General features: G+C 42.3%; 4 protein-coding genes and 1 long non-coding RNA gene across 10 annotated transcripts in view; all 5 read right to left on the bottom strand.

Annotated features, from left to right (window-relative positions):
- The window catches only part of LOC145352322 (uncharacterized), a 71,880-nt gene extending 46,029 nt beyond the window's left edge, over nt 1-25,851 (bottom strand). For 2 of the 3 annotated variants that reach the window (XM_080202080.1, XM_080202082.1), the window contains exons 1-8: nt 25,790-25,851; nt 18,629-18,870; nt 18,129-18,227; nt 16,572-16,680; nt 15,688-15,923; nt 12,343-12,495; nt 9,947-10,024; nt 9,669-9,836 (exon numbers count right to left, since the gene is read on the bottom strand). In XM_080202080.1, coding sequence (XP_080058206.1) covers nt 9,669-9,836; nt 9,947-10,024; nt 12,343-12,495; nt 15,688-15,923; nt 16,572-16,680; nt 18,129-18,179 — 795 coding nt within the window. In that variant the 5' untranslated portion in view covers nt 18,180-18,227; nt 18,629-18,870; nt 25,790-25,851. Of the gene's footprint in view, nt 1-9,668; nt 9,837-9,946; nt 10,025-12,342; nt 12,496-15,687; nt 15,924-16,571; nt 16,681-18,128; nt 18,228-18,628; nt 18,871-25,667 lie in introns of all 3 variants that reach the window. The other variant, XM_080202081.1, reaches the window with a different exon arrangement.
- A 6,733-nt stretch (nt 25,852-32,584) lies between these two features.
- LOC145352321 (gap junction delta-2 protein) lies at nt 32,585-36,081 on the bottom strand. Of its 2 annotated transcripts, none has more exons than XM_080202077.1 (2): nt 35,784-36,081; nt 32,585-35,065 (listed from the first exon to the last, which is right to left on the bottom strand). In XM_080202077.1, the coding sequence occupies exons 1-2, from the start codon at nt 35,852-35,854 to the stop codon at nt 34,231-34,233; spliced, it is 906 nt and encodes a 301-aa protein (XP_080058203.1). In that variant the 5' UTR covers nt 35,855-36,081; the 3' UTR covers nt 32,585-34,230. The 2 variants fall into 2 exon arrangements, with proteins under 2 accessions (XP_080058203.1, XP_080058205.1); XM_080202079.1 differs by lacking the exon at nt 35,784-36,081 and adding an exon at nt 35,603-35,725.
- Nucleotides 36,082-46,807: 10,726 nt separating this feature from the next.
- LOC145352804 (actin, alpha cardiac muscle 1) lies at nt 46,808-54,018 on the bottom strand. The gene is made up of 7 exons (XM_080203167.1): nt 53,894-54,018; nt 51,318-51,459; nt 50,308-50,632; nt 49,756-49,917; nt 49,473-49,664; nt 48,029-48,210; nt 46,808-47,145 (listed from the first exon to the last, which is right to left on the bottom strand). Exons 2-7 carry the CDS (start codon nt 51,444-51,446, stop codon nt 47,002-47,004), a joined length of 1,134 nt encoding a protein of 377 aa, XP_080059293.1. The 5' UTR covers nt 51,447-51,459; nt 53,894-54,018; the 3' UTR covers nt 46,808-47,001.
- Nucleotides 54,019-69,507: 15,489 nt separating this feature from the next.
- LOC145352320 (uncharacterized) lies at nt 69,508-78,837 on the bottom strand. The gene is made up of 3 exons (XR_013888528.1): nt 78,719-78,837; nt 72,241-72,351; nt 69,508-70,277 (listed from the first exon to the last, which is right to left on the bottom strand). It is a non-coding gene; the product is annotated as an uncharacterized LOC145352320 (long non-coding RNA).
- A 2,260-nt stretch (nt 78,838-81,097) lies between these two features.
- Nucleotides 81,098-137,995, bottom strand: aqr (aquarius intron-binding spliceosomal factor). 3 transcript variants are annotated; one of them, XM_080203165.1, is made up of 36 exons: nt 137,914-137,995; nt 134,768-134,876; nt 133,320-133,376; nt 132,924-132,964; nt 131,808-131,843; nt 131,565-131,685; nt 129,470-129,610; nt 125,941-126,009; nt 124,861-124,961; nt 124,523-124,599; nt 120,181-120,245; nt 119,829-119,945; nt 118,027-118,140; nt 116,748-116,851; nt 116,253-116,355; nt 115,690-115,810; nt 115,424-115,565; nt 113,818-113,996; nt 112,931-113,098; nt 112,056-112,225; nt 109,669-109,910; nt 108,182-108,325; nt 106,447-106,516; nt 106,018-106,128; nt 99,972-100,081; nt 98,481-98,616; nt 97,251-97,460; nt 93,232-93,369; nt 89,898-89,969; nt 88,833-89,020; nt 87,543-87,714; nt 87,159-87,329; nt 85,984-86,069; nt 82,875-83,049; nt 82,662-82,775; nt 81,098-81,528 (listed from the first exon to the last, which is right to left on the bottom strand). In XM_080203165.1, the coding sequence occupies exons 2-36, from the start codon at nt 134,840-134,842 to the stop codon at nt 81,325-81,327; spliced, it is 4,344 nt and encodes a 1,447-aa protein (XP_080059291.1). In that variant the 5' UTR covers nt 134,843-134,876; nt 137,914-137,995; the 3' UTR covers nt 81,098-81,324. The 3 variants fall into 3 exon arrangements, with proteins under 3 accessions (XP_080059291.1, XP_080059289.1, XP_080059292.1); XM_080203163.1 differs by having other exon boundaries at nt 137,879-137,936; XM_080203166.1 differs by having other exon boundaries at nt 81,098-81,525; nt 137,879-137,936.
- Nucleotides 137,996-144,179: the final 6,184 nt, after the last annotated feature.

Genomic DNA, 144,179 nt, shown 5'->3' with positions numbered 1-144,179 from the left:
TGCATCCTGCCTCCACCACCCTCCCAGACAGCACATTCCAGACCTTCATCACCCTCTGGGTAAAAAAGCTTTTCCTCAAATCCCCTCTAAACTTCTCACTCCTCACTTTTAACTTGTGTGCCCTCATGGCTAACCCTTCAACTAAGGGGAACAGCTGCTCCCTATCCCACTCTGACCATGCCCTTCATAACCTTGAACACCTCGACCAGGTCATCTTTCAGTCTTCTCTGATCCAGACCAAACAACCCAAGCCTATCCAACCTCTTTTTATAACTTAAATGTTCCATCCCAGGCAACATCCTGGTAAATCTCCTCCGCACCCCCTCCAGTGTGTTCACGTCCTTCTTATAATGTTGTGACAATTATGAAACAGAAAGTGGATTGAATTCTTCTCTATAAATTTAATAGGTCACATTTATATCATTTTTTCCTTTGTAAAAGCTCTGAATTTCTTTTAATTTTTAACATTGTTACAATTAATGACAAGAATAAAAGACTAAATACACATTGATAGTCACAATCAAATAATTATACAAACGGGAATTACTAGAGTTCAGATACTTGAGGATCGTTGATTTAAAGGTTTTTTTTACAATAACCACTATAGTAAATCATATAAACCTCACACATCAGTTTATAACAACAGCCACAGATTCCAATCTCCAGAATTGGAGCTACATCCATAAATGCGTTCTATAAATTTCGGTTACTCCCTTCACTCCAAATAAAGTTACAGTGATATAATACATCAAATTATAGATCAATGGGAGGAAGTACTGAGGCGCTAAATTCAATGAAAAGGTTCAGATGATTTTATTAGCCGCAGGTGTCAAAGCAAAGCTTGAATAGTATCTGCTTTTTGCTTGCAATTTAAAAAAGATATCTTCGATCATCTTGAAGAGAGTTAGCCAAAAACTTCTAATGTGAGACTACATTTACTGGTAAACAAGTGCTTTACAAACATCAGCTGAATGTAGACTATAGTGTGACCATTATCAGGCATGGTTTAGTAGGAGCAGATTTCTATGGCGCTTCTCAGAGTCAGTGAATAATGAAGTCAATTTTAATTTTGGATATGGCCATTGGGGTGGTGGGGCGGGGGTGGTGCGGGTGGTGGTGTGCGTGGAGGGAGTAGGCATGGAGAGGTTGGAGTGGGAGTGGGGGGAGGATGGGAATGGGGAGGGGGGTGGGGGGTTGGAAGTGGGGGAGTGGGGGGATGGCAGTGGGTTTGGGGTGGATAGTAGTGGGGGGGCTGAGAGTGGGGGGATGAGACTGGGGGGGATGGGAGTGGGTGGTGGGAACGGGTGGGGATGGGAGTGGGGTGGGAAGCGAGCAGATGGGAGTGGGGTGGTGGGAATGGTGGGATAGTTGGGGGGAGGGAGTGGGGGGCATGTGGAGAGTCAGTGGTTGGGGAATGGGGAATGGGACTTGGGGGGGATGTGAGCGGCAAGAATGGGTTTTCGGGGGAGTGGGTGTTGGGGGATCATAATGGGATGTGAGGGTGGGGGGGGTTAGTAGGGTGGTGGGAGTGGCAGGTGAGAGTAGGAGAGGTGGGGTACAGAGGGAGTAGGTGGTTGGGAGTGATGGCGTGGGAGTGTGAGGGAGTGGGAGTGGGTTGGGAGTGGAGGGATGGGGATGGAGGGATGGAAAGTGGGGGATGGGAGTGGAGGTGTGGAAGTGTGGGTGTGGGGGGTGGTAGTGGGGGGGTGGGAGTAGTGGTGGTGGATGTGGCGGGAAGGGTGGGAGTGGTGGGGAGTGGGAGTGGGGTAATGGGAATGGGATAATGGGAATGGGATAATGTGAGTGGGGGGATGGGAGTGGAGGTAATGGGATGGGGTGGTGGGAGCGTGGGTTGGGGGGATGAGAGTGGAGGGAGTGAGCGGATGGGAATGGGGGTGGTGGGAGTCGGGGTGGGATGGGATGGGATGGAATCGGGGGATGGGAGTGGGGTTTGGGAGTAGGGGGAGGGGGTTGGGGTGGGAGTGGAGGGGTTGGGGGTGTGGGAGGGCCGGATTTCTGGCACAGGTGGTTGCTAATCCTGAGACTCCCTGATGTTCCACCAATTGGCTGTCCACCTAAAACAGGCGGAAAGCAACATCTGGCCAGTGAGATGTGACCAGATGTTCATCGCTAACCACAAGCGCGTCAATGATTACATTGTCTATATTCAACACTAATTTTGTTGCAGCAACTTCAAAAACTGGGGAATAAATGATCTCAATTCCCCTTAAAGCCATGAATTGCCTTTTAGATGTTAGATGTACAAAGTAATGGACTTTGACTGTAATTTAACATTGCAGAAGTGGCTATCATTTATCACCTCGGCAGAGAGGGAAACTCAGGCAGGGAAGATCACACATTCAGAATGGAGCCAATACAATCTGAATTGACTTAAAACCCTGGTCTGGTGCACAATCAGGTAATTAGTTAAGCTGATAGAATGTTATCATTTATCGCAAGAGGAATTGAATACAAAGGTAGGAAGTTTATGCATCAGTAGAACAGGGCACTGGTAAGAACACACCTGGAGGATTGTGTAGAGTATTGGCCTCCTTATTTAAAAAGGTAAATATGTTAGCAGCAGCTCAGGGAAGGTTTACTAGACTGATACCAGGAACGGGTGGGTTGTCTGCTGAGGAAAGGTTGGAGAAGTTAGATTTTAATCTACAAAATTTATAAGAGGTGATTTGATTAAAACCTTTAAGATTCTGAGGTACATTGACAGGATGGATGTGGAGATGATGTTTCCTCTTGTGGAAGAATCTAGAAGGGGGAGGGGGTCACTGTTTAAAAATAAGGATGGCTCACTTAAAACAAGGATTAGGAGAATTTTTTTTCTCTCGGAGGTTGGTGGCTCTGGAATTCTCTTCCTCAAAAGACAGCAGGAGAGTCTTTGAATATTTCTAAGGCAGAGCGAGGTAGATTCTTAATTGACAAGGTGGTGAAAGGTTATCGGGGGTAGGTGGGAATGTGGGGTTGAGGTTACAATCAGATTAGTCATGATATTGCTGAAAGGTGGAGCAGGCTGGAAGGGCTGAGTGGCCTACTCCAGTACCCGATTCATATACGTGTACGTACGTCACCCTGACACACACAATTCCATTCATTGTCTCTGCTTTGACAAGCCATGAGAGACAGTTTTGTTTCTTCTAATAATTGAAGTGTAGAATGATTTTTGTTTTCAGTTCACTTTTGGCTAGGATCTAAAGAACAACATGGATTAGGCTGACTGGTTTGGAAATGAATACTTTATTAAAGAGCACAGGATTATCAGAAAAATATTCAGCAGAGTTTTACAGGTTATATCTGTGCACCGGAATTCTTCCATCTCGCCTGTCACACAGCAGGCAGGGGCGGACCTCGCAAAGGTCCATTAACCTTGGATGGGATTTTCCAGTCTTGGGGTGCGTGTGGTTGGAAAATCCCCTCCATGGTCTGCTATTGAGACTAATAATAAACCACCAGGTCAGTGGCAGTAAACTAACTGGAACAGTTTAGTAACACATTCTAATCCTAGCCCAGCCAGCACAAGACAGACCAGGCAAGCTCCACCCATGGGGGAGGTTGAGTCCCAGGTCACTGTCCCATTCTCTTAAAGGGACATGCCCCCAATATATATTACATACAGTAGGTTAAAAGAAACATTGGAAAATTCACCAAATGAAAGTGCTAAAAATCCAATGTTCAAGGAAATGAAACGTGCTTCAGCAATGCTGTAGAAAAGAATTCTCCGAACTTCAGGACTTCATTGTTTTTGAGTGGAATGGATTTCTTTCTTGAGCACTATCTGGTGACCCTCGAAGTGTTTGAAACTGAGGTAAGTGTAGGATTAGCATGGTTATGAATCCCTAAGAACAGAATATCTGCCACTGCGCACCAGCCATTCTTTACATGCAATTGATTTTCCATTCTTTAACCCACTTTGTTAGATTAGACCTGGGGGTGCTTCCGTTTGTGAGACATTTAAAACTATGGGGTCCACAAATCTAAGAAAGTCACTGACAAATCCAATAGGGAATTCAGGATCAACCCCTTTCCCAGAGAGGAAAAAGGAATTAGAATAGAGAACTCACTACCACGAGAAGTAATTGAGGCAAACACCATAGAGTCACTTAAGAGAAAACTAGATGAATACGAGAGTGAAAAGAATTGAATGATAGGCTGATGGCGGTTGGAATGGAAGCAGGAACATAAATACTCGGATGGACCTGTCAGACCCAATGGCTTGTCTCAGTATTGTGCATTCTGTGTAATTGTTTAAATTTAATTGTTAAATACAGACTGATATCACAACCCTCATAACTCTCCTTATTAATTACAGTAATTAAATATGATGATTGTTCTGTAAAGCCACAAAAGCCATGATTTATCCATATTAAGCTACCATGTGGTCCACGAGAGAAATTTAACAAGATGATTCTAAAACAAATGAATTAGTAAAATAAATTAAAATGGGCACATTACTAATTCTGTCAGATACTTGGCTATGGGGATTGCTTTGAAAAACTAATACAACAAAAAATTAATGGTTCATAATGAATACAAGGCTAACATCCTTTTAAATGAATATTAACAACTGATGTGGAGTTTCATTAGATACATATGTCAATGATCACAAAAATCACCATTTCCCTCTGATCAATGATCAGTATTAATCTGATAGCGGATAAACACAGCTACTACAGCACAGTTAGTTTAACCTCAGTAATGAGAAAGCTTTCTGAAATGATAACCTGGAACAAAATTCACACTTTAAGTTTGTTTATTTATTATTGTCACAAGTCACCCAATATGCCTCCTTCCTTCCTCAATCGTGGTTTTCCAGCCACTGTGACTGACAGGGCTCTCGACCACATCTGACCCATCCTCCGGGTCACTGCTCTCACCCCCTCCCCACCCTCCCAGAACCAGGATATGGTCCCCCTTGTCCTCATTTTTCATCCTTGCAGCCTCCGCATTCAAAGGATCACCCTCTGCCATTTCCACCAACTCCAGCACGAGGCCGCTACTCAACTCATCTTCCCCTCACATCCCCTGTCAGCATTCTTCAGGGACTGCTCTCTCCGGGGACACCCTGGCCCACTCCTCCATCACACCCAACACCTCACCCCCTGCCCATGGCAGCTTCCCATGCAATCGTAGAAGGTGCAACACCTGCCCCTTTACCTCCCCCCTGCTCATTGTCTCAGAGCCTAAACACCCCTTTCAGGGGAAGCAGCGTTTCCCACGCACCTCCTTCAATCTGGTTATTGCATTCGCTTCTCCCAATGCCTCCCAATCATGATTGAGGGAGGAAGGAGGCATGTTGGCAGCTGACTTGTGAAGGACATGTGGACAGTACAGCAGGGTGGTCTGTTGAAGGGGCAAGCGACAACAAGATCAGGGTCCTGCTTGCAGACAGACCAAAGGTGTTCAGGAAAGCGATCACCCAATCTGCGTTTGGTCTCTCCAATGCAGAGTTACTTTGAGAAATAAATGGGAAGTAAAAGCAAACTGGAATTAAACACAAGTGTAGAAACTGAGTTAAAATGTATCAAGTACCTCTGAACAATTTACAACAATGGAAGGTCGAGCAGCATGATGGCACAGTGGTTAGCATTGCTGCCTCACAGAGCCAGGGACCCAGGTTCAATTCCCAGCTTGGGTCACTGTCTGTGCAGAGTCTGCACATTCTCTTTGTGTCTGTGTGGGTTTCCTCCCACAGTCCAAAGATGTGTTGGCTAAGTACACTGGCCATGCTAAATTGTCCTTCTTGTAGCTGAACAGGGGCTGGAGTGGGGTGACTAGGGGATTTTCACAGTAATTTCATTGTGGTGTTAATGTAAGCCTACTCGTGACTAATAAATAAACTTTTATTTTTTCTTAATAATTACCTTGGCTGCAATTTCATTGCTTGGATCTTTAATGAAAGTTACTGCAGGGCCCATCTTGCTATTCAGTGCTTATTTCAACAGCAATGCACAAGTTAGTGACATGAATGTGTGTGGCACAGTTTAGGTACTCTGGTGTTACGTGAGCCAGTTTGGGCTGTGTTAAAAGCCCTTGAAAAAGTCACAACTTTCTGAATGAATTGCAGTTGTGTTTTCAACGAGGATCTCTAATACGATAAAATATTCTACAGAATACAAAATCATAAAAATGCATTTTCTATAAACTGTATGAGATTTCAATTCCTACAGTACCTTAATCTCATAAGACCATAACTATAGGAGCAGAATTAGACCATTTTACCCATCGAGTTTACTCCATCATTCAATCACGGCTGATACGTTTCTCAACCCCATTCTCCCGTCTTTTCTCCATAATCATGTGTATGTCCCAATTTTTATTTCACTACCTTTCACCGTTTTAAATTGCTTCATAGACAATCAGTGCAATTAACTTCCTGGTTTGCTGACTGTGAGGATACGTCAGTACGATTGCCTGCTTACCCTGAGTGAGAACATCACTGCTGCCTGATTCCTACAGATCCTGTTGACCTGGTACTAGGTTTATACCAGAAAGGGGAAATCTGCACAACAAACATCGCTAGATCTTTATGAGGACTTATCCTCCAGGTTAGTTGCAAAAGGCAAGTTTTTTTCTACACAGAGGGTGGTGGGTGCCTGGAACTAGCTGCTGGGGGAGGTAGTGGATGCAGATACGATTGTGAATTTTAAGGGGCATCTGGACAAATACATGAATAGGATGGAATAGAGGGATATGGTCCCCGGAAGGGGAGGGCAGTTTTAGTTAAGTTGGGCAGCATGGTCGGAGCAGGCTTGGAGGGTCCATAGGCCTGTTCCTGTGCTGTAATTTTCTTTGTTCTTTGTCAATGATGAACATCGTTACCTTGTCACTAACCACGATATCACAGCCATTAAATAGAAAACTTTTGTTACAGATACCTGCTTGCAAAGATGAAAAACTTAACAATGCAGCTCATTTGGCAAAGTAACTTTCTTTCCCAAGCATAAAAGATTAATTCCATTATCGCCATTATAGTCCATTAATTTCATATTTATTCTGGGCTAAAGGAAAATCAAGCTTAGACAATGTAACCCAGATACGTTTAACGGATTGTCCTGATTCTGTTTTTCATTAGATTTAAAATAATCCATGGCAATATTCATTTTCTTGATCTTGGCATCAATCACCATCAGGTGACTTTTTAGTAAGGTCGCAAAATCAATGATCATTAAAAATAGTTTAAAACAAGGTGTAGAATATTAAGCATAACGTATGCATTAACCAGTAAACTTTTGCTTATAGGTCTCTATCTTGAGTCAAATTATTTTTCAGGCTTTTAGCAGGTTCAGAGTAAAACCATAAAGCAATGTTAAGTACGTGTAATCACTTGTATGGAACGTGTATTAATCTGTCTATATGTAATGTACACACACCAAAGAATTTCCATGCCAGCTTTATGTACTGCGTCCTTAGGTCACATTCCTAATGCTCCCAAAATATTTCTTTTCTGCAAAATTTGCACATGAACCAGAAGTGGAAAGCACATTATTTCAAAACATTCTAATCAGAATATCATTGCATCATTTCTGGAGTTTGATTAGATTCCCATTCAAACTATTTTGAATAACCTATTTCAATGCAGAAGGCAGTCAATTGGTCCATCATGCACCTATCAGCTCTTTGGTCGAGCTACTCTCTCCCTAACGTCCAATCGGATATATATTCAATTCTTATTTCAGTGTTACTATATAATCGGCTTATTCCATCCTTCCAGATGGTGCATTCCGAGTCACAACAACCTGCTATGAATAAAAATGTTCCCACGTGGTTCTTTTACCAATCATTTTAAATCAGCGTCCTCTGAATCATAGAATCCTACAGTGCAGAAGGAGGCCCTTCAGCCCATCGAGTCTGCACTGACCATCAACCCACCCAGGCCCTATTCCCCATAACTGTACGCGCTTACTCTAGCTAGTCCCCCTGGTTACTGATTCTTCTGCCATTCGGAACAGATTCTCTCGACTGATTCATCAAAATACCCAAACCAGCCTGAACGTCCATGAAATTCAACTGCAGTTCCACTCAAAACGTAAACTTTTCGACTCTGTCCTGCCCAATTCACATTTCTCGCTGTTAAGTTTTGTCTAAGGTGAACTTATCCATTTCAGCTGTCTATGTCTTCCTGAAGTCCTCCTCATTTCTGAATTCTGTGGCAAATGCATACTCTGAAATTATGCCCCAAACTCCCATGTCCAGATCACTGAGTAAAGAACAATGCCTCTAATGCTGACGGCTAGGAAACATCACAGTAAACTACCCTCTAGTCTACAAAAATACTCATTGCTACTCTCTGTTTTCTGTTCCTTCACCCATTTTGTATCCATGTTACCACTGTTCCTTCACACTCGTGGACTTTAGTCTATTATGTGGCAGTCTATCAAATTCCTTCTAAAAGTCTACATGCAGAACATCAACAAAGATTAATTCAGCACAGAATCATAGAACCATACAATCTACAGTACAGAAAGAGGTCATTTGGCCCATCGAGTCTGCACTGACAACAATCCCACCCAGATCCTTTTCCTGTAACCCCACATATTTACCCTTCTAATCCCCCTGACACTCAGGGGCAATTTACCATGGCCAATCAACCTAACCCACGCATCTCTGGAGTGTAGAAAGTACTAGTGAGTTTACTATCAAATAAATCGATTGGACTTAAACCTGGTGTTGTCAGACTTTTTACTGTGTTTACCCCAGTCCAACGCCGGCATATCCACATTGTGTGGGAAGAAACCAGAGCACCTGGAGGAAATCGATGCACCCACAGGAAGAATGTGCAAACTCCACACAGACGGGGACCCAAGGCTGGAATTGAACCCAGGTCTCTGGCACTGTGAGGCAGCAGTGCTAACCACTGTGCCACCATACTGCCCCAATCACTGTGCCACCATGCTGCCACAGGAACGGGCCCTTCAGCCCACCAAGCTTGCACTGATTCCTAGTCCTTATTTAGACCCTCTAATTATTGCCCATATGTGGTTTCTATTCCTCTGTTCATCTCCCATTCATGTGTCTATCAAGATACACCTTGAACGCTGCGTCTATTGGCAGTGCATTCCAGGCACTCACCACCCGTGTGAAAACTTTCCTGGTATGTCTCCCCTAAACTTTTCCCTATTCACCTTGAACCTGTGTCCTTTTGTAATTTCTCCTTCCTAAGAAGGATTGGAGCTTCCACAATTCCTTTGTAGCAAATACGTTCCTCTAACACCATTCCAATATTAGGTGGTCTATACTATACACCTAGAAACATGATCTGTTGATCCTTAATTCCAACTAAATGGACTCTAGCCAGAACTTTCCTGCCACAGAGCAGGAAATTCCCACTCGAGGTCAAAGGACTTCTGGCTGGCTTGTCAAATTTTACCTCCTGTCCGGGCACAGATAGGTCCAGCAAATCCCGGTCTTTGCCACTCCTTCCTAAACTACCTTCTCCAATGCTGTAATAGTCAATGCTCCAATGCACCCACCTTACCCTCCCCACCACCGATCTGACAGTTTTCATAAATTGCAGAGAATCAGACCAGGAAAGATTAGATTTGCTTTAAAAATACTCATCTTGCAACAAGCAAAAGCCATTACACACTGGAACATTATCATTAATTTGTTTGTCACGGTCACATACTGAACTTGCAAACCTTTGCTGTAACATATACCTTGGCTGGTGCTGCATTTTGAGAAGCAGGTTTCTGAACATATCCAGATTCTTCATCAGATGCCACTTGGTTTGATCTTTGTAGATATTTGTCAGGAATTCCATCACCAAATGGTGACATTTGTATACAGCATGGCTTTGTCTGTAGCGATTGCTGAATTATTTTCTCCTGGGGGAAAAAAAACACCATGTATTAGTCAAACAGAATTTTAAATTTACATTTATTGTAGCAAGATGAATGGTAATTACACCCTTTGGTTAAACGATTTTGACACATACTTCCTTCTCTTCGTGATAATCTGATTCCTCACTCAGCAAGTGTTGCAGCCTGTCCTGTAGTGTCCGGGATGACTTTTCCTGAAAGCATAAAGGGAAGATGAAGAAATATGAAATCAGAGCCTCAGAAATCCACAGGACTCCCCCACCATCAACTTTTTGGGGGTTGCCACTGACCAGGATCTGAACTGGATCAGCCATATAAATACTGTGGTTACCAGAGCAGGTCAGAGACTGGGAACTCTGTAGCAGTAACTCACTTCCTGACTCCCCAGAGCTTGTTTATCAATCACAAGGCAAATCAGGAGTGTGAAGAAATACTCTCACTGTGAGGGTATGATGAGTGCAGCTCTACCTAGGTTGGTCTGGGTAGTAAGATTTGAGTTTAACATGACCATTTTTAGACCATTTCATAATAAATTGATATGGTCAAGGAAGGCATTTTGATACTGGCACAATGCTTAAGAAGCCATTCTGTATTTTGAATTAAATGTATTATTCAAGGTTACTGTATTGAGATAGTCACCAGCCATCAAGAAGCAGGTAGTGGGACTGCATTGAACTATAGTTAATGAATCAATAATTATATTAGAAAGACTATATCTTAATTCAAAACCTTTCATTCTGAGCTTATGAAACTTATTAACTAATTGCAAAGAGCAATATCTATGAACAAGTGTGTAGTGTGGAGAGGATGTCCTAGCAAGGAAAGCCTCAAACAGTGTCCCAAGATCTTCCTAAAGATTGGGTTTTAAATAAAATATTTATTGAAACTTTATGAACAGTGAAATTGTACAAGATCTGCGAGCGTGTATTCTTGCCCAAGGTAAAAACAGCCACATGCTGTATGTAATTGGGATCCAATTAAACCAATCTAGCAATGGTGAAGGCCAAGTACTAAGTTGGAAGAAGACTAACTCTGAAGTAAGGTGACTTGGATTTAAAAGCAGGGGTTCTGCTGGTGAAGACTCCTCATGCAAGGATTCAAGTGAAGTTGCCTTAATGGAATTTGAAGAAGATAATTCTTCAATAGACTGACCACCTGAATGAAGTTGTAAGAAGTTTTATTGTCTTAAAAGTTAAGTATATCTTTTCTCTTTAATTAACTTCTTTAATATTTACTCTTTAAAGAGTCCAGCTTTTTGCCTTTTGTTTACATCCGGTCCAAACCAAAGAAAATGTATTAAATGACAAGTTGAGGTCCAATGAAATCATTAATTGTCAAAGAAAACCTACCAACACTCAAGAAACTCAACACCATCCAAGACAGAGCAGTTCACTCGACTGGTTCAAAGATGTGTAGGTCAAGTGGATTAGCCAAACTAAATTGCCCCATAGTGTCCCAAGATATGCAGGTTAGGGGATTAGCCATGATAGATGCACTAGGTTACAGGGATAGGGCAGGGGAGTAAGATACACTATCAAAAAGTCAGTGCAAACTCAATGGGCTGAATGGTCTCCTTCTGGATTTAGGGATCCTGTGATTCTGCGATCCACAGCTTTAAACAGTCACTTCCTCCACCACTTGCACATAACTGAAGCCATGTGTCTCACACACAAGATTCATTGCAACAACTTGCTGAGACTTCTTTGACAGCGCTATTGAAACCTGCAACTCTCTCATCTAGAAGGACAAGTCTGCAGCTTCATGGGAATACCATCGCTTGGAAGTTCTCCTCCAAGGCACACAGCATCCTGACTTGAAACTCTGTCATCATCCCTTCACTGTCACTGAATCAAAATCGTGAAACTTCAGGTGTACCTATACCACATGCAGCGTGATGGTTCAGTGGTGAGCACTGCTGCCTCACAGTGCCAGGGACCTGGGTTTAATTTCCAGCTTGGGTCACTGTCTGTGTGGGTTTCCTCCAGGTGCTCCAGTTTCCTCCCACAATCTGAAAGATGTGCTGGTTAGGTGTATTGGCCATGCTAAATTCTCCCTCAGTGTACCCGAACAGGCGCCGTAATGTGGCGACTAGGGGATTTTTGCAGTAACTTCATTGCAGTGTTAAGGTAAGCTGACTTGTGACACTAATAAATAAATTTTACACTTTAAAAACTGGACCACAATGGTTCAAGAAGGGGACTTACCACTATCTTTCTCAGGGAAATTAGGAATGGACAAAAATGTTGTCATCGCCAATCATGATCGTTTCCCATGAATACATTTTTAAAAACTGAATCCAGAAAATCTGAGTACTATTTACAGTTGACCATTCTGAAAGGATTAATTTTGTTCTTAAGCATTTGGAACTGATGTGAGGGAACAAAAATGGAACTAATGACATTCTAGAAAAACAAAAATCCTTTTGGGGGTTAGTTTGCTCCACAATGAAATTGGTAATATTCTTTATGCAGTACATCCACAGAGAAAGTGAATGATTTTCTAAATATCTTACCTTGTGAGGCATAACTACTCCTTCCACAGGAATTGCTTGCTTCGGATCACATGATGAGTGCTTAACCTTCTCACAAATGGCCTGGTACAGACCAATCAGTTGTCTTCCTTTTTCAATGGCAGAATGTTTCTGAATGGTACCTTTTTTTCCCAACTAAAAGTAGAAATTCATTGCTAACTTTATTCTGTTTAAAATCTTTATGTAGATAACAGCCAAAAAAACAAATTCACTTAAGTGATATTAGTCAGAATAAGAATAACTGGCAAAATCTATAATCTATGTCTCCCCTTCAAATCAAAATTAAATTTTGAAGCTTTACATGAAGTTCAGTAACTGGCAGATGATAAAACTCTTATTCCATGATCTTGCTGGGGGAGGCAGTTAACTCAGGCATTATTTAACACGAGTATCTGTTTGTTATCCTCCAAGTGAGGCAAAGATGTCATGAGATTCTCTTAAAATGCCCATCTCTAGCTGTCGATGAAACAATCCAACCCAAACTTAATCCCAAACCTGAAAACATTGTCCGGCACCAAAAATAAGTGAACACATCCAACTACCGTTCTCACTCAAATTACAGTTTCAGATTTCATGGGCATTCATTCAAAAGCTGACTTGATTCAACATCAATCGATCGCATCGCAAGTCATGCAGGTAAAATTTAATACCTGCCTGCAAAAATTCTGGGAAAATGCATATTTGCTCATGAACTTATGCAATGCAGCTCTAGCTAAACACCTCTCCACAATTGTGTATTATGGAAGGAAGTTGACAGATAGATTGTCCCACCCAACCTTGCACCGGTACTAACTGCGTCAATAACAAATACATATTCCTTAATCTGTATACCTGCTGCATTAGCTTTGTAAAAAGTCTGACAACACCAGGTTTTAGTCCAACCGATTTATTTGATAGTAAACTCACAAGCTTTCGAGGGGACTCCCTCTTCGTCAGATGAATGGAGAGTTCTGGCCTCGGACAGAGCATATAAAGCACAGACAGTTTAGAGATTACTGATTAGAATGCGAATCTTTAGACCTAACCTGCTGTTCAAGTCCTAAAGTGGCTGACAATGTGTGTGGAAGGAGCACTGATCACAGGTTAAAGAGATGTGTATTGTCTCCAGACAGCACAGTGAATGAGGTTTTGCAAACCCAGGCAAGTCACAGGGGTTACAGATGGATCTTGGGTTCATGTCGCACTATCTGTAACTCCCATGACTTGCCTGGGTTTGCAAAACCTCACTCACTGTGCTGTCTGGAGACAATACACATCTCTTTAACTTGTGATCAGTGCTCCTTCCACACACATTGTCAGCCACTTTAGGACTTGAACAGCAGGTTAGGTGTAAAGATTCGCATTCTAATCAGTAATCTCTAAACTGTCTATGCTTTATATGCTCTGTCCGAGGCCAGAACTCACCATTCACCTGATGAAGAGGGAGTCCCCTCGAAAGCTTGTGAGTTTACTATCAAATAAATCGGTTGGACTAAAACCTGGTGTTGTCAGACTTTTTACTGTGTTTACCCCAGTCCAACGCCAGCACATCCACATCTTAGCTTTGTAACACAAGGGTCAGAATTCTCCGGCTATTCACACCCCACTGCCACCACCAGAGGGGACAGAGAATTTGGCACTCAGCCAAATCTGTGTTCATTGCAGCAGGACAGGGGAATCCTGCTGGCGTGAATTCACCCAAAATCCTTACTGCATCTCTTAACAGTGCAAGGAGTATGCAGCCTATGGTGCCAAACCGTGACAGGATTAGAGAGACCAAATACAGACAACGCAGAATCGCCGAGCAGAAACTGATAGCCAAGTTCCACACACAAGAATGGTCTCAACCGGGATCTTGGGTTCATGTCACACTACAAGTAACCCCACAACTTGCCTGGGCTTGCAAAATCTCACTAATTGTCCTGACTTGAGACAAAATTCACCTCTGTAACCTGTTCTTGGCCCTCTCTCCACTCACATTATCTGTACCTGTAAAGACTTGATTATCTATTAAGATTAGCATTCCAACCATTATCTTGTAAATTGAGTCTATGTCTATATATACCCTCTGAACCCAACTCTTCAGTCACCTGGTGAAGGAACAGCACTCCGAAAGTTTGTGTTACCAAACAGACCTGTTGGACTTTACCCTGGTGTTGTGAGACTTCTTACTGTCCCCACCCCAGTCCATTGCCGGCATCTCCATATCACAAATACAGACTATGTTATTGCTTTGCAGACCACCTCATTCAATCAGCAAGCATGACTATGACTTTTTAGTCGCCTGTCACTTTAATTTTCTAGCTTGCTCCCACTCTGACCTCTCTCTCCATAGCATAGTGCAACATTCCAATGAAACTCAACATTGCGCAAAGAACAGCAACTTATCTTCCAATCCTTCTGGACTCAACACTGAGAAGATGGAGTTCAATAAATTTAGATCATCACCTCTGCCCCATTGTGGTTTGTGTTCCTTTTATTGTTTTTTTTCCCTCTCTTGTTGCTTTCTCAATCTCTTTGCTTTATGCTCAGGAGGCCACTACCCTGCCACTCACACCACATCTGGACACACCATTTGTTTCTTTACCTGTCCCATTACCACTGGCTTTGGCTTTGAACCATGCAACCTTTTGTCAGTTCATCTGTCTTGACCTCAAAGCACTCGGAGAAAACCCACGTAGACATGGGGGGAAAGTGCAAACTCTACACAGACAGTGAATAACCAAGGTTGGAATTGAACCCTGGCGCTGAGAGGCAACAGTGCTAACTACAACGTCACCCCTGGGAAAAGGGAGACAAAGATGTAGTGGCCTTGGAGGCAGTTCAGAGGAGGTAGATTGATTCCAGAGATGAAGGGTTTGAAGTACGAAGAGAGATTGAACAGTTTAGAACTATACTCTCTGGAATTTAGAAGAATGAAGGGAGATCAAATTGAGGTATACAAGATGATAAAAGGTCTGGATAAAGGAGACGTGGATCGAATGCTTCCACTTGTGGGACATTCCAGAACGAGAAGTTGTAGTCTTGGGATAAAGGATAGCAAATTTAAAACAGAATTGAGGAGAAACTATTTCTCCCAAAGGGTTGAGTATCTGTGGAATTCATGACCCCAAAGTGTGGTGGATGCTGGGACAGTGAGTAAATTTAAGGAGGAGTTAGACAGATTTTTAATCGGTAATGGGGTGAAGGGTTACGGGGAGAAGGCAGGAAAATGGGGATGAGGAGGATATCAGCCATGATTGAATGACACAGCGGACTCGATGGGCCAAATGGCCTAATTCTATTTCTATACCTTAAGAACTTATGAACATATTTAAATGTGGCCTCATCATACATAAAAGAAATTACCTTGGCATCTATGATATTTGCATTGTTGGCAGCACTTGAAAATTGGCATGGTCTGTAGCCACAATTTTCAGTGCTGCTTCCAGCTGGATCTGGGTTGCAAAGCTTCAGTGTAGCTGGGGTTTTACCATCTTTTATTGGGTCCTTCGTAACTGGCAACTTCAGATGGGATTCAAAGAATGCCTTCCTCTGGCTCACAATAGAACCAGGGCGAGATATCTTGGTGACCGTCTCTGAACCTACCAGAGGCAAAACATATTGAGGTAAAACATCTGAAATCTTGTGTCCCGCCACTTAACGCAATAACCCCTGTTGCAAAAAAAAATGCTATTTAATTTTTCTGTCGACTGAAGTATTTTAAGAATCCGGGTGAATAACTTGAAAATCATAAAAGAGAGAGAAAAAGGAAAAGCAAATCAATAACTTGCACTTTATATAGCACCTTTCCTGACCTCAGGATGTCCCAAAGTATCCCACTGCCCGCTTAAGAATGTTTGAGGAAAACATGGCAGCCAATTTGTGCACAGCAAGATCCCACATACTGCAGTGAGATGTGCTCAAGATTCATGCAAATCTTGTCCAATCCCTTCACCTCACTGTTTTTTTTCCCACATTCAGAAGAATTCAACTGAAAGTATCCAACTTGTTTTACTTAACAATCTTCATAGTGAGCAGAGAGGAGAAATTCTCATCCCAAGCCCATTCATTAACTGACAATGTGCCTTTTCTTTGAAAAAAATCTACTGAAATTGAGGTTGGCCATGAATAAACACATATTATAATTGGATTTATGTCATCTTATTAAATCATTTCAAGTTTGTGGTACAGGGGGCAGCAATTCTTCATTCTGTGTAGCCTATTCTTTATAAGCAAGGTTTAGAGTATACCTGATATTATTCCTTCCAAGCAGTTTGATTGGCTAGACTTCTTCCATTCATGCTGCAGTTGCGATTGTTTGGCATCATTCAATGACCACCTCTTGTGTATAATGTCATTCTTGAAAAATAAGTCAATATCATCAAAAACTAAACAGCAATAATATTACATTTCAATGCATTTCTAATTCCATCAGCAATTAATGCTACTGAAGGAATAGAGTTCATTCTCCATTAAGTTCATTCACTTTAAGAGTCCTTTTACGGAAATTTCTGCTCAACACAACAAATTAATTAGTTAGTTAATATCTCATGATATTTTTCCCTTCATTGAGGTGCAGCCAAGAGATTATATTAACCACAAATCTACTTTAAATTGAAGTTTTGTTGTAACTGATAATAAGCATAGGAAATAATCACTTTCACATTGAAATTGCTTCCCCGTTTGAAACAGTTTAACACTACATTCTGCAGCCTCTCCTTTCCTTTCCCCCTATGCACTCTATGAACAGTATGCTTTGTCTGTATAGCGTGCAAGAAACAATACTTTTCATTGTATACTAATGCAAGGTTATGAATGTAGCCCAATCCATTAGGGCGGCACGGTAGCACAATGGTTGGCACTGTTGCTTCACAACGCCAGGGACCTGGGTTCGGTTCCCAGCTTGAGTCACTGTGTGGAGTTTGCACATTCTCTTCGTGTCTGCATGGGTCTCCTCCGGGTGCTCCAGTTTCCTCCCACAGTCCAAAGATGAGCTGGTTAGATTGATTGGCCATGCTAAAAATTGCCTGTTAGAGTCCTGAGATGCGTAGATTAGAGGGATTAGTGGGTAAATATATAGGGATATCAGGGTAGGCCTGGGTGGGATTGTGGTCAGTGCAGACTCGGGGCTGAATGGCCTCTTTCTATACTGTATGGATTCTATGATCTCACAAACCAGCCTCCCATCCGTTGATTTTGTCTACATTTCCCACCGCCTCGGAAAAGCAGCCAGCATAATCCAAGACACCGGACATTCTCTCTTCCACCTTCTTCCATTGGGAAAAAGATACAAAAGTGTGAGGTCACGTACCAACCAACTCAAGAACAGCTTCTTCCCTGCTGCAGTCAGACTTTTGAATGGGCCTACCTCGCATTAAGCTGATCTTCCTTTACACCCTCGCTACGACTATTACACTACACTCTGCACTCTTTCATTTCCTTCTGTATGAACAGTATGTTTTGTCTGTATAGTGCGCAAGAAACAATACTTTTCACTGTATGTTAATACATGTGACAATAATAAATCAAATAAAAATGTAACAGCAACGCACATTAGGTAGCAATAGGTTCAATCACTTCGTGAAGAGAGACATTATGATTGAATTCTCAAAATGTTGCATTTCATGAGTCTTGTAAATAATCTAAATATTCTAAAACATTGAGATAATTTGACTGCATGGAGAATCATATATTTGTAATGGGCAGTTAATAAATCACATCATTTGGCACAGAGAAAGATGAGAAACAGTGTTAGAGATGTAGGGAACACAAACGTGATCTTTAATATTGCAAGGCAAAGGACTTACGACAGAGGTCCAATGAAATATTGGTACTCCATCTCCCATCACTTTATCCATTCCTTGGAGACATTTACATTTAATAATGTAGCATATTCTGGGCAGCTCCTGTGAATGGTGTTATTAATTGTCAATAATGCATAATACATAAACATTAAAAATATACATCTGTTTTGCCTTAATGGGTAACTGTGATAAGGAAAACCCAAAGCATTACATTACAACATAAAGATTACTTGAAAGCACGCAGATAATTTGTAATATATTTAGGATTGACACCTTCAGAATAATCTAGTTAACCTAATGCCATCTTACAATTCTGAGTTTGCATCAGCTCAGTCATAAAAAGGAAAAAAAATTGCGTTTTAAATATAGAAGTATTGATTTTTTAAAATTTAATCTCATATTGCAGTGTGACATATTATTCACTGGGAGACTAAATTTCAGTTGAACTCCAGTAAAACCAATTAACAGATTAAGCAAACTCTAATTCTTTAAAAAAGACTTACCAAGCTTAATATTGAGCTTTTCAACACACCCGATCCTCAAGTACACAATGATGCCAGGGGGTGAGGTGGAAGATTGGTGAACTCTGAAAGATCAGTTTTTTACGTCCCGTAGCTTCGCTGTCAATCACATTTGCCAAACCTGGATTTGTGGAGTTGGACTTGAACTTGATTTAGATCAATAAGGGAGCCAGTCAGAACATTCTATTCATAATCTGTAGGGTGAAGGGAGGGAAAAGCAGGGCCTGCAAAGGAGAGAGAGGAAAAAAGCTCAAAGACTTTGTTCAGGTTTTTTTGTAAATAGTATTAGATATAATCATTTCCAATAAAAAGAACGTATTTTGGCAGGTCTAATTCTTTATAAATGAAGATGTTTTTACCCTTTTATGGGATGTGACCAGGTGAGTATTTATTGCTCATCTGTAAGTGTTCAGCCTTTTTCTGAATCGCTGAAGGTCACATGACTAATCTGATTGTAAACAGAATTTCTGCTCATATTGTTATTTCAGAAGTAGACTATTTTTAATAAAGATCAAATAAGATGCATTTGATCAATCTATATGAATGCTGTGCCTTTGACTAACAGTCATCATTCAGTTGAAAAATTCTAATTGCCAATCTGCAAAACTCAGCAAAGATGACAGCACACCAACAAATACAAGTTCAAAACTCATACATCCATCAGAAAACAAACACAGAATAAAAGCCAATGACACAAGCCACTGCTTTAAGGCAACTAAGTTAGTGTCTTATTTTTATTGGCCAAACAGAATTGGTTGGAGAAAACAAAAGCAACAGGTCGCAGTAAATGGCTGAGCCTTCCCTATTCCTGATCCCAGGTAGACAAGCTGCTCATTAGACAATATTCCTGCTCATGAGGAAAGAAGCCCTGGATCTCAGAAATTTTCCTGAGGTTTTCCTTAGTTGAACAACACCAACAATGTTGCAGGGTCATCAGCACTTCCATGTTTCCCAAGTCACACAGCATCCTTACACAGAAATCTATTTGTTGTTTTTTTTTGTTGCTGATGGGATATGGGTATCACCGGCAGCATTTACTACCCACCCCTGGTGGCAATTAAGTATCAACCATCTTGCTGTGGATCTGAAGTCACATGTAGGCCAGGCTAAGTATGGATGACAGACTTCATTCCCTAATAGTGACACTCAATAATGTTTTCATGGTCATCATTAGATTTTTAATGCCAGATTTTTAAAATTAACTTCAAATTTCACAACCTGCCATGGTGGGATACAAACCTGGGTCCCCAGAGCATTACCCTGGGTCTTCGGATACTAGCCCAATGACAATACCATTACGACACTACCACCTCTATGATTCTTCATCATCACTGGCTAATTTTCAAGGAAGTCCAACCAATCACCATTCTGGGAGCAATGTCAGCGTGAGGACTGTATAGTCATAGAGGTTTACAGCATGGAAAAAGGCTCTTCAGCCCAACTTGTCCATGTTGCCCAGTTTTTACTATTGTGCTAGTCCCAATTGGTAGCATTTGGCGCATATCCCTCCATACCCATTGTAATCATGTAACTATCTAAATGCTTTTTAAAAGGTAAAATTGTACCCGCCTCTACTACTACCTCTGGCACATCATTCCAGACACTTACCACTATCTTGAACAAATAGATTGCCCCCTGGACTCTTTTGTATCTCTTCCCTCTCACCTTAAACCTATGCCTTCTAGTTTGAGACTCCCCTACCTTTGGGAAAAGATATTGACTATCTAGCTGATCTGTGCCCCTCATTATTTTACAGACCTCTATAAGATCACCCCTCAGCCTCCTGCACTCCAGAGAAAAAAGTCCCAGTCTATCCAGCCTCTCAAACATTTCCTTCAGACGTTAGTTACAGTTGGAGATTTTTTAAAAGTTTTTTTCTCTATCCAGTAGCTCCCTCTTTTAATCCCATCTTTCCTTTTGCCTGGGTGGCACAGTGGGACAGTGGTTAGTACTGCTGCCTCACATTGCCAGGGACCTGGGTTCAATTCCAGCCTCAGGTGACTGTCTGTGTGGAGTTTGCACATTCTCCCCGTGTCTGCGTGGGTTTCCTCCGGGTGCTCCGGTTTCCTCCCACAGTCCAAAGATGTGCTGATTGTGTGCATTGGCCTTGCTAAACTGTCCCTTAGTGGCAGGAGGACTAGCTAGGTGTAAATGCATGGGGCTATGGGGATAGGGCCAGAGTGGGATTGTGCAGATGCAATGGGCTGAACGGCTTCCTTCGGCACTGTAGGATTCTATGATTCCCACGTGATTAACATACAACATATACTCAAAAATCTCAGCAGGTCTGAAGCATCTGCAGAGAGGGAATACAGCCAACGTTTCCAGTCTGAATGACTCTCTGAAGGGTCATTTTCTGTTTTGATTCCAGGTTCCGCAGTATTTTGCCTTTATGCACTATATACTCCCCGATCTTTGTGGAGCTTCAGTGAAGATTCTTCAGTTGGATGCATTGAAAAGCCTCACTTTTCCTCTCCCTGTTCAGGCATCTGACAGATGCCCTGTAGTGGTCACAGCGCTGGATCAGACATGAGTATTGCATGTCATTGCTGAAGATCCTGCACACACATTGTGGGCAGCTGTCAGCTTAGTGAATGACAAACGTTGTTCCTTCGCCACTGACCATAACATTTGGGACATTAATTTACTGCATGTGTAATAAAGCAGAAGATTTTTTTGTCACTCATTCAGCTTTACAGAGGACAGTAATACAGAGCTCTACGCAATGATGGGGAAATTCAATACCCTTTTCACAACCATGAAAAACACATGACGAATGAAGAACTAAATTGCAGCAAAAGAAAATAATGTAGAATTATGAATAAATAAGCTTTGGGGATTAGCGTATCGAGGGGAGCAGCAGCCAAAGAATTAAGGACAAACTAGTAATGGAAATGTTAGATGAGGGTTTGAGTGTATGTGTGTAATTAGATGCAAATCTGACATTAGATACAGATACAGCAGTGGTGCAGAGGATCAGATTACAAGTACAAAGAGAAGTGTAACAACAGAGGTATGTGCGGTAGATGTGGCCAACTGTTAAACAGCAGGGAAAACTGTACAACTATCAGTGCTAAATATAGAAAAATGGACACCATATAATTGGGTATTATCCAAGAAAAGGTTACTGTTGAATTTTGCAGCTTTTATCGTTACATTCAATGACCAATTTTACCAAATTATAATATTGCTGTGAAGTTTGATTCGGCTAAATAATTAAAGAATTATCTCCTAAAGCTACACAAGCCATTTAGAATGATTAGGAAGATATAAACATTTTGATGTTTGTTCTTTACTTGCAGGATGCATCAGCATTGAAACAAAGTGGGTGATCAAGTACATCCTACTTGATGTTGTTTGCACCCTGATGTTAGTCATGGGGTGGGTGGGAAGGGGCACTTCACTGTCAGATAATGCAGATAAAAGTAAAGTAAAAATAAAGTTAGTTTGTTAGTCACATTAACATTGCATTAACACTGCAATGAAATTAGTGTGAAATTCCCCTAATCGCCACAGTCCAGCACATCTTAAAGACTGTGGGAGGAAATTGGAACGCCTAGAAGAAACCCACGCAGACATGGGAAGAACATACAAACCCCACACAGACAACGACCCAAGCCGGGAATTGAACCCTGGTCCCTAACACTTTGAAGCAGCAGTGCTAACCATCATGTCACCCTGCCACCCCAGATGACATGTGGTGTTCTCCTCAATGAATAGGCTTTATCAATCAAAGTGCTAGCTTTGACAGGCAATTTAATAAGCCAATCTTCACCATACAACATTGAGGGAGGGAGGTTTAATCACGTCAAAGCTTACTTAGTTGCTATTTTCTCACTCTTTCTTTGAAGAAGTGAGTCTGGAACAGGCATGGACACACAGAACTCTCTCATCAGTCAGGGAGATTGGCAAACGCTGGGTTTGCGTATTAATGTATGCAGCACGTGACAGAGGAAATTAGGTTCACGTTGGGGCAGGGACTGCTGGCTGGCTGGCTGAGTTTACTCAACACCAGGGCAGCATCCGACAGTAAAATCTTCCTGCTTGGGGATTGGGTGGTGCTGGTTAATCATAAATGCCAGATAATGGAGAGACTGGAATACCGGACAATATTGTGGATATGAACGAACGTGCAAATTCTCAGCAAGTAAAGAACAGTATTCTTTTTACTTCTCGTAGGACCATAGAATCCCTACACTGCAGAAGGAAGCCATTCAGCCCATCGAGTCTACACCAACTGTCTGAAAGATCACCCTCCCCCAACCCTATCTCCGTAACCTTGTGCATTTACCATGGCCAGTCCAGCTAACGTACACAACTTTGGACTCACTTTTAACATTAAAATACAAATTCAGGTTTAAAATAATACAAACTACAGATACAAGCTCCAGATAGCTTCAAAATTATTTCCAGTTGGGAAAGTGGAATGTCAGAAATTCCAGTAAAGTTTTCTGTTTGAAAATTGACGTATTTCATTGGAAAATTGTAACTTATTTATTCATATATTTCATACAAAATATACCTGTCTCTGGTTTATAATTGACCTCATCTTTCTGGGTTGATTTTTTTTGTCTTCCTTCTGAATAAGATGATTAATTTTGGAGGACTTGGAGGAGTCTATTGTTATGGTCACCAGGTCACTAATGTTCAACAGGACATTGTGGGAATTTCAAGTCTGTCAGCCACTGGTGTCAACTCTCCCCAACTGTAGAAAGCCAACTGGGGACATTCAACATCAATTGTTGCCAGACTGGTCCCAATTTCCAATTGCTAACTGGATTCATCTGATTTTCCCATCTCAACGAGGCTGTGGCTGTTGTCAGCAATGCTCAGATCACTAAGGGGTCTAGGCACATTATGCCAGGAAGGGGTGTGTGTGTGTGTGTGTGTGTGTGTGTGTGTGTGTGTGTGTGTGTGTGTGTGTGTGAGTGAGTGAGTGAGTGAGGTGAGGCAGGGGTGTACCAGAATGGGGGTGAGGGTTGGGGAGGGGACAGGCTGCTGGCTCGCACCAAACTATCCCTCTTCCCAATGCAAGGTCCCTCAGACGTGTCCTTGGTGTCTTTGAATGGGGAATTGTCTGGAAGCCCACAAGTAACCCCCAAAAAGTTTGCTTTCCACATTTCCCACACTGTAAATCTCCACTGGGTCACTTGGCAATGGGGCAGTCCGTGAGCCCTCCTGCCACGGAATTAATCAGGGCAGAGGTGGGAAGATGGTGTATTTTCACCTGCCAGCCCTACCGCCTGATAAGTGTCCCACCCACAAGCCTGCCAGAGGTGAGGTCATTAAATTCCACTCCATTAATGAAGCCATGTCCTTTCAATAGGCTTCTCAACATGTCCTGCTAATTTCAAAGATTTCTCAGCATATCTCTATCCCTATCTCTGCACCCCCTTTAAAACTAAATCCTTTCGTTCATGCTGCCAATCACCATTTCTCTCCTAAAATTTAACACTTCACCCATCCTGTGTCTGTCCAGTTTTTTGATACCCTCCTGTTATTACCTTCCTCACTGTTTAATACATTTCAAATTTTCATGTCATCCACAAACTCTGAAATGATCCGTTCCCACGTCCTGATCATCAATATCTGAAAATGCCAAACACGAAAACCAAAAACACAAATAAACATTCACCAGCAATGCTGCTATAGGGGCGAGGTCAGCACCTGGTGGTCTTATCATTACCACAGCTCGGAGCGTCATTTCAAAACTGAACGGTTCATTTCGATCTGGTCACTATCCATCTCTTGATTGGCTGGTTCCTCCTCCTTCATGCACCATGCCCTAAAAGAGCCTTGGCGATGGACTTCCACTGAATGGGCGAGTTATCCTTGTAAATGATACTTGTCAGAAGGACGCCACGTGTTGAGTGGAACACCAAAGAATCATAAATTCCCTACAGCGGAGAAGGAGGCCATTTGGCCCATCAAGCCTGCACCAACAATGATCCCACCCAGGCCCTATCCCTGGAACCTCACATATTTACTCTGGTAATCTCTCTGACACTAAGGGGTAATTTGGCATAGCCAATCAATGTAACCCACACTTTCTTTTTAATTTATTCATGGGACATGGGCATTGCTGGCTGGGCCAGCATTTATTGCCCACCCATAGTTGCCCTTGGAGGGCAGGTGAGGGTCAACCACATTGCTGTGGCCCTGGAGTCACATGTAGGCCAGGCCAGGTAAAGACAGCAGATTTCCTTCCCTAAAGGACGTTAGTGAACCAGACACGTTTTTCCAACAATCGACAATTGTTTTATGGTCATCAGGAGATTCTTAATTCCAGATATTTTCTACTGAATTCAAATTCCACCATCTGCCGTGGCAGGATTTGAACCCAGACCCCCAGAACATTCACTGAGTTTCTGAATTAATAGTCTAGTGATAATACCACTAGGCCATTGCTTCCCCACTCTGGAGGAAACTGGAGCACCCGAAGGAAACCCACGCAGACATGGGGAGAACGTACAGACTCCACACAGACAGTGACCCAAGGCTGGAATTGAACCCGGATCCCTGGCGCTGTGAGGCAGCTTTGCTAACCACTGTGCCACCCCTTAGTTACACATCAGTAATTTTAGACCATAAGACATGCATGGATGGTGCTGTGACATGGCAGGTTTATATCCAACACAAGTATATCTAATGTATTCATATCAATTTCACTACCACCATCACAGTATTTATATCCAGGTTTATGTCTCATAATCAGAAGGCAATAGAAAAAGTAAAACATTGATAATAGGAATACAGAAATATTTTAGAACAGAAAGCATCGACTTCCTCTAACAATCGCTCCCCCACCCCTCCCCCATATTCATTCAATTCTCCTTTAGGTCAAAGTAACAACAGTAAGGGGTCTAAATTCGTGGCTGTAGGAAACAGTAACATTTTCCGCAATTCTGCCACAACTTAAAGGAATATTTTGCAACAGGGCAATGTACCGGGCGTCCCATAGTAACTTACAATGGAGATGGAGCAGGAGGATCGGGTTATACACTTATTCTCACTCACTAACCTGCTGCAGTGTCCCCAAACAGGAGTTACAGATGGTGCTGGGGTGAATCAGAGACCACCCCCCCGGTCAGACTCCGGGCTGCTCCCACTCACCAGGTCCGCCCTCCTAACAGTAACACTCACCGACAGGCACATTGCAACCTTCCGCCAACACCGGGAGTTCCAGACTGTAACCAGACACCCGGCTGCCTGTCCCGCCCCCAGGAAATCCTTACTGCAAACCGGGGTCAGTGCAATCTCCCCCCCCCGGGGGACACTCCCGTGAAATGAGCGCAACATCACCTTGACATAGACTTCTTGGGGAATGACAGGCTCCTGGAAAAGACCCTACCCCACACTCAACAACCCCCGGACATGAAGTCACAACAGCACAGGGCCAATACAGGGGGGAGGGTGGGGAGAATATCTGGACTATGGGGTGACACGGTAGCATGCTGGTTAGCACTGCTAACCTTACAGCATAATAAGAAGTCTCCCAACACCAGGTTAAAATCCAACAGGGTTATTTGGTAGCACAAGCCACTAGCTTTCGGAGAGCTGCTCCTTCCTCAGATGAGTGGGAGAAGCAGATGTCATACTTGACCCTCCCTTCCAGAACCCAGGGGGCACCCTTTTAGGACAGAGACCAGAAGAAATTTTTTTTCTCTCTGAGGGTTGTGCGACTTTGAAATTATTTGTCTCAGAAGGTCATTGGTGGGGTCATTGAATATTGTTAAGGTGGAGGTAGGTAGATTGTTGTTAGTCAAGGGAATCGAAGGTTACCAGGGTTAGATCAGAATGGGACATTCAGAGCACAAATAAATCAGGCATGATCTTATTGGATGACAGAGTAGGTTTGAGGGGCTGAATGGCCTACTTCTGCTCCTATGTTATATGATTGCTTGTTCCACCCTCCACACCTACATTACCCCATCTGCATCACAATGAGAATCATTGATTTTTATCTCTGCAATATCACCTTTTCCTCCCCTGATGCTGAAACCTTCATTCATCTTTTTATTATATTTAGACTTGACCATTCCAATGCATTTCCTGGTTGACCTCCCACCTCCAAACCTTGAAGTCATCCCAAACTCTGCTGCCCGTATCCAAACTCATGCTAATTCACATGTATCCATCATCCCAGTTCATGCCTCTCGCCTGAGCTTTGTTTTAATATTAAAATTCCCGTGTTGTTTTCAAATCCCCCCCTTTACCTCCCCTCTCCCTACCTCTGTAATGTCCTCCAACCCTCTTAGATGTCTATTCTCCTGCAGTCACTGGAAACAGACCCAAGAGGTGAAATGGTTGTTTCCTGTTTTTAGGCTCCTCTTGAGAATCATAGATTACAAACAATCCTGCTTTCAGCTGCTGAGACAATAAGCCTTGAAGTGTTTTCCCTAAACTTTTCTGACTCTTTACCATTTTTTCCTTACTTTCTAAGAAGAAGAACTTCTTAGAACCTAACCCTTTGACCTAGCTTTGGATCATCAGTCCTAATACCTCTTTATGTGGCTTATTTTGGGCAAAGTATTAGAAAAAATTATTAGGGATAGGATTTATAGTTATTTAGAGACTAATGGATTGATTGGAGATAGTCAGCACGGTTTTGTGAAGGGTAGGTCGTGCCTTACTAACCTTATTGAGTTTTTTGAAAAAGTGACCAAAGAGGTGGATGGGGGTAAGGCAGTTGACGTGGTATATACGGACTTTAGTAAGGCGTTTGATAAGGTTCACCATGGAAGGCTTCTGCAGAAAATGCAGATGTATGGGATTGAGGGTGATTTAGTTAATTGGATCAGGAATTGGCTAGCTGATAGAAGACAGAGGGTGGTGGTTGATGGAAAGTATTCGTCATGGAGTTCGGTTACAAGTGGTGTGCCTCAGGGATCTGTTTTGGGGCCACTGCTGTTTGTAATTTTTATAAATGATCTGGATGAGGGTATAGAAGGATGGATTAGTAAATTTGCTGATGACACCAAAGTCGGAGGAGTGGTAGATAGTGAAGAGGGGTATCATAGTTTACAGAGAGACTTGGACAAGTTGCAGAGCTGGGCCGAGAGGTGGCAGATGGAATTTAATTCACTTTGGCAGGAATAACAGATGTGTAGAGCATAGGGCTAACGGTAGGACTCTGAATAGTGTTGACGAACAGAGGGATCTAGGTGCATATGTGCATAGATCCCTGAAAGTTGGAAATCAAGTCGATAAGGTTGTTAGGAAGGCATACGGTGTCTTGGCGTTTATTGGTAGGGGGATTGAATTAAGGAGCCGCAACGTCATGTTGCAACTGTACAAAACTCTGGTGCGGCCGCACTTGGAGTACTGTGTGCAGTTCTGGTCCCCACATTATAGGAAGGATGTGGAGGCATTGGAGAGGGTGCAGAGGAGGTTTACCAGGATGTTGCCTGGTATGGAGGGAAGGTCCTATGAGGAGAGACTGAGGGATTTGGGGTTGTTTTCGTTGGAAAGAAGGCGGCTAAAAGGAGACCTTATTGAAACATACAAGATGATTAGAGGTTTAGATAGGGTGGACAGTGATAGCCTTTTTCCTCGGATGGAGAAAGCTAGCACGAGGGGACATAGCTTTAAATTAAGGGGTGGTAGTTATAGGACGGATGTCAGGGGTAGGTTCTTTACCCAGAGGGTGGTGAGGGATTGGAATGCCCTGCCTGCTGCAGTTGTAAATGCGCCAAGTTTGGGGGCGTTTAAGAGGTCCGTGGATAGGTTTATGGATGGAAAGGGATTGGTTTAGGTTAGAGGGTCATTGCTTTTTTCTTAATTGGTCGGCGCAACATCGTGGGCCGAAGGGCCTGTTCTGCACTGTAACGTTCTATGTTCTATGTTCTATTTTCAAACTTAGTTTGAAAATGCTCTTAGAATCATAGAACCCTACAGTGCAGGAAGAGGCCCTTCGAGCCTGCACCGACCACAATCCCACCCAGGCCCTACCCCCTACCCCATATCCCTGTGCATTTACCCACTAATCCCTCTAACCTATGCATCCCAGGACACTAAGGGGCAATTTTAGCATGGCCAATCAACCTAACCCACACATCTTTGGACTGTGGGAGGAAACCGGAGCACCCGGAGGAAACCCACACAGACATGAGGAGAATGTGCAAACTCTACACAGACAGTGACCCGAGCTGGGAATCAAACCCAGGTCCCTGGAGCTGTGAAGCAGTAGTGCTAAGCACTGTGCTACCGTGCTGCCCATGGTTCTTGTGAACTGCTTTGGGACATTTCACTGTTTTTGAGGTAGTCAGTAAGTTGTTCTGTTGTTTTTCAGTTGGTTCAGTAAGCTGTCCACTGGAGACTCAGAATGAAGCTTCCAATTCTCACCACATGACATTCTCCTCAGAACCCAAATGATTGGCTCAGTCCTCCAATTGCTTCAGATTCTTGGGTTGCTGGTCAGGTACCCATAAGCTTAAATAATCCAGAAAGACTAGTTGAATGACCTTTCAACATCAATTGACTTATAATCAATTATATTCTTCTCCTAAAGAATATCCAATGTGTGCAACCAACATTGGAAGAAGGAAATAAGGAAGGCCAGATGACAGAAGTGTTAGTGAGGGTTCACTTTGGGACCAGTGACCATAATTCTATTAGTTTTAAGATAGCTATGGAGAATGATAGGTCTGTCCCAAAAGTTAAAATTCTAAATTGGGGCAAGGCCAATTTTGATGGTATCTGGCAGGAACTTTCAAAAGTTAATTGGGGGAGTCTGTGGGAAGGCAAAGGGACGTCTGGTAAGTGGGATCATTTCCCACTTTCCAACATTTGCCAACAGTGACAAATGTTGTGCCTTTGTTTAAAAAGGGCTGCAGGGAAAAGCTTGGGAACTACAGGCCAGTGAGCCTTACATCTGTGGTGAGTAAATTGTTGGGAGGTGTTTTGAGAGACGGGACCTACAGGCATTTAGAGATGCAGGGACTGATTGGGGACATCAGCATGGCTTTGTGAGTGGAAAATCATGTCTCAGAAATTTAATTGAGTTTTTTGAAGGGTTAACTGAAAAGGTAGATGAGGGCAGTGTGGTTGTTGTTGTCTACATAGACTTTAGCGAGGTCTTGGACAAGGTGCCACATGGTAGGTTGTTGCATAAAGTTAAATCTCACGGGATCCAGGGTGGGGTTTTTTAATTGATACAAAATTTGCTTCTTGACAGAGCCAGAGGGTGGTTGTAGAGAGTTGTTTTTCAAACTGGAGGCCTGTGACCAGCGGTGTGCCTCAGGGATCAGTGCTGGGTCCACCCTTATTTGTCATTTATATTAATGATTTGGATGAGAATATAGGAGGCATGGTTAGTAAGTTTGCAGATGACACCAAGTTTGGTGGTATAGTGGTCAGTGAAGGAAGTTACCTCCAAGTGCAATGGGATCTTGATCCATTGGGCTGGTGGGCTGATGAATGACAGTTGGAGTTTAATTTAGACAAAATGCGAGATGATGCATTTTGGTAAATTGAATCAGGGCAAGACTTATTCAGTTAATGGAGGGCATTAGGGAGAGTTACAGAACAAAAAGATCTTAGGGGTACATGTTCCTAGCTCCTTGAAAGTGGAGTGAAGAAGGCATTCGGCATGCTTGGGTTCATCGGTCAGAACTCTGAATACAGGAGTTGGGATGTCTTGTTAAAGTTGTACAAGACATTTGGTAAGGCTACACTTGGAATACTGTGTGCAATTCTGGTCACCCTATTATAGAAAGGATATTATTAAACTAGAAAGAGTGCAAAAAAGATTTACTAGGGTGCTACCGGGACTTGATGGGTTGAGTTATAAGGAGAGGCCGAATAGACTGGGACTTTTTCCTCTGGAGTATAGGGGGCTGAGGGGTGACCTTATAGAGATTTATAAAATAATGAGGGGCACAGACAAGGTAGATAGTCAATATCTTTTCCTAAACATAGTTTAAAACTAGAGGGCATAGGCTTAAAGTGAGAGGGGAGAAATACAGAAGTGTCCAGGGGGCAATTTTTTCACACAGAGAGTAGTGAGTGTCTGGAACAAGCTGCCAGAGTTAGTAGTAGGGGTGGGTACAATTTTGTCTTTTAAAAAGCATTTAGATAGTTACATGGATACGATGGGTATAGTGGGATATGGGCCCAAGGCGGGCAATTTGGATTAGCTTACAGGTTTTAAAAAAAAGGGCGGCATGGACAAGTTGGGCCGAAGAGCCTGTTTCCATGCTGTAAACTTCTATTACTATGACTCTAAGGAAGGCTGTAGTGCGGAGGGTGTGTATAGATGTTAGGTGGGGGTGGGGGTGGGGGTGGGGGGTGGCGGGAGTTGGGGGTGGGGATGGTGTTCATCTATCTTGGTGGGGGAGGTGAAATGTATCTGGCAGTGGCCCTGGCGGTTTAGTGGAGCCTGACGGACCACTCTCAAACTCTCAAACCCACAAATACTCATCAAAACTTGCCCTTTAGTCTCCTCGCCACCTGAACAGATGCTGTGCAAAGTACAAGAAACACATACTCAACACATAGCTGTCCAAAATGGTAAGTGGGCTCCTCGATACATTGTTGGACCTCAATCTGCATTAAAAAAAACCTACCCTTTACCCAGTTGTTCAGAGCTAGAAGAAAATTGTAACAGCCATGGTGACAGCGGGGATGGAGAGCTACATTATTACCTGGCATTTCTGAAGCATCTCATCCCTTTTCCATACTGGTAAGAGCACTCCAACCCTCCACCTCCATGCATTTACATCACTCCTACATGGTGCTTTTGATTGTTCCCCACAGAGTCTACCATCTTCTTCATAATGTCTTAAAAAGAGCTTGGAGCATGCTCCCTGAGATAAACCCCTAGTACTTCTTAAACATCAGAAACAAAGAAAATAAATTTTTTTTTTCAAAACTCATGTAAAGTTGGCAGTCATAAATAGAATTAGAGACAAAATAAGTGTCTGCAGTCTCTCCTGGCATCTTAGGAGAATCCTGCTAATAAATGTTTCATTCAAATCCATGTGTCAATTAGTTGCAAAGGTCTATTCACCTTAACTGATCACCTATTGAGCAAAGTGGACAATTAACTGATAAGAAACCAAAACAGAAAATAATGCATCCCGCAAGTCAGGCAGCATCCATGGTGTGCACAGCAGAATTAATGTTTCAGATCAGTGAAATGTATTTTGGTTTTGGTTTGTAAGTGAACTGAGAAGTTCTTGTCAACCAAAAATGTCTTTACCCTAAAACTACAATTTATTAAAGACAACTTAATTCCTGCAAACTGTCCACATTGCCAATATCAGTTTGTAATCACATACGCTGGAAAGATAATGTTACTCCCAATTTAACCTTGAGAAAACAGCATTTAGCATATCTGACATTCTCTTATTGATAGATATTTAAATGTATACACTTTCTTAATTGAATGATGACTGTTTTCATACCAAGTAGTGGAAATGCAAATACAGCAACTATCACTACACCGTCCTACAGCAAGACATTAATTTAAAAGTTACATGCAGCCCTGGAAGAAAATTTGTAGTGATTATCATATGTTTATTTCAACAGGAATTACACTGTTATTTGTCTCCTATAACTATTGTTACATTGATTTTGGTGCATTATAATATTCAACAAAAACACGTAACATTTACCAAACTAATATATACAGCCTAATACTATAAATTGTAGTAAAAGTTATATTATAAATTTAACAAAGTTTGATGTTAGTTTGTATTTATACTTGCAGCTGGATTGATTTGCCCACATTGAGAATTGTTTTGGCTCTCTCTGCATTTTCCCCCTCTTGCATATTGATTGCTAATGTGTCCTTAACTCTGAACATCAATGGGTTTTTTTTCTATTATTGTTATTGTTAAAAGATTAAAATCCACAGATTATTCTTTCCATCAATGAATCTTCAATATATTTTAGAGTTTAGTTCTCAATGCAGAAGTTGTTTTTTATTTATCTGTGAGTAACTGGACCAGAATAAACAGACCAAACATTTCACTTACAAAACTTTATTTTTGTATAACAATTGGTACAGGTGAACTAACAAGAGTTTGGAGATAAATGTCCCGGTAGCAAGGTGACAGTTGAGAAATAGTCAGTCTTATTCATCTTAGTTTGATGCTAACTTGGAGTTTGTTTTCGTTTAAGGTATGGCACTCAAGAAATAACATTAGTAGGATGATATTGCTGAAATTAAACAAAAATAGATTTACATTTAGATAGAGACTTTCATGATCTCAGCACACTTCAAAGTGCTTTACATTCAATGAAGCACATTTAGAAAGTATAGTTACTGTTAAAATGTGGGAAAGCACAATTGCCAATTTGCACACAGCAAGGTCATATAAATAAGAATGAAATAAAGACTAGTCAGTAATAGTGAAATTGGACCTTAGTGGCGCACATAGAAGTGACTTTACTGTATTGGGGTCTATTATATAATTATTATATCATTTTTATTATCCAGGGCCCAATATTCAATTCAATGGACTTTCTATATCCTCTATTCAGTAATGATGGGAAAATACAATTTAGCCTTTGTTTTTTGACCCTGCCCACATCTAATTTCACCATTTCTGTGATGTTGCTGGAGGGATGAATGTTGGCCAGGGGTACTGAGAGACCCTCTGTTTGAAACAGGGGGTGAATTACTCATTGATGGACAGGTGCTTTGGTCCTATCAGCTATGTACATTTGGAACTAATCAGAACATAGGAAATAATATATACAAAATAAATAAATAAATAAAACTCTGACTGGTGTATTTTCTTGTAGCCGTTGGGGATGCAAAAAAAGTGTCGCAGGTGGTACAAATTCGAATACAAAGATTTCCATCAGTTAAGGTTGTCGGTCAGAGACAGAGAGGCAAGTTCAGGGTTTGGAATCCCTAATCACGGCAAAAGATGTGAGTACAAAATAGATTAGCTAAGGGACTTCATTTCAACCGAATGTGACTACATATAAACAGGATGTACAGTGCTCAAAGGTTATAAGAAAAACAATTGTCCATTCCAGGTATCTGTGCAGGATTCAGTAACCAGTGCTAAAACGCACACACCTCCAGCAGGTACAACTTGCCAACTATCTAGAAATAAGATCGCCAATGTATATTACAAACCATTTACAATGGACAACCACTGGATAACAGCCGGGGGGAGTTCCACTGGGCTCTGGCCAGCGGCCGGCTGGGTTTTATCATTCGTGTGGCGCCAATTACATAAATTTATCAATTTTAACTCGAAGTTTAGCAGTAGTGCAAATAACGCCGAGAGGTCAGGTAGGAATAAGCAATTTCACTCTAATCCTCCGTCATTCACAGTGTGTCAGTTTTGTTTTTAACTCTAAATTAAAATCTACACTTTCCACGGAGCTATTTACAAAATGCACAAGGAAACAGGTCGCTATCTGAGAAAGGCGGACATGTCGTGTGTTCAATTGGATATTCCGGACAAAGTTAATGAGCTTAGATTCCATTTGGCAGCTTCCAAAATGGGGCAAATTAATCAGATTGTAGCCAGAGTCCTCCTGGGTAATACTGTGCCCACTTTCATTATCATTTCCCCAGTGGCATTGAGACTAGGAGCAAATTGGCCAAAGCCGACCCGCACTCACACATACGCCGAGTCGCTGGACTGAGTTCTCCCAAAGTTGGGCACCCCCATTCTGTGCGGGGAGTCCTTATTCCTGATCTCGTAGATGGACTTGCGCCGTTCCTGCGCCCCTCTCACCGCCGTTTTGATCTTTCTCCAGCCCAGGTGGTTCAGCTCGGCCAAGTTGAGCACCACGCAAAGACCACTCACCGCGAACATGAAGACCAGAAAGACCGTTTTCTCGGTGGGTCTGGACACATAGCACTCCACCTGTTTGATACACGGGTAGCGATCACACTCATACATGGAGGGCACATTGAAGCCGTATAGGAAATACTGCCCCATGAGAAAACCGATCTCTAAAGCGTTTCTAAAAACCACCTGGATGATGTAGAAACGGGAAATCCCTTCCTGCCGCCGGATTTTGGACATTTTACTATTCCTGGCAGCTGAGTTCTGTATCTCCTTCACCTCCAGAAAGTCTGACTGTGTCCCTTTGACGGAATGTTCCGAGTTCTGGAGGACCCCGTTCACTATTGTGTTCTTAATCTTATTGTCTTCCCTCTTGTCCTTGTCCATGGTGATGAAGACACTGGAATATTGTCTCTCCCGCTGCTTGGAGGACTGGTGCACCGAGTAGGTGATGAAGCAGAGGCTGGGGGTACACACCATGATGATCTGGAAGACCCAGTAGCGGATGTGGGAGATTGGGAAAGCCTTATCGTAACAAGCCTGGTTACAGCCGGGCTGCAGCGTGTTGCAGACAAACATTGTCTGTTCATCATCATACACCGTCTCTCCGACTATCGCCACCACCAGAATCCGGAAAATCACCACCACTGTCAGCAGGATCCTGCAAAAGGAAGAGACAAACGGTGGGTGGGATGGATCCAGAAAAGCAGGGGAATAATCTCACTCCAGACCCCCAGACACACTCTGAGCCCCATTCTCCCCCTCCCCAAAGCTGAGAACAAGCCCGACTTTGAGAGATAAGAGCAGATTACTGCGGATGCTGGAATCTGAAACAAGGCTGGAAAATCCCAGCGGGTCTGGCAGCATCTGGAAGGGGAGGAAAGAGCTGACGTTTCGAGTCCAGACGACCCTTTGTCCAAGCCAGGAGGTAGAGGAAGTCTCCTGATTTTTAGCTTTGACAGAGGGGCACCTGGACCCGAAACGTCAGCTCTTTCCTCTCCTTCCAGATGCTGCCAGACCCGCTGAGATTTTCCAGCGTTTTCTCTTCCCACTTGGAGAGACTCATTTAACCCAACTCTGCACACATTCGCTATTGGCAGCAGCAGGGCTGGGGTAGGGGGGGAGAGAGAGAGGGAGAGACACAAGGCTGCCAAACACATCTCTACTTTTTACCCCGACCTCTGGACAAAAAAAGTACCTTTGATATTTCCTGGTCTTGAGACGTTCCGCTACCTGGATTGAAAAGCTAACAAAGCTAACAGTCATTATGCAGACATGATAATGGATTAAACCCGGCGGAATGAACACTACCCCCCTGGAACTGACGGCCGCGCTAAGGGCACCTTTGCTGATTTTGCAGATCTGGTCAATCCTCTTACCTTCCTATCATTGTGGAGTGCTGCTGAACCGCAGCCTCCAGCAATCTCTCCAGAATTGTCCATTCTCCCATCTCTGTGCATGGGCCACCGGCACCGAGCTGCGGCCGTACTGCTGCCCCCCACCTTTCCCCTCCTGGCTCAGTGCTCAGTGGGAAGGACACAAGGAGCTGGCCCCGAATCAGCGGCTCTCGCTCGGAGGTGAGCCCGGGCCGCCCAGAAGCGGCTTCCTCTCTTTAGTGTGCGCTGCCAATTAACATTAATCTTGCTGCCTTTAGCCGGGAGGCTGAAGCGGTCCGAATGGGGGGGGGGAGAGAGAGATGATATTTACAGTCATCAGCTTTCTAATCTTCCTTTAAATACTTACCACTTGCGTCACGCACACAGGCAGGCTTTTTTTCACTCTCCCTCTCTCTGCACACAGGCATCAGCTAAATGTAGAGGGATTTTCTCATTTTCATTATTCTGAAATATCCCAGGGGCGGATTAATTTGCAGCCAAATTTTGCACCCTAATCTTCTACACTGAAATACCTGCTGCTGGAGGTTTGGAACACAACTCAAAGGCAAACCCAGGACCTTGGACACACACACAGGCTGCATCTGTCCCCCAACCACAGAAGTGCTTCCTCCTGCATCGGGGCGAGGGGGGAATGGTTTGAATTTTGATAAAAATCAACACTGGGGACCCCCCCCCCCCCCCCCGCAGTATTTCAGTGCGTGGAGTTCAGATACGGGAGGGGGTGTCCTTTGCTGGTTCCGAAGTTCTTAGAAGTCAGGATCCTCCACATTTCAGTGGTGGGAAATATTCAGGAAGAAGCAGTTGTGTTCTCCACACACCCCTTAACCTGCTGAGCGCTGTCTGCCTTTACTGCAGCTTTCAGCCGCTGTAGTATTCTGTCCTTCTGGGACCCCGGGGAATTTAACAGGGAGTTCGAGTAATCTTATTGAAAACAAAAGCACAGCGGCCCCGATCCCTGACAATTTAACGGGGCAGTGCCTCTATATTTATATTGGAAGCCGCTTTACACACCAGATGTAACCACAAATCGCCATCGCATCATAGACCAAATCTTGCCATTTTTTCCCTGGATTTTGCCAGAAATCAACAAAAGCCCTGATAAGGATAACAGCCCGCAATCCCACTCTCCAGTTATTTCTCAGGTCAAGATTTTTACCCGAAATACTGGAAAATTTCAGCAGGTCTGAGCATCCGTGGAGAGAGAATAGATGTTGCCAGACCTGCTGAGATTTTCCAGCATTCTATGTTTTTGGTTCATGATGTTTGGATGGACTGGGATAGGCACAGTAAGTAATCTCACAACACTGGGTTAAAGTCCAACAGGTTTATTTGATAGCACGAGCTTTCTGAGCGCTGTTCCTTCTCATCAGGTGAGTGGAGAGCTGGGTTCGCAAACTAGAAACTCATCTGATGAAGGAGCAGTGCTCCCAAAGCTTGTGTTACCAAATAAACCTGCTGGAGTTTCACCTATTGTTGTCAAACTTATTCCTGTTTTGGGTTCAGATTGCAGCATCCACACTCATTTGCTTCGATCTCTCTTTATCAGGCTTGTTCTCAGCTTTGGGGAGAGGGAGATCGAGTGCAGAGTGTGTCTGGGTGTGTGGAGCAAGACTATTTCCCTAAGTGCCCCCTGCTTTGCAAAGCTCGAGTCAGCAGGATCCATCCCACCCACTGGACTTTTTGACTGGACTGGTTTCACCCGGAGAAAATACTGGAAATACTTAGCAGCTCGGTTCTTTCCAAGTTCCCAACCACAGCCCGGCAAATACTTTCTTTGCAAATGTAAATTTAATTCCCTTTTAGAAGTTATCATTGAATCTGTTTCCGTCACCCTTTCAAATTGTGTATTCCAACATTTGCAAGGAACTACAAAAGGTTGTGAATGTAGCCCAATCCATCACGCAAACCAGCCTCCCATCCATTGACTCTGTCTACACTTCCCGCTGCCTTGGCAAAGCAGCTAGTATAATCAAGGACTCATGCACCCCGGATATTCTCTCTTCCATCTTCTTCCTTCGGGAAAAAGATACAGAAGTCTGAGGTCACGTACCAACCAACCGACTCAAGAACAGCTTCTTCCCTGCTGCTGCCAGACTTTTGAATGGACTTATCTTACATTAAGTTGATCTTTCTCTACACCCTAGCTATGACTGTAACACTACATTCTGCACTCTCTCATTTCCTTCTCTATGAATGGTATGTTTTGTCTGTACAGCGTGCAAGGAACAATACTTTTCACTTTATGTTCATACATGTGACAATAATAAATCAAAGCAAATCAAATCCAACAATTGGCTGCATAAAAATCTCTCTGCGAGACATGAGGCCACCACCAAACTGTCTGTCATTGGCCGGTCTGTGCTGAAATATAGTATTGTTATAGTCTGATACAGTGCCCAGCAGATCTTGTGGAAATATTTTCCGTTTATTAAGGAATGTTTCAAATGTTATTGGGCATTTCTACTTCTCCACAGGCTGCAATGGGAATCTAGATTTAAGACTCTGGTTAGACCCCGTTTGGAGTATTGTGAGCAGTTTTGGACCCCATATCTAAGGAAGGATGTGCTGACCTTGGGAAGGGTCCAGAGGAGGTTCGCAAGAATGATCCCTGGAATGAAGAGCTTGTTGTATGAGGAACGGTTGAGGACTGCACTCACTGGAGTTTAGAAGGATGAGGGGGGGATCTTATTGAAACTTACAGGATACTGCGAGGCCTGGACAGCGTGGATATGGACAGGATGTTTCCACTAATAGGAAAAAAACTAGAACCAGAGGGCACAACCTCAGACTAAAGACTATCCCCTTAAAACAGAGATAAGGAGGAATTTCTTCAGCCAGAGAGTGGTGAATCTGTGGAACTCTTTGCCACAGAAGGCTGTGGAGGCCGGGTCACTGAGTATCTTTAAGACAGAGATGGATAAGTTCTTGATTAATAAATGGATCAGAGGTTATAGGGAAAGGCAGGAGAATGGGGATGAGAAAACTATCAGTAGCCCAAGTAGCCTAATTCTGCTCCTATGTCTTATAGTCTAATAGTCTTAACCTGGAGTTAACTGCAGAGAGGGAGCTATGAGCATCCTTTTGAACTAGGTGGCCTCGGGATGCTTGGGTTTGATTGTCACAATGAATCTAATTACAATACTATGTCAAACTACTTTTGCAGTGTGCATCTGCTACACCTACAAGACACTTTATAAATATACCTAGAGTGATGTTAAGTGCTTAGAATAAGTACTCCAGCCTTTGTGTCCCTCTCCGAACCAACCCCCCCACCCATCATAGTTTTTGAGAAATATGTCCGTGGGATGTGGGCATTGCTGGTTAGGCCAGCATTTATTGTCCATCCCTAACTGTCCTGAATTCAATAGCTTGCTGGGCTATTACAGGTGACACTTAAGGATCCACCACATTGCCAGGATCTGGAGTCACACGTAGATTAGACCAGGTAAGGATGGCAGATTTCCTTCCCCAAAGGACATTAGTAAACCAGATGTATTTTTACAACAATCGGCAATGGTTTTGTGGTCATCATTAGACTTTTAATTCCAGAGCTTTTTATTGAATTCAAATTTTAATATCTACCAGGGCAGCATGGTGGCACAGTGGTTAACACTACTGCCTCACTGTGCCAGGTACCCCAGTTCAATTCCAACATTGGGTACTGTCTGTGTGAAGTTTGCAGATTCTCCCCGTGTCTGAGTGAGTTTCCTCTGGGTGCTCCGTTTTCCTCCCACAATCCAAAGATGTGTAGTTTAGGAGAATTAGATGCCATGCCAAAATTGTCCCAAGATGTGTAGGCTAGAGGATTACTAGGGTAAATACATGGGGCTATGGGGATAGGGCCTGGTTGGAATTGTCTTTTGGAGAGTTGTTGCAAACCCAATGGGCTGAATGGCCTCTTTCTGCACTGTAGGGTTTCTATTCTATTCTATCATGGTGCGATTTGAGCAGGTCCCCATATCATTACCCTGGATCTCTGGGTCACTTGCCCAGTGACAATACCACTACAGCTGAGGGTAGGAACTCTGTTCTTGTGCAATTACACAGAGTCAGAGCTTTCACCTGAGCAGCAAACTCAATGGGCTCCTGAAGCTGGACTCCACAGTATAAATTCAGCAAAACATACAAGTTTGAGATTCGTATCTGTCACTTTCTTTAAACCAATTAAGCCTGATTACCTTTCTATCCCCATAGGAAGAAAAGTGAAACTGGTGCTTGTTTCTTTGTGTGCTGAGAAACACCTAAAATACATAACTTAAATTAAATGATCATTTTTCTTGTTGAGTCAGATTCTAAATGTTCTCCAAATAATAGAGAAAATTACAGTATTGGCCCACTATTTGGCCTTTAGAGCATGAGTAAAAAATCAGCAATATTTAACTGAAGCATTTTGAGATGAGCTGACATTTGAGATGTGCTGATGTTAAATTAATGCAAGCTTTTTCTTTCCACTTAACGGGCTCTCTTTAAAACATATTTTTATCATTTAAATCGATCAATCATTTTGATCTCTTGGCACTGAAACCATAATTAATTCCAATATATTTAGATTTTAATTGGCTGTTATATTGTCTGACAACTGATATTCTTAAGTGATGCTGTTGGAAAAAAGATTACACAACAAGAAATAAAAATCCTTTTATTACTTCATGACTGATTACAAATAATTAATAGGATGAAAAATGGGCCAATTCCCCATCATTAGAGTCATTCTACAGAAATCACTGATGGTGTTAAAATATTAACTGAGCTTTCTGTGTAACGGGATTATATTAAATATTGGAATATAAATAAACTGTCTCATCCATCGGTTTGGATAGCAGCTTTAAGAGTTTGTCAAAACCCCAAGCCTTTCCTGGGGTATTATCATGCACTTCATCTTCTTTTGATATAATCCTGTATCTGCACGATATAACATATCACAGTGTGAAATGTCAGCATGGCCACTTTAACAACTAACTGCATGTTGATATAAAGCTCTGAGTCCATTACCTATGGACCTGCATTTGGTGATTCCTACAATTTATGGGTCTTCCTTATAAGCTGGCAGCATGGTGACACAGTGGTTAGCAGCACTGCCTCACAGTGCCAGGGATCCGGGTTTGATTCCAGTCTTGGGTGACTGTCTGTCTGGAGTTTGCACATTCTCCCTGTGTCTGCATGGGTTTCCTCCATGCAGAACTGGGTGCTCCAGTTTCCTCCCATAGTCCAAAGATGTGCAGGCTCAGTGAATAGACCATTGCCCCTTGTTGTCCACTTGGTGTAGTTTAGAGAGATTAGTGGGGTACATACATGGGGTTACAGGGATACGGCCTGGGTGAGACACTCTGTCAGGCAGTTGATGCAGACTGGATGACCCGAATTGCTCCCTTCTGCATTGTAAGGATTCAATGTATATGATTCCATGATACTCCCTCGAGTGTAGTGCTACAGGTCATTCATTATAATCGTGAATGATTATCCAACTCAACAGCCTTATCCCGCCTTCTCCCCATATCCTTTGATTCCCTATGCCTCAAGTGCTATATCTAACAACCTCTTGAAAACATTCAACTACTTTCTGTGGCAGCAAATTCCACAGACTGACCACTATCTGGGTGAAGAAATTTCTCCTTATCTTTCCCCTAAACAGTATAGCCTATATCCTCACATTCTAACCCCTGGTTCTGGAACCTCCACCTTGGGAAGATCCATTTTGTATCTACCTTGTCTAGCCCCATTAGAATTTTATAGGTTTCTATGATATTCTCCCCTCATTTTCCTGAACTCCAGCAAATACAATATTAACTCAATCTCTCCTCGTACGTTAATCCTGCCAACCCAGGAATTAGTCTGGTCAACCTTGTCTGCACTCTCTCAAGAGCAAGAACATCCTTCTTCAGATAAGGAGGCCAAAATTGCACGCAATATTCCAGGTGTGGCCTCACCAAAGCCCTGTATAATTGCATCAAGACATCCCTGCTCCTTGAATCCTCTCGCTATGAAGGCCAACGTGAGATAAGACTTGCACCTTGGTTGTCAACCCCAAACTGATTGGTTGTCAAGTTGTATTAAAGCTCAATTGTACAGCTCAAGAGCCCTACTGTGGCATGACTGCATTCACTTCGGATACAGACAGTGAGGTAAGGTCATGCAGAATTTTCTGGCTCCTGTTTTCCCTGGGCTCCCTTCTTAGCCAAGTGAGCTTTCTATTCTACTTGCTTCTTCCAATGCCCCTCCAGAGAACCATCCTCCACAGATCGCGGTGTGTGAACAGCTGAAACTAGAAAATGGACCAGTTAGTCCTTTTCTGGACTGTTGGGATTCCTTAGGCATTAAATCAAGAAATTCCTTATCTAATCTTCCAGAAGATGTGAACAACCTAGGGCTAACTTGAGAAAAAAAATTGGAAAACTATGTTCCAATCATTTTAGGCTATTCAAATTAATCCAAGTAACCACATTGAGCTCAATTTACATTATTCGATACCTATTACTTGTAGAGGCAAACTCCTTCATATCCAGGGTTTTCTTGATGGTATGGGCCTGATTGTAATTCTCTGCAAGTGCATTTGTTATGAGTGAGATAAAATCTTACTCAATGAACCTGCATTCATCTTGCACTGACAACTTGCTCCATAGGTTCAAAATTCACCATCAAATAGCGTTGTTAACCCTGGTTAGACATATTCTGGGAGATTTAATTACACAACCTTCTCCCTTCAAATCCCCCACCCTACACTCCCACCACTGGCATGTCCAGTTTCCTGGGGAACCTTCTACCCACATTAATTGGAAAGCAATGAATGATTCCTCACAGTCAGTTACATTGCCCTTTACCAAGCTTATATTTATTTATAAAGCTGGTAAACAAAAGGAATTTCTATTAATACTCAACATTTTAATGCCTTCTAGATTTTCTCTTGGTTGCTTGGGCAAATACATTAGAGATTAATCTTTAATTTATAAAGGATCAAGAACAATACTGGAGGTTAGGCAATCCTATTACCTCGCTGCTCCTTTGTCCTTTTATGCCCCCAGCCAGGCGAAAGTGCCAAGATGGTGATTCCCTTCTCATAGAGATTAATCAATAAAATAACCTGCACTATTCTGTTCCGCATTGAGTAATATTTAATATTTAATTTAGTATTTACTTACCCTATTTGTTATTTGGTGAGCCCATGTTTACTTTGTACAGACAGATTTAGAATATTCATTACATGTTTACTAGTTTAATTTAAATTGCTCCCCCCCCCCCCCCACTCTATGTTGTCTGACAGCCAATTTGGTCTCTATGTTAACTTTTAGAAATAGCAACATTTCATATTCCTCGCAAAAATGAGGCATTCCTTTAGTTTATTCTTGCTTCAACTCAATGGCTTAATATTTGAAGTATTAAAAATTAAACAGGACATCTCTTGATGTCCTCAAGATAAGTAGTTATAGGACCTGAAATTAAACAATTAATTTCCATTTTATCAATTGTGAGTTGTGGAAACTTGATCCATTTGGCTTCAGTCCACACGCTGAATTCATGTAGCCTTAGATTTCCTTTTTAAACCTGTTCTGTTTTTTAAAACAAAATCCTTATAAATAACTCAATCCCAAAATCCTCTCCATGAAGAAGAGAATGATCTGAAACATAACAGATTAGTGGCATGATTTGTCCTCAATTCTAACGGGCTATGTAGGTTGAAAAGTATTTATATTACAAAATGCCTTTACTTTGGATATAATTCCAGTCCACAACATTAAGCTTGAATTTACTTTTACACTGTAATTTCTATCAGTTCCTGCTTTATAATCCTTCACTGCTGTCCGAGTTTCCTCCAAGCTACACAACCTGAATTTGAGACAGTATATTGAGATTTGAGTTTTTTTTTACTCTAATGCAACTGGAGTATTAAAAATGAAGAGGAAATTAAATCAGGAGAAAAGTCCTTTCTAAATGCTTTGAAAAAGAACAGTGCAATGCTCAATTGGTAAGGTGGAAAATGCACCAGTTTCAATTCCACAGCACACTTTACTGGTATGTGCTTCCCCTACTTTAGATTCTGCTGTAACTGATAATTGGTGTGACAATTCCAAACGCTTGAAGAGGCAGATGTACATTTACCACAGATTTTCCAGAGACTAGAAGGTTATTAAGAATCACAGCATATAGAAACATAAAAACATAGAAGATAGGAGTAAAAGGAGGCCATTCATCCCTTCCAGCCTTCTCCGTCATTCATCACAATCATGGCTGATCATCCAACTTAATAGCCTAATCCTGCTTTCTCCCCATAATCTTGGATCGCATTCATGCCAAGTGCTACATCCAGCCACCTCTTGAATATATTCAATGTTTTGGCATCAACTACTTCTTATGGTAATGAATTCCACAGGTTCGCAACTCTTTGAGTGAAGTAATTTCTCATCTCCATCCTCAATGGTCTATGCTGTATCCTCAAACTGTGACCCCCTGGTTGTGGACATTCCCACCATCAGGAACATCCTCCCTGCATCTATCCTGTCTAGACCTGTTAGAATTTTATAAGGCTCTATGAGATCCCCCCCTCATTCATCTGAACTCCAGCAAAAACAATCCTAACCTAGTCAATCTCTCCTCATATATCAGTCCTGCCATCCCCAGAATCAGCCTAGTAAACATTTGCTGCACTCCCTCTAGAGTAAGAATATTCTTCCTCAGAAAAGGTGATCAAGACTACACACATTCTAGGTATGGTCTCACCAAGGTCCTGTATAATTGCAACATCACATCCCTGCTCCTAAACTCGAAACCTCTTGCAATAAAGGCCAACATACCATTTGCCTTTTTTACCGCCTGCTGCACCTGCATGCTTACTTTCAGTGACTGGTGCACAAGGACACCCAGGTCCCTCTGCACACTCCCCTCTCCCAGTTTACAGCTACTCAGATAGTACTCTGCCTTCTTGTTTTTTGTTTCCAAAGTGAATAACCTCACATTTATCCAAATTATACTGCATCTGCCATGGATTTGCCCACTCACCCAACCTGCCCAGATCATTCTGAAGGATCTCTGTATCCTCATCACAGTTCATCCTCCCACCCAATTTGATATCATCTGCAAACTTTGAGATGTTACATTTTGTTCCCTCGTCCAAATCATTAAAATATATTGTGAATAGCTGGGGTCCCAGCACCGATCCCTGTGGCAGCCCCACTGCTTATTGCCTGGTTATTCCTGTGAGAAGCCTCATGTAACAACGGAACTGGGGAACCCAAAGTAAACATGTTATATGATGAATCAAGGTTTCGACTGCCATTTCTGGTCACCTTATTCAGGCCTAATTTCTTTTAATTGAACCAATGCAGCATCGTACTCATACTGTTTTAATTTGTAATGAATCAAAGACCTCAAGGGACCATAGGCGTCTCTCTCCGCAAGGGAGAGACAAGTGGTTATATAGCCCGAGGGGCACCACTTCACATCGAGCACAGGCAAGATAAGGAGGCAGGCCTCCATGAACTGCCAGAACCAGGAATCAACCTTGTACCATTGGCATCATTCTGCACCTACATTCTAGCCACTGAAGCTAACTGACCTTGCTTTTCTCTAAGGATGTTATAAATTTTAGAAATATTTTTACAGATTTAAGATAAGTTTTGTCTCACAGATGTAAAGAAGGATTGAAGTTATTGGGAAAGGTAATAACCTCAACTTTCACCATTTCTAAAGTCACCCATTTCACACATCAATCAGTCGGAAACTTATCTAAAGTCAAGTTGAATTTCTCTGGAAGACAATGGCAGCTTTAATATTTACCTTCCTTGTTATTTGGTGATCCCATGTTTACTTTGGACAGTCAAACTTAGAGTAATCATTAAATGTCTACTAGTTCAATTTGAATTGACCCCACATTCGATTTTCTCTTACAGCCAATTTTGATCTCTATGTTGACCTTCAGAAGTAGCAACATTTCATATTCCTCATATAGGTGTGATGTTTCTTTAGTGTCTTTTTGCTTCAACTCAATGATTTAATATTTGAAGTGGTAAAATGATCACAATACATATGCTCAGTGTTAATGCCCATTTGTAAAAAGTTAACAAGAGTACAATCGTACTTCAGTATTAGAATCACATCAGAATTGTTGATCAAATTGTTCATTTGAAAGGGTTAGACAAAATCACAGAATGGGGGTTTACAGTGCCTGGTTAGAACTGAAACAGCTTTGTCTTGGAAGTGGCTTTGTGTGTGGGATATGTGGATGAGCAGAAGTCCCTACTCCCAACAGTTAAATGTTCAAATCTATTAAAAGTGTGTGCGGAGGGGGAGAGGGGTGAAGAATTCCTGAGCTGTTAATATTTAACCTGATCCTTTGAGCACTTTGTAACTCAGATGTAACATCATTGAATTTCCTCTCTACCTGCTGTCAAAGTAGTTGGTGTGAGTCTACCGTCTCAGGAGCACTACACTTTGTTACAGAACCTGCACAGGCCTTTATCATAGAATCATGGAATCCTTACAGTGCAGAAGAGGTCATTCGGCCCATCAAGTCTGCACCGACTCTCTGATACGAGTATCTTACACAGGCCCCTTCCTTATCCCCATAACCTTGTACATTTACCATGGCTAATCCACCTACCCTACACATCTTTGGAAACTAAGGGGCAATTTACCATGGCGAATCCATCTGACCTGGGTATCTTTAGAGTTTACTCGGGACTGATCGAGCCAGATTAGTGTTGGCGCTGAGTCAAAATTATTTCATGTTGACTAAACTGAACTGCAAGGGGGAAATGATATGATATGGTTACATTTCGAGTGTTTCCCTTCACACAGAATGATTGCAGCCTGAATTCAAATCTCTCCCTGGAGCCAGTTGGAATAGAAACCCTGGAATCATTTGGAGATTTAAATACTATCTGAGAATTCAACATTTGGCGGTGACATTAAAGTTAAAGTGTAAATAGACTCCATCATATATCTTTGAATTGAATTGTCTCCAATGAATTACCAGCTCCTCCCAACACCACCTTCATTTAGACACTGCTCAGAAGTTGCAAGTTCCAGTCTTATTTTATTTATAGATCAATAAATATTATTGTCACAAATAAATTGCACATGTGTAAACAAACTGTACAATGAAAATAGTTTTGAAACTATTTTGTATTTCCCGATGGCCCATTGATTCAAAGTAACCAGAGGCACAATCTTATCAACCTGAGTTCAAAGTAAGTTAAAATCACGATGTTTAGAAGCATTTGCGATGGACGATGGATGGACCTGCTTCATCGTACTCCTGTTTGCTGATCCACATCTGCTGGAAGGTGGAGAGTGAGGCCAGAATAGAGCCTCCGATCCAGACGGAATATTTACGCTCAGGTGGAGCAATGATCTGAAGCATAAAGAAAGGTCATTAGCACTGGGTATGCTCTGTAGCAATTCTACCTGAAAACTGTCCTCACCAATAGCAGCGCAGGAAAATTTTTAAAACCTTAAATTATACAGTAATAGTATTTTCCAAATGAACAAAGCATTATCAAAATTAGATAGATTAAATTAATATCTGCTGTAAGAACAGACGATAAAAGCAAATGACTGCAGATGCTGGAATCTGAAACCAAAAGAGAAAATGCTGGAAAATCTCAGCAGGTCTGGCAGCATCTGTAAGGAGAGAAAAGAGCTGACGTTTCGAGTCCAGATGACCCTTTGTCACAGCTTTGTCAAAGTTTGAGCTTTGACAAAAAGTCATCTGGACTCAAAACATCAGTTCTTTTCTCTCCTTGCAGATGCGGCCAGACCTGCTGAGATTTTCCAGACATTTCTCTTTTGGTAAGAGCAGATGATCTTTTACAATTATTTATAGTACCAGCAGACAGCACAATTGTTAAGTTTGTTAAGTTTATTTTGTTAGTCACAAGTAGGCTTACATTAACACTGCAATGAAGCTACTGTGAAAATCCCCTAGCTATCACATTCCAATACCTGTTTGCGTACATTGAGGGAGAATTTATCATGGCAATGCACCTAATTAGCAGGTTTTTCAGACTGTGGAAGGAAAACAAAGCACCCAGAGAAAACCCACGCAGAAATAGGGAGAAAGCGCAGACTCCGCACAGACTGACACCCAAGCCAGGAATTGAACCCGGGTCCCTGGCACTGGGAGGTAGCAGTGCTAACCACCATGCCACCGTGCTGCCCCAATTTTGCATATAACATTTTTGGAATTGCACTAAAATTCAATTCCAATCATTTAATGACAGTTTTCAATGTGTTACCTTGATCTTCATGGTACTGGGGGCCAGGGCAGTGATCTCCTTTTGCATACGGTCAGCAATACCAGGGTACATGGTGGTGCCACCAGACAAGACATTATTGGCATACAGATCCTTACGGATGTCAATATCACATTTCATGATGCTGTTGTATGTAGTTTCATGAATGCCAGCAGATTCCATGCCTGTTTTAAGAATGGACCAAATCATACAATTATTATGAATGAAAACTGTTGAGTGGATAAGATGAAAATGATGGCATACAACTTGGAGAGAAAACAACAGCTCACACCTGTTCAGATTTAATGTGCATCAAGTCAAAATGAGTCATATATTGCCAGATGGCCACCAGCCAATTGAAACCCAGCCTCCAATAACCACCCATTAGCTCCTGTTCCACCATAGATTGTTATTACAGGCTTACATACAATGCATATTAGCATATATTTGCAATATATAGGATAGAGGTGGAGATATATAGGATAGGATAGAGGTGGAGAGACTCTTCCCGCTCAAAAAAGACAGTAGGACTAGGGGGCACAGCCTCAAGATAAAGGGGAGGCGGTTTAGAACGGAGTTGAGGAGGAACTTCTTCACTCAAAGGGTGGTGAATCTCTGGAATTCTCTGCCCGTTGAAGTGGTGGAGGCTGCCTCGCTAAATATTTTTAAAAAGCGGGTTGATGGGTTCTTGATAAGAGAGGGGATTAAGGGTTATGGGGAGAGGGCGGGAAAGTGGAACTGAGCCACGACAGATCAGCCATGATCTTATTGAATGGCGGGGCAGGCTCGAAGGGCTAGATGGCCTACTCCTGCTCCTATTTCTTATGTTCTTATGTTCTTATATATTGGGGGTTGATCTGGCTCAGTTGGCTGGACAATTGGGTCGTGATACAAAGCGATGCCAACAGCAATTCCCCTTCCAGTTGAGGTTATCCATGACGGCCCAGCCTTCTCAACCTTGCCCCTCTTCTGAGGTGTGGTGACCCTCAGGTTAAATCACTACCGGTCAGTTCTTCCCCTCAAAGTGGGGAGAGCAATCTCTGGTTATCTGGGACTATCTTTTCTCTTTACATCTATTTCCTCCAAGTTCTTATTCATTAGAGAGGCTTGACTGGAGATGATTGAAGATGATTTGAGCATTGGGTATGTGTTGTTTGTTGTATATTAATTGCATTGAATTGGTTTCTAGGGGTGAGCTTTAACTCAGGATTCACTTTGTCTCCGATAAATAGTAACAAACTGGAATTGAGTCTGAGCTTAGGAAGAGTGTGTTTATAATGTGCATCTCTGAATAAATTACATCTAAAAGTATGTAAATATTGGCTCCTGTTTTATCCTTTACAACCAGGCTTTCTAGAGAATAACATTTATCCTTCATAGTGTCCATCAAAGCCACACAAAATTTCATCAAGTGGTGTGCACAGTCTGAATAAACCTGAATACTTACCAATGAAAGACGGTTGGAAGAGGGTCTCAGGACAGCGGAAACGCTCATTACCAATGGTGATGACCTGACCATCAGGCAACTCATAGCTCTTTTCCAGGGAAGATGAAGAAGCTGCAGTGGCCATTTCATTCTCAAAGTCCAGGGCGACGTAACACAGCTTTTCCTTAATGTCACGGACAATCTCACGCTCAGCTGTGGACAGACACGGAAATCATTGAGACACCCTTGTTGGATTTCAGAATACAGATAATGTGATGGTCTGAGTATACTAGTAGCTGCATACCAGTTGTCACAAAGGAATAGCCGCGTTCAGTAAGGATCTTCATGAGGTAGTCAGTGAGATCCCTGCCAGCGAGGTCCAGGCGCATGATGGCATGAGGGAGAGCGTAACCCTCATAGATTGGAACGTTATGAGTAACACCATCTCCAGAATCCAGGACGATACCTAGAGTAACAGAATGGAAATTGAAAAACAGACATCATGAACTGCCAATCTCCCAATCAGATGTCCAAAAGCTCATTCTGCCCACCCTCACATCACGCATTCTTCATTTCTGAGGCAGGTCAATACTATATTTCAGTACCTCCAGCAATGTAACACAAAATTAAGGAGTTGTATAATCAGTATGGGTGAATTACTGATAAAGCTTATCAACGTTTTCTAATGAAATTAATATACAGAAACATTTCGGATGATATTGTAAACACTCTGTGAAATCAATACTCCTCAAATTTACTAGATTTTACATTTCACAGCAAGTCCAATAATTTTAGGGGATTAGCCAAACCATCTGTCACATCAGTAAGCATCATCGTTTGGGACTTCTGTACTAACCTGTGGTGCGACCAGAAGCGTACAGGGAAAGGACAGCCTGGATAGCGACGTACATGGCTGGGACGTTGAAAGTCTCAAACATAATTTGGGTCATTTTCTCACGGTTAGCCTTGGGATTAAGTGGAGCCTCAGTAAGAAGTGTGGGGTGTTCTTCAGGTGCCACGCGGAGTTCATTGTAGAAGGTGTGGTGCCAAATCTTCTCCATGTCATCCCAGTTGGTGATGATGCCATGTTCAATGGGATATTTCAGGGTCAAGATACCTCTTTTGCTCTGGGCCTCATCACCCACATAGGAATCCTTCTGACCCATACCCACCATGACACCCTATAATATCATAGAAAGATATATTAGCAGCTTGAACATTAACCAGCTCTCTATCTTCATACTCTGCAATTTATGATAATAAGATGATAATGAATAAATTATCTTTACAGACCAACAGCGTAAGTATTTAGTCAAGGCATGATGGCACAGTGGTTAGCACTGCTGCCTCACAGCTCCAGGGACCTGGGTTCAATTCCGGCCTTGGGTGACTATGGAGTTTGCACATTCTCCCCATGTCTGCATGGGTTTCCTCCGGGTGCCCTGGTTTGCTCCCACAGTCCAAAGATGCATAGGTAAGGTAGGTTAACCTTGCTAAATTACCCCTTGGTGTCCCAGGATATGTAGGTTAGATGTATTAGCCACTGGAAAATGTATGGGGTGTTACGGGATAGGGTGGGGGAGAGGGCCTGGGTAAGATACTTTGTCAGAGAGTCGGTGCAGACTCGATGGGCCAAATGGCTTCTTCTATACAGAAGGGATTCTAAGAATTTAAAGTGCAACTTGACTAAACATTTTAAGAGTAGAACTCCAGAGACTCTTGGACAAAGGGAGTTTGAATGTCTGGAGTTGGGAAAGCTTACAAAATTTGCAAGAAAATTATCCTGGGGAGTTTCACTGAGAAGACGAGGCTGTCTACTCATAATGCCCTCTAGTGGCTGGTGAAGGAACATTGAGTGTTGGGTACCTGGTGGCGTGGGCGGCCAACGATGGAGGGAAAGACAGCTCGGGGGGCATCATCACCAGCGAATCCAGCCTTCACCAGTCCAGAGCCATTGTCACACACTAAAGCGGTGGTTTCCTCGTCGTCACACATGGTGATTTGGAATCTACAAACAGAAAGAGTTATGATGAAACGATCTTCATCGACATCACCAAAGGACTGTACTGCAGGACAGGTGGAATACACCTGGATCAAGTACGGGCTTCAAAGCAACAGTGCTATTGCTGGTGATGTATAAAATAGCTTGAGATATGAATCCTTCCTATTTTACTGACATTTAGCCATTGGACTGGTTTAGCTGCAACACCATTTTCATAACACCACAAGACATAGAGGCAGAAGTAGGCCATTTGGCCCATCGCACCTGCTCCACTGCTCATTAAAATCATGTGATAATCCTCAACTCCACATGCCTACTTTATCCCCATAACCCTCGATTCCCTCACTGATTAAAAATCTGTCCATCTCAGCTTTGAATATGCTTAATGACCCAACTCCTACAACCCTCTGAGGTAACGAATTCCACACGTTCACTACCATCTGAGTGAGAAAATTCCTCTTCATCTCTGTCTTCAATGGGCAACTCTCTTACTGAGATGATGTCCTCTGGTCCTAAACTCTCCCACAAGGGGAAACAACCTCTCAGCATCTACCCTGTCAAGCCCCCTGAGAATCCTATGAATCTCAATGAGGTTGTCATTGAGTACAGATCTAAACTATTCAACCTCTCCTCATAAGAAAATACCTCCATACCCGGGATCAATCTCGTGAACTCTCTCTGGACTGCCCCAATACCAGTATATCTTTCCTTAGATAAGGGGACCAAAACTGTCCACCGCATTCCAGCTGTGGTCTAAATAGTGCCTGTACAGGTTAAGCAAGACCTGCCCACATTTATGCCCTTTGAAATAATCATTCCATTTGCCTCTCCTATTAGCTGCTGAACTTACATACTAGCTTTTAGTGATTTATGCACAAAGACACCCAAATTTCCCTGTGCTGCAGCTTTCTGCAGTTTTTCTCCATTTAAACAATATTCAACTCCTTTATTCTTCAAACCAAAGTGCATACTTCACATTTACCTAACTTATATTCCATCTCCAAATTTTTGCTCATTCACTTAACCTGTCTATATCCCTCTGTGGGCGTCACCTTTATCAGTTGCCTTCCCAATTATCTTTGTATCATCCTCATCAGGCGGTTAAAGTAAATAATGCTATCTATTTTAAAGTTTACATTGGCACTTGGATTGTAATTATATCTGAATTACTTCCATAAAGGCTTGTTTGGGTGGCGTCTATCTATCTACTTGCTGAGTGCAGAGGAAGCCAGGTTAAGTATGAAACTCAATTAAGTCGGACTTCAATACTTCAGTTGTGTTAACTTTTTTACAAGTTAATTGTGCAATTCTAAAACAAAATGCAAATCCCACTCATAAAATAATGATCCTGAGTTCAACGCGATTTAAATTCCCTTTTGCCCACCTTGCTGATTCAACCAGTAAACTTTCTTCTGTTAGTCTCGATCCACTTTTAGTTTCTTTACGAAGGATACTTTTCAACCTTTGTTTGGACCTTGAAGAGTCCATATCTTTTTTTGATTTTAGGTGTCCAGATCACCAACAACCTGCCCTGGTTCCCCCCTGCCAACACTATAGTTAGGAAAACCCACCAACGCCTCTACTTTCTCAGAAGAGTAAGGAAATTTGGCATGTCAGTGACGACGCTTATCAACTTTTACAGATGCCCCATAAAAAGCATTCTTTCTGGTTGTATCACAGCTTGGTATGGGTTCCTGCTCTGCCCAAGACCACAGGGAACTACAAAAGGTCGTGAATGTAGCCCAATCCATCACGCAAACCAGCCTCCCATCCATTGACTCTGACTACATTTCCTGCTGCCTCAGCAAAGCAGCCAGCATAATTAAGGACCTCAAGCACCCCAGATGTTCTCTCCTCCGCCTTCTTCCATTGGGAAAAAGATACAAAAGTCTGAGATCACGTACCAACCGCGCTGCCATCAGAATTTTGAATGGACCTACCTTGCATTAAGTTGATCTTTCTCTATGCCCTAGGTATGACTGTAACACTACATTTGGCACTCTTGCCTTTCCTTCTCTATGAATGGTACGCTTTGTCTGTATAGCATGCAAGAAACAATACTTTTCACTGTATATTAATACATGTGACAATAATAAATCAAATCAGATCAAATCTGATTAAGTAACAGCAAAGCTTAGGGCAAGGGAAACAAGCAATTGTAAGACTCTGTTTCTAAAACTGTTCAAATTATATTTGTTGAAATTTAATTAAGTTTTGTTTCATTTTCCTTCTTTATTGGGTCAGATTTGCTGAACAACCTCCATATATCCAAGAATTGAACCTGCAATGAAATTAAAGACCCCATTTTTCATTCTAAAATTCCATTTAAACTAGTTTGTTTAAAAATCACGCGGGTTGTATAAGTTTGAAAAAAGTTTTGAACTGGGGACTCTACTCTTGTACCGCCCTCCTGGTTTGAATAGGTTTTAGGGTAACTTACCAGAGTGGAACCTTCAGTCACCCGTTCCTCTGCAGTGCTGGGTCGGAGATTAAGTGTGAGGCAGACAAGAATTTATATTCCCTGATGTGTTGCTGAGACAGAGGGCGCCCAGAGGGAGAGCCCGAGACCTTAACCATATTTGGTCGCCTTCACGCCACTGAGTTTCAGGGAAACCATTAATGGATACAGCGGCTGCAGGGAGGGTCGGCAGGCTGAGTGTGTGCACAGTCCCAACAATTCCAAACTTAGCCCATGTAAGGACAGAGTGCCTTCCGCAGCCTGCAGAGCTGCAGCGGTCCACACAGAAACATCAAAGGCATGGCCTAATAGGGAATTGCAACTAAAAAACATCCGTAAATGCCGAAAGGTGGGAATGCAGGGGGCAAGTGTGGCCGCCAGAAGCCGGCTTCCTGAATTACTCTGGGACTTGCACCAGCGCCACAGAGGGTTCCCTGATTTACATGGCATTTCCGAATCGGATATCCATCTGAATGGGGCAAATACAAACATTTCTCCAGATAGTGTTCGCTTCAGGGTGACTCAGTAATTCAAGTAACTTCCAAATCCTGATTTGGAGCATTCATTCCAGTAGATAATAAATTGCACCAATTATTTAGCGCAACTTGTAAATATGCTCTGTGAATATAGAGGGTACGGACATGTATATTCATATATGCATGTACATTTAAAAGACGTATATATAATACATATATGTACACATATAATGCGTGTACATATATGAATGCACACAATATGCATGCACGTAGATTTACATAATACACATATGTACATATATAACGCGGTGGTACATAGATAACAATGCACACATATATATGTATGCACATATATAACACGTATGTATATATACACAATACACGTATGCACATATATAATGCATATATGCACAGACATATATACCAACTATGCACATATAATGGATGTATGCACCTATATAATGCATATGTACATATAGAATACACGTGTGTGAACACATGTATAATACACCACTTATGGAGGAGTGATCTTCAATTAAGCCATCCTGCATTGATTTACAGTGTCGTGTTCACTTATTAACCCAGTAAGATGGGACTATCGAGAATATCACAAAGAAACCACGAACAGCCTCTGAAACAATGCAGGAACTTGCATCAAACATAATGACAAATAACAGTCATGTTACCGCTTTAATAAGATGTCCAGGGGGGGCATCTTTATAACATTGCACAGTTATTTGCCACTCTGAAGATTAGAGTGTAGCATTTCTTTCACTGAAGTGCCTTCTTTGAGACGGGGGGAGGGTGGCCTCCGCTCTGATACGCCTTAAAGCTACAGCCCTCTTGCCTGAACTGCTTAGTAACTAAAAATAGGAAAACATAACAGGAATTTCTGAGGTTATGGGATCCCGCCTCACAGAAGGGAGGCTCCGGGAGAACTGAGGATCCCAGATTGGTATCACCTTCCTTGACGGAATTGCCAGAGGGATCCATGGAATTGTTGGTATCAGCTGAGTCTGCCTTTAACAAATAGCATTAAAGTGGGAGCAATTTGTGTAATTATATTTCCATTCCTATCTCACTGTTATAGATTGAGAAATATCAAGCTATGTGCAGTAACAGGGAAAAGTGAAGTCCCACAAGCTTCATCTCCTCAAAATTTATTTGGATTCTGGGCAGAATAAATATTCCTGATCCTTAAAGAAAAATAATCTGGTTGAGTAATTGATGGGATTGTTAGACTTGAGGACTGTGCGAGAGGCAATAGTACACACAGCGGGACATTAGAACCTTGTGTCCACTCGCAGAGCGCAGTTCTCTTGGCAAAAAGCATTGGAGCCACTTAGTTTATTTATGAGTGTCACAAATAGGCTTCCATTAACACTGCGGGATGGGAGATATTACAGTTCTTTCAAAATGTTTCAGGACTTTTAGGTTGTCTAAAAAAGAACGAAGTTTTCAGTTTAAATGTCAGCGATCACTAAGTTTTAACAGAATGTAAAAGTTATATGCTGTGGATGATAGGTTAACTGAATCACTGTTATGTTGATTCAGCTGTTACACAGACAGCCTTACAGTAAGGTTGCTATTTGTGTGATAAAGTTTCCATGGAATGCAAGGAATAATTTGGACTTCATGCCCCACCCCTGCAGTTCGCTGCAAAGATTGACAAGAAACATGGACATAGTGTCCTTATTTGCCTTGGGAACCTATGCAGCACAGTGGCACAGTGGTTAACACTGCTGCCTCACCGCACCAGGGACCTAGGTTCAATTCTCTTGGGTCACTGTCTATATGGCGTTTGCACATTCTCCCTCTGCCTGCCTGGGTTTCCTCCGGGTGCTCTGGTTTCCTCCCACTTTCCAAAAATATGCCAGTTAGGTTGGTTGGCCATGCTAAAATCCCACTTAGTGAGAGGGAGATTAGCAGGATAAATACATGTAGTTATGGTGATAGGGCCTGGGCGGGATTCTTGTTGGTGCAGGCTCGATGGGCCAAATGGTCTCCTTCCATACTGTAAGGATTCCACAGACTCTCTGTAATGTCCTGCTCTGGAACTGAACAACCAAAAATGTTCCTGGGAGCAACTGTATCTTTCCCCTTACCCAATCAGATTGAAGAATTATTAATGAGCAGCGTAATCATTTGAATCAGGAAGTGTCGGTTTGAATATTTCATTCAAATTAAATTCACTATTTGGTTACAGAAAGTAAAATAAAATGAGGGAAAGAAAAATTGGATTAAGAGAGAAACAGGAAAATAAAAAATAATGATTCACAACTGAACATGCTGGATCCTGTCTGGCAGCATCTGGGGTGAGAAAATCAGAGTTAGCATTTGGTTATTTCTCAATAACTTGGTAGAGAATCTTTGGAATTTTCTATCCTGAGGGCAGTGGGAGCTCAGTCATTGAGAATGGTCGAGACAGAAATTGATAGATTTCTGGACATGAACAACATCACAGAAATGGGGGTGGTGGGGGGAAAATAGTGTGGAGGTGGATGATCAGCCATGATCCGCTGCAATGGGGGAACAGGTTCATTGGGGAAATTGGTCCATTCCTGTTCCTATTTCCTATGTTCCTATTAAGACATTTATAAAAATCAATTTTCAAGGGCAGAGAGATTGAGTGGCAACAATTAAGATTTACCATGCCAGAGTTATTTAGACCAGAATGGCCAAGCATATTTAGTGCTTACCTATGAACATTGTCATGTCTTGGAATGTATTTGAATTGGGAGCCAGATGGCAGGATGTTGTTTTTAGAAAGAGCTTTTGGAGGAGTAACACACCTGGCACAATATCCCCAGGCTGGAATTGAACCCGGGTCCCTTGCCTTTAGACACACTCTTTAAAATGCTTGCATAGTTTTTGCAGAAATTAACATAATGTGGCAGTTTCCAAAATATACACTTGTCAAAGCCGCATTGTGGCCTGTTCCAATTTTGGGTTCTTGTGGATCTAACAGCAGAGCTTGGTTTTATTCAGCATGATCATTTCACACTAACAGTATTGATTCTCATTCTCTAATAAAGGACCTTCCATCTATCGTAGGTGCAAAGAATGTTAATTTTTAGAGAATGCTCCAATCTGTGCCCATCCTGTGGCAAGACCTGGACATCAGGCTTAGGTTGATAAGTGGCAAGCAATACGAGTGCCACACAAGCGTCAGTCAATGGCCTTCTTCCTTCAAGACATGTAAAAGATATTGGGTGGGATTTTGCGGCTTTACTCGACCCGAGACCAGAAATTCCTGACCAAGGTCAATGGACGTTCCCATTGACTGCCCCTCGCCCTCTCTGATTCCGGTGGCAGGTGGGGCAGTAGAATTCCGGCAATTGTTACCCGTCCCTGACGTCGGCTGAGGGGGGATCTAATAGAGGTTTATAAGATTATGAAGGGGATAGATAGAGTAAATGGTGGTAAGCTTTTTCCGCTATTAGAAATGGATAGAACGAGGGGTCACAGGCTTAGGGTGAGGGGGGCTAGGTATAAGACAAATACTAGAGGGCAGTTTTTCACGCAAAGGGTAGTGGGGGTGTGGAATGCACTGCCGAGTAAGGTGGTGGAAGCAGGCACGCTAGGGTTGTTTAAGAGTCACTTAGACAGCCACATGAGCGGTCTACATATAGGGGGATATAGCAGGCCTTACTAAACATTGTAGGCTTGGGATTACGTTTTTGCCTCAGGGATGTTCCAGTCTTTGCCTGTTTAATAATGAATTTTTTGTCTCCACAGGCATTTAAGTCCACCTTGTTGACCAGCAAGGGGCATGCATGCGGCAGGTTGTAGTGGGCTGCTCTTGGACGTTGCTTCGGGAGTTGCCTATTGCTGCATGTCGTTAGTGTGCTTAAACTGGACCATCTCGAGGGCAACATGACAGCTCAGAGACTATCTCTGTTGCTGTGCGGACACATGGATTTGGGCCTGTGTCTGTGGGAGTTTGCACGTTCTCCCTGTGGTTGCCTGGGTTTCCTCCGGGTGCTCTGGTTTCCTCCCACATCCCAAAGATGTGCTTTTAGGCTGATTGATTGGGTAACAAATTGTCCCTATATTGGACCTCCCTGATCCTCGCACATTAGGCATAGACTAAAATCATGAATAGGTCACTGAGACAATGAGACGGCGGCGCGGGCTCGTTGGGCCGAAGGGCTTGTTTCCCGTGCTGTGTTGTTCTTTGTTCTTTGTTTTATTAACATCCTGGAGGTGACTATTAACCATAAACTGAACTGGATCGGTGGCATAAATATTGTGGTTTACGAGAATGTAAGAGGTTGGTATTCCATAGTAAGTGGCTCACCTCCTGACTCTCCAAAGCCTCTTTATTACCCACATGACATAAGTGAGAAGTGTGATGGAACACTCTCCACTTGCCAGGATGGGTGTGACTGCAACAATGTCCCAAATGTTCTACAGAGGACCAACCAGTCCGTTTAATCAGCATCTCATTCAGTGGTAGAAATATTCTTTTCCTCCTCCACCACTGTACCAGGACTGCAGTGTGATATCTACAGGATGTACAATTGCAACTCACCAAGGATTTTCAGAAATACTTCTCAAATCCATGATCTACACTAGTTAGAATGACAATGACCGCAAGTGCCTGGAAACACAATTACTTCTAAGCTCTGTTATAACTCCTTCCAGAAATAGGCATTTATCACCATTCCTTCATTATTGTAGGGTCAAAATCCCAGAATTCCCTACCTAAGAGCACTGTGGGAGATGTTCACACTGTGATCTGCAACGACTCAAGGGGATCTCTGCTTTCTCAAGGGCAGTTAATACCAGCCCAGCCCAGCCAGACACACTCACATCTGAAGAGTAAATATTAAAAGTGATCATTAGGATGGTATTTGTCATTAAAATTATGTTTTTCCAGTTTAATCGGCAATGTTACAAACGACTTCCCAAGTAACTGTACAAACAGTTGTGGTTCAATTTTAGCCTTGAAACAGTATCGTCCTCTTGTGAGACCCAAGTCTTAGAGCAGAAGAACGCCAGCTGTTGTGAGCACCTGTCATTGGGGTAAGCAATGAAACAGAGACAATTCTGTTAGAATGCATTGGGAGCAGTTGCTGAACAGTTTATCCATGATGTCTTGCAAGTCACAGCTGAAGAAAAAACTTCAACTTAGTACAGAAGAAAGTTCTGATACTGCTGATTGTGTTTGGAATTGCAAAGCTACCTTATTGCATCATTTCCTATTGATATAGCAAATAATTACTTGCACCATAATGCCGTCAGATTTCTAACCCTGGAACTGACCAGTCATTACCCTGTACGTAATCAAATTAAGTCGGTAGTTTTTGTTGAGCTGAATTATAGAATGGTCAGAGCACAGAGGGAGGCCATTTGGCTCATTGTGTCAATGCCAGGTCTCCACAAGGGCAACTCAACTAGTCCCACCCCCCCATCAGTGGCCTGCCAGACACCCTCCAATCGCAGTCGAGGCACGGAGGAGACCAGCACCATGGTGACAGAGGGTATCCCGTGAAGTTTTCCCCTCCCTGAATCCCTGCTCCATTTCCCTCTCTTGCACAGGCCCAGAGTCACTGTCACTGTTGCCCCCATAGCTGTTGCTGCCTTTGTGTACCCAGTAAGAAGTCTCACAACCACAGCTTAAAGTCCAACAGGTTTATTTGGAATCATGAGCTTTCAGAGCGCTGCTCCTTCATCAGGCGAGTGGAGCTTTGCGTACCCAGGTCACCGACATCCCTGCCATCCCTATGGGGATGTGACCACACTCTCTGGCAAATGCAGGGAAGTGGCACAGTGGGTTAGCACTGCTTCCTCAGAGTGCCAGGGACCCAAGTTCAATTCCGGCCTTGGGTCTCTGCCTGTGTGGAGTTTGCACATTCTCCCCGTGTCTACGTGGGTTTCGTCTGGCAGCTCCAGTTTCCTCCCACAGTTCCAAGACGTGCAAGTTAGGTTGATTGGCCAGGCTAAATTACCTGTTAGTGTCAAGGGGAATAATGGGGTAAATACGTGGGGTTACAGGGGTAGGGCATGGGCGGGATTGTGGTCGGTGCAGACTCGATGGGCCAAGTGGCCTCCTTCTGCACCGTAGGGATTCTATGGATTCTACAACTTCCAAAATCACTTCAGATTGCTTCCTGACATTTAGAAAACATTCTGAAAATATAAGTTATTGGCACTCAGTGTACCTGGCCCTTTAAAAATATTGCTGCTGGATAATGTTGCCTCTTATTGCACAGAGAGGGAGGGAGGACCTTTTGAGATAAGGCACCGTCATGCATGTGTACCTCTTACAGGGAGCCCGGGCTTGTGCATGGCAGATTTGTATCCTGCACTCTGCATTTCCAAAAGCTGTGTGATTGGGCATCCATACAGCTTAGGGGAAATATTACTGAAGGGCCCACCCACCTTGCTGCATCACTCTGTGTCCATCAAGAGTAAACACTGCAAACCACCCAAACTGTCTACGTTTGGAACCCTGTGCCTCATCAGTTGGGCTGCACACAGGGGCACACCTTTGTGCATTCCATTTCCTTGAAGAATGGCACAGGGGTTACGCAGACAGCAGCACAGTCTGTTCCTGAGAAAGTCGGATAAGCCCCCTTCGCAGTGCCTGGTGTATCGAGTTTGAGCTATTCTCAGTTTGGGAGACATTGCCAGCTTCCCCTCAACTCAAGGATGACACCTTCTCAGGCTCGGGTTTTCCTGCCCTGGGTTTCAGTGTGACTGAGCTGATTAATACTCAATGCCCAGACCTGTGGCTACGTGGGACACAACATCCTGCTAAGTAGCGCAATCTGGGAGGCAGGATCTGCTTCACTCACTTTCCTTCTCTGCCTCATTATTAAGGGTGTGGACTTCAAATGTGAGGCAGTTTAGAATCATAGGCTCACAGAATCCCCTGCAGTGCAGAAGGATTTGGTCCATTGAGTCTGCACCGATAACAATCCCATCCCTGTAACCCCACACATTTACCCTGCAAATCCCCCCGAAACTAGACTCAATTTAGCACGGCCAATCAACCTAACCCGCACATCTTTGGACTGTAGGAGGAAACCGGAGCACTCGGAGGAAACCCACACAGACATGGGGAGAAAGTGCAAACCCCACACAGACAGTGACCCGAGGCCGGGTCCCTGGCACTGTGAGGCAGCAGGGCTAACCATTGTGCCACTGTGTGGTTTGATGGATGAGTTGTCACCATTTTGAATGACTGTTAACAGGCCCCTCCCCAAGCTACAAGGAGACTGTCTAGGTATCTATGTTTCCTATGTGCTTCCCAGAAAGTTGGCCGTTTAAGATTTGGGAAAACAGGGCCTTTGGGGAGTGGGGAGATGGTTTTCTGTCACCCAGACACAGTGGGCAAGATTTTATGCTCTCGCTCGAGCGAGACTGGAAATTCTCACCTGAGGTTAATGGAGATTTCTGTTGTTGGGCCCTCGCCCACTCTGATTCTGTGGTAGGCAAGAGTTCCAGCCAGTGACTAGTCCACCAAGGATGATTTTGCAGGAACTTTTGCTGAATTCTTGTGATTCTGGCTTCAGGAAGAACATCAACATCTGTGTGAAGGATCTCCTACTGCATTCAAAGTTGCACTGGAGACATTGCTGATTGAATTTCTCAAGCCCATTAGTACACAACCCAGGTCTCAGAGCAGTACAGCAGTGTGGTGGTGACAACTGTTCAGTACACTGGGACTTTGGTTGACTTAAGGATACTTTTGCTATCAAACACTCACTGCTGTAGTTTGTAGAGGGCGAAATTGGAACAGTTGACCCAGTGTTGGATCTCCTCGTTAACGGACAGATGGCTGCCAAGATATGGGAAACACTCAATATATTCCAGAGTCACCCCTTCACCATATATCAGAGGTGGAATACTTGGCTGATCGGGTCTGGCTGAGGGGTTGAGTTTTGCTTTGACAACATTCAGGGAAATACAGGGTTTCACATTTGCAGAATTGCAGACAGAGATTGAGAGTAGTTTTTAAATCTGATGCAGAGTGGGCAACAACACTATAGTCATCTATACAAAGACTAGGAGCCTCGGAGTAAAGGATGGCACTTCAGAGCTGAGACAAGGACGAATTTCTTCAGCCAGAGGGTGGTGAACCTGCGGAACTCATTGCCACAGAAGGCCGTGGAGGCTGTGTGTTTAAGACAGAGATAAATAGGTTCTTGATTGGTAAGATGATCGAAGGTTATGGAAAAAAGGTAGACAATGGGGTTGAGAATCTTATCAGTCATGATCAAATGGCGGAGCAGACTCGATGGGCCAAATAACCTAATTCTGCTCTGATATCTCATGGTCTTATGCCCACGGTTGTCAGTTTAGTTTTGATATGACAGTGACTGAGAGGTCAGAAGTTTTCATCCAGACAATATTCAATTCTGACACCAGGGAGCAGTTAATCGTTTATATTTCTAGGACAAAGAAAATTACAGCACAGGAACAGGCCCTCCAAGACTGCACCAACCATGCTGCCCCAACTGAACTAAACCCCCTATCTTTCCGGGGACCATATCCCTCTATTCCCATCCTATTCATGTATTTGTCAAGATGCCCCTTAAAAATCACTATCGTATCTGCTTCCACTCCCTCCCCCAGCAACAAGTTCCAGGCACCCAACACTCTCTGTTGCCTCATACAGCTCCTTTAAACCTTGCCCCTTGCACCTGAAATCTATTCCCTCTATTAATTGACTCTTCCATCCTGGGAAAAAGCTTCTGACTATCCACTCTGTCCATGCCCCTCATAATCTTGTAGACTTCTATCAGGTTGCCCCTCAACCTCCATCGTTTCAGTGAGAACATACCAAGTTTCTCCAAACCTCTCCTTATAGCTAATGCCCTCCATACCAGGGAACATCTGGTAAATTCTTTTTGTACTCTCTCCACATCCTTTCTGATCTAGAATTGGAGTCAGGGGTGATGTAGGAAGGAAGGAAAGTGGACCACAGGCCAAAATCAGATCAGATGTGATCTTATTGATTGGCAGAGCAGGTTTGATGGGTTGAATGGCCTCTCCTCATTGATCTTATTGAGGAGGTGAGTAGCCACTGTCAGCGAGATTATAAATCATGTTTGGAATATAAAGAACAGCTTGGTTCATGTTTGTCCGAAACCTGGAGGTCAGGGGCAGAAGTAGAATGAATTAACCAATGGTTTCTTGTCCAGGGAGGATTTTCTAAAGTAGTGAGACTGGAGGCTCACAGATGTTTCAAGATGTGGGCCAAAGTTGGGCCAGGTAAAGTCTTCAGGGGTTGCATGTGCCAAGATGTTTGGAAATCAGATGGCAGAATCAACGGGTTAAAAACAAGTTAACTGCTATCACTTGCCTTTTGCTCCCAATGTTCTCCGAACTCTCACCTGGTGAGAGGAATGGAGGATTGAATTAATTAAAGATAAACTCAGACCTTCTGCCATCTTGACTGGAGCGGGATGTGAGGACTGACCTACCGGACATAAGAGGAATCTTAGCTGCGAGAAAGTGTAAAATTAATTAAATAAGACTGAAACGTAAAAAATGGATCCACCTACTGAACAAAGTGCAGATGTGACAGGAGATAGAAGTGTATTGCAGAAGCCTGGGAGAGGGGTTTTATGTGGGACTAGAACATTTCACAGTGTCTTTTCATCTATTCACGTACAGAGTTGTAAATTGCACTGTTTAAGTTGTGAGAAATTTACGAGTGACCGTGAATGTTGATGCCAGGTCCATTTATTTGCCTTTGTTTGAAAAAGGCAGATGGTCATTTCAGAAGGCAGGTTCACCTTTCAGCATATTTTTGGCCCAGGATCTGCCCAGATTTGCGCCTGCCAGAAGGCTGTCCATTAACTTGTCGAATCCGAGGCAGATGGTCAGAGCAGAGAGAAAGCCATGGGCCGAACCTAGGAAAACACTAAGTGGCCAACCAAAAAAAAATAAGCACAATTAACCAGAAAAAGGTCCAGACTGATTTTCGGTGTTTAGCCATGTTGTTTTATCATCTGGAACAGCTGACGAGTTGGATCTGAATCAATTTCAAATTCTAGAATGAAAAGATGAATAACATTAAAAAGAACTCAGCAATCATCATGTGCAGATAGACATTTCACACTAAAACAATTACCCAGGAGTACAACATGGCCAGTTTGTTAGAAGGAGGGCTTGTCTATTGGCCATCCCACACTGCAATATGTTTTGGTGCTTGCTTCGGTTCACATTGTCTTCAGGTAAAGACACTCAGGGTCATCGGGTTCTGCATGGCTGCAGATGGCATTGCCCAGGGTCTGTCCAAATCCTCAGTCCAGATCCAGGGCAGGTTCTCAGAGGAGAATGAGAATTGGACCATGGTTTGTGGATGGTTAGCAGTGTGGTCACCACCGATTCTCCCATTTCTGGGTTGTGGGATCATGGAAAAATCATAGGATCCATTATTGGGAGTGACAGGCAGAATAGGCATTGAGGGAGTGCACAGGGTAAACAGGTGACTTTTGTATGCAGTATGAAAGGTCCCATTTATAAGTTTGGTTTAAGAATTTTTATTTTGTTGTTTTGATTTTACATCAAGGGCTCTGTGATGCTCAGTGACAGAGAGACAGAAAGGTGCGGTGATCGGGGAATTGTGATTGGACTTACCAATATCCTGGCCTAATGCACTCCTCACAGACAACCAGGACAGAAAGGGACGATCTGGGTTCCTGCTCCTTTTCCACTTCCTGCTCCTTGGCTGCTCGCTGTACAGCCAATGACAAGGGCTGTCCCCTTAGAAGGAGGTGCGGTGTGTAGCAGGCTACCACCCATAGTGACACGTATCCTAATGAGTACTGCAAGGCTCCCCCAGATCAGTGGAGCAGTCGTTGAGTTGATTCAGTAACCAATGGTCTGCAACGTCACAGGAATGCTTCAGTTATACAAATCCCCCAGTTTCTGTGTAACGAGTGTATTCTCTGTATCGGAATTCTCTCAGAGTCACTCCCATTCTTATCGCTGCTGCTATTCCCAGATAGCACTGCAGACAATCCTGCTCCACTCCACTCCCTATTCCCTTCCACATGAACCTCTAAGACCTGACTCCCAGTCTTCTTCTTTACTCCTCAAGTGGTCAATTAAGAGACTCTTCCCATCAATGCTGCCCTTTTACCATGAGTAGGGGTCCCTCTGCTATGTGGAAAGACTGCCAAGCCAATGCTGGCAGCCTCGCACTAAGATCTTGGAGTGGTCTTCTTTGGACGTGAAGGAAGCCCCTGGTGGCAATGGTGGTTCCTGCAGTACCAGTGCTGCCGATGAGTCTAATCTCAGTGGTTGGTAAATTGATGGAGAAGATTCTGAGGGACAGGATTTATGAACATTTAGAGAAGTTTAGTATGTTCAATAACAGTCAGCACGGCTTTATCAAAGGCAGATCGTGCCTTATGAGCCTGGTTGAGTTCTTTGAAAATGTGACTAAATACATTGACAAAGGAAGAGTGGTGGACGTAGTTTATATGGACTTTAGCAAGGTGTTCAATAAGGTCGCCCATGCAAGACTTCTTGAGAAAGTGAGAGGGCATGGGATCCAAGGGGCTTTGGCCTTGTGGATCTAGAACTGGCTTACCTGCAGAAGGCAAAGGGTGGTTGTAAATGGATCTTCTTCTGCATGGAGGTCAGTCACCAGTGGAGTGCCTCAGGGATCTGTTCTGGGACCCTTGCTGTATGTCATTTTCATAAATGACCTGGATGAGGAAGTGGAGGGATGGGTTGATAAGTTTGCTGATGATACGAAGGTTGGTGGTGTTGTGGATGGTCTGGAGGGATGTCAGAAGTTGCAGCGTGACATAGATAGGATGCAGGACTGGGCGGAGAAGTGGCAGATGGACTTCAACCCGGATAAATGTGTAATGGTCCATTTTGGCAGGACCAATGGGATGAAGGAGTACAATATCAAGGGTAAGACTCTTAACAGTGTAGAGGATCAGAAGGACCTTGGGGTCCGGGTCCATAGGACTCTTAAATTGGCCTCGCAGGTAGAGGATGTGATTAAGAAGGCGTATGGCGTACTGGCCTTCTTAATCGAGGGATTGAGTTTAGGAGTCAGGAGATAATGTTGTAGCTTTATAAGACCCTGGTCAGACCTCTCTTGGAGTACTGTGCTCAGTTCTGGTCACCTCATTACAGGAGGGATGTGGAAGCTATTGAAAGGGTGCAGAGGAGATTTACAAGGATGTTGCCTGGATTGGGTGGCATGCCTTATGAGGATAGGTTGAGGGAGCTTGGTCTTTTCTCCTTGGAGAGACAAAGGATGAGAGGTGGCCTGATAGAGGTTTATAAGATGTTGAGAGGTATAGCTCAGGTGGATTCTCAGAGGCTATTTCCCAGGGCTGAAATGGTTGCTATGAGAGGACACAGGTTTAAGGTGCTGGGGAGCAGGTACAGAGGAGATGTCAGGGGTAAGTTTTTCACTCAGAGTGTGGTGGGTGAGTGGAATCGGCTGCCGTCAGTGGTGGTGGAGGCAAATTCGATAGGGTCTTTTCAGAGACTTCTGGATGAGTACATGGGACTTAATAGAATTGAGGGTTATAGGTAAACCTAGTAGGTAGGGATATCATCGGCGCATTTTGTAGGCAGAAGGGCCCATTTGTGCTGTAGTTTTTCTATGTTCTATGTTCTAAACCTTCTTGTCATTCCGTCAGGGGGTCAGTAGATCCCCAGCTGAGAAGCCTTGCTTTATCACATTCATATACCAGCACGTCTCTGTTTTTATTTTGCACCCTTAGATGTGGGTTGCAAACCAGAGTCATGAGTTATATTGTCAGTGGATAGCTCTTGCTGCCCAGTGGCCACCTATTGGTTTGCCACAAGACATAGTAGCAGAAGGAGGCTATTCAGCCCATTGAATCTTGAAGCCATGAAGGCGTGAATGGATAGCACAACGGTTAGCACTGCTGCCTCACAGCACAAGTAACCCGGTTTGATTCCAGCCTTGGGTCACTGTCTGTGTGGAATTTGCACATTCTCCGTGTCTGCATCCTCTGGGTGCTCCAGTTTCCTCCCACATTCTAAAGATGTGCTGGTTAGGTGGATTGGCTGTGCTAAATTGCCCCCTTAGTGCCCCAAGATTATAGGTTTGGGGATTAGTGGGGTAAAGTCAGTGCAGAATCGATGGGCTGAATGGTATCCTTCTGCACTGCAGGGATTCTATGAGTAACTGCAGCCAGCGTGGCAAATTGCTGCAGATTGAAGACATGACGAGTGGCAGGACATTGGACACTGACCTGCATGACTCGCTGTCCATGGTGGGTGCTGAGGGAGTGGAATGCCTCTCGGTTCTGGTCCAGGGTGGAGTTGACATGCTTTGCTTGCTGAGTGATAGGAGTGCAGTCAATGGCACTGTGCAGAAGCCAGCAATATTTGTGCTCACTCCCCTTGCTTCACTCTAGCAAGAAAGAATGGAATGGAATTAGGTCACTTTAAGTAGAGAGGCCCACTGACTCCCTTCATAATAATGTACGGTTAACTGGGAGGTGATGCTCGTATCTCCAGACCCAGCCTGGAAAGAACCGGATACAAGACAGTTAATCATCATCTTCACAGTGGCAGGTCCTTGCTCTGCTGTGAGCTTACAGTTATGACTGAAGGTATATGTCAATGAGGATAACACCTCACACCTTGTTTCTCACTGAGCTTTGAGTTTGCTTGCTGAATAGCCTCGGGGGAGATGGCCACTTGGTGAGGGTGAATGGGTATGGCGTTCCCTCCTCCTCCCTCTTCCAGCAGTTTGTCCTACTCCCTGCCCATTCTCCCTGTGATCCAGGAAGGAGGTAAACTACTTCTCCCATGTCTCAGAGCAGCTAATTTCTGCAGAAGCTTTCAAGTCAGTGACAAGTTCTTCAGTAACCCTGACACCACTCCCTCTAAATATCTGCACCTTCGAACTGTAATAAGCAAAGGACACTGTACCATAGCAACAGCAAGTAGCATTAACTAGTAACTGCCCTGCAAATAGTTGCTGAAGCCTTTAACCGGTGTTGGTCTGGTCCTTCCTAATGCTGGTCAGATGTTCAGCTTTGCGAGATTGAGGACATTCGCTCAGAGTGTTAAGCTTCAAGGTGGCAATGCTGGTACACTGACTGACGTCACATTGTGCCTGCTTTGCGTACCAGGTAGCAGATATTCACTGCGTACACACTAATGCCCTCATCCATATGGTATCCGGTGCAATTCATTCCACAAGAATGCACACACAGGGTTGGATTCTCCGACTTTGCCCACGGCTAGGATTCTCCAGTCCCGCTGCAGTAAATAGAGATTTGGCTGAGCGCCATATTCTCTGTTTTCACTGGCAATGGCAATGGAGTGTGAACGGCGGGAGAAGTCCAGCCTCAATGCTTGCCATTTTTGAATCGTCCATAGTACCCTAAACCTGCCCTAATGAACCCAGTTTTTCATCCACCAGGCTTACAGCCCCTGCAATTTGTGCCCATACAACCCATTTGAATACTTTGAACATTAAGAGCAAACTCTACACAATTGTTTCCTGACTCTCTGCACCAGTGTCAGTATCACCCTTAGCAAAACTAGCAACTGGTATGACCTTTCTGTGTGAAATTTCAGTTCAGTGTACACCTGTGCATGGTTTGATTTTGATTTGAATTGATTAATTCTTGTCACGTGTTAGTATACAGTGAAAAGTGTTGTTCTTGGGTGCTATACAGACAAAACATACCGTTCACAGAAAAGGAAACGAGAGAGTGCAGAATGTAGTGTTACAGTCATAGCTAGGGTACGGAGAAAGATTAACTTAATGCAAGGTCAGGGAGAAGGACAAACTGCTGGAAGAGGGAGGAGGAGGAAAGAGAACCATACCCATTCATCCTCACCAAGTGGCTGTATCCCCCTAGGATATAAATGAGGATTTATAAACTCGAGGAAGATTGCCTAAATTCATTTTGTTTAGGACCAAACAGCTAGCAAACACAAGAAATGTCTCATCCCCCATCTATCTGGGTAGGGCTTTTCTGGAAATTTACCCAAACGGTGAAAGGGCAGTGTGTGCACTTACGAGATTGTATCATCACTTCTAACAAATGTATTGAGCCGCAATCTGTGTCTGGGGGGGGGGGCAGAAAATGCCCACTTAGAAAAACACAGCATGTACAATAAGCAGAATACTTCAGCAAGTGTTGCATTAACAGTAAGTAAACCACTCTTCATATAGTTTATTTCATGCTCTCCTTGCTATTACTGATGGCTTAGTTTCAGGTAATTCACTATCACCACAGTACTCAGTCCTTGACAGAATTAATACTTTCGGTGTTCTATGAATTTGGAGCTTTGGATGTTTTTGCAGATCCAGGTAAACAGTAAGTTGAGTTATTTCTATAACTTTGAACAAATATCAAAAAAGCTACATTTTGAAAGTAAATGTGAGAGGATGGTCATTTATTGCAACATTTTAATTACAAATAATTTAAAATGTATTTGTTTTCATTCTAAAGGTATAACGTTGCCTAAAGAAGTTGCAAAAGTGTTAAAACAAATCTGTAGCCGCTGGCGAAAGTAAGAGGGGCAGTATAAAGTTCTGTGACTGTTTTAATGTAGTGATCCGTAGTTATCTGATCGGTGAAGTGGACAGCTCACGGTTGTAGGAAGGTTTCTGGATAGGTCGCAGACATCCGTTTGATTTTTTAGCAGAGAGCTTTGCTTGATCTCATGTTCTCGGCACAGGTCCTGCCCAGATTTGCACCTTGTAAGAGAATATCGGTGATCTGATCCAGTCCAACGCAGGTGGTCAGAGGTGATAAAAACCCGTAGATTCCCCCAAAGAATATACTGAGTGGCCAGCCTAAAAAGAACAGCACAATAAGCCAGAAAAGGGACCACATAAGCTCCGAGCAGCTAGCCATGTCGTTCTGGAGGTTGATAAACTGGATCTGGGTGAATTCCAAATACTGAAGTGAGGAAAACAGAAATTGTTTAAAGAGTACACCACAGTCACCAGGCAATACATGTTGCACTAAACAATGATGCAAATATTTTTTCTTATACAAACACTTCATAATTGATGGCACATACCAGATACTTATGGTGGACATACAACACATATGAGTGATTCAATGTTCTGTAAATACAAGCTGCCATTATATACAGATCAGCATTATGGCATCATATTGTGTAACATCAAAAAATCAATATTTGATATGGCAGTTTCCTATTGGTGCAATGCAGTCCTTATGACTAATCAGGAAAAGGTATTGGGGGAAATCAGCTTATCATCATTATTAATATATTTTCAATATGCCATCAGCATTTCTATGTTAAAGTTTAAAAGTTTATTTATTAGTGTCACAAGTAGGTTTACATTAACACTGCAGTGAAGTTACTGTGAAAATCCCCGAGTCACCACACTCCGGTGCCTGTTCGGGTACACTGAGGGAGGATTTAGTATGGCCAATGCATCGAACCAACATGTTTTTCAGACTGTGGGAGGAAACCGGAGCACCCGGAGGAAACACGCACAGACACGGGAAGAACGTGCAGACTCCACACAGACAGCGACCCAAGGCCGGAATTGAACCCGGGTCCCTGTCACTGCGGGGCAGCAGTGTTAATCACTGTGTAAATAAATAAAAAAAATGAACTTTGCTTTCAAAACTTGTGAAGAGACAAGCTCTGTGATGCCCTGTGTCATCATAATATGAAAGAATGATGTCACTCCTTACATGACATTCACTTTTAAAACAGATTTTGAAATCACAATTTTTAAAAATTGAAGCCAATATATTATGTTGCTGCACTGATGCACATTTCCAGCCAAAAATGCTGTGTCACTCCGAGCTGTGTATTTTGCAATTTAAATGGGTCTGTGACTAAGAACTTTGTTAATGGATACAGTAAAACGAGCACCTTGAATAGGTTTCTCCAACCAGTGTTTATATTAAAAATGTTTCCTACTGAAGCCTAAAGAAGTTTCTTCTGCAGAGACCTTATAGTTGAACAATCAAAGGAAGGAAGGCTTATTAATTAATAGCAAATGTTTTGAATGTTATTAATAAACTGTTACTGTGTCATACTCTCTAATCTTTGTTCAGTTATTTTACTGCCCTATTTTCAGATCAGCAATACGTAACAGAACAAAGTTGCCTCACGTGTTGCTGACATGGGAGCAACAGAGCGCATTATAGAATCATAAAGTGGTGACAGAAGGTGGCCATTCGGTCCATCATGCCTGTGCTGGCTCTTTGCAAGAGCAAATCAGCTAGTTCCTCTCTGCTGCCTTTTTCTCCATGTGGCCCTGCTACGTTTCTCTCTCAAAGTTCTTATCCAACTCCCATTTTAAAGTGGTGACTGAATCTGTTTCCACCACATGTTGTTGTAAATTGGGACCTCCACTCTCCCTCTAAACCTCTCAAGCAAGAAGAAATCATAGAAGCTCTACAGTACAGAAAGAGGCCATTCAGCCCATCAAGTCTGCACCGATCACAAACCCACCCAGGCCCTACTCCCATATCCTCACATATATTTTACCTGCTAATCCCTCTAATCTAGGCATCTCAGGACACTATGGGGCAATTTTAGCATGGCCAATCAACCTAACCCGCACATCTTTGGACTGTGGGAGGAAACCGGAGCACCTGGAGGAAACCCACACAGACATGAAGAGAATGTACAAATGCCACACAGACAGTGACTCAAGCTGGGAATCAAACCCAGGTCGCTGGAGCTGTGAAGCAGCAGTGCTAACCACTGTGCTACCATGCCGCCCCTAAGCTATAAGCTTTAATGCACAATTCAACCAAACTAAGTTTTAATAAAACCCACATTATTGCCAATGAAACATCCATCAACATTGATAAATCTTATGGGAAGTTTTCCATTTGAATAACAATGGAACCAATAGTCAAAGACTGTTACCTTTGATGGACTAAGTAATTTGTCCAATAGACCGAAGACTACAGCACCTCCTTTCTTGACACTTTGGGGTCACTTCCTCGCCAGTACTTTAATAGCACAGACAGTCGGACTCTGTTTGGAAAAATAATCAATTGAAAGTACAGGACCGTCAAGAAGAACCTGCTAAGAGAGCAGCTAGTTTACTGCTAGCCCTCATGTGGCAAGTGACACAATAAATCATTTCTCCATAGGTAGGATGTCACAGTGGCAAAGTGACATGACAGTGACATCACAAAGCAGTGTATTTCAGCGATAACCACCCTCACCAACACTATTTTAGTCGACAGCTTGTATAAACATGGTGAAATGTGAATTTGAAACAACACACCCTATTGCAATGTTCCGACAAACTTTTCCAGCAGCTGGTGAATGCAGAGCAATTGCTTTCAGCCAGAGGATCTGCTTTCAAAATATTCAGAGTTTGTCCTCTGGAGCGATGAAAATTATGTTAAAATACAATACTGCCTCAACAATAACTTAATTTTTATAGTTACTCGACCATCACCCATCAGGATGCTTAGATACAATTATTTTGATTTGATTTATTACCATCACATGTATTAATATACAGTGAAAAGTATTGTTTCTTGTGCACTATACAGACAAAGCATACTGTTCATAGAGAAGGAAAGGAGAGTGCAGAATGTAGTGTTACAGTCATAGCTAGGATGTAGAGAAAAATCAACTTAGTGCAAGGTAGGTCCAATCAAAAGTCTGACAGCAGCAGGGAAAAAGCTGTTCTCAAATCGGTTGGTAAGTGACCTCAAACTTTTGTGTCTTTTTCCCACTGGAAGAAGGTGGAAGAGAGAATATCCAGGGTGCATGAGGTCCTTAATTTTGCTGACTGCTTTTCTGAAGCAACGGGAAGTATAGACAGAGTCAATGGATGGGAGGCTTGTATGCATGATGGATTGGGCTACTTTCACTTTTGTAGTTTCTTGCAGTCTTAGGCAGAGCAGGTGCCCGTACCAAGCTGTGATTCAACCAGAAAAAATACTTTCCATGGGGCATCTGTAAAAGTTGGTGAGAGTCAAAGCTGGCATGCCAAATTTCCTTAGTCTTCTGAGAAAATAGAGGTGTTGATGGGCTTTCTTAACTAAGTATAGTGTCAGCATCTACTTGCGTTTCTATGACACCTTAATGCAGTAAAACATCCCGAGGAACTTTGCAGAGGTGTTATCAAACCAAATTTGACACAAGTCCCCAGAGAAGATATTAGGTTCGGTCACCAAAAGCTTGGTCAAACAGTTAGATTTTAAGGAACGTCTGAAAGGAAAAAGAGGGAGAGAGGCAAAGATTTGTAGGTCGAAAATTCCAGAGTTTAGGGCCCAGGTAACTGAAGGCACAGGTGCCAGTAGCGTCCTGTTTAAAATCAGAGATTCCCAAGAGACCAGAATTAGAATATCACAGACATGTTGGGGCTGGAGGAACTTACAGAGATCAGGAAGGATGAGGCCATGGAGGGATGGAAAACGAAGATGAGAATTTTAAAATCAAGTCATTGCTTAACTGGAGACCAGCGTAGGCTGGATGAAGAGAACTTGGTGGAAGTTAAGACAAGGGCCACAGAGCTTTGGCTGAGTAGAATACCGGAGACAGATAAGGGATGCACAGGAATGTCTTGAGGTAGCAAAGATGTGGATGCGGGCTTGTTTCAAGTGCAAGTGAGTTGCAGTGAGGTGGAGTTGGGTGATGTTGCAGAGATGGAAACAGGCAGACTTAATGATATGTGGCCAGAAGGTCAGCTTGGGTCAAATATGAAACCAAAGTTGTGAAAAGTCTGGTTCAGATATTTGCCAGTAGGAATGGAGGCAATGATGGGACTGAAGACAATGGCCTGAATTCTCCAGCCATTCATGCCCTGCTGCCACTGCCAGTGAGGATGGAGAATTTGGCGCTCAGCTAAATCTCTGTTCACTGCAGCGGGACTGGAGGATCCTGCTGACATGAATGGCCACAGTTTCTTCAGTCTTCCTAATATTTAGTTGCAATCCCTCGGGGTGGTGCAGGGGGTGCAGTGCCCCTGAGTGCCAGAATTTAGATGCTTCTATGGGGGCAAGCTACGTGCAACGGTAAGGTTCCAAATAAACCTCTCTGTAAAAATGGCGTTCTAATCTTTAAAATACAAAGTTGCTGGTGGGGTAGATTCAGTCAGGGCTCTCCCTGTCAGCACGATGTCATGGGACCTGCCCCTTGCCATTTTATTCAATGATCCCAATGGAATGGTGGGGAAAGCCTTCATAGAATCATAGAATTATAGAGTGCAGGAGAATCCCTTTGGCCCATCGAGTCTGTGCCAACAGCTGAGAAACATCCCTCCTAATCCCGTTTACCAGCACTTGGCACATAGTCTTGAATGTTTTGATGTGCCAAGTCGCTCCAGCAGGTTCAATACCACTTTTCTGCCCCCCTGCAGCCTTACTGTCACACTGCCAAATACAGCAAAAATTCTGGGTATTTGTTTATTTATTAGTGTCACACGTAAGGCTTACATTCACATTGCAATGAAGTCACTGTGAAATTCCCCTAGTTGCCACACTCCAGCGCCTGTTCGGGTCAATGCACCTAACCAGCACATCTTTCAGAATGTGGGAGGAAACTGGAGCACCCGGGGGAAACCCATGCAGACACGGGGAGAACATGCAAACTCCACACAGACAGTGACCCAAGTCGGGAATCAAACCCAAGTCCCTGGAGCTGTGAGGCAGTAAGGTCATGTTAACACTGAGTGATACATGGCATCATCCAGATCGGGCAGCTCCTGTCCAATCAAGACAAACATGTTTTGAGAATTTTAAGGTATGTTTTTAAAGAAGTGATCAATAAAGGCTTATATACAGATAAATGGGTACAAGTGTGTAGGAAGGGTCAGAAAGTATTCCATCATCATTGCTTACATGAAAATGGTTATAAAAATTCAAGCATTTTGAATAAGGAGAAATTAAACAGAATGGAGGAAAATTAAATGTGTTGGATAACAATCTGAAAACAAAGGGTCAGAATAAATGGGTACGGCTTGGATTGAAGAGTTGAAATGGTGTCAATGCAAAGCCAACTTCGTTGTCTCTCTCTGCACATCTCTAACAGCAGGATTTGGGCGTGACAAACATTACATCAAATAGTAAATATTCAGGACATTGAAATCATGAGAATGAAAACAGCAAGCGGACTGTAACAAGACTTCCCCATTTTTACATTCCCTTCCCCTTTCAATAAAGGCCAACATTCCATTTGCCTTTGTCATTGCTTCCTGTACCTGCACGCTAACTTTTTGTGTTCATCTAGGATGACGCCTTCACCAATCTGATTCATCCAATCTATAAAGATTATGAAGATTAAAAGTTTCCAGTTATTGCAGTCTTTTTTTTTACAAGGCCCAATAAATCTTGATTGTATTCAGTCCTATGATGTCACGACTGTCAGGGGATCTGTAAGTGACTCCCAACCAGTGATTTCCTTCCTTTAGTGTTTCTTATATCTACCCAAACTGATTCCACATTTCGATTGTCTGAATTAAGATCATTTCTCACTACTGTACTGATTTCTTCCTTTATTGAAGAGCTACCCCATCCCCTTCTCCCCCCCATACTCCTTGATCCCTTTAGCCCCTAGAGCTATATCCAATTTCTTCTTGAAATCACACGTTTTGGCCTCAACTATTTTCTGTGGGAGTGAATTCCACACATTCACCAATCTTTGGGTGAAGAAATTTCTCCTCACCTCAGTTCTATAAGATTTACCCCTTTTCCTCAAACTATGACCCCTAATTCTGAGAACATTCTTTCTGAATCTACCCTGTCTAACCCTGTTAGAATTTAGAAGTTTCTATGAGATCCCCTGTCATTCTTCTAAACTCCAGCAAATGTAATCCTAACCGACTTAGTCTCTCCTCATTATACAGACCTGCCATCCCAGGAATCAGCCTGTAAACCTTCACTATACTCCCTATATAGCAAGGACATCCTTCCTCAGATAAGGACACCAAAACAGCGCACAATACTCCAGGTGTGGCCTCACCAACGCCCCATAAATTTGCAGCACAACATCCTGACCCTTAAACTCAAGTCTTCTCGTTACGAAGGCCAACATACCATTAGCCTTTTTTACTGCCTGCTGAACCTGCACGCTTAGTTTCAGCGACTGATACATGAGGACTCCAAGGTCTCATTGAGTATCCACTTCTGTCAATTTACACTCATTCAAATAATAATCTGTTTTCCTATTATTGCTACCAAAGTGGATAACCTCACATTTATCCACATTATACTGCATCTGCCATGCAGTTGCCCACTCACACAGCCTGTCCAAATCACGCTAAAGACCTCTGCATCCTCCTCACAGCTCACCACCCCCCCCCCACCCAAATTTGTATCACCCGCATATTTGAAGATAATACATTCAGTTCCCTCATCTAAATCATTAATATGTAATGTCACTATAGTGACAACTTCTTGATTCCAGCATTTAAGACCTATCAGGTCCAGGCTATTCCAGCCACGATGTGGAAATGCTAATGGCAGACTGGGGTGGGCACAATAAGACGTCTCACAGCACCAGGTTAAAGTCCAACATGAAATTGTTGTTGATTGTTGGAAAAAACCCATCTGGTTCACTAATGTCCTTTAGGGAAGGAAATCTACCATCCTTACCAGGTCTGACCTACCTGTGACTCCAGAGTCATCGCAACGTAGCTGACTCTCAACTGCTTTGGGGCAATTAAGGATGGACAATAAATGCTGGCTAGCCAGTGACACCCGTGTCCCACAAATGAATAAAAAAAACATATGCACTAACATGTAAAGAGTGAACACTGCTTGGGTCCAATTGCCCTCACGGCTATATTATGTACGCTGGGGTAAGCAATCCTACAAATAAAAAGATGACAATGAACAAGCTTTCTACAGGATTAACAGATGAAAGATCATCTCGACCTGAAACATTAGCTCCATTTCTCTCCACAGGTTTTATTAAATATCAGATTTCTAGCATCCACATTGATTGGCTTTTGTTTAACAGACCTCCTTATTCATCAATAATTTTCAATAACATTCTGTATGTATAGACAAGGTACATGGGCTGGCTACAGCGAGTTATAACTTTGTTGTAAACTGTCACTTGTTTTAACCAAGTCCATCAAGCAATAGATAGCATTAAAACTGTTTGCGACTTGATACTTTGCAAATGGTCCAAACAATATAAATGAATTACCCACCCAGATTGTTCAGCCTGTCCCAATGGGCTGTAACATTAGAGGTCATTAATATAAAATAGGTAATTTATAACCTGGTGTTATTTATATTAAATCACCAATATTAAATCACAAAAGTACGTATTCAATGATTCAATGTAACAAAAAGTTGTGCCAAAGTTATGGGATTGCAAACCTAAGTTTTCCATGCTGAGGAGATTCTGGCATTTGTCTGGGGTGGGCACAGTAAGAAGTCTCCAGGCAAAAGTCCAACAGGTTTATTTGGAATCTCAAGCTTTTGGAGCGCTGCTCCTTCATCAGGTGAGACACTGACCTGATAAAGATTTCCAGGCCAATATCAACTCAGACAAATCGGAACAGGTTAAAATTGAAATTAAAAATGAAGTGGAAACTGAAAAAATGAAAATAATGAAGTTGTGGTGAGGGCGTGGCAAGCAGGGGTTAAGTGAAGGTCAGTCCCTCTCAGATTTGTCACGCTTGGTGGTTATACTCAAAGAAGTTTTCTGTCAAAGGGAAAAACGTCCCAGAAAGTTTTTGTGTTAATTCCATTTCTCAGCACAACACTTTGCTGGATTTGATGTTCTTGGAGCAGGAGCGGCCCAGGCTTGTTCCTTTCAGGAGAAATTCAGTGACTTTGTCCAGACCCGCGCAGGTGGTCAGGGGACAGACAAAACCACAGGGGAAGCCCAGGAACATACTGATCAGCCAGGCTAAGTGAAGGAGAGCCAACAACCAGAAAATGGACCAGACGACATCCTTCACACTCACACCCATTGCCAATGGAACGTAACACGATATTGTTCTGGATTAGCTCCAAGGCTTGGAGTAGAGACAGACAAAGAACAAATACATGAGTTAAAGTCACCTTGTAATATTTAAAGTGGGAATTGTAAAGGGGACAAAACTCTCAATACTCAGGCAGCCAGAGGCAAGGTGTGTAAGGTTTGGACAGTAAGTAAGTACATCAGAGATATTATATCCCAGTCAGAGGGAAGTTTGATAGTGAGAAACTCAGTTTGAACAGTGGGAACAAGATTAGCCACCTCCAGCCAGGGCGAGTGGGGTTCCCCTGTATCCCTTCCAGAGTTGCTTCTCCTTAAAGTGTAAGGGGCGAGAAGAATCATCCCCCCAAAATAACCCCCTTGAATAGAACAAAGACTCAGCTGCCCTCCCTCCAATCCCCCATTCCTCAGGCAAGGCAAGGGAGTGGAAGGTTAAATCTCAACTCACCCAGTTGCAATGTTGAGTCTTACAGTTAAGACAGTACTGCAGTCAAAATTAAACCAACTTGTCTCACTTAGCTGATGAACTCGGGAGTCTCAGACAGTCACACTGTCCACATTTCCGTGTTATTAAATGTTTGCTCACTTCCCTCGATAAGAAGTTCCTGTTTTGCCTCATGACTCTGGAATTTGCATACTGAAATCTAGATGTGACTTGCTCACTAAAGGTGGCATGTGTTTTTTAGAAACATTCTCTGAAAACCGCAGTAAAAAGTTCAGGCAACTGCTTCTGAGCTTAAACTATTGTCAAACATAATTTCTCACTGAAATTTATGCGCAGAATACCTTTTGAAAGGTAACTTAAAGACTAGGTGCAAGTAACAAATGCCTGGTAGCTTAATGATAACTGTGGGGCATTTGAGATATAACAAGTTTTTTTTCTCTATAAGAACATAGGTACAACAGACTATTTAGTCCCTCATTAGAATGGAATCATAAAATCTCCACAGCGCAGGAGGCCATTTAGCCCATCGAGTCTGCACCAACTCTTTGACAGAGGGTAGTGAATCTTTGGAATTCTCTATCAGAAAGGAAGCTCAGTCATTGAGTATGTTTTGTAGTCAGCAAGCTATAGTCTAATACAAAATGGCCAGGCAAAGGAAGGACAGTACTATGGCTTGATGGGAAATGTGGCTAATTTGAGGACAAAAGGTTTTAACTCCAGGTTGGTTATCTGGGCTGCTCTGTTTACTTACAACAATTATCTTTGGTTTTACAAAGGGTAAAGTCAGCAGGATAGAAACAGCACATATCCTCGATAATGAGTTCATTCTAATCGATCAAAAGGTCAGAAATCAGATATGAAAGAGTCAAATAAAGCTAAGAATAATGGCCCGAAGGTCTGCAGCCTGCAATAATCCAATGCAAATGATATGCCTACATATAGTGCCTACGTGTAGAACTCCATGTTTTTCAGCCAAGCTCAGAAGATAAATATTGGAGTTTTGAAAGAGAACAGAAGCTAGAAGAAATGGAAACTTCAAGCTCTAAGCTTGAACTCTGACCCATCTCCAGGCCTGTCCAATGCGAGTAGATAGAGACAACCCTATTAGGGTGGATTTACAGGGGAATAGAAGCACTTGCTTGTGATACAGTGTAAGAGAATCAGTCTTGTAACAGTATGTAAACCTTTTATATTTTCCTCACATTTAAAGATGTGATTAAATTTAAAGATAATGTTTTAGTGCCTATCTATTAACTGGAGCAAGGGTTTCAGTTAACAAAGTAGCGACGGACAGATTTCCAAACACCAATAATGTAAAAGGATTTTGGGGTAGTATAGGGAGAAGACACTGAAGTGGATAATCAGTCATGATCATCTTGAATGGCACAGCAGGCTTGATGGGCGGAATGGCCTGATGCTCTGTAGGAGGAAAGTCAATTGCTTTTGTTACTTATTATTCTAACATCCATGAATTGTTTAGCTGGAAGGGACAAAGTGTTGCATTTACAAAGCACCTGCCAAGACTGCAAGGAATACAAAAGGTCGTGAATGCAACCCAATCCATTACGCAAACCAGCCTCCCATCCACTGACTCTGTCTACACATCCCACTGCCTTGGCAAAGCAGCCAGCATAATTTAAGACTCCACACACCCCAGACATTATCTCTTCCACCTTCTTCCGTTGGGAAAAAGATACAGAAGTCTGAGGTCACATATCAACCGGCTCCAGAACAGCTTCTTCCCTGCTGCAGTTAGACTTTTGAATGTACCTACCTTGCATTAAGTTTCTCTTTCCCTATACCCTAAATACGACATGTAACACTACATTCTGCACTCTTTCGTTTCCTTCTCTCTGAACAGTATGCTTTGCCTGGATAGTAAGCAAGAAACAATACTTTTCACTTTATGATAATACATGTGACAATAATAAATCAAATCAAAAAAGCAGTTAATCCAGCTCACATACACTTTGTGGGACACTAAGGGGCAATTTTACCATGGCCATTCTACCTAATCTCCACATCTTTGACTGGGAAGAAACGGGAGCATCTGGGGGAAACCCACGCAGACACTGGGAGAACGTGCAAACTCCACTTGGAGTCATCCAAGGCAGGAATTGAACCTAGGTCCCTGACGCTGTGAAGCAGCAGTGGTAAGCAATGTGCCACCGTGCCACCCTGATTACCATCACTGACTCCCCCACGCTCCTAACCTTCCGCTGTTTCTATTCTCCACTAACTGTATCTCACCCCCACACCCATGGTCGGCAGTCATGTGTGGATCACGTGTTTCTTAAAGTGGCCGATGAAGCTAGCCAGTCAGTACATGCAAAAAATAATGATATGCAGATGCTGACAATGAGAAAGATTTGTACAAAAATTTATTACAATGCTTTAGAGTACAAAATTAACTGTTCAAACCCTCCCAGTCACAAATTAAACTATTTCCTGTAACCCACATGACCACATTTTGGAATTTTGAATACTGGTTGATGCTCTACATAAATAATTTGGACAGTCGTACGATAAAAATGTCTAACTTCTGCATATTCGTTCACTGAAAACTTTTCTTCCACATTGCAGATGTGATTTTTGGAACAAAGTGCCATTTAACTTTCTTTGTCTTCTTCAGGTCCACTCCCCTCACTATCACTGTCCCTGCCAGGATGTTCGGGCATCTGTTTATGTTCTTCCTTTGCTGTCTCTTCATTCTTACTCTCAGGAGTCACCTCTTCAGTTTCTTTCATACTCTCCATATCCGGCACTGGAGCTGGCTCTTGAATTGACTGAGGGACTGGTGGTGGAAGTAACTGCTGCGCACAAAAATATAAAACATATTTACTGAATGTACCAAAATGACAACTGGTTTTGATACACTGTCCTGATGCAATGGCTGTGTTGATATCAAAGTAACCTGAAGCAACTGTGGAAACATAACTTGATGCAACAGTTGTTGTGAAAATCAGCGATTCTCTAAGTTTGTAAATGTACAAATCTAAATGTAGCAATTTTATCATTATCCCAGCTTTCACCGTGTAGTCCAACATTCATTAGATAACCCTAACATTTCAAATCTATCCATAGAATCTACAGTGAAGGAGGAAGTTATTTGGTTTACCCTCGTAATCCTCCTGACATTAAGGGGCAATTTATCATGGCCAATCAACCTAATCCACACATCTTTGGATCTGGGAGGAAATCGGAGTGCCCGGAGGAAACCCACACGGACACATTAAATGGAAAAATTATCAGTGCAGGAAGGATGCTAATTACAATTTGCCATGTTTAAATGTTTCTCAACTTCATAGGTCATGCGTTGCAACAAAACTGCTACATAAAACAAACAATTGATGTTATTTGATCATTTTGCCTCAAATCTGTATTAATGTCATAATGTCCCAAAACCACTTCACCAGTCAGATAACTCGACTTCATTTTTTTAAAGTGCCTTTAACAGTAAAACACCCCAATGTGCATCACTGGAGTGTTAGCAAACAAAATTTGACAATCTAATTACAGAAACCTGGCCTCTAACCAACAAGCTGCACTTGAGGCAGTTATTGCCATCGATCAAGTTAGTTACTGCATGGACACTGTGGGTTTGAGAAGTCCTGTATAGTGCTGCTTCCATATGTCAAGAATGTGATGGAGAAATACTGACTTCAGATATAACTGAACCTTCAAAGAAGTGACGATGATACTTAGAACTTAAACTTATTGAACAGTCAAATAGGATTTTGAAGATTTCTATTCTTACACACAAAGAAAGGCATTTACACAAGATAAATTCATATCATTCAGGCAATTAATTTTGTTTTCATTTTTTAAGCAATTTGTTATGAACCCTTTACCCTCATCATTTAGCTGACAGTCTGATGTTCATTTAAAACACAGGCTTTAACTGCAAGAACGCAGGACTGAGGGGGAAATTAAAACAGTTCTTTACCTTTCTGCTTTGGTGCATATTCTGAATCATCTGCATGTACATATTGTAAACAAAGTTTGCCAACTCAGGCATGTTTTTGATAACTCGTGTTAAATGTGTTGGAATATTGCCATTCTGGAACAAACAAAACAAATGGTTATAAGGGAACATCAGCAAAATCACTGCTAAAATTCAGTCAGAAAGGATAATCATTTGCTACTTAATGTAAGTTACCCGTCTATCTGTTGGGTGATACTCAGATGGCACAATGTGTAGCTGGAGTGGCCGAGCTGTTAGCTGGTTAAAGGCTGGAGTAAGCTCAAAGCAGTTCTGGAACAGCGAGACCCTTGCAAATATGTATAGCCCAAGCCTGGCTCTTGACATGGCAACAACTAATCGCCGAACATCTCTGGAGAGAAAGGAAGATGATGGTTAATATCCCGGCTGTTGCAACAAGGCTTACTGCTGTAGAAAAATACCCAAAAAATAATCTAAACATAAAAATGCAGTGAATAAATGGCATTTTGACAAAGGTGATCTCAACCCAACACTGTCAATCAATCTAAAGTTATAAGCTGATCGCTCAGGGCTGATAAAACCACGTTCAATTAGGTCAGTTAAGCTACACTGCCGTACATCATGCTTACAATTAAACTTAATTTTTAAATTGGACAGTATGGATTTTCATTACATACTGATCTGTTTTAATTTATTATGCTCCTGAAACTCTCTGGGATTTAGATCTCCCTCTCGTCTCATTCTTTTCTACCTTCCTGATCTCCAAGCTCTTTTTCTTCATTGGCTCTTCCAGTGCCGAATTGCTCCTTGCTTTCAACTCAATCGTTAACAGCCAATATTTTGGTCTTTATGTTTCTACCCTCTGGAGCTCCCTCTTTCAATACTGCTACGTTGTTTATTTATTAGTGTCTCAAGTAGGCTTACATTAACACTGCAATGAAGTTACCGTGAAAATCCCCTAGTCGCCACACTCTGGTGCCTGTTCAGATACACTGAGGGAGAATTTAGCATGGCCAATGCATTTAACCAGCACGTCTTTGGACTGAGAGGGGAAACTGGAGCATCTGGAAGAAACCCACACAGACATGGGGAGAACGTGCAAACTCCACACAGTGACCCAAGCCGGGAATCGAACCTGGGTTCCTGGCACTGTGTAGCAGCAGTGCTAACCACTACGCCACCATGCTGCCCTCGAATCACATTGCTGATTCCAAAAATATGATTGTAAAAAAAGCCACAGACTGTGTGGGTTGCTAAATGTTTCCAGTATGTAGCAGTTAACATCAAGGTTTTAATGAAAGACAGCTGAAGTTAGCCATGCCAGACTCATATCTTCAGCCATGTTGGCCAAATGAGGAACTGATACTACTTCTCCCAAAATACCAGCCAGATTAACTAATATCAAATAAAATACGTGGGACTTACTCATCACCATTTCTAGACTGCCCCTCACATGCAAAACTGTCTCACAGGACTCGACAGGAAATTAAGTAAATAGATAAGCATGAGGCAGAAGGGAAAAGACTATGAGGAACTAAAATGCAGCTAAAGACTGAATGGAAAATTTCTGGACACAGAGAGCGCTGCGACAAAGTGGAGATGTGGAAAGAAGGAGTTAAATAGCGGACAAGATTAGTAACTGAAATACTGACAAGACAGCTGGAAACAAACAGCAGTCTGGCACCAGGGCAATGGCAGGCAACCTGCAGCCCTTCTGGGTTCTGAGTGCAGCCCACGAGATATTCTGTTAACTATTGCACAGGGTGGCTGCATTCTGCTGATTTATGTCTGCGTAACTTTTTTCAGTCTGACTGAAGCGATACACACATACAGCAAGGGCAAGTGAAGTGGGGTGCAAGCTGATTGCAGACAACATTGACTGCAAGAGCCATGCGCTCCATGCCAAACATTATTTAGCTACGCAAACAATCTGTGGCTTTTTCTGACAATCATATTTTTGAAATCAGCAATGTGATTAGAGGACAGCATGGTGGCACAGTGGTTAGCACTGCTGTCACACAGCGCCAGGAACCCGGGTTCGATTCCCAGCTTGGGTCACCGTCTGTGTGAAGTTTGCACGTTCGCCCCAGGGTCTGTGTGGGTTTTCTCCAGGTGCTCCGGTTTCCTCTCTCAGTCCAAAGACATGCTGGTTAGGTGGATTGGCCATGCTAAATTCTCCCTCAGTGTACCTGAAAAGGCACCAGAGTGTGGTGACTAGGGGATTTTCACAGTAACTTCATTGTTGTATTAATGTAAGCCTACTTATGACATTAATGAATAAATAAATTTTAAATTATATCCAAGAATTGGATATGGAATTGACCCAAAGTTCTCTGACATTGATGTATTATGAAGAAATATATTCATATAGTTGTACAACTTGCTACTTTCGTAGATATACATCTGTTATCAACTAAGTTAGTCTCCGGTCTTTGACAAAGATTACTGGCAGAGACAGACATCCTTGCCTCTAATCAGTATTGCCAGCAGAATTACCACTGTTTGGTGAAGGGAAGATTAACTATCCTTGGAAAGGGGCTTTCATTTTATGTTCAACAAAAACATTTATATAAATTAAGAAACGCTAAAAATGCAGGATAGCTTAGCAGCTGAAAGGTAAAGATTGGTCAATACCAACCATTTTTGATTTCACTGCAGATTTTTAGCATCTAAACGTTTTTCTATTTTCGAAAGATGACTATGAAAACTGAACAAAACTTCAGGACATTTCTGCTGCAGTTTCATTAGTTTATTTAAAACCATTTTCTCAAACCAGAGACAAGAATATCCAACATCTTTTGATACAACTACAAACCGCAACATCACTGTCCCGCTCATTTTAATGAAACTGTCAGCTGTCTTCAATGAGGCATTTTTTGGAAACTAATATGAAAGAAACTGGTCAGACCCTGGACCACCTGTTAAAGATATATAGAATACAGACAATATGGACTATACAATAAAGCTGTATACTATACAGGCAATATAGGGTATATGACAAAGGCTATATAGAATAGAGTGCAAATGATGTAGATATATGTTAAATACTATATAGAATACAGATGTAGACTATATATTAAAGACTATATAGAATACAGGTGGAGTAGACTATATGATAAAGACTATATAGGATACAGGTTATAAAAAAAATGAAGAATTTAAAAGCAAATCCACTGAAGATGTTCAAGATTTAAAAATGTGGCGATTTGAAAGATTTTAAATACCTAGGTTAGTTTCAGGTTTGTATGAATCTTACAATGTTGTCATTCAGTACAATCTCATCTTGTAGCTCATTAGTGATCTATAATCATGACACACACCATACCTGAGATGTCCAACAGCTTTAGTTCGTACTAAAGAGAGGATAATATAGTCATTCTGCTGTCCCTGGAATCTGTCCACTGTGGTCACCTAGAAAATAAAAGCTGCCATTTTTGAACTGAAAACTTGGGGGAAGATAGCAAGAATGAGGAATAAAAAATAATTCCCTGCTCATTTAAAGGCCCTTTAACATATACAAGGTTTGGTATGAGGATATGTGAAATAAATTATGAAAGCTGGTGATAAAACTAAGTATACGCACAGACAATGAAATACTCCTCAGAGCTTGGCAGCTCTGGATCACACTATGACCACATAAGAACAAAATCAACATAATCCATGTAAAGGAGCAGATTGGGGAGGTTCATTCCATCTCTTTGTGCTGCATGAACTGCATTACTATCCAGCCTTCAACAATCAAATAATTTGCTTCAATTTATTTGGGGAGGACATGAGACCTTCACCAGCTGCTTGAAAAAAGTCATCCTTCCTTTGTACAGATCTCATCTGAGCTCTCCCAGTGTCAGGCACCAAGAGACATACTCGACAATACCCAGCCTCACTCCAATAATTCTTCCCCCACACCCACCGAAGGAGCTGCCTCACCTCCACTCAGTTCTCCTCCATATAATGTGGGATTGGGAAATTAGTAACATAGAAACTAGAAGCAGGAGTAGGCCATTTGACCCTCTGAGCCTGCTCCGCTATTCATTATCATGTCTGATCATCAAATTCAATATCCTGATCCCTCCTTCCACCCATATCCCTTGATCCTGTTAGAGGCCCAAGAGCTATATCTAATTTCTTCTTGAAGTCACACAGCTACTTTCTGTGGTAGTGAATTCCACACATCCACCACCCTCTCAGTGAAGAAATTACTCCGCATCTCAGTCCTAAAAGGTCATCGTCAAACTACGACCCCTAGATCTGGACTTCCACACCATCGGGAGCATTCTTTCTGAATCTAACTTGTCTAACACTGTTTGAATTTTATAAGTTTCTATCAGATCCTCTCTCACTTTTCTAGTAGCAAAGAAAAAATAATCTATCTGGACTCTTTGTATCGTACAGTGTCCAGCCAGTCAATTCTTCAGACAATACTTGCAAAATGTCGCTATAGTTCACTATCCTGCTGTACATCAGGTCAACTGTGTAACAAGATTTGAAGAGAAACCTTACCTTGCTTGGTCGTCCTATAAGAGGATTACCACCACAACGTTGATTAATAACATCACGAATCAAATGCTTCTGCCCGTTGTATGTTGTCAAGATGCTGATTCTCTCTGCAGGGTACCCCAGCAAGCGCATATACATGAAAAGAGCCACTGCATACTCAGCCTCTGCAAGGTTCTGTCAAAAGGTCAGGAAAGCAGGCAATGCAAAGTAAAAACTGCAAACATTCAAGCATTCTTCAACTTCGTGAATACTACTTTAAAAAAAAAGCTAAAATACTTTTAGTATAATAATCATCAGGATGCAAAATATGTAATTAATCTGTCTTCAATAGCTTCAATTAAGTTTGTAGACATTTGATATTATAATGATATTAAGACAACTATTTACCTGGTAAAAATATGGATTGGGCTCAGATTCACCGATTCCATTGAAATCCTCCACATTGATAAGTTGGAAATCGTACGCTAAACCAGCATTGGCAGAACAAAACTCAGGTAAGATCTGTACATGGGGAAGGTTGCCCAGTTTCTTGTAACGCCAGTTATAGAGGTTGCACAAACTTATGGAAAGGTAAAATGGAACAAAGGTTAGCAACGGGATGCACAATAAGTTAAACAGTGGACAATGAACAAATTCCCTTTCAATATTGCTTCCCATTTTTCCCGAAAACCTTAGAATAGCCATGGTTTAGTGCTGGTACCGTTGCTTCCAAATCAAAAGTCATGGGTTCAAACCCAATAGAGACTTGAGTGGGGTATCTAGCCTAACACTTCAGTGCAATACTGAGGGAGTACTGCCATGCCAGAGGTGCTGTCTTTTTAATGGAACATTGAACTAAGACCTCCAGTGAATATGGAAGGCCCCGTGGCAGCACTCGAGGGAGAACGGGACAATTTCCGTGTCTGGCCAACACCCCAGAGACAGACAGGGAAGCTGGTTACATATCACTGCCAACAAGTTATTGAAATCCATCTATACTGATGGAGACATCATAGAAATCAGAAAAACCCTATAGTGCAGAAGAAGGCCATTCAGCCCATCAATTCTGCACAGACAACAATCCCACCCAGGCCCTATCCCCGTAATCCCACATACTCACCCTGCTAATCCCTTTAACCTACACATCCTGGGACATTAAGGGGTAATTTAGCATTGCCAATACTGTTAACCCACACATTTTTGGACTGCGGAAGGAAACCCATGCGGATACAGGGAGAACATGCATACTCCAAGTAGTCAGTGACCCAAGGCCAGAATTGAACCCGGGTCCCTGGTGCTGTGGGGGAGCAGTGCTTGCCGCCATGCCGCCCGAAATGATAGCATATTGGTAATGTCACTGGGCTTGTAAGCCAGTGCTCTGGGGACATGGGTTCAAATCCAACTATAGCAGCTGGGAAATTTAAATTCAGTTAAATCTGGAACTCAAAAACCGATCTCAGTAACGGTGTGCACTGATTGTTGCAAAAGCCCATCTGATTCATGAATGTCCTTTGGGGAAGGAATCCTTATCCGCTCTGGCCTATATGTGACTCTAGGCTAACAGCAGTGAGGTTGCCTCTTAGCTGCCCTCAGAAAGGGCAGCCCCTCAGTTTGGCCAAAAAGTGACACCCACTTCCTGTGAAAGAATAAAACAAAAACTAAATGCTAGTCTTTTTTCTTTAAGTCCACTTTCCTCACCTTGCTCTTGCTCTGCCCTGAGCATCTAGATCCACTGTTGGAACGCCCAAACGAACAACGCGTGTGAACAGTGACTGTTCCATGTTGGAATATTTCTGGAAGGCCATGTTCTTAATGACAGGTGGAAGTTGGTGGTGATCACCAATCATTATCCAACGCTTCAGTCTACTGAAACCATCCTCAGGGTTCTATGGAGAATGGACAACGTATAAACAACTTCCTGAGTGACTGAACAGTTTAGGCCGATACTCTCTGGAATTTAGAAGAATGAGGGGTGATCAAATTGAGGTACACAAGATGATAAAAGGTACGGATAAAACAGACATGGAATGGATGCTTCCTCTTACAGGGCATTCTATGTCAAGAGGTCATAGTCTGAGGATAAGGGGTAACAAATTTAAAACAGAGTTGAGGAGAAACTACTTCTCCCAAAGGGTTGTGAATCTGTGGAATTTGCTACCCCAAAGTGCGGTGGATGCTGGGACAGTGAGTAAATTTGAAGAGTTAGACAGATTTTTAATTGGTAATGGGCTGAAGGGTTATGGGGAGAAGGCAAGAAAATGGGGATGAGGAGCATACTAGCCATGATTAAATGGCAGAGTTGATTCGATGGGCCAAATGGCCTAATTCTGCTCCTATATCTTATGAATTTATGATCTCAAAAGATATTGCGAGAAATTGGAAGCAATTTCTACAATTTCAGCTGCTACTTCTCAAATCTGGATGTCAAGGGTTTGTTCCTTATTGTTAGTTAATTAAATCAGTGAGAAACTGAATAGCTAATGCCTCGCTTGGACTAAGTTAATTCTCGTTTGCTAAGTTTCAGTAACTTTCTGATGATTACCAACCATGAGTTTGCAGCCAGGTTTACAAATTAATTCCACATCAGTAAATTCAATTTAAGGGCTATCGACAGAATTTCAACATGAGGTACAAAACTTATTTTGTTCTAACTTGGGGGTAAACCAACCTAAAAAAGACTGACCATATTAATTATCATTGTTACACTCGTTCCAGCAATAAGGTTCTAATATGGTGACAGTCAACTTCTAAAAGAAACCTTACTTGTAGCAGGAGTGGGATAAAGGTTTCAATCTCAAGAATCTGTGCTGCTTCCTCCATCAGGATGTTGTCATACTGTCAAAAACAATTGGAAAAGATTTTTTTTTCATATTCTCAAATCAAAGGCCAATGCTGTCCCCTCACCAGCCCCCATCAAATAAACAATTAACTCCAGTATGAACACTTTTTTTTATTTATTAGTGGCTTACATTAACACTGCAATGAAGTTACTGTGAAGATCCTCAAGTCATCACACTCCAACGCCTGTTGGGGTACACAGAGAGAGAATTTAGCATGGCCAATTCACCTAACCAGCATATCTTTTGGACTGCGGGAAAAGACCGGAGCACCCAGAGGAAACCCATGCAGACACGGGGAGGAACGTGCAGAATCCGCATTGATAGTGACTCAAGGAGAGAATCGAACCTGGATCCTTGGCACAGTGAGGCAGCAGTATTAATCACTGTGCCACCGTACCGCCCAGTGTCAGTGAATGCAAGTGGCAGAGAGAGAGAGAGAGAGCAATCCAGGGAAGGTTCTGAAATTCAGGAAGCCAGTTTGAGTATCAAGCTTGCTTAGGTCATGTGGCACAATCAAATATAGGGCAAAGCCTTCCTCTAATCTGCCCAACAGTCACTGCTTTATATGCATGTGAATGTAAATTCTACATTTAGAATTTAGTTTCTAAATGTACAGTACTGGTTTCTTAAATCTGACGTTGTGTTGATTCTGACAAAATATCATCTCACAACTAAGAAAACGTATGCTTCCAGGAAAGCAGATTTCCCCAACTCATGCCCGACAAAGCAATAGCCTCTACTGCCAGCACGAGATTCTTCCCCCTTGTGTGGGTAAAGTCACCAGAACTGGATGGGAAAGAACTTCATTTTCTGTTTGCTCACAATACCAAGCAAGTCAGAAGAAAGTAGAAGAAAGCAGCAGGGCACAGACTGATTTAGAGAATGGACAGATAAGTGGCAAATATAGTTCAAATACAGAGGAATTTTACCAGCACCTCCACCCGAGGCCAACAGAGAATACCGTTCTCCAAGCTTCACCTGACGCCTGAATTTGGGCAGGCGTGCTGGTAAATTCGAGCCCAGTATTGGAAAAAGGCTAAAAAAAAAGTGCATCTAATAGTAAGATTAAGTGAAAGAATAGCAAGATCCAAGCATACACATAAAACTTTAAACGGTAGAAATTCAGCCAGAGAAAGCCATTATGAAGAATCGGATTCTGGGTGTTATAACTAAAGGTAATGAATAAAACAGTGACTGTGTAATATAAAGATAAGTACACAATACTGTAGATGCTGGAATCTGAAACAAAAACAGGAAAATGCTGGAAAATCTCAGCAGGTCTGACAGCATCTGTGGAGAGAGAATAGAGCCAACATTTCGAATCTGAATGACCCTTCGTCAGAGCTCAGTGACCATGTGATACCGGATTTGTAAACAAACATTGGTTAGGCCAACTGGAAGTTGGATTCCATAGGAGAATGAATGTCTCAGCAATGAAACAGTACAGCATAGATTGATTAGAATACCAGGAAAGAGAGGTTAGAACCTATAAAGTACGGTTCATAAAATAACTTTTCCTGTTGCACTGAAATAGGGCCAAAGGGGGAGATACAGCGATGATTTCAAAGTAAATAAGACAAACACTATACATTATTTAAATCGGACAATGTTAAAAATGAAGAACATAAAACAATATTGGGAAAGTATGGGAAATTAGATTAGATAGCTCCAGTTAAAATGATAGCATTGGTAAAGTCACATGAGTCAAATGGTCTCATTCTACGTTGTAATTTACATAATTCTTTCAAAGTGCCCAAACTAATTTTATATATCCTTATCATCAATGCATGAAGGCGCATTCATCTTGTCAACCTAGAGTCAAATCACCCCTCAGGTGAAAAGACATTATGCTAACGTACTGCACAGTGCAATCCCTGAGCATGAATAATTTCTCAGCAGCATGAAATATTAAATTTATTTTTACAGTATATAAGTTAGAGTTTGTCAAAACTGACAAAATCAGTTTTTTGGTCCCAGCTATATCCTTCATTCCGAGTACATCAAAATGACAAAAATATAAATACAAGTTTGTGTCATTTTACAATGTTTAGTCTAGAATTAATCTGCCAAGACCTCAAGGAATTACAAAAGATTGTGAATGTAACCCAAGCCATCACACAAACCAGCCTCCCATCCATTGACTCTGTCTACACTCCCCGCTGCCTCAGCAAAACAGCCAGCATAATTAAAGACCCCATGCACCCTGGACATTCTCTCTACCATCTTCTTCTGTCGGGAAAAAGATACAAAAGTCTGAGGTCATGTACCGACCGACTCAAGAACAGCTTCTTCCCTGCTGCTGTCAGACTTTTGAATGGGCTTACCTCGCATTAAGTTGATCTTTCCCTACACCCTAGCCATAACTGCAACATTACATTCTGCACTGTCTCCTTTCCTTCTCTATGAACAGTACAACATAATATAAAATAATATTTTTCACTGTATTTTAGTACGTGTGACAACAATAAATCAAATCAAATCAAATCAAGAAATCAAATCAAAGAATTAAGCATGGTGCAGTGAATTGTGTCAGCAGCTACGTTTCTACAGCGCAGATGCCGGATACTCTACATCAGAGAGACCAATCGCTGACTGGGTGACCGCTTTGCTGAACACCTGCAGACGTTCCTGTCGCTTGCCACTTCACTACACCACCCTGCTCTCCTGTCTACATGTCCATCCGTGGCCTTTTGCAAAGACAAAGGCATTGGTCTACTCAATAATTAGTGGGTGGAAATTTCCACTCATCTTGTACTAGGTATCAGACAATTCAATCTGACAACTTGGAGAGCACAGAGGGTCCACCCCACCCGATCTGCGTAACCCCACATATTCACCCCTGACAAATCTTCCTAACCAACACATCTTGGAACACTAAGGGGCAACTTAGCATGGCCAATCCACCTAATCTACACATCTTCAGACAATGTCATTACAAATTAAAAGGCAAAATTCTCATCTGCATCATTTGTTTTGGGTTTAAGTAAAAATTGCAGTTGCAGATCAATTCTTTTTAAATACAATACTTCAGTTTTAAAAAAAATCATCTTTATAAGTGTATTGAATCCAGTCTAAAGTAAAACTCTTTCCTATATACCTGGACAAGAGTTTTCACTTTTGTTCTTTTAATTATTTTACACAAAGAAAGGACCAAGCTGGAAACATACCAAGTTTCAATTTATTATGAGTTAAGCTGCTCTGAAATACTCGAGTCACTTCCAAGAATTACTGTATTAAAGAATTGAATTGCTTTTTACCTTGAAGCCCAGCTCCACGAGGTCATGTCGTTTTAAAGCTGCATGAGTACATGTCATGGCAATGATCTTTGCTTCTTTCACTAATAAATATTTTGATCTGTCCAGTCCACTGCGCAGCAGTTCAAAGGCTCGAAACTCCTGTAAAAATTACCAAGGAAGGAAAGTTAAAAAACACAAAGTCACAGATATTTGCCTTTGTACAGAAGCAAAACTATGACTACATATTAAAGATTTGGAAGCTTATCTAGGTATTTATTTGTTAATGTCACAAGTAGGCTTAAATTAACACTACAATGAAGGTACTGAGAACATAGGCATAGAACATAGAAACCCTACAGTGCAGAAAGAGGCCAACTGGCCCATTGAGTCTGCACTGACTTCAATCCCACCAAGGTCCTACCCCCATATCTTTACATATTTACCCACTAATCCTATGCATCTCAGGACACTAAGGGACAACTTTTGCATGGCCAATCAACCTAACCTGCATATCTTTTGGACTGTGGGAGAAAACTGGAGCACCTGGAGGAAATGCAGACATGGGAAGAATGGGTAAACTCCACACAGACAGTGACCCAAGTTGGGCATTGAACCTGAGTCCCTGATGCTGTGAGGCAGCAGCACTAACCACTGTGCTGCTAATAGTATTGATGATAATGAATAAAATGGTATATGTTCAATACCCTGTACTTTCTGAAACATCGAGCACAAACTGCATAGAAAACTCACTTCTATCGGATGATAGAAAATAAGCTCATTCTAAAAACTTAAAAGGGTTTAAATTTAAAGTGAGCAGATTGAGATCACCTGCGCATTACTTAGTATCTCCTGGAAAGAGTAAAGCAGCTGGATTTATGTAATATCCGATTTCTAGAAATGAAGGACAATTATGCCCTTTGGACAGATTAAGCAACCTAAACCTTTCTTGAAGCTGCGCTGCACAAAACATTTAACCCAGAAAATGGTTACAATGCCATTTCCTTCCCTAGTCAAGATTATCTTTTATTTGCTTCCTTTTCACACTTTTAGGTTTTGGAGTTTGCCTCAACAGTCACATGTGATAAAAGCATTTCCTCTACAATAACCTCCTTGGTTCCGAAGAAGGGTCAGACTGAACTGGAAATGTTAACTCTGTTCCTTTCTCCACAGACCTGTTGAGTTTTTCCAGCATCCGCCATATTTTGCTTTGATTTTGTTCGTACTGTGCTGTTTGAAAAATTTATGGTTGAATTGCCCGAGACAGCCCTTTTCCATTCCTCTGTAAAAATTGATGGGAAATACTCGATCATTCTGAATGAGAGATGCCCTTTTGTTCCACTCTAAGTGGTCTTATCCTTTCTAGGATTATCCTTTTATTTCAGCTCTTACACAGCTTTTGCTATTTTGCTTGATGTAAACCACTGGTTTGCTGTTAATCTTCTAAAGTATGTAAGGGAGATTTTATATTTCTCACTTTCCTTGCGTGTATATATAAGGGACATAATAAAGTGTCCTTTTTAGTAACCTGTTTCCCTAGGACTTTGGAACATTTGACACTTTAACGCTGTATTGTTGGAGCTGTCACCCTTGAATGAAATACTAAAACTCGTGACTGCTTGATTAATTAAATATGAACCACTGACTTTGAAATGCATTTTCTACAGTGCAGAAGGAGGCCATGCGACCTATCGAGTCTGTGCCGACCACAATCCCACTCAGACCCTATTCTCATAGCCCCACATATTTATCCTGCTAATTCCCCTGACACTAGGGTCAATTCAGCATGGCTAATGAATGTAACTCGCATATTTATGGACTGTGGGTGGAAACCGGAGCATCCAGAGGAAACCCACACAGACGTTGGGGGGGAATGTGCAAACTCCACACTGACAGTGACCCGAGGCCAGAATTGAACCTGTGTCACTGGTGCTAAGAGGCACTAGAGCTTACCACTGTGCCAACGGAAGTTTTGGAATTCCTGAAGACATTCTTTTCAAACTGCTCACTTTATTCATGGAACTATTTCTTTAACGTACCCCTTTACACAGCGAACAGGATCATATTTAATCCGGATCACATTTCAATATCTTTCACTAGTCTGCTTTTTAATCTGCCATTTCCCCAACCAGTCAATTGCTTCACAGCGCCAGGGACCCAGGTTTGATTCCTGGCTCGGGTCACTGTCTGTGTAGAGTTTGTATGTTCTCCCCATGTCTGCGTGGGTTTCTCTCAGGTGCTCTGATTTCCTCCCACAGTCAAAAGATGTGCATTGACCTGAACAGGTGCCGAACTGTGGCGACTAGGGGAATTTCACTGTAACTTCATAATGTAAGCCTACTTGTGGCTAATAAATAAACTTTACTCTTTCCTCAATGTGATTAGGCTTTCATCATAACTTCCCCAAGTGTTGCCCCACTAACCCGCTCCTTGTTCTGTTTTGTTACTCAGAGCTAATAGAGCACATTGCCTTATTCACCATCAACATATTGATTTTGGAAATAATGCCGTGTGCATTCCAAGAATCCCTTCCTGTTTTGATCAAAAATCACCATCTTATCTCAAGTTACTTTAGGATAGTTGAAGTTTCCCATAAGTGCAACATTTTTATCCCTTTAAACTGACTGCAAATATCATCCTTAATCATTATTCTCCCCATCTCTGGTAGGCAATAATACACTCACCAAAATGGTATTAAGTTCCTAATTTCTTAACACATGGAAGATCTCAGCATCAACATCAGCAAAGATTTTCCTTTCTCTGGCTGTATTCATTTTCTAATTAATGAGCATTCTTCCTCATTTTATTTTTCCCTACCCCACCTGAAAATGTTCATAGAAGCCCTACTGTGCAGAAGGAGCCATTTGGCCCATCGAGTCTGCACCGACAACAATCCCACGCATTTACCCTGCTAATCCCCCTGACACCAAAGGTCAATTTATCATGGCCAATCCACCTAATCCATCTTTGGAGTGTGGGAAGAAACGGAAGCAACCAGAGGAAACCCATGCAGACATGGGGAGAAGGTGCAGACTCTGCACAGTGATCCATGCTGGGAATTGAATCCAGGTCCCTAGCATTGTGAGGCAGCAGTGCGAACCACTGTGCACCGTCCCGTATATATACCTGGGAACGTTTAGTTCTGTCTTCTGCTTAAATCACAGTTTAATATCAAAAATAGATCTCAAGTCACCGTTTTAAAACAATGAGACTGCACTTCAGCACCCAACAAATAACATGGCATGCTTCTCCTCTCATCTGACTTTAAGCATTGTGCATGCTGTCTCTTTATAGAAGATTTTCACATTTTAATCTGTTCAGGGTTTACAACATTAAGTAATTAATAAGCAGTCACTTAGAATAACATGGCAAGAACAGCATATTAAACGTAAACTATCAATGGAGGAACAGTCACGATTTAACTGACTACAAATGTCATATTACCTGTAAATTATGCAGTGTTTAAGAAGTAATCACCCACAAGCCAAAAGCACAACTAAAAATTAGACATTAAATATAGAATAGAATCCCTACAATGCAGAAGGAGGCCATTCAGCCCATCAAGCCTGCACTGACAACAACCCCAACCATGCCCTATCCCCGTAACACCCACACGTTTATCCTGCTAAACCCCCTAAGGGGCAATTTAGCATAGCTAATCCGCCTAACCCGCACACCTTTGGGCTGTGGGAGGAAACCGGAGCACCTAGAGGAAATCCACGCAGACACAGGGAGAACATGCAAACTCTACACAGAAGGTGACCCGAGGACGGAATTGAACTTGGGTCCCTGGCACTGTGAGACAGCAGTGCTAACCACTGGGCCACCCTTACAGAGATCAGTCATATTTCTACAAGGGAGGAGCATTCATTTTCAAACTTTCTGGTTTCTGTGCTGCAAGTAAAGCTGGATTTCAGGTTGCAGACAGTAAACAAAACATTTCTCCAGATTTAGCTTTAGACTTAGTGATAAATTAGACAGTAAACCTTGGCAGCCTGAAAACAGAAGAAGAAATTCTTACTAATCTTACAAGTGTAGCCTACCTCAAGCTGCGTAAATATTTTATTGATGTGCCTGAAACAACCTTCAGCTATTTCCATATCTTCTTCATACGATTGGCCTTTAAAAATAGGCTGGGGAGCATTTGCAAAGTATTTGTGGAATGGAAAATGCTCAGACACTGTTGTAACTTCACCAGACTTTCCACTTTTGGCCTTTACTTTGCTGAGATATTCTTCCCAGCGTGACATAACCTAAATGAAAGAATGAAGAAACAGAAAATAAATGAACGGATGTCCATCTGTGCAGCTCCATCACAGTGAACCTGAACCATGTGCCAATACGATCATTTTCAGTCAAATATCACAAGTTTCATTCTTATTTTAAATATGAATTAAAATGACTGTAAAGATTGTGGTGCAGTTGGGCAGTGCGCTACTGAGAAGCTGGTATGTAATGATATATATATATATATGTATGTATAATATATCGCAGCCTTAGCCACTGGAATTTAAAACGGAGGCAAGGAGGCTGAATAAGTGAAAGAAAGAAAATCTAGAAGGGTCATCCTGAATGAGGGTGAGATAATTCCTCAGTGACATAAAGCCTGTACTCCTCCTGACAGAGGAGAAAGGAGAGGTGGGGAGGAGGAGGAAGGAGAGGGGGAGGGTGAAGGTGAGGGGAATGGGAGGGGGGGGTGTGGGTGGGGCGCAGAGATAGTGGGGAGGGGGCCAGTGGGCGTGGGAGGGCAAAGGGGTTTGGGGTGGGGGTGGGGGTGCCAGGAAAGGAGGCTTGGGGGCTGACAAGTTGGGGTGGAGGCGTTGGCAGGGGAGGGGTGGGGGGGTTGGCAAGGGAGGGGCAGGGGGCTGGCAAGGGAGGGGGCGGCAAGGGGTGTGCTGGGGGGCTGGCAAGGGTTTGGTTGGGGCGGGGGGGGCGCCGTCAAGGGGCGAGTCATCAAGTGGGAAACAGGGGAGGCAAGGGAAGGGAGGGTGCAATGTTTAAGAATTACAGAAAAATAACTTACAACGCCCAGATACAAGAATTTCCATGTTAAAAAGAATGGCTTTTCAGGAAAGAAACAGTATCCCATAGACAGACCATTTGAAGTAAGACACACAGAGCCAAATGAAATCTACCATTGACACCACAAGTTACCAAAACAACCTCGTGATGCATGTAATTGTAAACAGAATCAAACTGAGAACAATGATCGAGTGTTTCCATGACTACCAACATGGAACATGGATACAGTTTCTACACAGCAAAGGGCTTACCTGATACAGGTAAAAATGTCCAGCTGTTTCACAAGTATATGACACATCTCCAGGCACCCCTAGACTCTCTTGCAATCGTCCTACTTCACGTAATAACTCCAGCCGCCTAGCCAACACATAGTTTACCCGACCATATCTATAAAGTAAATTGCAAACAAGTCAGATGGTAGTATCAGATATTATTTGGTCCACACACAAACTAAAAATACTTGTATCTAGATTTAAGTACATATAGTGTGGAATGATATTTTACCAGTTTTATAAGGAGAGGATTATTATACCATTAACGCATAGTAAGTTATTCTGCTAAAGGGCCATTTAAAGGAACAAAGCCTAATTTTAAATAACTGAGTTTAATGCCTGCAAGAAGAATTTGTAACTTCAACGTGCTATCAGTCCCAGAAGAGTTCAGAAGTATCCAATTTTTAAATATTGTTTTGCATCTGCAGTTAAGTGTGATCAACAAATGTCAGATATAATGTTTTAAATGAATTAAAAATAGATCTCTGGCAGAGTCAGTCAAATAAGCTATTTTATTCTATATAACATAGACTAAAACCACCAATGATTTACAAAAGTTGAACTAAATCACCACATAGATCTGTGTGTTGCGCATGTGCATGCTTGAGGTGTGTGTGTGGTGTGTGTATGTATGTGTGTGTGTGTTATGTGTGTCTGTAGTACATGCGCTTGTGTGGTATGTGCCTTTCACATGGACACCCATTCACCAATCACAGACAGTAGAACACAGCTGTAACAAAGTTGCACAACCATATGTATCAAACACTTCATTGGGATCTTGGAAGTAGTGCTTCAAGAGTTGAGTGACAGACAATCTTACAGCATAACTCTCAAGAATAATGACCAGTTCCAGCACTTCACCCTTAAAACAATGACTGGAATGGCAAAGCCATACAGGAGTAAAATGTTGAAAATGCAAATGATAAATTAACTGTTCCAGCAATTCAGCAACTAACACAAAGCAACAGGAAATAATTACAGGTGACTTCCAAAGAATGTCTTTAAGGGGTAAACACTACCTGCTGATAACTACAGCCAAATACTATCCTGTCCAGTGTTTAAACTGGAACAGACATGTTGGAAATCATAAACAGGTCTTTTAAAAAAATCTTTTGTAAAAGTGAAAACAATAAATAAAAACAGCAGCATCAAGAGTTGGCTCCATAAGATAAAATGATCTCTTGTGAGTGCAGTTGGAAGTTTTCATCTAAATTATACAAATACGGGTTTCAGTAAAGGCTGCTATGCAAACTCTATCTTCCCATTTACACAAATTTACTTTGAGGCTATTTTTCTAAAATTTGACATTAAATTTTTTTCAAAAGCACATTTTGCGTAATCTTCATTGTATGGGTTTGCAAGCACACAAACCCTTTATATTCTAAATTAATGAACATCCTATCAATATTAATTCCAGGTTATGATTTGTTCCAGTTTTCTCCTATCTTCACACTCCTTCTAGTTCCTCACCTGCTAAAATCTTTCTCAGTCTCCAGTTCCTCCTCTCCATGACCCAGACGTAGAAGATGACGTTCGTCAATGTCCAGAGCCATGATCTTTTCAAACAGCTGATTTAGCGCCTGGAGATTGACAGTAACACACAACTCGGTGTTTAGAAACAAGAACAACGTTTGAACAGAATTAAACATTTATTGCAGCATGTAAAGGAGCATTGTTTTGGGAGCACTTCCACCCATCGTACAATGTAAGCCTGGCTTAAGAGTAACTGTGTTAAGTTTGAATCAAATAGAAATCACAGAAACCATACAGTGCAAGAGGCCATGTGGTCCACCGAGACTGCACTGATAACAATCCCACCTCAGCCCTATCTCCGTAACCTCACATATTTAACCTGCTAATCCCGCTAATCTATGCATCCAGGGACACTAAGGGGTAACTGAGCATGGCCAATGCACATAACCCGCATATCTTTGGACTATGAGAGGAAACTGAAGCACCCAGAGGAAACCCACACAGACACGGAGAGAATGTGCAGACTCCACACAGACAGTGACCTGAGCCAGGAATCAAATCTGGGTCCCTGGAGCTGTGAGGCAGCAGTGCTAACCACTGTGCCACCCCAAAATCAAAGTGAAGAACATGGGCAATGATCCCACAGCCTCTCACATGCAAAGTGAATACTGCTAGGTATTAGTCTGAAGGAAATCTCTCAAATGTTATGCATAAGTTTCATACCAGGTCAAAATTTCTAAAAATCCATATTTTAAATAATGTAGTTTAGAATATGCAATATTTCAACAGACGTGCAAGTTCGCCTACTTTATTCTGTACTATTTTAACCAAAACAAATGGTTCAAGGAATCGGATGTTGATTTCTTCTTTCTAACTGATGTTTACATCTTCAATTTTCAATATTTTTCCTCCATTTCTGTCATGTTAAGAATCAGTAAGATCTCCTTTCAACGTCACTCTCTCAGTTCATTTGTTTTTCTTTGTGGGAAGTCCATTTGTTGGAATTCTTCGCGTTGCTTTTGGAATTGCCAATTTCTTTTTCCCCCCTCTTTGCTTTTGGCCTGGTTGATTCTCAGAGATTCCAGATTTTCTCAAGTTTCAGATGAGGCCAGAGACTTCGAAGAAGTATTGCTAAAAATAGTCTCAGCGAGAACTTAACAGCTATTCAAATTATATTTGGCCTCTTCACCTGACTGATGTGGTGCTCAACTGGTGTGCAATCAACCTTCACTTCCAAAGTTTACTTAAATTAGTCCCTTGTGTATGTTCAAAAATGCTTTACACATTCCTTCTCCAGACAATGTGATTTAAAAAGAAATACTTTTCTACTTACAAAATCTTTCATGCATCATTGGAAGTGTGATTATACTATGGTAATGTTTGTAAAAAGAACATTTGTTGAATTCTTGGTCAAACCTTTTTGGTAGGAATCAATCACATCATGTCTTTGACTATCCAGTACTCTGTTTTTAGTTCCTCTGTCTCGATTATCATGCTTGGTTGAGCCAAGTTCACTTTGCTAAGGACTTAAAAATTGCTCACATCTCTACAACTCTTTTATTTTAGTAGTTGATACTTTTGGCATAGTTTAAAGGTTAGTCAAATAGCGATGAGCTTAGATATAGTTGCAGAAATCCTACCAATGAGTTAATAATTTGGAAAATCAGCTCTTACTCATTTAGAGTCACAGGACATGGCTTTGGATTTGTCTCCAATTTACCTGAGTATTCAATAAGCAAATCTCGAGGATTCTAACGGTCTTTAAATGAAGCACAACTCTGTCTAAAGTTAACTATATAACAGACGAGATTTTATGGCTTCGCGCGGGCGAGACCAGAAATTCCTGCCTGAAGTCAATGATGATTTCCGTTGTTGGATCCTTGCCTGCTCTGATTCCATGGCGGGCGAGGGGTTGGAGTTCTGGCCAACATCTTTCATCAGTTACTTGTACAAATCAATTCTGAGTATGTTAAAAGGCTTTAAATGTTTTACACTGTGTTATTTGTGCAAAACAGGTCACAAATCGTAGTGTGACACAAATGCATGTCCTAGCAATGTTTCTTGAGCAATCTGCTAAAACCTAACTAAAAGCGCAGAAACTGTTGCATCATCCCGCACTTGACATTTATTAAACCCAGCCAATGGGCACTGATCACATCCAACTGGACCTAAATTGTTCATTTCTCCTTAAAAGTAACTACAAATTTGTAGTATTTTTAAAAACTTAAACATCAGTCATAAATGTTGAGAAATCAAACATGGATTAAATCATGAGAGGAAACAATCTGGATTTATATTTAGTTTAAACGCTGAAATGCTTCCCATTAAAGTCTTATGATCTTTGCGCTTGCAAACAGCTTATAAATTGTTTTGTTTAGAAGGTGAAGACTGGGAGTTCTAGTAAAATGTAAAAGCCTGAAGGGAACACAAGTGGGAGCAAGTCATACTGGAAGAGCTATATTCTACAAATTCACTCCCTATGGACAGGGCTATACCTCAGTGGTAAGAGAAAATATCTGCAAATAATAGAACTGAAAATTAGCACCAAATAAAACCCAAATGTCAAGATTCTCAGTACAACAGTCTTCTTGAACTTCAATTAAAATGGCTCCATTGTGGTGGCACAGTAATTAGCACTGCTGCCTTACAGCGCCAGGGATCTGGGTTCGATTCCCGGCTCAGGTCACTGTCTGTGTGGAGTCTGCACATTCTCCCCATGTCTACTTGGGTTTCCTCTGGGTGCTCTGATTTCCTCCCACAGTCTGAAAGGTGTTAGTCTCAACACATTTCACTTCCTGGAATTAATGTCATTGGGCGGGATTTTATGGCCCTGCTTGACCCAAGACCAGAAAATCCTGCCCGAGGTCAACGGACCTTCCCACTGTCCATTCTTGTCTGCTCCGATTCCTGTGGTGGGTGATGCGGTAGAATTCCGGTGGTTGTATTTTAGCATAGAATCTCTACAGTGCAGAAGGAGGCCATTTGGCCCATCGAGTCTGCACAGGCAACGATCCCACCCAGGCCTATCCCCACATAGCTACCCCGCTAATCCCCCTGACACTAAAGGGCAATTTATCATGGCCAATCAACCTAATCTAACCCGCACATCTTCGGGGGAGAACACGCAAACTCCACATAGACAGTGACCCAAGCCAGGAATCAAACCCTGGACCCTGGTGCTGTGAGGCAGCAGTGCTAACAACTGTGCTGCCCAAATTTTTTGCTCTATCAAAGGTAACAATATAATCAGTGGATAACAATAGCAACCTATTCGCATGTACTTTACTCTGAAAACATGGCTGCATGATTTAGTATTTGTTCTGAAACACCATTGCCAATGGCAGCACTTTTTGCACTCTTAAATGTTTTGTTCTCTGTTGCTGCTGCATTTGAATTTATCTCACTGCAGCCTGACTGGAGTTTCTGGCAACTAAACTTCACCTCTTACAGGCTGTTACTGCATTTCATCTGAACAGCCTGATCTGATTAATTGCCGTGATGGCAGCTTCACCAAGTCATGTATGTTTGTGAGCTGAGAAAACCCAATGAGTCAAAATAAAACAACGATATAAGGCAACACCAGGTCTAAGAGGAATAAAAAATATAGTACATTAAACAGGTTAAAGTCCAACAGGTTTATTTGGTTGCATGAGCTTTCATACTCACTTGAGTGACTCACCTGATGAAGGAGCATCGCTCTGAAAGCTCATGCTACAAAATAAACCTGTTGGACTTTAACCTGGTGTTGTGAGACTTCTTACCGTGCCTACCCTAGTCCAACACCGGCAACTCCACATCATGGATACATTAAACAGTGCAGAGGAGATGTCAATCGTGGAGGTTTTTAAAAACCGGCATAATCAAAATGAACATCAGGAGGGAAACGAACTCTGCCACCTTGGAAAAGAATGAGTTTAATGGCAGCAATGATCCTTCACAAACAGTCATTATTAACCAGCAAGTTCTGCAGTGCAAAGGAGTGGAGTCATGCTCCTCAGATACTGAAGCAGTCCATGTTCAAATACAACAAGATCTGGACAATATCTAGGCTTGGGCTGACAACTGGCAAGTAATGTTCACGCCACACAAATGCCAGGCAATGACCATCATCAGTAAGAGACACTCTAACCACCAGCCCTTGACACTCACTGGCATTACCATCGCTGAATTCCTCCACTGGCAACATTCTTGAGGTTACCATTGACCAGACACGCAACTGTACTCACCACATTTACACAGTGGCTACAAGAGCAGGTCAGAGGCTAGGAATACTGTGGCAAGTAACTCACCTCCCAACTCCCCAAAGCCTATTCATCATCTGCAAAGGCACAAATCAGTAGTGTGGTGGAATACTCCCCACTTGCCTGGAAGGGTGCAGCTCCAACACGCAAGAAGCTTGACACCATCTAGAACAAAGCAGCCTGCTTGGTTGGCATCACATCTACCCCAAAATCCACTCTCTCCACCACCGATGCTCAGTAGCAGCAGTGTTCTACCTACAAGATGCCCTGAAGCAATTCACCAAAGATCCTTAGACAGCACCTTTCAAATTCATGACCACTTCCATCTAGAAGGACAAGGACAGTAGATACATGGGAACTCCACCAACTGCAAGTTCCCCTCCAAGCCGCTCACCATCTTGCCTTGGAAATATATCAGCCATTCCTTCGCAGTTGCTGGGTCAACATCCTGGAATTCCCTCCCTAATGGCATTGTGGGTCAACCTACAGAACAAGGACTGCAGCAATTCAAGAAAGCAGCTCACCACACCTTCTCAAGGGCAACTAGAGATGGGCAATAAATGCTGCCCAGCCAGTAATGCCCATGTCCCATCAATAAATAAGAAAACACAGATTGGTAAGGTTAACCCTGTTTCTCCCTCCATAAGATGTGCCATCAATATTGGGCACTAATTGAAATGTTCATCACACATGATCACAAAAAGTCAAACTGATCGAATCAACGCATTTTACAGCGCTGTTCAAAATCTTAGCCATTAACTTTCAAACCAAACTTCTAAATCATTGAGGTTTCAAGAAGTTAAAAACATTAGGTACAGCCAACTGTGTTCAGTATTGTCACGTACTGTTTGAAAACTATTTTTGAATCTAGTTCAGACTGATGACAGCCTCTTTGCATTGTTCGCCACATAGATCACACACAAATACTAGCCTCCTCCGTAACTAGTCCAATCCACGAAAACAATTCACATCTAGCAAGCTGACAACCTCACTTACTAAAGCCATAAGGACGGTTGATGTTTTTAAAAAATAATTACTTAAACAGCTGAGGGCACTGTCCTGAGATTAGAATTCAGTATGTGAATTGGGGACAATAGGATGCATTTTGGAATGTATTTTGCTACACCTGGCTGGGTTTTTCTAACAACACAAGCTTAAAGTCCAACAGGTTTATTTGGGCACAATAAGAAGTCTCAGAATACCACTTTAAAGTCCAACAGGTTTATGTAGGCACGGTAAGAAGTCTTACAACACCGCGTTAAAGTCCAACAGGTTTATTTGGAATCACGAGCTTTCGGAGTGCTGCGCCGAGTCATCTGATGAAGGAGCAGCGCTCTGAAAGCTTGTGATTCCAAATCAACCTGTTGGATTTTAACCTGGTGTTGTAAGACTGTACCCCCACACCAGTCCAGAGCTGGCATCTCCACCTTGTGTTTTTTTTTCTGACCAACAGATTCTTAATGTTGAAACTTGATGGTCAAAATGGAAAAAATATCATGTGCATTCATAAGGATGAACATTCTAACATTCTCCTGCCCCCACGTATAATGGTAACATTGATTTTTCTAAAAAAAACAAGTAAGCCATCACTGGGCTATCCAGTTACTTTTGTGGCAAACCACAAATGAAAAATTCGCTTCTCGAGGGATTGTGCACCTCCTCAGGGCACTGCACACACAACCTGTCATTAACAACTACAGATTTAATGAGACCCATGCTACATACAATATGAACATTAAGATATCTCAGCCTAACAGATTCCAAAGTGGTAGGATTAGTGAAGGTGTTTATTATTGATGTACCTGGTTGGAATGGGTCACAATCAGCGTCCTCTGTTCTGGAAAGTTGTGATACAGATTAGAAATTATCTGTACTGCCACGTCCGTTTTTCCTGTACCTGGTGGTCCCACCACCTAGAACACAGACACAGTGTTAAAGGACAACAGTTATAAAAAAAAACTAGAGTTGCATCAAACATTTTCCACTGATGCTGCCTGACCTACTGAGTGGTGTAAGAAGTCTCACAACACCAGGTTAAAGAGCCATGATGTGGAGATGCCAGCGTTGGTTATCATGGCTACTGAGTACATCCAGCATTTTTTGGCTTGTATTGAAAATTTCCAGCATCCCCAGTACTTTGCATTGGTAACATTAAACACAGCCCACAAACATTTGCTAAAACTGGAAGAAAAGTTAGGCAGTAAATGCTAGAAGTTTCAAAATGTTCTTACCATTGTTAGACCTGGCTGCATACCAGCCCGAATTGCTTCTATCTGTGTGGGTGTGAACTGAATAGTGTTTCTGTAATTAAAACCCAAATGTAGATCGGTATGAGAATAAGTTTATAAGCAGCATGCATATTTATGTCAAGAAAAAACACATTATTTTGATTTACAAATTCAAGGCTCATAACTCCCTTGGCCAACCATCGACATTTCAATATAACTTTTCATCATAAAATATAGTATTCCCACAGCCATTCCTAGGCTATCATGTTGCTGTTCCTTTGCTAATGCTATCACTGTTATTAATAAAACCTAACTGTCTGAAATGTTTCCTTTCACCCTCTGATAGCTTTGACTTCTTAATGCAGTGCACTGCTGATAAGGTAAATTCCACTTGTTCAAATCAGTAGCTGACCTTAAACAGGGACACGATCTTGTCCCCAAGGCTGTCCAGGGATTCACAAGAAGTTTACTGATACCTATACATAACCTGGCATGCGGCTGTATACCATACAAGTTCTTGTAACATATAACCCACTTGGAACCCACTCCCAGGGCTAAAGATCACTTTGAATTAAAGTGGGACACAGCATTTTCTTGACAAAGTATCAAGCAACACGTCTGTAAAAAAGTGACAAGATCATGCGACAGCTAGAATATCCTGAAATGCTCATTTAAAAAAAAGAAATTCTCAGTGCCCTGTCCAAAGCTTTACCATTTACCATCATTTAAAACGTATCACCTCGTCATTCAACTGACTGCTGTCTGTAGAACCTACTGATATACAAAATAACTGATGAATTTACCAATTTAATAGTCACTACATAGCGCAGCTTATTGATGTGAAGGACTCGGGACATTTTTCTGGGACTTCATTAGACAATGTATAAACACAAGTTCCTACTTATCTATTGCTTCCTTCTCCTTTACTCCTCCCAAGCATTGTTCTGATAACAATGCATTCCCTTGCAAAATTATTTCCTTACTAACTCCAAGCATGTGCTACTTTAGAGCAGGAAATATAGAAGCACAGAACGTAAAAGCACAAGCAGGCCATTCGGCCCTTCAAGCCTGCTCCACCATTCATTTTGATCATGGCTGAAGTGTAAGCAGTATCGAGACGTGCAGAGCAAGTATGTTCCCAATTAAAATATTCTCTGGTATGCCTTCCTCATTGTGACTCAAATTCAGACACTGACAGTTCTTCCTCGACCAACTCCTGGGAACAGAGTGAAATAGAGGGCTAAATTGTTTGGCCCCAAAAGTGGTGTGCAAGGAGTTTGGGGGTTTCTCCTCCAGCACGGTGGCCTGGCTGCTAATGCCTTTTTTGTTTAAATTTAAGATTTATAAAAAGTTGGACAGAAGTCACCTCCACCATGCCCCCCTCCCCACTCACTCAAATGCTGCAGCTTCCTAGTTGGATGGCATCTTATTGACCCTCCAGCTTCAAGAGACAGCCCAGGTGTCCTTATTGGGATAGTGAGCCCACCTTTTGATCACTAATTGGCCATCCGGGAGAACGCGACAGGTGAGTGACTATCCCTCACACAGTTCAGGCTTCTGATCCCCATTTGACCCTGATAACAAAAGGTCAAATGGTATCCTTCTCTGTAACTGGCATATGGAAATTAGTGAAAATGGGTTGTAGGGTCCACTAAATCTAATTGGTTAGAAGCTAAAATAGGTCAGTTGAGTCAACAAACACATTGTTAGGTGATGTAGGAAGATGCTTTGCTTTTACCTTTTCGGCTGGTTGTATGGGTACGGTCCTCTGTTTGGAATTACATGCGGTTCAACAATTAGAGTTTGAGTCTCTTCCTTCCCTCCGTCATCATTCTCCCCTTTTCGTTTTTTGCCCTTTCCACACGTTACAGGGAATGTGATCCTAAAGCAGGGAGGGAGAGAATGCTTGCACTGGTCATGACAAAATCATTCCATATTTTTGCTCATTAACTAGAATCATTCTGCCATTAACATTATTCTATTAAAAATATTCTTTGTTATGCTGACTGTATGCTGTACAATGCTACATACAAGGTGTGTGTAAAGGAAGATGATAACCTGCACCAAAATAATGTATCAAAGATATTAATATTTTCAGATACCTTTTTGTTCATGGCATATGGGTATCATATGCTGGCATGATGTGGAGATCCCAGCATTGGACTGGGGTCTCTGCCCGTTGAAGTGGTGGAGGCTGCCTCGCTAAATATTTTTAAGAAGCGGGTTGATGGGTTTTTGATAAGAGAGGGGATTAAGGGTTATGGGGAGAGGGCGGGAAAGTGGAACTGAGCCACGACAGATCAGCCACGACAGATCAGCCATGATCTTATTGAATGGCGGGGCAGGCTCGAAGGGCCAGATGGCCTACTCCTGCTCCTATTTCTTATGTTCTTATGTTCTTAAACACAGTAAGAAGTCTCACAAACCAGGTTAAAGTCCAACAGGTTTATTTGGTAACAAACACCACTAGCTTTCGGAGCACTGCTCCTTCGTCAGGTGAGTGGGGAATTCTGATCACAAACAGTGCATCTAAAACTAGTGGCATTTTGTTACCAAATAAACCTGTTGGACTTTAACCTGGTGTTGTAAGACTTCTTACTGTGTTTATCATATTGCCCATCCTAATTGCCCTTGAACTGACTGATCTGATAGGCCATTTTAAGAGTCAACCACATTACTGTAGGTCTGGAGTCACATGTAGGCCAGACCAGGTAAGGACAGAGATTTCCTTCCCTAAAGGACATTAGTGAACCAGATGGGTTTTTACAATTGACAATGGTTTCATGCTTTGAGATTTGAGCCTGGTCCCCAGGGTATTACCCTGCCTCGCTGGATTATTAGCCCAGTGAAAATATGACTACACCGCTGCCTGATGTAAAAATTACACATGTTCCTTCAGAAGGAGCTCTTCAAAATGCAGCTAATGAAAATACTACAAAACTTACTCCAACTTATAAATCAAAGAAAGGACTTAATAAAGAAACATCATTACTCCAAACTTGGGGTCTCGCCCTGGGTCACTCCAAGCTCCCCACAATTCGACATAGTTCCTTATTTATAGTGAATCAGCTGGTCAGCTGGCTATTACATCAGTCTGTAATTGGTTCCATGTTTTGCAGCTGACTCTCACATCTTGTTTCCATTGGTCATATTACATCCAATCAAAGTTGTCACTGGTTACATTCTAATAACACAAGTCAGTTTATATCATGGTATCCATGTTACCTGAAGGGAGGTTTCTGCAGAGCAGGGTCCTCGACCGTTGTTTTAATGGTACATCCAGGAAAACTAGCCTTCAAGTGCTCAATAGAGAGGAAAGTGTCATTAAAGTCCAGTGTGGCAATCTGATTCGGCATTTTGGAATAATGAGCACTTCCTGGGTCTCCATATCCAAGGATAATGTCATGAAGCCAGTCAGGAACGACGCACTCTGTGTTCATTAGATTCCGGATGGTCTCTAATACTGCCTGAGGATAAAATTAATTTGAAAGCAGTCACACCAAATGAAAGTCACAGCAGTGAAGTATTGTAAAATACAAAAAAAGTTCTGACGTTAAGGTGAGTTATATACAAAATCTTGTCTCTAATCATCAATTCAATGTGCAAAGGTAATGGTGAAATGCCAGTAAGTGCACAGATATCCATAAAAACACTGAGGAATTGTAAAGCAATACTACAGACCATGCTTACTGCGACAGGGACATAGTTATTTAATTTATAAAGTGGAGATGCTGGTGTTGGACTGGGGTAAACACAGTAAGAAGTCTCACAACACCAGGTTAAAGTCCAACTGATTTATTTGGTAGAACGAGCTTTTGGAGAACTGCTCCTTCATCAGGTGAGTTTAATTATTGGAATGATTTGAGGTGGTCAATGATTGAACAGAACAGGGTCAGCTGAACACTTGAGATGCTGGAAATACTCAGCAGGTCTGGCAGCGTCTGTGGAGAGAGAAACAGAGCTAACATTTCAGGTCAATGACAATTCAACAGAACTCTGATGAAGGGTTATCGACCTGAAGCATTAGCTGTTTCTCCACTGATGCTGTCAAACCTGCTGAGTATTTCCGTTTTATTTCCGATTCCCAATAGCTGCATTATTTTGTTTCTATGTTAAATTGAAGCGGTTACTCTGATGACTATCTCAGGCCAGGTTTTTGACATAACTGCCTAAATTGTACCACCATGTCCTTGTAAGACTCATAAGATCCCACCCGAGGCCAACAGAGAATGCTATTTTGCAAGTCTCGCCCGCCCTGGAATCAGGGCAGGCATGCTGATAAAATTCCAGGAAATGTTTTTTGAAAATAAATGTCAGAATGAAGATTCCAAAGGTCATTAGTCCCCAGTCTGATTCAAGGTGAATATCTGAAATGTTAAAAACATTAGACCATAAGACCTATGAGCAGAATTAGGCCACTTGGCCTATCGAATCTGCTCTGCCATTCAATCATGGCTGATATTTTTCTCATCTCCATTCTCCTGCCTTTTCCCCTTAACCCCTGATCCCCTTATTAATCAAGAGTCTATCTATCTCTGTCTTAAAGACACTCAATGATCTGGTCTCCACAGCCTTCTGCAGCAAAGTCTCTGCCTGAAGAAATTCCTCATCTCTGTTTTAAAGGATTGTCCCTTTAGCCTGAGGTTGTGCCCTCTGGTTCTAGTTTTTCCTACTGGTGGAAACATCCTCTCCACATCCACTCTATCCAGGCCTCGCCATATCCTGTAAATTTCAATAAGATTCCCCTCATCCTTTCAAACTCCAACCAGTACAGACCCAGAGTCCTCAACCATTCCTCATACACCAAGCTCTTCATTCCAGGGATCTTTCTTGTGAACCTCCTCTGGACCCTTTCCAAGGCCAGCACATCCTTCCTTGGGTACAGGGCCGAAAACTGATCACAATATTCCAAATGGGGTCTGACCAGAGCCTTATACAGCCTCAGAGGTAAATCCCTGCTCTTGTATTCTAGCACTCTCGACATGCATTACATGCATATGTAGTCATTGCTAAACTTGATCAACATTGAGACTGCATCAGTGTTTTCTTAAATACACATCACCATACTGTTAATTTACTGAAAATTACAAAGTGTATCCCATTGTGAAATTAAGAAGCTAGGGATATGAATTGGTGTTCTCAGATAAGAAATGAAAGTAACATTTTAGAAATTCATTCTTAGGATGTAGTTGCATATGCAAGACCACTGTTTATCGACCATTTCTAGTTGTCCAAGAAACCTCTTTGTGATTCACCTTGTTCTTGGACTGCTAGTGCTTTGATACAAATGAGTGGTTTTCCAAACCAAAGAAGAGTTAATGACAGCGGTATGAAACTGGAATCATATATAGACCAGGACAAGACAGGAGTAACTTCTCAAAAGGATATTAGTGATCTAGCTGGGTTTTGATAATATGAGGGATTCATGGTAAGATTTGGACTGAGGGAAGCGCTTTCAAATTGAATTCAAATTCCCAAACTGCTCTGGTGAGATTTAAACTCTCACTCTCTGAGTCACTAGCCTATCAACAATCTTTCTTCTTGCAATGACAATTGGTTTGCTAACTATGTAAAACAGAACACTGCATTTCTACAAACAGCACTATGTTCACCTTAAAATTATTTTCCTTGGGTTTCCTTCTCATGATAATGTTGAAGGTTTCGTAGACGTCTTCAGCCCCATTCTGAATGGAGAAGCTCATGTCTTGCTGATACTGATTGGGATCCAGCCACACTCGATATGTTCGTGAGTCTCCCTTCAGCTTTGGTTTAGGTTCAGGCCCTGTGAAAGGGAGAAATAGTAGCCAGTGTGAATTACACTAGGAATACAGTATTATACACTCAGCCTTAAAAATATACTTGCTCAACAGAGAAAAACTTCCCAGTAGCTCCTTTCCCTTCATTAGGGTGACTGGAAGTGATTCATGGCCAGTTAGGATTTTTAAAGTACAGCCACTGTGGATTCTTTAAAAAACTCCAGGGGAGACAATTTGCAAGCAGGAAACTGCAACAAACGGGTGATAAATAATTGGATCATTTGTTTTAATGATGCTGGGAGAAACTCCTTTCTCTACTCTAAAGAGTGCATGGGATCTTTTAGATCCATCTGAACGTAGAGTGCATCAGTTTAACATCTCATCCGATTGACGTCCCAACAATGCAGCACTCCTCACAGCTGCAATGAATTATCAAGCTAGATTCTGTACAAGAGTTCTGGACTGAAATATTGACTCGTGACTCAGATGTGAGAATATGTGCAACTGAATTAAACTGAAATAACTTAAAGCATATTATTACTGCCTCAGATCTCAGATATATACTTGCTTATTCTCTTTGTAAAAAAAATACAGGAAACTAATTCTGCTATCAAAATCATGGGATAAAATCCTTACATGAGCAATAGGTCGTGGGTCTAAATAAGGATTAGGAATCAGTGCAGGCTTGGTGAGCCAAAGGGCCTATTCCTGCGCTGTATTGTTCTATATACCTTCTTCAATGACTCGTCCCTTCTCATCCAGCATGCCTTGAATTTCACATCCTCGCACAAAGACGAGCCCATACTGCTCTGCAAATGGTTGTTTTCGGTCAAACTTTGTGCCGTAGGCCAACACTGGCCGGACAGTTATAAGGAAGCATACATCATGTTTGCGAAGTGCTACGGAATTGAAAACAGAAAACAAGAGAAATGTATAAGACCCCACTATCCGAATTGAACAACAAATGACACAAACACTGTGACTATTTGGAACAGCAAGTGGATTTACTCTGCTCCACTTTAATAGTGCAAGCATGCCCAAAACCACATTATTACATTGTCAAACATTCAAGCAAGATATATCTAGTTAAATAATTGCAAATAATTTTTGATCGATTCATTAAAAATTAATTCCGGGTTTTATATTTCTTTTCCATGTCTGTGGGCGATTCAAATTAATTTTTCAGCATTTGAAATTGCCTTTTGATTCATGATTACTTTAAAAGTTAAAGATTAAAGTTTACTTATTCGTCACAAGCTTTACATTAACACTGCAGTAAGTCATTGTGAAATTCCCCTAGTCGCCATAGTCTGGCGTCTGTTCAGGTCAATGCATCTAATCAGTACATCTTTCAGGCTGTGGAGGAAACCCACGCAGACACAGGGAGAACATGCAGACTCCGCACAGGCAGTGACACAAGCCAAGAATCAAACCCGGACCCCTGGCGCTGTGAGGTGTCGCCCCATTTGATGACTGGAAAACTGCAACTAGGGATGGGTAATAAATACTGGCCAGCCAGCGACACCCATGATCCACAGATGAACAAATAAACCACTTGATATTTGGAAAAGAAAGGTTACAATACCCTTTACTCCCATTACAAAGTGCTTGGAGTTACCTTCCCATTCCTCTCTGATTTGATATCGGACATTTAAGTTGATGGTTACATCCGCACGGACTCTTGCTGGCCAGTTCTCCCCAATGTTTGGTTTTGCTACTTCGACAATGGAGAAAGTGACAATAGGCTGTGCCATTCGGGCCCAGCCACCAAATACAACTCCGCCATATTCCCCCTGCCTGCAAAGACATTGAACAAATTAATGATTCATCCAAAATATAGTCTCAATAATCTTACATAAATGGTGAGAAAATAGCCCCATTGAAATGTTACGCAACTTCAACTGGCCTTAACAAAATTGCTTTCAATAACAGTGGACAACAAAAACAGCTTAAGAAACTGTTGCGATCCCAGAATCATTTTAGAATATCTATGTAAAATGCACTTTAAAAGGATGATAGGAGTTTGAACACATTTTTAAAAATTTTGATCCAATGAGAAGAAAAATACAAGCATCAAAAATAATTTCCTAACCAAACAGTACATGTTAGTATAGGTGGCTTATTTACCTCTACTCTAAACACTGGGAAAGTTATAGGAGAGGTAAAAATATGTTTTCGCTGCATTCCAGTCACAGCAATGTTCCTAAAGCCAAAACACTTTTCAGATGGATTTCAAAGAAGGTTTTGTAAATAGAGAAAATAGAAAACACAACTGCTGGTGACTGTTTTAAACTGAATCTGTGACTGTTTCCACTCTGGAGTGGACTGGGCACTGCAATACCCTTCCCGCTGCAGCTGGACTGGGAAATTTAATACCTGCACTTAGTATGGCATTCACGCGTCATCAGTTAACATAGAAAAAAGCAGGAAGAGGCCATTCAGCCCTTTGACCCAACTTTGCCATTCATTATCACAGCTGATCATTGATTTCAATATCCTGATTCCCCTCTTTCCTTCCATATCTCTTGATCCCTTTAGCCCCAGAGCTATTCTAATTTCTTCTTGGAATCAGATAACGTTTTGGCCTCAACTACTTACTGCAGTAATGAATTCCACACATTCACCACCCTCTGGGTGAAGAAATTTCTCCTCACCTCAGTTCTAAAAGGTTTACCCCATATCCTCAAACTATCACCCCCTAGTTCTGGACTCCCCCACCACTGGGAACATTCTTTCTTAATGAAGGGCATATTGCTTCTTTATTGTGACTGCCTGTTTGGAAAAATATTAAAGGGATAATTTTGTTGGAAGGACATACAAGATAACATATATATACTGTTATATATACACACACATTTAATTTAAAAAAGGAATGGAACCCAAATACTTGAAATGGAAAATTTTAATCAAACCTCAAACATTTGGTTGGATTTCCTGCACCTTAACTTTATAGAACCCATCTTCAAGAATCCTTACAATGCAGAAGGCGGCCATTTGGCCTATTGAGTCTGCACTGGCCACAACTCTACCCAGCCCCAATCCCTGTCGCCTCACATATTTATCCTACTCGTCCCTTAGACACTAAGGGGCAATTTACCATGGGCAATCAACCTAACCCGCACACCTTAAAACAACTGTGAAACCTACATTGAATGGAAATTCAGGAAAAGAGAAAGAAATGCAAGACTGAACGGATTGGTGCAATTATGCACATTGTTACCCACCATGGCTTTAGTCTGCTGATCACATCCTCCACATCCTGTCTAATCTCGTACGTGGACTCCAGACGAAAGAGATTAAAGTTCCTCAGGAGGTAGTCATGGAGAGTCAAGAACTGTAAGTTCAGTTTGGGCAAGGCAAGGCAACCTGGGATAACAAAAAAAGATACAATTCAGAACCTGTCCTACAAAGTTTAGGTTTTTAAATCAAAAGGGCTGCAGCACTGCCCAAAAGGAAAAACAATATCCACAAGCCGAAATAAATGTCATACCCTCGCCAGAGTAATATTCTGTCGGTACAATGTTTTCATCCCAGATTATTTTTTCTGTGGGATAAAGTGGCATCTCATTTAATTGTTGAATTTGGGATATTCGGCGTTCATGTCGGGACACCTGTTAGAATAATGAAAAGCGACTTTAAATGAGTAACAATCATAGAATCATATCACAGAGTCTAGTGCAGAAGACCATTCGGCCCATCAAATCTGCACCAAATCAGCACTTTTGCAGGCCCACCCTCTGCCAAACTTAACTCCATAACCTTGTACATTTACCATGGCTAATCCACCCAACCCACGCATTTTGGGCCACTGAGAGACAACTTAGCATGGCCAATCCCCTTAGCCTGCACTTTGGACTCTGGGAGGAAACCGGAGCACCTGGATGAAACTCACGCAGATGCAGGGCAAACGTTGAAACTCCTCACAGAGAGTCACCTAGGCCGGGATTGAACCCAACTCCCTGGCGCTGTGAGGCAGCATTGCTAACCACTGTGCCACAATGTCCTCCATTTGAAAAATGCCCCAATATTAGGTCTTTTCATTCGAATACCTACCAGCATCTCTAAGAGAAATTCCTTTTCATAACAGGTATTCTCCTCTTCAGGTAGAGAGGACAAAAGGCAAAGATACGATGCCACTTTGTGCAGTGTGTTGGGGCTGTAAATGGAAAACGAGACTACTTTAGCATTTTAATGTTTGCAATTCCTCACGCAAGCTGTCCATCCAAGTTTTCAGAAGGATGAAGAAATAAAAAATAGAACAAAGTTGAAAAACTAAGTCTCGATAAATCCTTTAAATTGAGCAGTGGAGTTTTGTTAGCACATGGGAGCAGTGAAGGAAATGACACAGATGCATTAAAGTGGAGCCAAAATGTGGGAGAAAGAAACAGCTGGATATGTTTCAGAGTATGAAACGAAAGAAGGTGGAAGGAAGCTTGTGTGGAGCATAAACATCGACAGAAACTGGTTGACACTATTTCTGTGACCTAAATACTATTTGAATTTAATGTGTGCATACACAAGGAACATGATAGAAAAAAAAACGTTTACCTCAGTGATCCAAAGTGTCTCACTAGAGATTCTCGAGTATCGACAGCTGCAACATTAGACAAAGCAAAATCGTGTAGCTCGGGAAAGTGAGCAAATGCTGCCCTCTGCAATGAAAATCAGCAACAGTTCCATCAGATTCATGCAATCACAACAGCTATCGAATATCTAAAATACCATTGCTATAGCAGCAATGAGAAGCAAAACTTATCACAAGTTCAGTCAGTTAAACTTGAGACAATTATCTTCTTTCCAAACGTCCTCCAGCATAGACTTGAATACATTAATTTCCAAAAGGTGAGGAAATTTATAATTAAGCTAACTTGCAGGTGTAGCAAGTAAATTAGGAAACATAATAATGTCATTTCTTAGAGGAGAACTGAAAACAAAAGTAAGGAGGTCATACTTCACTCGCTGCCATGCTGCCCGACTGAACTAAAACCCCCTATCCTTCCAGGTACCATATCCCTCTCTTCCAATCTTATTCATGTATTGTCCAGACGCCCCTTAAAACATCATATCTGTTTCCATTACCTCCCATGGCAGCAAGTTCCAGGCACCCACCAGCCTTTGTGTAAAAAACTTGCCTCGTATATTTCTTTTAAACCTTGCCCCTTGAACCTTAAACCTATGCCCCCATGTAATTGACTCATCCACCCTGGGAAAAAGCTTCTGACTATCCACTCTGTCCATGTCTCTCATAATCTTATAGACCTCTATCAGTTCGCCCCTCACCCTCTGTCACATCAAAAGTAACCTCAAAAATAAGTGCCACAGAATTATTCATACTTGGAAGTACAATGGAACTCCAATGGAACTCCAACTTGATTACAAGGGATTCTAAACAAAGATCTTGAGTTTAAACAGGTTTAATGCTACAAAAAGTTCAGTCTAAATGAGTACCATTGCGGAAATATTTGGCTTACATTTCAGCACAGTATTTCTGCAGCTACTGATCTGCTCAATCACACCATCATCTTACATTATAGGATAAGTGGATCATAGAATCCTTACAGTGCAGGAGGAGGCCATTCAGCCCATCGAGCCCGCACCAACAACAATCCCACCCAGGCCCTATCTCCGTGACCTCATGTATTTATCCTACAAATTCCCCGAGGGGCAATGTAGCATGGCCAATCAACCTAACTTGCACATCTTTAGGTGATTAACACTTCATCAACTTGTGATGTGCCCTGGTTAAATGAGTACAAAAACACCTCCCGACTAGCAAATTCTACCTTACAATGAAGGGCATGCAAGAGGAAACTTTGCTGTCCCTTACCTGGAGGGAAGTGATGCGATCATAGTGGATCGTTGTCATCTCATTCTCAGTGAGAGCATTTCCAGTCTGGTCATTAATTTCAAAACCGGAGTAGAACTTCAACATTTCTAACAGCTACAAGTAAACAGATAGATTCGGGATAAGCATTACAACATTTTAACAAACCTAGAAGTGACTGCTCACAAGGTTCAAGTTCAAGGAGATGAGACACAGAGTAAAATTAGTTCAGCAGTCAAACCAATTTCAATTGGACGTAATTCATGTTCACAGACCCAAGTGTAAAGGCCCAAAACAAGGAAGTCAAAAGCAACATTTTAGGAATTTTTAAGGTTGAGCACATGAACTTTACTACATTTTTGTCCAATCTTGTGGAGTTAATGAATTACCACTGAACTAAACCACAGGCAGTTTGTACTCAAGCAAACCCCCAGTTTGGCTTCCTATAAAGGTTTCCACCTTGAAATATTTATGCAGGATCCAGTTACCCAGGACAATAACTGTTAAGGTACTCACTTTATATTCTGAAATTTTGTGTCCTTCAATTTAACATAATCAGACTGGCTAATTAGAAATTTCATTAATTCTAAACACACACACAATAGAAGGTACATACACAAGCAGACCCTGATACCTTTGGGGAAAACAGAAACAGGGGGCCACCTAAACAGAATGGGATCTGTGAATAATAACTGGTCAAAGAGCTGGGAAACACTCAACTGAACAACTAAAGCCTTCGTCTTGTGAGCCACAGAATCGTGCACCATGGACCCCAGGAATGGGAGGAGAGGTTTCAGAGTTCAAACCTCTGCGTCATTTGTGTTCATCTCAAGGTGCTGCTTATGAAGTTCTGAATCCGAACTGAATACCCAACATTCAACAACACCAGGACCAACTCTTTCCAAATCCCTGAGCTCACAAAACGCAGAAAGGTCAAAACAACTAGCGTGTAAAACAAGCACAACAGGGTTCACTTCAAGAGATGCATGCTATCCAAAGACGACAGGTTATACAATCTTGGCCTAAACTCAGTCATAAATAATAGCCACTTAGAGAAGGTACTAGAATAGATATGTTCTAGAGGGTGCAGGCCCAGTTGGAGGGGTGGAGGGGGGGACACATTCAATTAAAGAAACATTAACCACAGGTCCAAAGGATCTATTCTTTGACAATATAGCAGCATTCCACACATCATACTACAACCACAGGGATGGCTAACAACACCACTGCTAATGCTAATCTCTGTGAAGAACTGGGAATTCCATAGAGTCCTTACAGTGCAGAAGGAGGCTATTCAGCCCATTGAGTCTGCAGCGATTCTATAACAGAGCATCCCACCTAGGCTCTATCCCTGTCACTCCGCATATTTACCCTGCTCACCGCCCCCTAGCCTGCACACCTTGGGACATTACAAAGCAACTTAGTGTGGCCAATTCACCTAACCTGCACATCTTTGGACTGTGGGAGGAAACCGGAGCATCCAGAGGAAACCCACACAGACACAGGGAGAATGTGCAAACTCCACGCAATCACCCAAGGCCGGATTTGAACCCAGGTCTCTGGCGCTGTGAGGCAGTAGTGATAACCACTTTGCCACCACAATAACATTCCCCTTCAAGAGCGCAGCACACCGTGGGAATTCTCAACCAACAGTCATCACAACACTCTGCCAACTTGCTTCTATACAGCACAGCTGACAGAAGCGTGAATACAATTTCAAAAGGGCAACAGGATGTGGTCGGCAGCTGTTTACTTCCTCCTCTTGTAAGTAAAAGTGGCAATATTTGGTTGCTGACACATCTCACCTGACAGAAAAGTCGCCCTTCCTTCTCTCTTTGGACCAGATTAGACAGATAGCAGTGAGTGACTAGATGAGAGTCGTCCAGCACTGTGTTGAACCACCTTCGAGTTGGCAGGAGTGCCTTTAAGGAAATAGATAAGTGACAAATTGACCAATGAACCTTGTTTCATTTCAACTAACCATCAATAGAAAGATCCCATTTTGTAAATCCTACATGAATTGCACACATAAAAATATTTAATCAAATATTCAATTTAATGTCAGTCTTAGAGCAAACACAGCAGGCTATTTTGATTTGTTAACCAAGATTAATTTAGAATTTATACACACATCCTATGAATACAGTAACTACTCACCTCCAAATCGATCATTAATTCAATAAATCTCTCACAATAATGAATCTTATCCATGCCGTCCGTTCCTACGTTATAAATAAATAAGTTAATATAATAATGCAAGATGTGGGTCTATGTCAGTTATCTGTTCACACAAATGTTATGCGAAAAGGGAGAACTACAAGAGTAGCTAGATATCTGGGATAAACCTTGAGTGAACATATTTAATTGAGGGCTCGAAGGGAAATGGGATAGAGGAGTCACAATTAAAGAAAAACTACAGCTATTGGAAGATATGTTGTGAAGGCATTTTGCACAAGATTATTTCCTGAATGTGGACGACAGGCTCATGAGAAGTCTAAGGGGCAACACTCACTCACTATAAAATAATTGATTCTTAAATGTTTGATTTGATTTATTATTGCCACGTATTAACATACAGTGAAAAATATTGTTTCTTGCGTGCTATACAATACCGTTCATAGAGAAGGAAATGAGAGAGTGCAGAATGTAGTGTTACAGTCATAGCTAGGGTGTAGAGAAAGATCAACTTAATGCAAGGTAAGTCCATTCAAAAGTCTTGACAGCAGCAGGGAAAAAGCTGTTCTTGAGTCAGTTGGTACATGGCCTCAGACTCTAGTATCTTTTTCCCGACGGAAGAAGGTGGAAGAGTGTCCGGGGTGCATGGGGTCCTTAATTATGCTGGCTGCTTTGCCGAGGCAGCAGGAAGTGTAGACTGAGTCAATCGATGGTAAGCTGGTTTGCATGATGGATTGGACTACGTTCATGATCTTTGGGTGGGCTTCAGATAGAAAGCCATAAAAACATATTTGGGATTTGAGATTTATATCTTTTATAGACTTCTTACAGTGCAGGACGAGGTCCTTTGACACATCAAGTCTGCACCGCTCTTACCTAGGCCCTACCCACATACTTACCCTGCTAATCACCCTAACCTATATAGCTTGGGACACTAAGAAACAATTTAACATGGCCAATCAATCTAACCTGCACACCTCTGGAGTGTGGGAGGAAACCCACACAGACATGGGGAAACTCCGCCTGAAGCTAAAATCAAACCCGAATCCATGGCGCTGGGAGGTAGCAATGCTAACCACTGTGCCACCTCTATGTATGAGAATATAAAACGTAAAAGCAAAGAAGAGAGGCTGAATTTGTACAAGACACTGGGTAGATCACAATTTTGATACCATTTGCAGTTCTGGGCATCCCATTACAGGAAGGCTGTTAGAATGATGTGAAGAGTAAAGATTCACTGGAAGGATACCCAAAATGAAATGCTCCAGTTGCAAAGATAAGGTTGGAAATTACATTGTTTTCACAGAAAAGGTTATAGGAAAATCTACCAGTCACTAGTTCCAAAATGGTGATGGGCTTTAGAGGAGTAAATGTGAGATTGTTTCCACTGGTGAATGTGAACCATCCGAACAAGAGGAGGAGGAATTTGGAAGAAACCTGCTCCCACACAGCGGTTCATTAGACTATTGGAAGTTTTACTACAGGAGACAACCAACTCAGATTATATATCATTGTAAAAGGAATTGGAGGAGTATTTGAAAAAGAATATGAAAAGAGTGCATAGTAGGCAAGGAAGAGGGATTATCACAATCGGATGCAGTTGATGAACTAGCATTGGTACAGGTATAGAAACGTACGAGCTAGAAGCAGGAGTAGGCCATTCGGCTCTTTCACCCTGCTCCGCCATTCATTTTGATCATCAAATTCAATACAAAAACAGAAATTGCTGGAAATCTCATGAATCTGATGAAGGATCACCCAGACTCAAAAATTTCGTTCTGTCCTCTCCCCACAGATGCTGTCACAGTTGCTGAGATTTTCCAGCATTTTCTGTTTTTTTTCCATATCTGCAGTATTTTGCTTTTATCAAATTCAATATCCTGATCCTGCCTTCGCCCTGCATCCCTTTAGACCCAAGCGCTGTATCAAATTACTTCTTGAAATCACACAACGATTTGGCCTCAACTACTTTCTGTGGTAGTGAATTCCACACATTCACCACCCTCTGGGTGAAGACATTTCTCCTCACCTCAGTCCTAAAAGCCAAAAGCACCTTCACGTGTGTTGTAAATTCTAAGATTTCTAACACCATTACAAAGAATATTCATGTTCAGAACTTGAATGTTGATTAAATGAACTACTAAATTTGAATTTTTAATTGAAGCTATAAATGATGTCTCCAGGTTTGTACAGAATAAATCTTCAGGAGAATCTGCATCGTATGGTAAAGACTGAAATATAATTTCCCATCATCCAAAGCAGCTGCACAGCACACTCTAGTGGCAAAACAGAATGACATAACCTCAGGGGGTTCAATCTATCATCACCAATACGTACAATCCTATTTCTCCCTCACCTGATAAGGCACATCAGCAAAACTTACGCAGAGTAAATTTTGATTGAAGTAGAGTAGATCTATTATGAAATTAAACTAAACAATGTCAATGTAAATCAGTTTTATATTGAGCTTTACCATCCTGTATCTAAATTAAAAATGTTTTGTTAGAGATAGAATCAAAACTGTTGACTTAGTGGAAGAGTTAATAGGCAAGAAAATGAATCACGGCAATTGGAGATTTGCATAAAATGCTGTTCTCCACACAACTGTCATGAATTCTAATATCCGTTATTTTTATAGTTTAGGATAAGGGAGAGCTGAAAATTCCAATTCAATCTAATCCATAACTCAGTTAAGAGAAACATCCAAAACTAGAATGATAATTGATTCATATTTTCACAAGTTTCATTTATAAAGCACACTGGGTACGGCAGCATTTTAAAATAAATTATAATAAAGGTGGCACAGAAAGCACAGATTTAAAAAGTGGGATTCAGTATGTCCCTCAAACACTCATATGCCACCAAGCAAAAAAAAGCATGCAAGCAATCTTCATAACATGGAAACCACACTGAAATGTTCAATGCTGTAAACAGTGCCCAAATTTCTAATGGTGTCACCAGGGCTACTTTCAGGTCATGTGCTGACACCATTGTGAAGTGTGCAAACTGTGCAAATGGTCAGTATCTCTCAGGATCAAGCTCAGGCTGGTCCTCTCTCTGATCAGTGAGCATCCAGATCCAGGAGTCAGTGCATGAGTTCACCTTTATGATACGATCCTGTCTCCTGTTAGTGTGACCCATTCAGTCAGTTCCCTGCTCATGCTGGTGACACAATGTTGAACCAGGCTACTCATGAACCTGCAGCAAGGTCACATCCTGGATACTCCCTGAAGCCACTGAGAAGGGCTTGTCCCCAAGACATTCACAATAGCAGCATGCAGTCAAACGCCACTCGTGTCCATGGCCCTTATCCATCACATCTACACTAACAGCACCGAGGTAGATTTAAGTACAGCACAAAGTGCAAATAAGGATAGACACACGAGTTATAAGTTATACACCATAGAAAACATCCTTTCTGGTTGTATCACAGCTTGGTATGGCTCCTGTGCTGCCCAAGACCGCAAAGAACAAAAGATCATGAACGAAGCCCAATCCATCACGAAAATCAGCCTCCCATCCATTGACTCCATCTACACTTAGCGCTGCCTTGGCAAAGCAGCCAGCATGATTAAGGACTCCCACGCACCCCAGACACTCTCTCTTTCACCTTCTTCCATCGGGAAAAAGATACAAAAGTCTGAGGTCACGTACCGACCAACTCAAGAACAGCTTCTTCCCTGCTGCCATCAGACGTTTGAATGGACCTACCTCACATTAAATTGACCTTTCTCTACACCCAGCTATGACAGTAACACTACATTCTGCACTCTCTCTTCTTCCCTATATACGGTTTGCTTTGTCTGTGTAGCGCGCAAGAAACAATACTTTTCACTGTATACTAACACATGTGACAAATCAAATCAAATCAAGAAGCTCTATGTGCACAGTACACTATGAGATATGGGCCGGAAATTTATACTTTCACCCTGCGGGGAGACTGACTACTGATTTGTATGTGATTTTACGGAACAGTGTACATGGCCTCGGAGGGGAAGCTTACTGTTGTCCCTGTTAGGTCCTTTAAGTGGCCATGTAGTGCAGTTTTAACATGCAATTCGGAGGAGCGGCATGATAAATGGCAGAATTTCAGGGTTTTACTCTGATGTTCCCATTGCTGATATCAAAATCACTCTGGGGACAGGCGCATCACCTGCGTGCAACCAATCTCACTAAAATTTATTGTGCAGCAGAAGTGCAACCCAAATTTCAGTCCTCTATATCAAAATTTGCAACAAAGAGAATCAGTGTTTTGGCCCCACTGTTAACATTTGATCAGGGAAAAGCCAAGAGAGGGATTAACAAAGAATGATAGCACAGTTACCTGAAGGAGGAATGCTTTTTAACACGCCAAGGAACTTGCTGATCAGACAAGAAAGGAATCGCTTTTCTTGATTTGCCCTTTATGTTAAGAAACAAAGATAACATTGTTGCATTATTTTCAGTGCAACATGAAGTGACTTCACACTGAGTAGTATTTTCTGAAATTCCATCCTGTTAAATACTCAAAGCAAACGCCAGTGAAGAATAGGCAATATCTGAGCAGACAGTAGCTGTTTTACCAGGCCAGTTGAATAAACAGAACACCATAAAGACTACACTGACCCCAGTCTGACAGAACGGACAGTCCAGAATTCACAGGCGATACTAAAATAGACTTACTGTTCTGCAGATTTTTCATCCAATTTCTCTTCCTTCTTTTTAATTAGATTCCAGAATTTCCTCAGCTTTGGGGTTTTTTTCAGTTCATGTTCAAGTCGTGACTAATAAAAATACAGGTTTAATGTTAACAGTTTAGCAACTTGTATTGAGTTGATCTTTCTCTACACCCTAGCTATGACTGTAACACTACATTCTACACTCTCTCTTTTCCTTCCCTATATACAGTATGCTTTGTCTGTACAGCGCACAAGAAACAATACTTTTCACGGTATACTAATACATGCGACAATAATAATTCAAATCAAACCTAATCAAATCAGTGAGACTCAGTAATTGTGTCCCAGTTCCATGTTTTAATCAGCAATGCCCTTAATTATGTCAAAGATAAACTAAGCACTTCAGGCAATGGGAGAGTGTCTGATGAAAGACAACAAATGAATTTCAAAGAAACTTCTCAGCAAAAAGGTGTATGTTGTAAAGCTGTGCAACATTATGGGGCAACAGGGTGGCACAGTGATTAGCACTGCTGTCTTGTAGCACCGGAGGCCTGGGTTTAATTCCAGCCTTGGGTCACTGTCTTTGTGGTGTTTGCACAATCTCTCCGTTTCTGCGTGGGTTTCCTCCGGGTGCTCTGGTTTCCCCCACACTCTAAAGATGTGCAGGGTCAGGTGGATTAGCGATGTGAACATGTGGGGTTAGAAACACAGAAACCAGAAGCAGGAGTAGGCTATTCAGCCTTTCGAGCCTACTCCACCATTCCTTTTGATCATGGCTGATCATCAAATTCCACCTGATCCCCCCCCATATCCCTTGATCCCTTTAGCCCCTAGAGCTATATTTAATTTCTTCTTGAAATCAGACATTTTGGCCTCAACTAGATCCGGTGGTAGTGATTTCCACACATTCACCACAAGTGGGGTTATGGGGATAGAGCGGGAGGAAGGTCAGGTTAAGATACTCGGACAGAGAGTTGGTGCAGATTTGATGGGCTGAATGGCCTCCTTCTGCACTGTCGGGATACAATGAAATTCCATTCTCTGAAATTATTTCATGTAGACTTTGAGCGATCACTGAACTTACCACAAGTAGACATATCCACATTGGAAGAGATATCAGCCGCTGCACCTGTTCCCGGATTAGATCTACTTCCTGAAACAAGGTATTTCACTGGTTGAAAACATGTTCACAAACAACACCGTTTACACTGATGGAAATAATGCTTTATTGACTAATACACCGGCAAATAAATGGTAATTTCCCTATAGCAGTACACATCCCAACACCAAATATATTGCTTTAGGAAATATGAACAAGGCCACCTTAATTTATTATTTCAATGTTGCCTTTAAAACTCATTTATATTATAAAATAAGACTTTGTTCAGGAAAAAGACAAGTTTAACTGATATTGAAGAATGAAAAACCATTAGAAATATTCCCTCTAAAACTTTATACATTAGTTAACACAAGTCAAATTATCAGCAGAGTGCTAAATTCCTATTTCCAATGTCAGATTTATGAATGGACCCACCTTATATTAAATTGATCTTTCTCTACACCCTAACTATGACTGCAACACTACATTCTGCACCCTCTCCTTTCCTTCTCCGCTCTGTACTCTATGACTGTTGTTGGTAATAGCGCGCAAGAAACAATATTCTTCACTGTATCCCAACACACATGATAATAACAAATCAAATCAAAGCCATAGAAAATGTTTAAAGTTCTAAGATGCTCAGCTGAGCCCTCTTGTGGCACAGTACAGTACAGTATCAACCACATTCAAAGTTTCAGGACTCTAGAACAAAGAAACCAAATCTTTAATTCTGAAAATATTGTGTGTTTTGCATCTGACAGATCAGTAACAATCTAAGATTTTTCAACTTTCCTCAAAGGTAAAATAAAGATCGCAATTATATTAAGTAAAAGTGAAATTCAAATAGTTTGAAATCATATTTTACACCATCAGAGTGCACGAAGGGCAAGATAAGCAGCAAACTAGAACCATATGTTCCAACCTCTCAAAAAGCAACTGGGTCATTTCTGCTTTTGACTTACACAACCCCAATATAAAATCAACTATAACTCCTGACGCACAGTGTTGGACATCTTGGACTATTCAAGGATAGATAGCTGAACATCTTTGTGCTTTGGAGCAGCAGATTATGAAGTGTCAGGAGCGGAATGGGTAACTTATCTTCTGATTCGAGAAGTAATTGTGCAAGGAGATAAATTACAGGCATGATGCAACCAAACATAGGAACCCAGGATGCAGGAGCAGTAGGCCATTTGGCCCTTTGAGCCTGCTCTACCTTCCAATAAGATCATGGCTGGTCTGGTTGTGATCTCAACTCCACATTCATGTCTGCACCTCATAACCTTTGACTCCCTTGTTTATCATAAATCTGTCTAGAATAAATCCAATGACTCAGTCTTCAATGCTCTCTGGGGAAGAGAATTTGGTGACATAGTGGTTGGCACTGCTGCCTCACAGGGCCAGGAGCCTGGATTCAATCCCAGCCTCGGGTCACTGTCTGTGTGGAGTTTGCACATTCTCCCTGTGTCTGCATGGGGTTCCTCTGGGTGCTTTGGTTTCCTCCCACATTCTGAAAGGCATGCTGGTTAGGTGCACTGACCCGAACAGGCGCCAGAGTGTAGTGACTAGGGGAATTTCATAGTAACTTCATTGTAGTGTTAATGTAAGCCTTACTTGTGACTAATGAATAAACTTTACTTTATTAGTCTGGAAACCTTCTCAACTGCTTCCAATGCATTTACACCTTCCCTAAATAAGACGACCAATACTGTACGTAGTACTCCAGATGCTGTTTTACCAATGCACTGCGTAACTTAAGCATAACCTCCCTACTTTTGTATTCAGTTCTCCTCACATTAAACAATAACATTCTATTAGATTACCTAATGATTTGTTGCATCTGCATACTAACATTTTGCAATTTGTGCTTCGGACACTCAAATCCTCTGCTTTGCAATCTCTCACCATTTAGATAATATGCTTCTTTTATATTCTTCCAACCAAACGGACAATGCCACATTTGTGCACATTGTCCTCCATTTGCCAGATCTTTGCCCACTCACTTAACCTGTTTATATCCCTTTGTAATTTCTTCACAACTTACTTTCCTGCCAAGCAATCATCAGCAAATGTAGCAACCCATTCAGGTCATTTAATTAAATTATAAGAAGTTGATGCCTCAGCACCAATCCCTGTGGCACACCACTCTTGGCAACCAAAAGACCTATTTATTCTCCCTGTATTCTGTTAGTTAGCCAATTCATACCAATATGTTACCCCTTATATCATGAGCTTTAATTTTTCACAATAATCTTTGATGTGGTCTTTATCAAATGCCTTCTGAAAAATTAGTACAGTACATCCACCGGTTCCCCTTTATCAACAGCACATGGTTCCTTCAAAGAACTCCAATAAACTCATTAAACATGGCTTCCCCTGCAGAAAAACATGCTGTTGCTGCCTGATTATCTCAAATTTATCTAAGTGCCCTGCAATAACATCTTTAATAATAGCTAACATTTTACTGTCCAATGATCTATGGAGCAAAACAGGTTTATAGAGTTAGGTCGCAGATGGGTCATGAACCTACTGAGTGGTAGAACAGGCTTGAGCATATGTTCCAGTGTTCCTATCAATATTAGTTATGATTGACTGAAAAAGATTATTAGTGAGTGAGTGGAGATGTGGTGAATTGAAGAGTGTGTTTCAGGTTTGAATGACAACAGGATTTAGGAACTAAGTGGCCTGTTCCTGTACCTATGTCCCTATCCATAACATGCCCTATATACTACATCACAACTTGTCTTGCGCTCATCCAAAATGTGTTGTTATGAACCAGAGGAGGAGGGAGTTTGACTAATATGACAACCTGAATATTAACTATTAATTTTCAATTAAGATGGTCAATGGGGACGAAGTAGAAATGGTCGAGAGCTTCGAGTTTTTAGGTGTCCAGATCGCCAACAACCTGTCCTGGTACCCCCCGCTCCCCCCCCCCCCTTAACAGCGCTATCGTTAACAAAGTCCACCAATGCCTCCACTTTCTCAGACAACTAAGGAAATTTGGGTATGTCCACTATGACTCTCACCAACATTTACAGGTGCACATAGAAAGCATTCCTTCTGGTTGTATCACAGCTTGGTATGGCTCCTGCTCTTGCCAAGACCACAATAAACTATAAAGGGTTATGAACAAATTCCAGTCCATCACTCAAACCAGCGTCCCATCCACTGACTCTGTCTACACTTCCTGCTGCCTCGAAAAAGAAGCCAGCATAACTAAGGGCCCCACGCACCCCGGGCATTCTCTCTTTCACCTTCTTCCATCGGGAAAAAGATACAAAAGTCTGAGGTCATGTACCAATCGACTCAAGAACAACTTCTTCCCTCCTGCCATCAGGCATTTGAATGGACCTACCTCACATTAAATTGATCTTTCTCTACACTCTAATTATGACTGTAACACTACATTCTGCACTCTCTCCTTTCCTTCCCTATGAACGGAATGCTTTGTCTGTATATTGCACGAGAAACAATACTTCTCACTGTATACTAGTACATGCTTCATACTTACCAAACTGTTGAAGCAGTGATCAAGAAAGACCAAGAGGACAGTCTGTTCCCGTAATGTAAGATCCTTATTTTCCTCAGCAAGAGATGCAGTCAAAATACACTTGAAGAAATAGGGAAAGTGTTCGGGCTTCTGTGTAAATGTCTAAAACAAAAAAGATACAAAGCAATTCATTAGATTAACATGAAAATGGAATAAATCAGGTAAAGCAATACCTACTGTACAGAAAAATATGAACGTTTCCATTGGGCTTGCAATGATTTTGATCACGTGCAGCTTTCACAGCTGTCGCAGTGCTGGCTGACAGAATTATTTTCTAAATGTTTTTGTCATTTTCAATTTGTAAAACTGAAATTTCAAGAGCCATATTTCAGTTCTGGCATTTTTATTTTGACTTTACCTTTTGCATTTGCTGCTAGAATTCAGTTCACATCGTGCTAGGTTCATTTTTTACATGGAAGTATAGTGGATGCCTAAGTATCAAACCCCCATTCACGTGTACGAGTCGAATATCCTTACACTATATTCCAAAATTCATTCCCAGGCACAAAAACAATCAGGAGAATCTAGGGAAAATAATCAAAAATGGACTGTGCCTGATCATGATGTGGAGATGCTGGCGTCTTGGTCTTCTCTCTACCTTCTATCATTCACCTTCATTTACCCATGTGCTTCTCTTGTTGTGGTGGCTGCATGAATGCTGTAGGTCAGTGCTACCCACATAGACATTGCTGTGCCATACCAGGGGAAAGGAGAGCCCTGTACTCCCAAACCCCAGACAAGGTACTGATCTGAGTCAGTGAAACAGAAGGGTCCAAGGGTCCAGCAGTATAGTACTGACCATGCGGGGCAGCTGGGGATGGAGATGTAGGGAGGAATCGGTCTGCCCTGGCACAATGACGTACAGCACATCAGGAGAGGCGCAGCAGTGTGGCAGAAAGTTGCTGCCCTCACTCTGAAGTCCTCTGGCAATCTGGGAACTGTCTGTAAATGCCACCCATTAACAATCAGCTTTGACGCTGGAGGGATGCAAGCTCGAAACTCCTGATGGTACGCAGGCGGGCAGATGTTTTAATGAGTATTCATGAGATGCAAATGAATACAAATTGCTTATGCGCCACCTGTCAGAATGAAGTGCGGATGAGGGGATTGCAATGTGATTTAACACCAGTGGGTTTTCAAGTCTTCACCTCTTGCCAGATTCTCTGTGCTAACCCACCGCGGGCAGACTGGGAGAATTACCCCCAACATTTCCAGTCATGATGACTACATCAAGATCAACTTTTATGATGAAAGGTTGGGACTTTACCCACCGGAGTTCAGAAGAATGAAAGATGAACTTACTGCAAGATCTGAGGGGACTTGACACGGTAACAGATTTGACATCAGCCATGACTGAATGGCGGAGCTGACTCGATGGGCCGAGTGGCCTAATTCTGCTCCTATGTCTTACAGTTTAATGAGTAGGTACTGACAGGATTCACATTATGGTAGAATTTAGCACTAGCAGGCACCATTTACAAATGAGGGATTTCCCATTTAAGACCAAGATTAGGAGTTTCTTCTGTCAGAGGGTCGTTGGAATTCTGTCCCTCCATCAGCAGTGCAGCTGGGTCATTCGATTGCTTCCAGGCTGAACTAGGCAGATTTCAGACTGCTGTAAGTATCACGGGTTATCGGGGTATAACAGGAAAATGAAGTTGAGGCCACAAACTGACCAGCCACGATTTGGTTGAATGGTGGAGCAGGCTCGAGGGCTGAATGGTCTACTCTGCTCTGTGTCTAATGTTCTACGCCTTGGGAGTGGAGTGACAATTTGCAACTGCTCACAACGAAAGCAGGAATGTATGGAAATCGCAGATGGGACTTTCCAGTTCTGCTTGCATCTAATCCTGCCCAAAGTCAATGAACATTTGGCTGGGCCACGGAATCTCCCGTGGCGAGTCCTGCCGCGACAGGGCTGGAAAACCATGACCTCAAAACCATTTGGTGCAGCATTCCTGGGGGACGTCCTCAGTCTTCAAAACTGAACATAACTTTCAATAAAGATTAGGAAGCAACAGCGAGTTCTACAAACAGATAGACAATTGCCTCTTACCTCCCAAGCAGGAACATTTTCCCGAAATTTTTCATTCACCATACAACAAATGGACATCAGATAGGCATTGCTGGACACTTCAGGGGAATAGTTTGGCCAGAGATAATTCTCCAGGTACTGGCTATCAACATTATAAGAGAATACAAAGTAAATTGGAGACTTATCATTCACCATAATATTTTTTCATAAATAATTCCATTAATGTTGTTTCTTGAAAAAAATTCCAAACCATGGAAAAATTACCTGAATTCAAGCAGCATAATTTTTCTAATTGCAAACCTGTAAAGTAAAAATATTTACTGTAGGCAAATATTTTTGACTCAATACCATGTAAAAACAATGTTGCCTCAGCCCTGCCATCAAGATTAAGGGGAAGGTGCACTAAGACTTGGGCATAAATTCCCTAAGTACCAAAATGGAATGTGAAATTTGACAGAAAACAAATTTTTTTTAAAGTTTATTTATGAGTCATAAGTAAGGCTTACATTAACACTGCAATGAAGTTACCGTGAAATTCCCCTGATTCCAGCGCCTGTTCGGGTCAATGCACCCAACTGGCACATCTTTTTCAGACTGTGGGAGGAAACCAGAGCATCTGGAGGAAACCCAGGCAGACACAGGGAGATAGTACCCAAGCTGGGAACAGAACCCGGGTCCCTGGCACTGAGGAATCAGTGCCACCGTGCCACACCAGGCTTATTTTTAAAAAGTTCTTAACTTTGATAAAGTTTCTCTTCCTTTTGTTTAAGTAAGTTTTAAGGAAAAAAAACTCAGGAAAGTGAGCGAGAATTCAACTGGACAGATCCACTGTTTCTCCCCCTCCCCCAAATTCAAAAGAATGATACTTAACGCAAGCTCATTTTCAAGACAAGCTCTTCATATGGTTTAGCACGAGGTCCTAATTAAAGTTTTTTCCGGTTAGAAAACAAATCAAATGTTTAAATTAGGCCTTCCAAAACACAACACTGGATTCTGTGGAGATAAACATGTTCATTCCGATGTTTATATTCTTGATTATACTGAAAGTGAAAGGGTATGTGGTGCCTCAAGTTGCAACACTGTTGCTCTCATCTCACGTTTACTTTGGAACATCTACTCTTCCCCAACCTTGTCATTTCTATAGCAGTATAAAATTTATTTCCATTTCCTGATTCTAGGTCTTTTATGGAGGGAGCTAGCACTTTTTCACATAGAATGGCACATAAAATTTCAATGAAAAGTACTCAAGTGCCAAAAATAAGACCAAAATAATGGCCATCTGCATGACGTGATGCAGCACATTTTTAGAGCTCATAGATCGTTTAGCACAAGGTAGTAGATATGCTTTAAAAAAAACTCACAGCAGTATGTGCAACTTACTTCGTCTTTACAATCTCTTTCTGATACACATCTTCAATGACCTGTTCCAACACAGAAAGGAAAGGAATACATAATACTGGAATGAATTAATTTATTTCCAATGCCTCAGCATTGAGACTGATTATTTTTTGTGTGGGGACGTGAGATGAAAACAGATCTATTGAACCACTTCTATGACACAGGTACAGCTAGATTGCATTCAGAGTATTGGGAAGGAATTATATTGATCAAATTTGAATGTCCAATCTGCACTACAAGCCTGGGTTATAATAATCTCTGGTTATCTAAATCTGTAGCTGAGGCAATCACTGTGATATTATGCTGCTGCTTCCACTTTTCACAAAAGTTCTGAACAATATTCGTGATTCCAACACAAGAAAACAAAGCATGATTTACCTTAGAATCAAACGTCATTTTTTTCTTTACATGAGGTGCCCAATATCTATTTGATAGCTGAAAACATGAAGATAAACATTGTAAACGCTTCAGTCCAAACTGACATGGTAGATCTGTGCAAGTCCACACCACAGCTTTAATTGTACAGTCAGGCAGCATATTTTTGCCAAATACAACATCTAGTGGATTAAAAGTAGATGTACTCTTCGTGTTCCATTACCTGTGCCTCATTTAATAAGGATGGCCTCACTCACTGTCCAAGAAATTCTTTACCTCTTTACCAAAATGAAATTTCGGGACAAATTAAAGATAAACAGAGAACTAGATATTTAAGTATAAAATATAATGTTTTATCCGAGGTAACATAAACTGGCACATCATTCGTGAAATCACAGGATCTTTACAGTGAGGAGGCCATTTGTTCCATCGAGTCTGCACTGTCTTTCTGAAAGATTCTTCTACCCAGTCCCATTCCCCTGCCTTACTGCGGTAACCTTGCACATCTTTTCTTTACAGATAGAAATTTAATTTTCTTTTGAATATCTTGATCAAATCTGCCTCCACCACCTTCTCATGAACTTTGTTCCAAACTCCAACTGCCCTTTGTATGAAATCCATTTTCCTCATATCACTTTTACTCCTTTTGCCCATCATTTTGAATCTGTGCCCTCGAGTTCATGACACTCGTTTGAGCGGGAACAGTCTCTCACTACTTATCCTGCCCATACCCCTAAAGATCTTGAATACCTCTCTCAATTCTCCTCTCAGCCTTCTTTTTACTAAGGAAAAACAGATCAAACCTCTCTAGTCTATCTTCATTGCCACAGTTCTTTAATCTTGGAATCATTCTTGTGAATCTCGTCTCCAATACTTTCATATCCCCTTCCTCAAGTACGGTGCCCAGAGCTGGATAGTGCTCCAGATGAGACGTAACGAGTGCCTTATACAAAGTTCAACATGACCTCCTTACTCTTGTATTCAACGTCCCTATTAATAAAGCCCAAGATATATATGTTTCATTAACTGCTCCCTCAACATGCCCAGTCATCCTATGTACATACACACTGAAGTTTCTCTGTCCTGCACCTCCTTTAGAGTTGTTCCCTTTATTTTATACTCTCTCTCCATGGTCTTCTTGACAAACTAAATCACCCTACACTTCTCTGTATTGAACTTCATCTGCCACTTGTCTGCCCAATCCAACAATATTGTACTAAATCTTGAAATAAAGAGTACATCCAACATATGGTCCAGAACAACTACAGCTATCACACATGACAAAATTTGACAGAGACATCACACAACCTCTTGTTTGAAAAGATTACCGCCACAAACAGTGTAATTAAGTCCCTGATGAAAAAGATCTGGATTATATTTTTAGTACCAAATACAAAGATAGATCGATTGGAAATACTGATATGCCATTTGCAAACCACCAGAACTCTTACCTGGGTAACATATTCAGCATTTATCTGAGATACAGTTGGTGCCACCATTTTCTTTCCCTGAGTCACAGACTCCATTTTCTGGTTAATCTGCTATCTGTCAGAATCAGAACTGGGGAAATAACATAAGCTGTAAGAATCTGCCTTATCGTCAATTGAAGTAAGAAACAATTATGGGAATACATAGTTTACTATCAGAGTTAAAGAGGTATACAGCAAAGAAAAAGGCCCTTTGGCCCTTTGTGTCTGTGCTGGTCAAAAACAAACCATCTAATTATTCCAATCCCATTGTCCAGCACTTTGGCCCATAACCTAAAGAATTATAAAGTAACACATATATATTCACCAAAGTAAAAAAGTAATTTCCCACTTCTGCTCTTCAGAACTTAAGGAATCATCAAATGTATCGGCATTATTGATATGTGGGGGAGAAGACAGTTTCAAATTCAATTGTTTCTGGTTGGCTCAAGTTTACAAAACATCGGGTGACTGTTTCCAGAATTACTGTAAATATTTGGAGATATGTTTTAACTCCCCCTTTACTAAATATCCACAATGGACTAGCTGAGAAATTAATTTCAGTTATTTTGAAACCGATATGCATTTCATTTCTTTATGAATTTCACATCAGCCTATTTACACAGTCATGACTATTTCTAACCTGCTGCTGAAGGTCAACATTTGCAATTCACAACAGTCTAGTTGCTACAAGAACACTAAACAATATTTTAAGGTAAACATAATACCAACCAGCCTCCCATCCACTGACTCTGTCTACACTTCCCACTGCGTTGGAAAAGCAGCCAGCATAATTAAGGACCCCATGTAGCCCGGACATTCTCTCTTCCACCTTCTTCCATCAGGAAAATGATATAAAAGTCTGAGGTCACATACCAACCAACTCAAAAACTCTCTGCTGCTGTCAGACTTTTAAATGGACCTACCTCACATTAAGTTGATCCTTCTCTACACCCTAGCAATGACTGTAACACTACATTCTGCACTCTCATTTCCTTCTCTATGAACAGTATGCTTTGTCTGTATGGCACGCGAGAAACAGTACTTTTCACTGTATGTTAATACATGTGACAATAATAAATCAAACAGTGAGGTAAAGTAAAAAGACAGGTATTACAGAGCGCACATTAGAAAGTATATACAGTCCCACTGAAGGTATGTCCCACCAGCATTAGGTTCCTGATGGTGGAGTGGGAAAGCCGTGCAAAATGCCATAGACCTCGGCAGGACTGGAAGATCCCGCGAGCAGCCAACATTAGGTGCCTTTGCCACCGGAAAACGTTCCACCGGGTAGAAGGAAATCACAGCCATCAGACTTGGGAGTAATCGGCCTTTGAGCCTGCCCTCCGTAACCCTCAACTCCTCTATCAGGAATCTATTTAATTCAGCCTTGAATCAATTCAATATCCCAGCCTCCACTGCTCCTTGAGGAAGAGAATTCCAAAGGCTAATGACCGTTTACTTGACCGCCGATGCAAACGTAATGGGCCGAAGGGCCTCTTTCGGTGCTGTAAAGACTCTGACTCTAAACACTATAACACATGACTCTAGAAATAGGAGGGATTTGATTAAGGGAATAATTTTACACTTGCAAAAGTGAAGTGAAAGGATACCAGTCAATTAAGGCTTTTTTTTAATTATCAGTGATATAGGTGTCATTACTATTCCTTTATTTTTTACTATTCAATCCTATCAGTGACAATCCCACAATTACATTGTGGATTCCATAGCCAGTGGCAGAGGAACAACATTCAGCTGTGAAACAGATTTCCCAGTCCTGTTATCCATTAGCTCCAAGTGAAGGGAATCGATTGGTGCCCAGCGACAGTGATGTCATCAATCAGGGTAAGCATCCAATTGCAGGGAAGTATTCTCACAGACAGAAAATCAACCGGAATTATAGTGGAATTTTCACTTTTTATTAAAATTTGAATGAAAAAATGACCGGGATACAGGCATGGGACTAGGGTTGAACCTGAAATCCCTTTAACAAACACTAATCAATAAAACCATAATGGGGAAAATTGACATTCCACAAATATAACATTAATTTTACAGCACCACTCAGGCTGTTTAGGTAGCAGTTATGAGCTCAACTTGACAAACTTGTTGGTCTCATCTACCTCTATGCTTCCAACCCCCTTCATCCCCATACAACCATCTTCCACATCCCCATATCCCTCTCCATGTCCAGTACATCTCCGTCTCTCCCCCCTCCCCCACTTCTCCGTCTCCCCCCCCCCACTTCTCCGTCTCCCCCTCCCCCCACTCCCCACCTCCCCCCACCCCACTCCCCCCCCCACCCCCACTCCCCCCCCCCCACCCCCCACCCCCACCCCCACTCCCCCCTCACCCCCACTCCCCCCTCACCCCCCCACTCCCCCCACTCCCCCTCCCCCACTCACCCCCCCCCCACTCACCCACTCACCCCCCCCCCACTCCCCCCCCCACTCCCCCACTCCCCCACTCACCCCCCCCACTCCCCCACTCACCCCCCCCCCACTCCCCCACTCACCCCCCCCCCACTCCCCCACTCACCCCCCCCCACTCCCCCACTCACCCCCCCCCACTCCCCCACTCACCCCCCCCCACTCCCCCACTCACCACCCCCCCCACTCCCCCACTCACCACCCCCCCCACTCCCCCACTCCCCCCCCCACTCCCCCACTCACCCCCCCCCCACTCCCCCACTCACCCCCCCCCCACTCCCCCACTCACCCCCCCCCCACTCCCCCACTCACCCCCCCCCCACTCCCCCACTCACCCCCCCCCCACTCCCCCACTCACCCCCCCCCCCACTCCCCCACTCACCCCCCCCCCCCACTCCCCCACTCACCCCCCCCCCACTCCCCCACTCACCCCCCCCCCCACTCCCCCACTCACCCCCCCCCCCACTCCCCCACTCACCCCCCCCCCCCACTCCCCCACTCACCCCCCCCCCCCACTCCCCCACTCACCCCCCCCCCCCACTCCCCCACTCACCCCCCCCCCCCACTCCCCCACTCACCCCCCCCCCCCACTCCCCCACTCACCCCCCCCCCCCCACTCCCCCACTCACCCCCCCCCCCACTCCCCCACTCACCTCCCCCCACTCACCCCCAGTCCGTCCCCGCTCTCGCTCCGCTGCTCACCCTTCACTTCCGTTCCGCCCGCGATTCCCGTCCCCCCAGCACCCAGAGCGCCGGCTCTCAGTTCCGGCTCCCCAGAGGCTGGGCTCAGAGTCAGTGACAAAAGTTGGAAACTTCAGGACAAACTTGTTTCTTTTTTTTCCCAGGTTAAAGACTGTTTTCTGCAAAGTCTTTACATCGTGTCCTGCGCACAATGTATTGAGAAATGTCTAATCACTGCAACCCCAGCTGGGACTAGGGCAGCAGATTGGGCAATGTTTAATTATAAAAGGGTTCTTTGCTCAATCAATGTTTGGAACTCTCTTCACCCAGTAACTGGGCACACTCCTCAGCACAATATTCTCACTGAGCATGCAGCAAGAAGCTTCTTCAAAATGAACTCATTATCTTAAAGCCAATCTGAATACTTTCTTTCAGCTCAAAAAATATTTATTTCACGTTGGAAACAGAATAACTTACACTAACAACATTCTATTTTAAATTATAAAAGCAAATTACTGTAGATGCTGGAATCTGAAACCAAAGAGAAAATGCTAGAAAGCTCAGCAGGTCTGAGAGCGTCTGTAAGGGGAGAAAAGAGCTGACGTTTCGATCCAGACGACCCTTTGTCAAAGCTGACGATCATCTGGACTCGAAACGTCAGCTCTTTTCTCCCCTTACAGATGCTGTCAGCCCTGCTGAGATTGCCAGCATTTTCTCTTTTGGTTTTATTTTACCTTAGCTTATTAGTGTCACAATTAGGCTGACATTAACACTGCAATGAAGTTACTGTGAAAATCCCCTAGTCGCCACACTTCAGCGTCTGTTCGGGTACACTGAGGGAGAATTTAGTGTGACCAGTGCACCTAACCAGCGCATCTTTTAGACAGTGGAAGGAAACCGGAGAACCTGGAGGAAACCCATGCAGACAAGGGGAGAATGTGCAGACTCCATACAGACAGTGACCCAAGCTAGGAATTGAAAGCAGATCCCCAGCACTTTGAGACAGCAGTGCTAACCACTGTGGCACCCTGCCACCCTAAATATTATTGAACAGTAATTTCCCATAAGCTGCTGTGTGCAACACTGGAGAAAAATTCATCAGGACATTAAAAAATATTGCTTGATTTTGTTACTTTCTTTGAGCGTTTCACTTTACCAGGTATATTGGTAATGGGGAGGGGGGGTAGTGGAGGTTGCTTGGCTAGCTCATGTATCATTAAATTGGGTAATGTATCTTTGTAATTGGCAAAGGAAGGTGGTATGCCACAATTGGATGGATGTATTGGCTGACGAATGGTTTGAGCATGCGGGCATGCATACCATGAAACTTTGTCTGATTGGCCGTAACACTTAATCCCATGTCCAATTTAAAGATTGCGAGGTGGCACTTTCCAATATGAAAATCCAGGATCTTTGACCTCATGCAAGAATCATGACAGTGTGTCCTCTTGCTGTGCAGTCTTGCCCACATGAATCATCTTTAGGTCTTCTGTGCATTTAGATGCTTTGGCTTTGCAGTTTGCTGAAGTGTACAACCCTCCTACACTGAAAGGGTCATGTGAAATTGCAGGATATTGATAATGCCTGTGGGGGCACTTTGGTCCACAGCACTGGCATGGTCGCTACTGGTCAGTTGGGATATTTCTTCCCTTGGCCTGGAATAACTCTGTTTCTGTGCTGTTTAATTAACTGCAATGTGAGATTCCCTCTGTACCAGAGTTTGCTTCCTCCTCTTAAAATGAACCTGTGCTGCTCATGGAATTGAGACTGTCTAACTATCTGGCTAGCTTTCTCAAAGTGTCGCTGTTCCTTTGCTTGCAGCATGTGTGAGAGTGCGTAGTCCTGTACGCCTACAGCACAGTGGTACAGTGGTTAGCACTGCTGCCTCACAGCGCTAGGAATCCGGGTTCAATTCTGGCCTTGGGTCACTGTCTGTGTGGAGTTTGCATGTTCTCCCCATGTCTGTGTGGGTTTCCTCCAGTTGCTTCGGATTCCTCCCACAATCCAAAGACGTGAAGGTTAAGTTGATTGACCATGCCAAATTGCACCTTGGTGCCAGGGGGATTAGCAGGCTAAATATATGGGGTTACAGGGATAGGATCTGAGTGGGATTGGTGCAGGTTCAATGGGCCAAATGGCCTTCTTCTGCTCTGCAGGGATTCTATCCCAATTAATTTCAGATTTTATATCTCCATATTCACAGCCGTCTACCATCCCGTATAAATTATTAATAAATGAGTCAACAAGGTCACCCGATTGGTGGACATGCTTCTTAAATGCCAGCTATGAGGAAGGGTCATCCAGGCAGGTAACGTTGGTTCTATTCTCTCTCCATAGATGCTGTCAGGCCGGCTGAGATTTTCCAACAGATTTTCTAGTTGTGTTTCAGACTCCAGCATTTGCAGTATCTTGCCTTTATTTTATTAAATGTAGCCCTTCCAAGTATTTTATTTGCTTTTTAGGTTAAGGCCAACGATTTTAGTATTCCTCAATTTTAGCAAAATCACAGAATTTCTACAGTGCAGAAGAAGTCTGCACCCACTCTCTCTGACAGAATATCACAACCAGACCTTATCCACCACCCTATCCCTGCAACCCCCACCCCTGCCTGCATTTACCATGGCTAACCCCTCAAGCCTACACATCTTGGGACACTAAGGGACAAATTTAGCATGGCCAATTCACTCAACTTGCACATTGTTGGACTGTGGGAGGAAGCCAGAACATCCGGAAGAAACCCACGCAGACATGGGAAGAATGTGCAAGTTCACACATTCCCTCATCCAAGGCTGGAATTGAACCTGCATCCCTGGCACTGTGAGTCAACAGTGCTAGCCACCGTGCCACCATGCCATCTCACAGGAGGTTAATAGAACTGAAGTGCAGCCTATTAACAGTTGACATGAGAATGCTAACTGTAATACTGAAGACAATGGGGTAACTTTGATATGATAGACTTGATGGGCCAAATGGCCTACTTCTGTTCCTATGTCCAATGGTCTAATGCTCATACGGTCTGAAGGATCTATTGAACATTTCTGTTTTATTTCTGTTTATGTTGATAATTGCTGGACAGCAAGTTGTAATTGAGGTCTTATCCTCTCGGTCGTGTGGTCTCAGCTGAACTGATTTGACCTCTCATCCATTGAACACCATTGTATCTGCTTTTAATTTACACTTCTCCCTCCCCGCGCAAAACATTGGCCGGAATTCTCCGGTCTCGTGCACTCCGATTCCACCACCAGCCTTCGGCCCAACTTGTCCATGCAGCCCATTTTTTTAAACCCCAAAGCTAATCCCAATTGCCCACATTTGGCCCATATCCAGCTATACCCATTTTACCCAAGTAATTGTCTAAATGCTTTTTAAAAGACCAAATTGTACCCACCACTACTACAACCTCTGGCAGTTTGTTCCAGCCACTTACCACCCTCTGTGTGAAAAAATTGCTCCACTGGACCCTTTTGTATCTCTCCCCTCACCTTAAACCTATGCCCTCTAGTTTAATTGACTATCTAACTGATCTGTGCCCCTCATTATTTTATAGAACTCTATAAGATCGCCCCTCAGCCTTCTACGCTCCAGAGAAAAAAGTCCCAGTCTATCCAGCCTCTCCTTCTAACTCAAGCCCTCAAGTCCCAGTAGCATCCTAGTAAATCTCTTCTGCACTCTTTCGAGTTTAATAATATCCTTTCTATAATAGAGTGACCAGAACTGTGCACAGTATTCCAAGTGTGGCCTTACCAACGTCTTGTACAACTTCAACAAGCTGTTCCAACTACTGTATTCAATGTTCTGACCAATGAAACCAAGCATGCTGAATGCCTTCTTCACCACTCTGTCCACCTGTGACTCCACTTCCAAGGAGCTATAAACCTGTACCCCTAGATCTCTTTGTTCTGTAACTCTCTCCAATGCCGTACAATTAACTGAGTAAGTTCTGCTCTGGTTCAATCTACCAAAATGCATCACCTCACATTTATCTAAATTAAACTCTATCTGCCATTCATCAGTCCACTGGCCCAATTGATTAAGATCTCTTTTCAATCAGAAATAACTCTTTTCACTGTGCTATCAATCTTGGTGTGATCTGCAAACTCACTAATCATAACTCCTTTATTCTCATCTAAATCATTAATATAAATGACAAATAACAGTGGGGCCAGCACTGATCCCTGAGGCACACCACTGGTCACAGGCCTCCAGTTGGAAGAACGACCATCTACAACCACCCTCTGGCTTCTGTCAAGAAGCCAGTTTTGTATCCACTTAGCTACCTCACCCTAGATCCCAGAGATTTAACCTTATGCAACAAGCTACCATGCGGTACCTTGTCAAAGGGCTTGCTAAAGTCCATGTAGACAACATCAACTGCACTGCTCTAATCTACCTTCTTGGTTACCCATTCAAAAACTCAATCAAATTTGTGAGAGATGATTTTCCACTCATAAAGCCATGCTGACTGCCCCTAATCAATATTCTTTAAATTAGGAAGAAGAGGCCAAAGTTCACAATTTCAAGAACTAGACATCATTTTATCTTTAATTCACTTTAAGACTGCACAAACACATATTCAGGAACATTCTCTGGACAAGGTCATGTCTTTGCTTCATGTAGACTAGGTTAGAGGCCATGGGTTTGAGCAGACAACAGATAAGTAAACTTCAGTAAATCTCACAACTGTCTTATTTATGAATGAACAGAAGTCCTAGCCTGGAGAATAAAATAGACTGTAAATGTACAAGATATTAACAATTTCCTCCTGTCCCCACTATATAAGTCATCTTCAATAAATCCATGTTGTTTTTATTATACACGGGTTTTCCATGCAGGATGTTCATGGCAATCACCCTGTTGATTCTCAGTATGTGGCTTTCAGAATTTAATATTCAATCCAGGTTAATGGCCAAAAGTTAATTCATTTCATTTTGTTTGGAGGCTGTTTGAAATACCATCTGTATTTGAAAACTTGGCTAAGTTAGTCCCCACATAAAAATGTACACCAAAGAGGGAGATTCTGACATAAAATCCCTTATTAAGTGTACAGACTGTGCAAAATAAGTATGTTGCTCTAATGTTTGTAGACACTGGAGCCACTTTTACAAGAGGAGTGACGGTAGAGGACTTTTCATGCTGTTGTGTATATGTCCTGGCATGGTGTGTGTGTGTGTGTGTGTGTGTGTGTGTGTGTGTGTGTGTGTGTGTGTGTGTGTGTGTGTGTGTGTGTGTGTGTGTGTGTGTGTGTGTGTGTGTGTGTGTGTGTGTGTGTAGTGTTGGGGGGGTTGGCAGTGCTGCAATCGTATTCAAATACATTCCAGTATTTGTGGGGATTAGACAAAGATCCATTTATCATAAGGTGTATCCCTTTGCAGTTACACAGCTTTCAAGGCTACCCCTGTTTAGCCCTCCTGTGTTGCTATCAGAGCGAGTTAGTTCAGCATTTATTTCCAAAGTTAATACTTCAAATATTTCATTCTTCTCTTCCACTGCTTTCCTCCAAGTCTGTGTTCATATTTTTGCTGAACTTGCAACATACTTTAGCTTCATCTATTTCTTTAATGGGTCATAATTTTCTGTTGGAGTGAATTCAACACTATCCACCTTATCTATTTAAGTTTGATCGTATTTTGTGCTGTGAGTTGCTAGAAATATTAATGGATAAAGTCGCAGTGGAGGTAACAAGGCACCTGGGATCTGAGTGAGGAAGGAAGTACTCCGTATAAGATGATGAATGGGATGGATAGGATAGAGGTGGAGAGACTCTTCCCGCTCAAAAAAGATAGTAGGACTAGGGGGCACAGCCTCAAGATAAAGGGGGGGCGGTTTAGAACGGAGTTGAGGAGGAACTTCTTCACTCAAAGGGTGGTGAATCTCTGGAATTCTCTGCCCGTTGAAGTGGTGGAGGCTGCCTCGCTAAATATTTTTAAGATGCGGGTTGATGGGTTTTTGATAAGCGAGGGGATTAAGGGTTATGGGGAGAGGGCGGGAAAGTGGAACTGAGCCACGACAGATCAGCCATGATCTTATTGAATGGCGGGGCAGGCTTGAAGGGCTAGATGGCCTACTCCTGCTCCTATTTCTTATGTTCTTATGTTCTTATGTATCTCCTCAACCAATCAGTTCAAAAGATTGGGAAACAAATAGTGCAAGGACTTGTGAATGGGGATGGGTGATTTCAGTGACAAATCGGGTCAAGGAAGAGAGAGAAATGAAAATTGGATATTGGGAGGGATGGAACAAAGAGACTAAAGGAGAAATGGCCAGGATTCTCCAATCTCTTTTGCCTG

Source organism: Carcharhinus amblyrhynchos, chromosome 14, assembly GCF_965287045.1.
Source record: "Carcharhinus amblyrhynchos chromosome 14, sCarAmb.v2.hapA, whole genome shotgun sequence".
Taxonomy (NCBI): domain Eukaryota; kingdom Metazoa; phylum Chordata; class Chondrichthyes; order Carcharhiniformes; family Carcharhinidae; genus Carcharhinus; species Carcharhinus amblyrhynchos.
Note: the sequence above shows the minus strand (reverse complement) of the source record. Positions and strands in the feature narration are given on the sequence as shown.

Excerpts from the sequence above, each read along its gene's own strand:
- LOC145352804 (XM_080203167.1), bottom strand. The coding sequence starts at position 51,446 with ATGTGTGACGACGAGGAAACCACCGCTTTAGTGTGTGACAATGGCTCT. Across the intron at positions 49,918-50,307 it reads CGCTTCTGGTCGCACCACAG|GTATCGTCCTGGATTCTGGA; the intron begins GTTAGTACAGAA and ends CTGTTACTCTAG. Across the intron at positions 48,211-49,472 it reads CTTCCAACCGTCTTTCATTG|GCATGGAATCTGCTGGCATT; the intron begins GTAAGTATTCAG and ends TTCTTAAAACAG.
- LOC145352321 (XM_080202077.1), bottom strand. The coding sequence starts at position 35,854 with ATGGGAGAATGGACAATTCTGGAGAGATTGCTGGAGGCTGCGGTTCAG. Across the intron at positions 35,066-35,783 it reads CACTCCACAATGATAGGAAG|GATCCTGCTGACAGTGGTGG; the intron begins GTAAGAGGATTG and ends TTCCTTTTGCAG.
- aqr (XM_080203165.1), bottom strand. The coding sequence starts at position 134,842 with ATGGAGTCTGTGACTCAGGGAAAGAAAATGGTGGCACCAACTGTATCT. Across the intron at positions 119,946-120,180 it reads AATTAATGATCGATTTGGAG|GCACTCCTGCCAACTCGAAG; the intron begins GTGAGTAGTTAC and ends ATTTCCTTAAAG. Across the intron at positions 89,021-89,897 it reads TTATCCCACTCCTGCTACAA|AACCCTGAGGATGGTTTCAG; the intron begins GTAAGGTTTCTT and ends CATTCTCCATAG.